At 36.4% G+C, this 129,550-nt stretch overlaps 6 protein-coding genes and 1 non-coding gene across 11 annotated transcripts; 2 read left to right on the top strand and 5 right to left on the bottom strand.

Annotated features, from left to right (window-relative positions):
- Nucleotides 1–54,420: 54,420 nt before the first annotated feature.
- Nucleotides 54,421–71,831, top strand: LOC132306581 (protein FAR1-RELATED SEQUENCE 5-like). Its single transcript, XM_059804021.1, has 3 exons — nucleotides 54,421–54,578; nucleotides 55,303–55,754; nucleotides 71,450–71,831. Coding segments are annotated over exons 1-3 (636 nt in total). The 5' UTR covers nucleotides 54,421–54,577; the 3' UTR covers nucleotides 71,633–71,831.
- A 291-nt stretch (nucleotides 71,832–72,122) lies between these two features.
- LOC132306580 (uncharacterized) lies at nucleotides 72,123–83,340 on the bottom strand. Of its 2 annotated transcripts, none has more exons than XM_059804019.1 (2): nucleotides 82,085–83,339; nucleotides 72,123–72,489 (listed from the first exon to the last, which is right to left on the bottom strand). In XM_059804019.1, the coding sequence occupies exons 1-2, from the start codon at nucleotides 83,267–83,269 to the stop codon at nucleotides 72,331–72,333; spliced, it is 1,344 nt and encodes a 447-aa protein (XP_059660002.1). In that variant the 5' UTR covers nucleotides 83,270–83,339; the 3' UTR covers nucleotides 72,123–72,330. The 2 variants fall into 2 exon arrangements, with proteins under 2 accessions (XP_059660002.1, XP_059660003.1); XM_059804020.1 differs by lacking the exon at nucleotides 72,123–72,489 and adding an exon at nucleotides 80,611–80,700 and having other exon boundaries at nucleotides 82,085–83,340.
- Nucleotides 83,341–90,341: 7,001 nt separating this feature from the next.
- On the bottom strand, nucleotides 90,342–91,442 carry LOC132306582 (uncharacterized). Its single transcript, XM_059804022.1, has 2 exons — nucleotides 91,111–91,442; nucleotides 90,342–91,013 (listed from the first exon to the last, which is right to left on the bottom strand). Exons 1-2 carry the CDS (start codon nucleotides 91,119–91,121, stop codon nucleotides 90,482–90,484), a joined length of 543 nt encoding a protein of 180 aa, XP_059660005.1. The 5' UTR covers nucleotides 91,122–91,442; the 3' UTR covers nucleotides 90,342–90,481.
- A 1,761-nt stretch (nucleotides 91,443–93,203) lies between these two features.
- LOC132306579 (uncharacterized) lies at nucleotides 93,204–103,804 on the bottom strand. 4 transcript variants are annotated; one of them, XM_059804018.1, is made up of 6 exons: nucleotides 103,730–103,804; nucleotides 101,743–101,884; nucleotides 96,536–97,110; nucleotides 94,157–94,362; nucleotides 93,901–93,949; nucleotides 93,204–93,524 (listed from the first exon to the last, which is right to left on the bottom strand). In XM_059804018.1, exons 1-4 carry the CDS (start codon nucleotides 103,742–103,744, stop codon nucleotides 94,168–94,170), a joined length of 927 nt encoding a protein of 308 aa, XP_059660001.1. In that variant the 5' UTR covers nucleotides 103,745–103,804; the 3' UTR covers nucleotides 93,204–93,524; nucleotides 93,901–93,949; nucleotides 94,157–94,167. The 4 variants fall into 4 exon arrangements, with proteins under 4 accessions (XP_059660001.1, XP_059659998.1, XP_059660000.1 ...); XM_059804015.1 differs by having other exon boundaries at nucleotides 93,204–93,521; XM_059804017.1 differs by having other exon boundaries at nucleotides 93,901–94,362.
- Nucleotides 93,407–93,528, bottom strand: LOC132310968 (small nucleolar RNA snoR135). The gene has a single exon (XR_009482795.1). It is a non-coding gene; the product is annotated as a small nucleolar RNA snoR135 (small nucleolar RNA).
- A 3,199-nt stretch (nucleotides 103,805–107,003) lies between the features above and the next one.
- LOC132306578 (putative pentatricopeptide repeat-containing protein At5g59200, chloroplastic) lies at nucleotides 107,004–109,329 on the bottom strand. The gene has a single exon (XM_059804013.1). The coding sequence runs from the start codon at nucleotides 109,254–109,256 to the stop codon at nucleotides 107,355–107,357; it is 1,902 nt and encodes a 633-aa protein (XP_059659996.1). The 5' UTR covers nucleotides 109,257–109,329; the 3' UTR covers nucleotides 107,004–107,354.
- Nucleotides 109,330–114,992: 5,663 nt separating this feature from the next.
- LOC132309330 (uncharacterized) lies at nucleotides 114,993–115,886 on the top strand. Its single transcript, XM_059807647.1, has one exon. The coding sequence runs from the start codon at nucleotides 114,993–114,995 to the stop codon at nucleotides 115,884–115,886; it is 894 nt and encodes a 297-aa protein (XP_059663630.1).
- Nucleotides 115,887–129,550: the final 13,664 nt, after the last annotated feature.

The raw sequence follows: 129,550 nt of genomic DNA, 5'->3' as shown, positions 1-129,550 counted from the left end.
TATATATATAGAGAGAGTGTGTGTGTGAAGGTTAATTTGGTAAATATATTAACATGGTAGGATAAATTAATAATTTAAAATATTAAACGGGACGGTTATGGGGCGGGTATGGGGCAGGGATCTTAGTCCCCCGCCCATGCCCCGCAACCGACCGGTTTTTTTTTTTTAACCCCCATCCCCACCCCATTTAAGTAAACGGTTCTCCAAACCCCCTTTAAATGGGGCGGGGGCAGGGCAGTTCCCCACCGGATTGGGGATTTTTGCCACCCCTAAACGTTCAAATCTCCACACCTAGTTAATTTTTTAAGGGTAAATTATACTCCCTGAAGTTTGGACAAAAGTTCAAATCTTCACATCTAATCAATTTTTTAATGAGTAAATTATACTTACATGTTGGACAAATTACATACCAGTGATAGAGCACTTGACCTTTATTATTTTGACATTTATGATTTTGATCTCTCTTAAAATAAATGAAAATTCAAAAACTGACACAGTTGTCCTTTCCTTGTGCTAAAAAATCTCAATAGCCTTACATTTTCACATCAAATTACAAAAATATTATGAAATGCCATTGAAATGCAAAGTATCAATTTTCATACCAAATTAATTTTATTAAATTTTACAAAAACATTTTTTTTTTTTTTTTTTTTTTTTGTTAATGACATTTGATTAGGTTTCTTTTTAGGGTTTGATTAGGGTTTTTTTCAAAAAAAAAAAATAATAAATAGAGTAATATAGTGTTTACAAGATGGGGGAAAAAATAAAAGGGTAATGGTGTCTTTTGGTTTGACTTTTTTTGTGTTAAACTAATATTAAATTAGATAGGGATATAAAAGACATTTTACACTTTTAAGGAAGGTCAATGTAGTAAAGGTCAAAAGCTATATTAGTGTGTAATTTGTCCAAACCTCGGGGGAGTCAATGTAATTTACCCATTTTTTAAATATATATAATTATATATAATTAAAATAAGTTAATTTAATTTTAAACCATTTAGGGAGACGTAATTACAAAAAATGTAAACACTCGGCCAAAATGTAACGTATACTAACAAAGGTTGTACCCTAATAATATCTCATCTATCTCATAACATGGAAGGTGAGGGTTAGAGTCTATTTAGTGACAAATCAGTGTGTAAGTTTCTTGTCCATGAAAAAAAAAAAAAAACTAATTACATATTTGCCAATTTTTGCATTTCATATAGTTCAAAATATCCCTCTGCACTTTTAAGACTACTACCAAATTCCCCTTAATATATTTTTGGGTTAAATGCAAAAAAACCCCTGAACTATGAAGAAACCTGCAACTAACCCCCTGAACTTCAAAAAATGCAAGAAACCCCTTGAACTATGCAAAAAAATTCCAGATCACCCCATCCGGCCAAGTTCCGATGAAAGTTGACTGTTAAAAATTGTTCAAATATTTTAAAAGACCATATTGCCTTTAGACGCATGAAAAGACTATAATGCCCTTAATTTCCATAGACCCTAATAGTGGCATACCCAAACACGCCCTACATACATACATACATACATACATATCTATATATATATATATATATATATATATATATATATATATATATATTTACAGATCACTGTTCACCATCTTCAACAACCGCATTCGTTGATCAACACCGATTGCCATCACCGCCTCCATAACGTCAACCAATCGAGCCTCAAACTTCTCTTAAACCCAATCGAATCCTGCAAACCCAACGTCACCATCATCATCTCCCTTTCTATGTTTTGAAATTCAAGAAATCAAAGTGTTGCACAAATCACTCGAATCCATGGAGACTTATTTGAGCCGACTTTGTTAACTCATCACCCAGTCGCATAATTGGCCTAGCTGCTCAATCACAGTCTTCCTACCTGTGTGAACAGCGAATTGGCTCGAGTCGCCAAAGTGGAACTCAACACCAATGACCCGAGTCGCCAAACTGGAACTCGCTTACTCGTTCAGAACTAACCAGATCGCCGATGACCGGGCGTACCGTTACACGTTTCAGGAGGACTGTGACAAAGGGCAATACTAGAATTTTACTCACGAAGTACCTGATCAGAGTTGCCGGTGTGAACTTAGAAGAGCACATTACAACTCCGTCGACAACCATATCCTTACCAAGGTTCTCTTTATCGTCGACTGCCGCAGAATTAGGTTTCGCTGCTGCATCGTCGTCGTCTTCCTTCTTCTCTTCTGGCAGCAACTAGATCCTCGCTGGCATCATCATGATAGGTCCTCCACCTTCCTTCATGGGTCAGCAACTTTCAAGTTCGGTGGATCACCTGAGTTCAAATCATTCATGGCGCACTCGTCCGCCGCCGCCGCCGTTTCCACTCTTCCGCGATAAAAGAGATAAGATTGTTGAATTTAAGAAGGTTGGGTTAGGGGTTTGGTTGTTTTATGGGTTAGGGGTTTGGTTGTTGTGTGGGTGATGTAGATAAAAAAGACAAGATTGTTGTGTTGTCACAATCCTATTAGTTGTTGTGTGGGTGATTTATAAGTTTCTGTTTCATATAAGAAACTGCGTCCTTTTATTGAAGGGCAGTTTCGTCCTTTTACTTTTCCGGTGGTCTAAATAAGCAAATTGCAACAAATTAGTAGTTCAGGAATTTTTTGTAGTTTAGGGGTTTAGTTGCAAAACCCCTATTATTCAGGGTTTTTTTTTGCATTTAACCCTATATTTTTTCTCTTTCAATTTCCATCTCTCTCTCACCACCACTTGCGACAACTCCCTCCCCTGGCAAAAACAGCCTCACGGTCCTAATATTTATTTTATTATTATGTGTATGGTTTGTATAGATGCCAATAAATATATATATATATATATGTTTATGAGTTATTGTGTATATTTGTGATTGTATATCTAGGGAAAGAACGTGGAATCTGAATATGCCTAGATGTTCATTTTTATCTGTTTAAATGTCAGAGTATGATGAGAAAAAATTTCGGTTAAAACCAAAATTTACAGTCCAATGAAAAATGTTTATGCCAGTACAGCGATGCTAGTGTTTTTTTGCACTCGTACACGAATATCTTAATATTTTATAATGTAAAACGTTCATTGCCTTAATCTTTTGTTAAGAAATGTAAATTTTTCAAAAAGAATGACCAATATTTAAGAAAAAAACAATCTTTTGAAAGTGGTTATAACAATGGACCTAACCCTTACTTATTTTTTTCTCACTTAAGTGATTTCTTTGCTCTTTTAGCATGAGAGCTCACACCAAAATCATGTAAATAGACTACAAATCTCATTATTAAATTGATTTGTGATTTTTTTTTTTTAATATCATAGAATGTAAACGTTCATTAATCCATTAATGTAAAACATCTAATGCATGATATAAAACATTTGTTGTATTAATGTAAAACATCTAATGTATGAGGTAAAACTTTCATTTCGAAAATATAATGAAGGTTAGGTCCATTGTTAGTTGTCTAGTAGATCATAATGTTTTTTTTTATATACTAATTTACATATACTTAATAGGTGGCCACTTCATCATTACCACCTAGAAAAAAAAATTTATAAAAATTAACAGTCATTCTTTTTGAAAGTTTTATATTTCTTAAGTAAAAAATTTATATCATCTGTTACATTAGCGCAATGGACATTTTATATATATATATATATATAACTCCAACAAACAAAATAGATTAAGAAATGAAAGAAATACAATCAAGAATAAGAGCATCTAACAACCACTGGGGCCAGATGCTCCACTCGACATCACCACATTCGGCTACAAGAACCTTCTTGCTCAACAAATAAGCTAGAATTTCCCTTCCGATGGACCCAAGAAAGGGAAGAACTCACACAGACCTTAAGAAAAGACATAACATTATTAAAGATAACAATTAAACCTTCCACTGACGCCTTCAAGGACATAACAGACTGGCAGTCTCCTTTGACCACCACATCCCTATACCCCCAGACATGAAGAAGATACAGAGATTCCTGAAGATGAGGCCTTCAACAAACGTTGGACAGCTAACATTCTCAAGGAAAACAGAAACAATCTTAAGATGATGACCAAGATGATTACGAAGAATCAAACCACCACCACAAGACTTCTTATCGGAGTTGAACGTCGCGTCAAAATTCAACTTAAGAAACCCAATTGAGGCACCTTCCATTCCTCCGGCAGAGAAAGAGAAGGAGGAAGAGGAGGTCGTTGCAGCCAATGCTGACGTTGAACCTCGATGAACTCTTGAAAATCAGAAAAGGCAGCTTGGGCCGCCTCAAAAGGATCCCAGCGCTTATGTTTAAAAATCAAATCATTACGGCATTTCCAAATTTCCCAACAAAGAAAAACAACCAAACTCAGACTATCCGTTGGATCGTCGGACTTTGAAAGATCATTACATAGATCAAACCACCTCTTTGGCCAGTAGCATGAGGATTGAACATTGAAATCCCTTCTAAGAGGACTGAGTTTCTAAACCAGACAAGCAAAAGGGCAGGAGCAAAGAATATGATCAACAGTCTCAACCGCACCCTCACAGACTGGGCAAGTAGAAAAATAAAAAACTCCACGTAAAAAGAGAAGATAGTTCACAGGAATTCGTTCATGGAGGCTTTGCCACAAGAATAATTGAATTTTTGTATGAGTATGAAGAGTCCACACCTGAGTCCACATATTCCTTTTGACATTATCAAAACTACAGCTAGTATCCGGAGACATACGGGGCGAAGGAGAAAGGATAAATTGAGCCACATGGTAGGTGTTTTTAATAAAAAATCAGCTATCCTCTGAGGCACCCCAAACCTTACAATTAGCTTACCCCATAGAACTTAAGGGGGTTTGAAGAATAATCGACCAATCCCGAAGGTTGAAATGTCGAACAATCAAGGACGAGTTCCACTGGTGTGAAGAATGGATAATAAGATCAGCTACTATAGAAAAATTGGCTCCAACCGATGAAGAGGAAGTTAAGAAATTTGAGATGTTAGGGAGCCAGTTATCTGTCCAGCAGTTAACTGAGGACCCGTTGCTAATACGTCATTTCATGCCCTTTTTAACAACCGGTTTGGCCGCAAGGATACTTTTCTATGCCAATGAAGCACTTGACTTGTATGGCGCATCAATAAAACTATAATTTTTAAAATATTTGGATTTGAAAGATTTAAAAAGCAAGGAATCATCACCAATCTCCATCCGCCAAGCAAGCTTTGCAAGAAGAGCAAGATTAAAAGCCTCCATATTTTTGAACCCAAGACCACCTTCGACTTTAGATTTGCACAACTTTTTCATTTGATTTTGCTAGATTTTCTTTGCCGCTCCACCAAAAGTTAAGAAGGTTGCTAGTCAATCTTTAGCAATTATGTTTGGGAAGCTTGAAACAGTGCATGGGAAAAGTAGGGATAGCGGACAAGACAGCTTTCACCATCACTTCTCTTCCCACTTGGATAACAAAGTGCCTTTAAGAAGTTTAGTTTTTGAAAAGACTCTCTCCGAGATGAAGTTAAGAGCTGTAGTCTTAGATCTTCCCATAAGGGAGGGCAAACCCAGATAATTGTTACACCAATCAACATTGCGAAAACCCAAAACATGTCTGCACCAGTCTTTTAAGCTGAGATGAAGAATTAGGAGAGAAATACAGACAAGATTTATCAAGGTTAACAAACTGACCAGTTAAGGCTTCATAGCGGTCCAAGAGGGATTTAATACACTGCACTTCGGACTCATTTTTGTGACAAAAAAGGAGAGCATCATCAGCGAAGAGTAAGTGAGAGATGGAAGGGTGTGATACCCCCGGATCTCCGGATGCGAGTTGGCCAGGCCTACGCCAGATTACCCGAGGATATCAAATCAATTAGCAACAATTGAACACAGAATATAAATATGATTAACAAGAATAAATAAAAATGCTGAAAAGAACCAAAACAATAAACCAATAGCTTTCATTGATAATCAAAATCTTCTGATACAAATCGTTCTCCATATTATACAACTCAAGAATCCATCTAGTGGACCCCTAAAAATCCCAACTGAAATTAAATAACTAGAAATAAAACTCAAGTCTAAAACATGAAATAAAATCCTACGTCGTCAGTGGAGTGAATGACTGTATTTGCTCAGCATGATCAAGCTCTAAGCCTGGAACTAACGAACACCTGTAAAAATAAGAGTGGGTCAGGCCCACATGCAAATTCTAATTCAACTGCAATCCATACAATGACTCGATATGCAGATACACCCTAGATATCTCAAACGTATCTAAATAGTCCATAATATATATATATATATATATATATATATATCCACACTACAGGACTCTCACTGGATTACAATGGGGGTCTCAACCTGAATAGAAGGCAACATGCAACAACCCACCCGTAGGTGGGCATGAGTACTTAGACCTAACAGGGTATACCTCAACCATCATAACCAGTTACACATCCCCATGCATATACGCTCCCTAACCAACGATCCTAAGACTCAAGCTCATATCGCGGTATCATAAATTATATATTTAAAAATCCTATCATATCCATCCATAAGAAATCCAGTTAGTCGTTCAGCTAATTTAGCCGCACAGACTAACATATAAGGAAGACTCTATTTTTATAATCCGTACCCTTATTCCAAAGTAGGTAGGACTGAGTATTTTGAATCAGTTTGTCCCTAGTATGCCACCGTCCTATACCGGTGCATACAATCCACAAAATCCATATAATTGATAGAATAGGTAAAGCAGTTTACCAATTAAAATCCATAAGGTAGGAATTAGCGTTTTGAGCTAAACCATACCTAGTATGCCACCGTCCCATGCCGGTGCATACAATCCACAACATCCATGATAATTAACAGAATTTAATATCATAATTCAGCAATTATAATCCCACACACAAATCCATGTAATTGACAGAATATAGTTAACAATTCCTCAATTAAATTCCAGATTACTTCCATGTAAATTACCACACATAAATAATAGTTTAGTAATTTATAGTCCAAAACCATTATCCAAATAATTGTAGAAAAGTGTTTAATATTTCAGCAATTGAAATCCAAGCGTTAATCCATGTAATTGCAGAAAACGGTTTAATATTTCAACAATTAGCATCCAGAGTATGCATAGATCAATTCTAGTAAATAAATTACCCTATTATGCATTTAAAATAAATTTTATAATCATACTATAATCCGATAAATTGCTAAAATTAAATTAAGCAATTAAGTTCCTTCCATCCGTTAACAGCATAAAAAGTGCATAAACTTTATACTGTTCGTCCCATTAATCTTAGAGGTAAAGCTTATTCAATTAGAAGTCTTAATAACACCCAAAATTAAACACTTAAACCTTTGTGAAGTCCCAGAAATTAATTAGAACAGTTCCCTTTTCAAACAGTGTCAAATAGTGCGTCAAAATAGTGCCAGAAAGTGTCAAAATTGAGAGAGCCTGCTCCATGACTTTGGGAGCAGGCTCTTTGTGCTTGGGATCAGGCTCCAAGGACCTAAGAGCCTGCTCTATGAGTGTGGGAGCCAGCTCCCACTTCCATGGAGCCTGCTCTCACCTCCTCTGAGAGCTTCCAGTCCCGTTTCGCTCCGTTACAGTCCATCTGCTCCGTCTCCGACCATTCCAACCTTACTGTTCTTCCTCTAAATTGAACTTAAAGGCCTTAAATCTCGTCTAGTATTAATTCAAACCTTGGTTTATAGCAGTAAGACTCAATACAAGATTAACACAGTGGCGATTTTTTATGCTAAAACAGAGACGATGCAAACCATATATGATAGAATTATTCCAGACAAATTTCATAGATAACAGATAATCAAATACATATAACAATCATGCCTTGGTTTATAGCAGTAAGACTCAATACAAGATTAACACAATGGCGACTTTTTATGCTAAAACAGAGACGATGTAAACCATATATGATAGAATTATTTCAGACAAATTTCACAGATAACAGATAATCAAATATAATGTAATACCCCTAATTTTTAAAAGGATAGTCTCGGTAATTTGTTTAATTGACTTTTTAATGATTTTTTAATGATTTGATTTAGTTGACTTATTTGTGTTATTTGAATTAATTAGTTAGTTTATTTGTTTTCTTTGGTTTAATTAATTATTTGAATTATTGTGGTTCTTTAAGTTAATTGTTTTAATTATTTATTTGGCTTTAATTCTCGGTAAATTGTATGTTATTTTCTGTTTTATGGTTAACTTGGAATTTTTTTTATTGGTTCTTTAATTGAATTAGTAACTTGGAATTTTTATTGTTGACTTAGTAATTACATGTTTTAATTTGTGACTAGGTATAAAAGTGTGGTTAGGGTTTTAGTTCTGTTTAGGTTTAGGTTTATTTAAGGAGCCGACAAGGTTTATAACCTAGGTTGAGTTTATGGGCCTCGTTTCAGACGGTAGGTATAATTGGACTTAGGGTTTTGGTTGCCTATAAATACATAAGAAAAGTCTGCTTAGGGAACAAAATAATACAACCAAAACACGTCTGTGGAATTAGAAACGAGGAACGGAGGAAGTTGCAGTAGGAGTCGCCGGAGATTGTAGAAGACAACGTAGAGATTTTAACAAAATCTCAAAAGGCAAGTTCTAACCTTACTCTCTCCCTTATACTCGTGTTCTTTGCATACTCAATGGTTCCAGGATGAATTACAGGTTTAAAAAATAAAAGACGTTGTCTGTGTCATGCTTAGAGTGTAACTGAAACTGAATTTGGTTTAAAACTTGTAAACTGTTTAACTTTGAACTGTCTTATTTAATTCTTGGTTTAATCCATATTAGTAGCATAATAAGGACTGAGTTAAGGACTGGAATCTTCTAGGATTAATTGAAACTCTCTAAAACCTTCTACTGTGAAGTGTCGGAGGCGTAAACGGCGACCGGAGAGGAGAACACGAAGAAGAGGAGGGAGAGAGCCGGCTCCTATTGGATTGGAGCCGGCTCCCCTTGGACTGGAGGCGGCTCCAATGGTCTAGGAGCCGGCTCCAGGGCCATTGGAGGCGGCTCCAATATTCTGGAGCCGGCTCTAGGTTGTTTATGCGCGAGTTTTGATTCTGTGGGTTGTTTTTCCAAATTTTTCCAGTGATTAGGCTTCCTAGTGATTGTTTTAATGTGTTTATTGGTGAATGAATACTGTAATGGGTGATTTAGGAGTGGTCTAGGGTAAACATAAATATGCAAAGACCAGATTAACATAAAATTGGACACAAAGCGTTAATTACGAAGGTCTGGTAGACTGTGTAGATTTGGAGTTTCTAATTTCTTAATTATATTAGAAATTTTCTGTGAGAGCTTGTCCACTCGAATAATATGTTCATGGAAATAGAAACTATGTTAAAAATTTATATTTCACTGAGAATTAGTTGGTGATTAAATTTAACGGTTAGTGCGGCAAGTTGTTGGACAGGAAACTATAAGTATAATAGATTACTTATATTTATTCTGCATGCTATAGATGTGAGTGGAAAAATATCTATTTAGGTTTTGTTAATTCTATGGAAACTGGGAATAGGTCATCATTATAAATAAAGCCCTGTATGATCAAATTATGGATTCTGAATTGGCTTGCTTAAGCATATTTGTTAATCTGTTCTAACATGTTTAGTTTGGAACTGTTGGTATTGACATTTATATGGTCATTATTTTGTCAACTGTGAATGTAAATAAGCAGGTTGGTTATCTATGTCAATATGCATAGTAAGGAGTAGTTGACATTGATATTTATATTTTCAATGTGAATCAATTATTGGTATTTTTAAGAATGGTTGTTAATGCATTCTCTTATGTTTAGTATGGAGTTGTTGATATTGCTATTATAATTATCGATGCTATATCAACTATTGGACGGATTGGATTGTATGTACCGGTATGGGACGGTGACATACTGGGTTTGGATTAGCTCAAATTGCTAAGTTCTACCTATTTTGGAGTAAGGGCACGGGTTATAAACTACAATCCTCCTTATATATATAAGTTGGTACGGTTGACTACGCCGAGTGACTTACTGGATTTCTGGTGGATGGATAGAAACGGAGTTTAGATATATTTTTATGTTACCGTGTCATGAGCTTGAGTCTCAGTGTCGACGGTTAGGGTGCGTATATGCAGTTGGATGTGTAGCTGACTGTGAAGGTTGAGGTATACCCTGTTTAGGTTTAGGTACTCATACCCACTCAGGTGCGTATTGTGTGATGCCTTCTATCCAGGTTGAGACCCCCTTATGGCCTAGCGAGAGTCCAGTAGTGTGGATATATTTATGTACGGATTATTAGTTATTGTTGAACTATTTAGTATGTACATGCGTATCGAGTCTCTGCTTGGATTGTAGTAGGTTAGAACTTGTTCGTGGGCCTGACCCACTCCTATTTTTCAGGTGTACGTCAGTTCCAGGCTTGAGCTTGTTCGTGCAGAGCAGAGACGATCTTCCATTCTACCGAAGATGTAGGGTTTCTTTCCAGATCTTGGATTTGGGTTTTATCTTTTATTTTACTTTCATTTAGTGTGAGACTTTTATTAGGGGTCCACTAGAGATGGATTCCCGAGTTGTTCAAATTATGGATATTTGGTTTATCAAATTTAAGTATTTAATTATTTAAGGATTATCTTTTAGTTTCTTTTCAGCTTTAAACTTTCATTTTTTAATTCATTTTGTATTCTGTGTTCGCTATAACATATTAATTGTTTGATATTCCCTCGGGTTTGGGCCTGGGCCTGATCAACCCGTGTCTCGGATCCGAGGGGTATCACAGTTGGTATCAGAGCACTTCAGGTTCAAGTGTCTCTAGGATGTTTTCGTATTAAGTCTTCCGCGTAGCGTTATCTTGAATAGAGCTTAAGTTAGGATTCATTGTATTCCTTATGGTTCATATAGAAATGGTACTGATGTCTGTCTTGTCGTGTTAACAGATGGTTAACGCTAGAAATGGACAGAACATGCAAGGAACTAGGAAGGAAAGGAGAGCGGCACGTAGGCAACAATATCTCCTACAGCGTCAACAAATAGAAGAAGAGCAGCAAATGTCAGGGTTTCAGGAGGAGCAGGAGGAAGTTCAACAGACTCAGGGTCGGGACAGAGATCCAGAGATTCCTCCTCACCTCAATGACCTCGTTGCTCGGGTTATAGAGGCTGGGGTAACAACTGCACTCCGAAACCAACCCCAGGTTCAGCAGGCACCTGTACCAGCACCAGTGGTTCAGACGGATTCTTGGGGAAAGGCTAGGAGCTCTTTCACAAAGGGGAGTCCACCTGTGTTCTCAGGCTCAACCGATGCGAGAGCAGCTCACCAGTGGAAGCAGGACATTGAGCGTCATCTTCGTTTGGTTCAGTGCACGGAGGTTCAGAAGTAGATGCTTGCTACTTTCAAGTTAGTTGGGGATGCACTACAGTGGTGGGAGTCAGTTACCACCTCAGAGGAGAGGATGACATTGTCTTATGATGAGTTCAGTGCTCGCTTTGATGAGAAATATTTTCCCTATGCCGTCAGGGCAGCTATGAAGACCGAGTTTCTAAGTCTGCAGCAGGGAAACATGACAGTGGCGGAGTATGAGCAGCAGTTCACACGCTTGTCTCTCTTTGCACCGGAGGAGGTGGATACAGAGGAGAAGAAGCGCAACAGTTTTGTCAAGGGACTGATGTGGTCTATCAAGAGAGCTATTACAGGTAGTCCAGCCTATACTACCTATGCTCAGGTGGTAGACGCCGCTCTACAACAGTATCAGTTGACTGTGGACATCAGACAGGCTCGTGGTGAGAAGCGGGGAGATAAAGACTCTACTAATCAGTCAGCTGAAAAGGGGAATGGCAATGGTCACCGGCAAAATGACAAAGGTAAGTTCCAAGGGCAACAGCCTTGGAAGAAGCACAAGGGTGGTTCAGATGCTCATCGGAATGGGGCACCCATTCAGAGGCAACAGAATGGGGGACCACAGGCAGGACAGGGTCAGCCACAGGCTAATCGACAGAGGAGGCCATTTGGTACTTTCCAGGGTAGTTGTTACACTTGTGGAGAGTATGGTCATACCACCCGGCAGTGTCCTAAAGCAGGACAGGGACAGGGACAGGGACAGTATGTGCAGCAGGGATAGAGGGGGCCAGTGCCTCTACCAGCTCCACAGGTTCCACGGATTTAGGGACAGACACATCTGGCTTTACCGGCACCGCCACAAACTCAGGGACAGGCACCACAGCAGTTGCATTATGGCAGGGTGTATAACCCCAAGCCACAAGATGTTCAGGCACCTCAGACTATTGAGGGTAAGTTTCATATTCATAGTTTATATGGACGTGTTTTATTTGATACGGGTGCTACACACTCATTTGTAGCTAGGACTTTTGTTACTTTATCTGGGATGAGGACGAGGGTATGCACTAGACCTCAGGGTATTTCTACACCATTGGGTGATACCACTATTGTACATGAGAGTGATGGGCCTGTGACACTAGATATTGGCAGACTCAGATTTCTAGCCAATCTATTGGTCCTGGACATGCACACCTATGACGTGATACTTGGGATGGATTGGTTGTCTCACTACCATGCCCAAGTTGATTGTTTCGTTAGATCTATTATTTTTACTATACCTGGTCAGGATATGTACGTAGTAGCTATGCCACGTTCTAAAGGAGGCGGTAGCACCTATTTGTTCTATGTGGAGGAGGAAAAGGATGAGGGGATTACTGTGTCCTTGGATAACATACCAATTGTACAGGATTTCCCGGATGTATTTCAGGAGATTCCAGGGTTGCCACCTAGTCGCGAGATCGATTTTGTGATAGACTTAGCTCCAGGCACTGTGCCTATTGCTAGGGCACCCTATAGGATGGCACCGGTAGAGATGAGAGAGCTGAGGGATCAGATTCAGCAGTTACTCAGCCAGGGTTTTATTCGTAGGAGTACATCACCTTGGGGAGCACCGGTTCTATTTGTGAAGAAGAAGGATGGTTCGCTTCGTCTGTGTATCGATTACAGGGAGTTGAACAAGGTTACGATTCGTAACAAGTATCCTTTGCCCAGGATTGATGACTTGTTTGATCAGTTAAGGGGAGCCACATACTTCTCCAAGATTGATCTGCGTTCTGGGTATCATCAGTTGAGGGTTAGGGAGCAGGATGTTCCTAAGACAGCGTTTCTCACGAGATACGGTTCTTATGAGTTTCGTGTTATGCCGTTTGGGACGACTAATGCACCTGCAGTGTTCATGGACTTAATGAATAGAGTCTTCCGGGCTTATTTGGATCAGTTTGTTATTGTCTTTATTGATGACATCTTGATCTATTCTCGGTCGGAGGACGATCATGCTAGACATCTTTGCATAGTCTTGCAGACGCTGCGTGAACACCAGTTATATGCCAAGTTCAAGAAGTGTGAATTTTGGCAGCGGGAGGTGAAATTTCTGGGTCACGTGGTGTCAGAAAAGGGGATCGCAGTGGATCCGGCCAAGGTTTCGGCGGTGGTTTAGTGGGGACAGCCTACATCACCTACAGAGATTCGGAGTTTTCTCGGTCTGGCAGGATATTACAGGAGATTCATCCAGGGGTTCTCCAAGATAGCAGGACCACTCACTCATCTGACCAAGAAGGGTATACAGTTCGTGTGGGATGAACACTGTCAGCGAGCTTTTGATGAGCTGAAAAGGAAGCTGACTTCTGCACCGGTTCTGGCTACTCCGCGGAGCGGGATAGAGTATCTTGTTTACACGGATGCATCGTTGCAGGGTCTTGGATGTGTATTGATGCAGGAGGAGCGACCGATTTCTTATGGATCTCGGAAACTTAAGCCTCATGAGCTTAATTATCCGACACATGATTTGGAATTGGCAGCAGTGGTCTTTGCCTTGCGTATTTGGAGGCATTATCTGTTGGGTGAGTCTTTCAGATTATTCAGTGATCACAAGAGTCTGCAGTACTTGTTCACTCAGCGGGAGCTGAATATGAGACAGCGTAGATGGTTGGAGTTTGTAAAAGACTATCATTTTTCTATACAATACCATCCAGGGAAAGCGAATGTAGTGGCGGATGCACTCAGTCGCCGACCTATTGGTAGTCTTTCTACTCTATTCACTACTGAGTGGAATGCTATGAAGAATGTAGATGAGTTGTCAGATGCTTTTATGGCTTGCATGGTGGTTACACTTTCCATCATTCGCAAGGTTTTACAAGCACAACTCACTGATCAGCAGTGTGTCGACAAGGTCACAGAGATAGCTTCCGGAGAGGTTCCATTCTACTATGTTGGGGCTGATGGAGGTTTAAGGTACAAGGGACGGCTAGTGGTACCTTCTGCTGATAATTTGAGGAAGGATGTGATGACTGAGACTCATCACTCTGAGTTCTCTGTTCATCCGGGAGGCGATAAGATGTATCAAGATATGAAACGACAGTTTTGGTGGGCAGGTATGAAGAGGGACATTGCTCTTTTTGTTTCTCAGTGTAGTACTTGTCAGATGGTTAAGCTTGATCATCAGAGGCCGCCAGGAGCTCTACAGTCACTACCAATTCCAGAGTGGAAATGGGAGAGCATATCTATGGATTTTGTGGAAGGGTTGCCAAATTCTTTCAAGGGGCATAATTCCATATGGGTCATTGTGGATAGGTTGACCAAGTCAGCTCATTTCTTGCCTATTTGCACTGACTACACTTCGGAGCAGTTGGCGAGGCTTTACATTTCAGAGATTGTGAAGCTACATGGCATTCCATTGTCTATTATATCGGATAGGGATTCGAGCTTTGTATCTGGATTTTGGAAGAGTTTTCAGCAGGCTTTAGGTACGGAGTTACACCTTAGTACTGCTTATCATCCTCAGACTGACGGACAGACTGAGAGGGTGAATCAGATTATGGAAGATATGCTTCGGTCGTGTGTTCTGGATTTCAAGGGCCACTGGGAGGAATATTTGCCACTTGTGGAGTTTGCTTATAACAATAGTTTCCAGAAGACTATTGGGATGGCACCTTTTGAGGCGTTATACGGTCGACCGTGTCGATCACCTGTTTGTTGGATGGAGGTTGGAGAGAATCGATTCTTAGGTCCTGAGTTCATCAAGGATACCTCTGAAAAGATTGCTCTTATTCGAGATCGCATGCGTACTGCCCAAAGTAGGCAGAAGAGCTATGCTGATCGTCGCACTCGTGCTTTGGAGTTTCAGGTTGGGGATCAGGTTCGTCTTAAAGTATCTCCTATGAAGGGTGTTATGCGTTTTGGGAAGAAAGGGAAGTTGTCTCCGCGGTTTGTCGGTCCATTCATGATTACGGATCGCGTTGGAGCTGTCGCTTATCGGTTGGCACTTCCGGATATTTTGGATCGCGTTCACAACGTGTTTCATGTTTCCATGTTGCGGAAATTTCTGCGAGATGCGGATCGATATCAGCATATCGATGTTGGGGAAATTGAGTTGCAACCGGATGCAACTTATTTAGAGCCACCGTGTCGTATTGTCAACCGACGAGATCAGATTCTTCGTAATAAGGTTATTCCTTTGGTTCGTGTTCAGTGGAGTCATCACAATGAGGCTGAGCCTACTTGGGAACGGGAAGATGTCATTCGCTCGCAGTTTCCTGAAATTTTGGGAGAAGGTAAGAGCGAATTCCGAGGACGGAATTCCTTTTGTTAGGGGGGAAGAATGTAATACCCCTAATTTTTAAAAGGATAGTCTCGGTAATTTGTTTAATTGACTTTTTAATGATTTTTTAATGATTTGATTTAGTTGACTTATTTGTGTTATTTGAATTAATTAGTTAGTTTATTTGTTTTCTTTGGTTTAATTAATTATTTGAATTATTGTGGTTCTTTAAGTTAATTGTTTTAATTATTTATTTGGCTTTAATTCTCGGTAAATTGTATGTTATTTTCTGTTTTATGGTTAACTTGGAATTTTTTTTATTGGTTCTTTAATTGAATTAGTAACTTGGAATTTTTATTGTTGACTTAGTAATTACATGTTTTAATTTGTGACTAGGTATAAAAGTGTGGTTAGGGTTTTAGTTCTGTTTAGGTTTAGGTTTATTTAAGGAGCCGACAAGGTTTATAACCTAGGTTGAGTTTATGGGCCTCGTTTCAGACGGTAGGTATAATTGGACTTAGGGTTTTGGTTGCCTATAAATACATAAGAAAAGTCTGCTTAGGGAACAAAATAATACAACCAAAACACGTCTGTGGAATTAGAAACGAGGAACGGAGGAAGTTGCAGTAGGAGTCGCCGGAGATTGTAGAAGACAACGTAGAGATTTTAACAAATCTCAAAAGGCAAGTTCTAACCTTACTCTCTCCCTTATACTCGTGTTCTTTGCATACTCAATGGTTCCAGGATGAATTACAGGTTTAAAAAATAAAAGACGTTGTCTGTGTCATGCTTAGAGTGTAACTGAAACTGAATTTGGTTTAAAACTTGTAAACTGTTTAACTTTGAACTGTCTTATTTAATTCTTGGTTTAATCCATATTAGTAGCATAATAAGGACTGAGTTAAGGACTGGAATCTTCTAGGATTAATTGAAACTCTCTAAAACCTTCTACTGTGAAGTGTCGGAGGCGTAAACGGCGACCGGAGAGGAGAACACGAAGAAGAGGAGGGAGAGAGCCGGCTCCTATTGGATTGGAGCCGGCTCCCCTTGGACTGGAGGCGGCTCCAATGGTCTAGGAGCCGGCTCCAGGGCCATTGGAGGCGGCTCCAATATTCTGGAGCCGGCTCTAGGTTGTTTATGCGCGAGTTTTGATTCTGTGGGTTGTTTTTCCAAATTTTTCCAGTGATTAGGCTTCCTAGTGATTGTTTTAATGTGTTTATTGGTGAATGAATACTGTAATGGGTGATTTAGGAGTGGTCTAGGGTAAACATAAATATGCAAAGACCAGATTAACATAAAATTGGACACAAAGCGTTAATTACGAAGGTCTGGTAGACTGTGTAGATTTGGAGTTTCTAATTTCTTAATTATATTAGAAATTTTCTGTGAGAGCTTGTCCACTCGAATAATATGTTCATGGAAATAGAAACTATGTTAAAAATTTATATTTCACTGAGAATTAGTTGGTGATTAAATTTAACGGTTAGTGCGGCAAGTTGTTGGACAGGAAACTATAAGTATAATAGATTACTTATATTTATTCTGCATGCTATAGATGTGAGTGGAAAAATATCTATTTAGGTTTTGTTAATTCTATGGAAACTGGGAATAGGTCATCATTATAAATAAAGCCCTGTATGATCAAATTATGGATTCTGAATTGGCTTGCTTAAGCATATTTGTTAATCTGTTCTAACATGTTTAGTTTGGAACTGTTGGTATTGACATTTATATGGTCATTATTTTGTCAACTGTGAATGTAAATAAGCAGGTTGGTTATCTATGTCAATATGCATAGTAAGGAGTAGTTGACATTGATATTTATATTTTCAATGTGAATCAATTATTGGTATTTTTAAGAATGGTTGTTAATGCATTCTCTTATGTTTAGTATGGAGTTGTTGATATTGCTATTATAATTATCGATGCTATATCAACTATTGGACGGATTGGATTGTATGTACCGGTATGGGACGGTGACATACTGGGTTTGGATTAGCTCAAATTGCTAAGTTCTACCTATTTTGGAGTAAGGGCACGGGTTATAAACTACAATCCTCCTTATATATATAAGTTGGTACGGTTGACTACGCCGAGTGACTTACTGGATTTCTGGTGGATGGATAGAAACGGAGTTTAGATATATTTTTATGTTACCGTGTCATGAGCTTGAGTCTCAGTGTCGACGGTTAGGGTGCGTATATGCAGTTGGATGTGTAGCTGACTGTGAAGGTTGAGGTATACCCTGTTTAGGTTTAGGTACTCATACCCACTCAGGTGCGTATTGTGTGATGCCTTCTATCCAGGTTGAGACCCCCTTATGGCCTAGCGAGAGTCCAGTAGTGTGGATATATTTATGTACGGATTATTAGTTATTGTTGAACTATTTAGTATGTACATGCGTATCGAGTCTCTGCTTGGATTGTAGTAGGTTAGAACTTGTTCGTGGGCCTGACCCACTCCTATTTTTCAGGTGTACGTCAGTTCCAGGCTTGAGCTTGTTCGTGCAGAGCAGAGACGATCTTCCATTCTACCGAAGATGTAGGGTTTCTTTCCAGATCTTGGATTTGGGTTTTATCTTTTATTTTACTTTCATTTAGTGTGAGACTTTTATTAGGGGTCCACTAGAGATGGATTCCCGAGTTGTTCAAATTATGGATATTTGGTTTATCAAATTTAAGTATTTAATTATTTAATGATTATCTTTTAGTTTCTTTTCAGCTTTAAACTTTCATTTTTTAATTCATTTTGTATTCTGTGTTCGCTATAACATATTAATTGTTTGATATTCCCTCGGGTTTGGGCCTGGGCCTAATCAACCCGTGTCTCGGATCCGAGGGGTATCACATATAACATATAATAATCATGTTCGTGTCGTGTCGTGTTATCTCATGTAGTGTTCGTGTCGTGTTAGCGTGTTGTGTCAAATATTGCCACCCTTAGGACCAGCTCCCAAAGCAAAAAATCATCATGGGCTGGGATAGATGAGAAAAGGACTTGGAAATAATCTTCGACCATCTGACGGATATCGTTCTTAGAATCTTGCCATCAACTATGTTGATCTTCGATCCCAATAATCTCATTCTTTCGCCTTCGGATTTTTACTTTCCTATGGAAGAATTTCATATTTTTATCTCCATAATTCAACCATGTTATTCTGGACTTCTGCAACCAAAACAATTCTTCCTCCCTCCACGCATTGCCCAAGTCTTGTTCTAACTTAAAATAAAGAGCCTTGTCAAAATCAAAATCGTGCTCTTTGAGGAATTTTAACTGTTATTCAAGCTCCCTAATCTTGACTTGCTAGTTATTACATTTCCCACGCCTCCAAATTTTGAGGTCCTATTTGCATTGAAATAATTTATTCTGGATACCCTGAAGAGGAGGGCCAGGAAAGGGAGCGACCCACGTCGTTTCAATAACGAGCTTGAAGTCGTCATCTTTGACCCAACGAGCATCAAAATAAAATTTCCTTCTGGAGTAGGAGAGGGAGTCGTTAAGACATAACATTAAGGCATCATGGTCCGATCCCTGGACCGAAATGTGATAAAGCATGCAACGAGGGAACAAATTCAACCAAGAACTAGAACACAAGGCTCTATCGAGACGGGCAAGAATAAGTTTACCTGAATCCCTTTTGTTATGCCAGGTAAATGGAAACCCCTTGAACCGAAGATCCATCAAATTACAGTCATTAAGGAAAAATTTAAACTCCTTTAGCATCCACCCTTGCTTAATGCGGCCACATCTTTTTTCATCCTTATAGAGAACTGCATTAAAATCGCTCATCAAAATCCATTGAGGACCTAATTGATACATAAGACTATAAAGATATCTCCATTGGAAAGTCATTTCCTTTTTGGTACATAAACCATAAACACTTGAAAAAAACCAGGGACGATCACCTTTCCCACCAATCACTTTACAGGTAATATGAAATTCAGAGAAATCGATGATGGAAATCTGCCACTCCTTCGAAAAAAGAAGAGCCAAACCCCCAAACCTGCCCACCGATGGAACCTCAAACACATCTTAAGAACCCAGTAAAACATGGAGATGTTAAACTTGATCTCTGGCATTTTTTGTTTCTAAAAGAAAAATCAAAGGAAGGGAATGAAGGCTAACAAGCCTCCTCAACTGGGAAACTGTCAAAGGGTTCCCCAAACCCAGACAATTCCACACTAGAACCTTCGTTGGGGGGGGGGGGGGGTTGGGCCATGCAAGGCTGGCTACCACCACCGGATTGGATAAATGGGATGAAGAAACATCATCAGAGGTCCTGAAGTAAAGAGGAGAAATAGATGTTTTGGAGCGTTTTGGAGTCGGCAAGGGAGAGGCATCTTGACTTTCAAAACTCCTTTTTCGAGTAGACTGAGGGTTAACTGAGCTGTGTGCCATTTGTTTTCTGGCCTTTCTCTTCCAAGAATGATGGCTAGGTATTTCATCTTTAGGGGAAGACAAGATGGTAGTAAAATTAAGGGAGAATAAAATACCTTAATGATTGGGCTTAGGATCATCTAGGTCGTGTGAAGAGGAAGTAGAAGCCTTCGAGGTGGACTGATGAGATGGGTCAGGGTTAGAGAGTAGTGGACTGTTGGGCTGATCAATCTGGATGCGTTTGTGAATGGGCCTATGCGATACCGGCCCAAACTGTGCATTCACAAGGATTGGATCCGTAGGGACCGGGGCAGGCACAACAACTCGGGTTTGAATCTCTATATTCTCAGATAGGATCGTAGCTGGCAAAGAAACCGTTGGCTGAGATAAAGGAGGATCTACCCCTGCAGTACATATATCTCGTGATGTAACTGGGTAGCAGGGTTGTGGGGCGGAACAGATACCGTGGACTTTGGCGGACAGATCCACGTGGGCTCTGGGATTGAGGGAAAGGATTGGGGCATTGTTGCTACTGCTAGCTTCACCGGGAAAGTTTCTAATGACCGGAAAAGATGGGGAGATCGATGGAGAACTTTGGGACTGTAAGGGACTTTTAGATTCCCATGATTTCTGACTCTTCTTGAGTTTGCCTGCGGTTCCCGTCGCTTTCAACCATAAGCTAAATTGACGTTCATCAACTGGCTCATTAACCTTCCAAGGACAAGATTTGATCGCATGGCCAACACGACCACAATTAAAGCAAAGGGTTGGCAAACGTTCATACCTAAATTTGGTCCACTTTCGCTTATTGTCATGTTAGAGTTTGAGACCCCTTCGGAAGGGCTTAGAAACATTGACTTCTACTCTAATTCAGATATATCGGCCACCGTTGAAACCGAGATCTCTCACCTCAACCTTTTCACAAGACAGGTAAGATGATGCAATATCTCTAGAGGCCTCTTCTGTGGTGAGATCAAGAGGAACATTCGTAACCCTAATCCAGAAAGGAACTTTGTGAAACGATGAATCATTAAATTCGAAATTAGGGACCATTTTTGAACTGAGATTCGGTCGCCATCAAAACTCTATGGTCAATTTCTCATAATTCTCTCGCTATCTTCTTCATTAGGAATAATGAATTGGAAGATGAGATTTTTTATAGGATACATTTGAAGACTTTCACAATCCCATGTTTCACTTAGAGCTTGGGTTTGTTTGTGAAAATCTTCCTTACAAGACTATGGTGACAGAACTTTATACCTTCTGACGCCACCGAGTCTGCAATGACCACTTCTTGCTCTTCTTCTGCTGAGAGTTTGCAGAATTCCAGTTGCTAGGCCAATACATCCTCCATTTAGCACTGGTGCACTGGCAATGGCCCGGACTGTAAATTCCGACAACTTTTTTTGCCGAAAATTTTCATGTTGTATTTGGATATTTAACCACATCAAAAAGAATAACCAGACACATTCACATTCCACATTATTTCCTCAAAAACACAATCACGCGTATACATAATAACTCATTTATATATATATATATATATATATATATGACATATATACAAATCACACATATAAGGAGTAATAAGAAAATAAATATAAGAATAGTAAGCAAAGGCAGAGCTAGGAATTTAAGTTTGGTGGGGACAAATTAAAATATATATAGATATAGTGCTAGCCCGCAAGACTCAAATCATTGAGAAGGGGGCGAACTAGTGCTATGCAATTAAAAATTGAAAATTTTATAAAGTAATAATATTACAAATTTTTATAATATTATATTGAGGAGAAAAATGAACCTAAATAAGTAGTTATGAAAATGGATATGAAAAAAAAAAAAAAAAAAAATAGAGAAGAGAAAACAATAAGTTACAGGTCAAAGAAGACGTTGTACAGAAAAAAATATTGTTCAAAAATTAAAATTAATTCAACAACTGTTTCAATTTTGTAAAAACAAAAAATTGATTACTTTGATTCCCTTTTGAGAAATATATATCATTATTAAGAGAAAATATATAACATTTTAACTAAATAAAATTTAATAAAATAATAATCAGAACAAAATAGAGAAGTGTTTTAATAATTTGTATAAAGTGTAGGTATAGAACTTGTTATCTAACTTTTCAAAAAAAAAAAAAAAAAAAAAAAAACTTGTTATCTAACTCTTAACACCTAAAAATATTAGCTTAATATTATTGTTGTTGACTTTCTTGTCATATTTTAGTTTTTACTATTTCACGTCAAACTGACTAATAAAGAAGGTTACGATATTTTTATTAAATACGAGGAGACGTTAGAATAATTAACTATTCTCTCTTGAATTCATATAATAGATATTATACTTATGTTTATGTATATATAAATAAAATAATGATATATTGCAGTGAAATCTGCCAACAATAAACTTATATTTTATTTTAATATGAATTTTTGGGGTCATAAGTGTGGGTATTTAAAAAAAAAATTCAATTTGTGGCGGGTGTAAGAAGGAAATTGAAAGAGGTGATTTGATTTTCTTCTCAAGATTGAATAAAAGCATTTGTATTAAAACCTCACTAGCTATAAAAGGGCAATTTGGACCCAAAGTGTAAAAATTAGTGAATTGGTAAAGAATAATGATAGGGAGACCAAATAATTAATCCCGAATAAGGACCGAATCTGACGTGTTTGTGTCCACCTTATCTACTTAAATAGTTTTCAAAAAATAATTATTTAACACGCGATAAGAATGACCAATCACGTCAAATTCGATGATAATTCGGTGATTCTTATTCGGTTCCCCTATCATTACTCATTGGTAAATACTTTTATATAAGTTATTTTTTCAACAGATACTATTTAAGTGTTTACATTCTTGTAATTACGCCTTTTTAAGTGGTGTTAAATTAAATTAACCAATAAATTAAATATGTTTAGGAAGTAAAGAAATATAAGGAGCCAGATTGATTCAATTATTTATAGGACAATACTTAGATCCTCACTATTGAGGATCTACAATATTCTCACCTCTTATGTGGTCTAATAAAAATAAAATACTTCATCTTTGGTTAAATAGGTCAAAAAAATAAAGAAAGAGAAAATAAATCAAATCCTACCCGAATGAGATTGGGTAAAAAGGGTTTAGTTTATAATAATAATAATAATTATTATTATAATTATTATTTTTTAGGGTTCAACGTCTGTTTCTCTTTCCGGCACCATAAAGAGCCCTCTCTCTCCGCCATCTTCTTCTTCTCAAATTTCTAGTCCCGGACATTATTATTCAATTGCCAAGAATATTTGAAGGAGGTATGATATATATATTTACAAATTTAGGATTCTTTTTTCTAGAAAGAGAGAGGAAGAAACAGATTAGATTAAAGATTCTTATTATGCTATGTAGACTAGTTTAAGTTCAAAATTTTATATGAAATTTACACATTTGCAAACTATTAGAAGTGGCGACAACTCTTGTTTCAGTCTAGAATCAATGCTACCAACCAAAAAGAATTGAATGTTGTGTTCTCTTTGTAGCTTGATGGGGTTTGTGAAGATATTTCCAGGAGTTTCACATGGGTTATTAGATTTGTAGGAATCAATGTTACCAAACAGAATGTTAATGTGTAGTATCTGTAAATTAAGGGCTCAATTAATCAAGAGTTTGCTCTATTATTCATAAAGGAACATGTTCATTTTCTTTAATTGAATGATAACGACGAGAATTAGAAACTTAAGAGGAAGAAGATAGTGGAGAGAGAGGGCTGAAGCTTGGTGCCGGAAAGAAGCTTGGTGCCGGAAAGAGCTCACACTTTTTCAAACCGAGAAAATTGAGAACCTGAACCCTAGAAATAAAATAAAGAAAAAAAAAATTAAACCCTTTTTACCTGATCTCATTTGGGTAGGATTCGGTTTATTTTCTTTTATTTTTATTTTTTTTTGACTTATTTAACAAAAGATGAGGTATTTTATTTTTATTAGACCACATAAGAGGTAAGGATATTATAAATCTTCACTAGTGAGGATCTAAGTTTCTATCTTATTTATATGTCATAAAAACATTCATTTTGCTTTTAAAATATTTAAGGTAAATATAGTATGGGAAATGACTTGTAATATAAAAAATTGAAGAAACATAATTCATACATTGGACTTATTTCGTATGAAATTAAGACTAAGAATGATGATGATATTACATGTGATTTGAAAAACATCAAAATGAGAGATTTTGACCTTACGATTAACATCGGAACTTAGTTTTTCAAAACTTAAATTTCTAGCTTTTGGTTTTGATTGTGAAATTTCAATAATTTATGTGTTTGTGTTTTTGTTTTTTTGTTTGTTTTTTTTTTTTCCCCAATAATGTCACTCATTTATGTTTTAATATTGTATGAGAGTCTATTTTTTATGCAACTTTAACTAATTTCATCTCTAAACTTGTCTCATCATCTGATAATATTCCCAATTATGGAACTGATATAGTAGTTGGAAGAAAGGGAAAAGAGGGAGAAAGATATAGTGGTTAGAAGAAATGGAAGAGAGGGAGAATGCAAGTGATGAAGTATTTATTTAACATTTTTTCATCCTTTCAAAATTGGGAGAAAGAGATGAAGGAAAGAAAAGAAAAAAATTTCTATAAATACATAATACCATTTTTACCCTATAATTATTTGTATGTAATACCATTTTTACCCTATAATTATTTGCCAAATTACTTTATTAAACCCTACTTTGTACGGAGTATTAGTTTATATAATGAAAGTATACACATAAAAAATATATAAATTTTCTCATTCTCTTCCTTCTAAACGAACAAATAAATGTCTAGCATCATCCATCATTTCTATTATCTATTATATTATAGCACACAAATGCTGCACAAGACATCATCCTTTCCATAAAAATTCCTTATCCATCACTTTTCCGTTGATCAAATAGTCTGTCCGCTTTTCTCTGTTTTGTTACACAACATATTCATTACATGAGATAAAAATTGATTTACTAATACCTTATAAGACCTAGACTTCTAATTTAAAAAATGTAAATTTTATAGCGCAGGAGATGGGAAATTTTGTTTGTTTGTTTGTTTTTTTTTTTTTTTTTTCCTAGTTAGGATTCAATAAAAATGATGCATCCTAAGGCAAGAATCAAGTGACTTAACTACTTGAGCCAACCTTGAGATTCCTGTTTCAAAACGCTTAACAAAGGAACACGGTAAACGATTTATAAAAATAAGTGTGTTTGTTTATGATTTACGCTACCACTTAAACTATTCCGCGAGGCTTAAAAAAAGCCAAAATTGTAAGCGTCGTGGAGGTAGTTAATCGCTTATCACAAAATATGGTAAGTGATTTTAGGTTTTAAATATTTTATTAATGTCAATTTTACCCTCATATTATCTTATTTCATTTTATTGCCAATTTTATCTACAAAATTTTATATTTGTGCTTGATTTACCTCTCAATAGCACAAATTTACATGAAAAGATTTTACATGTACAAGATGGACGAGAACACGTCAGGTTTTGATCATCTATTATACAAACAAACGTAACAATATATCAATTATAGATTAAGCAGCTCGAATTAAAATAATCAAGTGAAAATTGAATTGATACTGGATTCCATGGAGGTAACATAATTATTCCATGAATATAATTATTTTCTACTTACCATATTTACACAAGTTTTATTGATTTTGGTATTTTACGATCTGGCATTAATGTCCATTGTCAAATTGATATACTACTTTTTGGTGAAATACATAATTATATATGTGTTTATATTATATTATATTATATTATATAGTATCTTCTATAACGGTATTCCGTGTATAAGATAATTGTAGGCAAAAATGTAATATATACAAGATTCAGATTTTAACTCTTACATTTAACAAACAATCTTAATGAACTCAGTGCTTAAGAATAAGACAATATCAAACCTGCCTGACCCGTCCTAATATCAAACCCAAATATTTCAGATGAATACATTCAACACTTAATATTTCGGCGCTTAAAATTCCGTACTAACAATGTTCAATTTTATCAAATAGCACCCTCGAGATTAAGCATAAAAGTAACATCTAAAAGAGAAGCCTTGAGGTTGAACCTTACTTTCTTGTGCATCAAAATAATGTACGTGTAACATCCAGGGACGAACCTAATATATTAGGTACTTCCTTATAGCACCTATTATTTTTAAAATACAATACTATTACTTTGAAAAAGTAACACTCGCGATTTCGAGAATGCAACACCATTGCTTTGAAAATTTCGAACTAATAAATGAATATTGCATTCTTAGGATCAATATGTGGTGGTGTGAAAATTTCGAACTAATAAATGAATATTGCATTCTTAGGATCAATATGTGGTGGTGTTTTTTTAAAAAAATTATTTTTTATCAGATAAGTACTTACACACACATTGCCTGAACTTCAATCCCTCGTCATCTAAAAAAGTTAAGCTAATGGTGGACTACAACTTTTGAGAAGTTACCCAAAATGGATGGTAAGAGTTCTGAGTACCCAAAAGCAAAGTGTCTATTTGGGATTGCCTAAAAAGCGCGTTGATTTTATAAAAACTTGCGGTTAGATGTGTTTGGTGACTAAAAAAGTGCGTTTAGATGAAACCAGAAATTGTAACTTTTGGAATTACGTTCCGGGCAGAGTTAGGTAACTACTTTTTTTGATAATTTAATCCCTCACTTTTCTTTATAAATACAATTTTATCTAGGGGTGCAATTTGGGTGGGCCAGCCCAGCCCGAAAATTTTAGAACTTGAACTTTTAAATTCACAAATTAGACTCAAATTGGGTTGGGTTTTATGAAAACCCAAGCTTATTCGGATTGGGCTGAGTTCGGAACCCAAAATCCCAAATTAAATAATCTGAGCCCAAATCAATAGACGCCCACATCCTATTTTGTTTTTTAAAAATTCTTAAAACTTGTTATTACATATTTTATTTTGTAATTCATTTTTATTGCTATTATATATTTTATTGCTTAGACTTAATTAATATTATTTATATTAATATACTAAAAAAGTATCAATTGTAACAAAAACAGAAACCTTAACCAATAAATGCATAGATAATTTATTTTATATATATATATATACACACATATCCATAACTGAGGTGTGAACACTCCATATAGCATGGTTTTGATAAAACATTTGCCAAACTGACATAAATATATATATATATATATATATACACAGTTGGAAAAAAGAAATCCAAGAAAAATATTTTATGTTGAAATAAACCGCACCTTAATGTTATTATTATTATTTTTTCTTAGTTAGTTCTCACACACGCATGCCTCCACTAAATTTTCTTCCAAATATAACGGTAACTTAAATGTTCTAACTGGATATTTATTTATTTAACTTCATGATCAAATGACACATAATTAACAATATGTAATACCCCGTATTTTTTAAAGAGTTTATTTAAATTAATTTTGTATTGGGTTAATTATTTAATGTGTAGATTTATTCACCCATTAATTGTGTATGCTAAATTATTAAATTAATTTTATTTATTTGTGCATGTAAAAATTGATTGTATGTTCTATATATTATAATGTTAGTTTATATATTTTTTGGTAATGTTTTTATTAATTAATATTAGTTAATTAGTGTATTATTACAAATAAAAAAATAATAATAATAAATGTCATGATGAAAATTAGATATTAGGTTAAAGGATAGGATTTCATTTACTATGATATAAATTTATGTTAGGTAGGTTGACTAGAATTCATTGCCTTAAATTAGATTAGGTAGGAATGTTTTGATAGTTAATATAAGGTAGATATTTGTATTATATATATTGTATTAGTTAGTATATATATTATAGCTTACCATTTGAAGGAACGCACGTAAGTAGAAGAGAAAAATAAAATAAAAGTGAGCTATGTTTGAAGAGTGAAAGGAAAAGAGAGAGAAAGAAGCTTGGACCGATGTAGGTGATTTTACCCGACTACGCGCAACCGGCGGATTTGTTTCAAATCCTTAAGGCAAGTTATTATCTACTTTTCCCCTCTGAATCCATAAATTATTTGTTTAATTTATTTCGGCTATTTAGAGGTTAGAAACCATGCTAGGAATTTTAATAAGTTAATTTTTAGTTTATTAAAGTAGTGAAATTTTAATTGATTAGGGTGTTAGATATTTGTTTATTAGCCTATGTAATTAAAATATAACTTAGAAATAATTATTTAAGGCTTTAGGGGCTTTTAAGAATTTTCTGGAATTTTTCGGGAATTTTCTGTAATTTCTGGCGAGTTTTCGGCCACCAGTAGTGAAGAAAATGACCGGAGTAATCTGGTGTGATGCGGCGCACTGTAGTTAGTGTGTGCAAGGATCAGCAGCCGTTAGATGGGTATTTAATCATCAGATCAATCTAGTGTAGCGCGTCCACAGAAGTCTATTACAACAGACTAATTAGACCACGCCGCGTCAGCAGGAATCATCAGCGCATGCTTGGCAGCGCGTGCACGTGCGTGGCTGACTCCAGATGCGCGTGGAGGAGCGTGTAAGCGCGTGCGCGTGTGAGAAGAAGTGGCAGCCCGTGTGGGGACTTTGGGAGGCGCATGAGGGCGCGTGTCGGACCTCTACAGCTGCTAGAAAAGTCCAGAATACCCCTAGGGTCTGTTTTGAAATTTCCAGAACCTTAAACTTTCATTTTTGGGCCTATGGTTTGTATTTATGGGTTTAACGGGACATTAAATTATTATTTTATTAACCGTTAATTATTATTATGTCCGATTAATATTTCTAAATATTAATTGTATCGTTTCCAGTACGGATCGCTATTAAACAGAGGTAATTAATTTAATGACATTGTTAAATATTAATTGTGTTATTATTTTATTGTATTAATCATTAATATTAAATTAAATGATTACATGATTTTATTCATATAAATTGTCCATTATACATTATGGGATTATTTATGTTGTTAATGATATATAAATCATGATTATTATGTTGTGTGCATTTCAAGTAGTAAGTGGATTGTTTAATAAATTAAGTCGCATTTATGTTATATGGATGTGTTGCCATATAGAACCATGTGAGCTGGCTAATAAGTTTAGACTCATTTATACCTTATGCATTCGTTGCCATAGACAGATGTGTGACTATCGGGGTATGTGGTTTAATATTATTGGCATGTGTTGCCTAAGTAATATGCTTAGTATATTCATTAATACCTTGAGATGTGTTACCACTGTGTAGGACTTATAGTATGGGTTGTCAGTACTGTGCACTGTGTACTAATAGCTGATTTCTCAGGTAGGGAGAGGAGACACTTAACCACCTCGTGTGAGTCTAAGTAATCACCGTCTATTCTGGTTAAGGTCTTATTATACATTGTGTAGTTTCATTAGGGTGTACACATATATAGTATACATCTAAATAATAATGATTAATTTATTTGATTATTTGATTTGGGTCATAGTAGAGAAAACTTGCTCGTGAGTTTGACCCACCATTATTGTATTTCAGGACCCTGTCAGTACCTGTTTTAAGGTTGAGGCTTAGCAGTATGGGACCACCATCCGAACTCATCTACTCTTACGGTCTTATTCAGGGTAGAAGTTTTATGTATTATTTTGATTCCAGTTTTATTTATTTCCGACGTTGAACTTTCAAGTTTATATTTAGGGATCCTTGACATAGGATTTCCAAGTTGTATAAAGGAGTATTATATTTAATAAAGGATAAATGGATGTTTTATTATTTAGTTTTCCTTTCCTGTCTAAGTTCTTCTATTATTATCATTTTTTAATATGGTTTTTGATATCTCTCATTTTTCGTGTATAAGCCTGATCAACTTATGCGTGGAAAATGTTGGGGTATTGATGAGTACTGAAAAGTGCATATTTAAACCCCTTAAGCTTAGGCATTCTAGTACCTTTATCTATCTTACTTTACCGTTTTAGATTGATTTCGTATTATTTCATTTTTCAGGCACTTATCCCGAAAATAAGCTAACTTAGCCAAATAAGAGCTTAATTGAAGCAATTCTGGGATTAAACAAAGAAAAGAGCAAAGTGGAGAAAGAGGGAAGCAAATGAAGCCAAAGGTAGCAAGCAGCAAAGTTCGATCGATCCAAGTTCAAGGTTCGATCGATCGAACAATGATCGATCTCAGCACTTCAAGATAGATCCAAGCCTTGACCCAAAAGTATAAAGTTCCAAAAGTTCGATCGATCCAACACCATCCTTCGATCGATCGAACATTTTTGTCCTTATTCAAATTATTGATCATATCTACAGTTGTACCATCCACTAACCACTTTTGTCCTTTTCCCATAAATATCTCCCTTAAATATCTCGGATTTGTCTTTTTCCAAAAAGTTCAGGCAGTTGGATCGATCCAGTCTAAAAGTTAAAATTCCTCCAGTGCGAAAAAGTTAAAATTCCATCTCATTGAAAGTTGTCCTTTATCCAATCATTAGGGAATATTGTGTGCACGACCCCAGCTTATTTTGAGTGCCATTTTGACCTACCTATATAATGATAAGGATTGCTTTTACAAAGAGGAGCCAACATTATTTTCATATCATCTCTTGGAGAGGAAGTTTAAAGGAGGAGGAGGCTAGAGACACCATTGGAGACTCTTCATCAACAAGGAGCAGATTTCAACCATGGAATTAGCCCTTGAGGGTTGGAGCATAATCACTATAAGTGGTTGGACATCCTCTTGGGGCTAGAGTTAGCCCCAAGCATGCTTTTTATATCTTAATCTTGTGTATTATTGAAGGATTAGTGTTGCAATTGATGTTTTGACACTTTGCTATATATAGATCTTGTTTATTCAATGATTTATGTGGTTTAATGCCTCCAATTGGTCATTTCATTTTATCCATATGTCTATGTATGCTAGAATAGATGTTCATGTGTTTGTCTCTAGATTTTGTGTTATTGATGCATGTCTATGTGTATTGATGCTATAGATTTGGAGATTGTCAAAACATTGTGCTTAAAAGAATGTTTTTATGATTCTCTTGATGGTTCATGCTTATCTCTTGATGGATTGTGCCTCTCCCTTAGTTTATTTTCATGCTAGTAATGTAGATATAGTGTAGTTGTAATGTAGTGTTAAATGGGAGGACAATCTATACTTGTTGTTTGATGATCCAAGCTTTTGAATGTAATTAGCATATGTCTCTATCCTTGTGTTGTATTTGGATTGTGAGCTTAATGAAAAGATTAATGACTTATTTTGATTTATTGTACCTTTCACATGTTGTTTAAACAATATATGCTTCATTACTTAGATATATTGTGCCTTTCACATGATGTTTAGACAATACATGCCTAACTAGTCATCCTTACTTGTTGAATCAACCAAATACACACACACTAATATTGCAACACACCATTTACCCTCATTAATCACTTGTCAATGATATAGAAATACATTGCTTGGTGGTGATCTCTAAACCCCAAGATCTCTCTCTCTCTTACTTACTCTTAATTGCACTCTTTTGCTATTACTTAGTTTAATTTAGTTGCTCTTTAATCAACCAACCAACCAATTGTTGATCACTCGACCTACTAGCCCTAATTGTAATTCCACGACATTGCTCGATCCTCATAATCCCTTGGGACAATCCCTACTCACCCTTGCTATGTTAGTAGTAGTGGTGGTAGTGGTTTTTATAAATTTAAACTTGACAAAAAAGGCTTTTCTTGAACCGCACATTCACCACATCAATTTTGGCATGTAGGAACGGCCTCGCTTGAACCGTCAGGTATCACACAATAATACAATCTAAGAAACAATAGTTCATTTCCACTAAACACACAACACAGTGTGCAAATGAGGTCTTATACAAGTGTGGCTAGGGGTGGCAATTCGTGTTTACGGGTCATAATCTATGATACCCCCGGATTTCCGGATGCAGATTGGCCAGGCCCAGGCCCAAATACCCGAGAATATAAAAAACAAATAGGTAATAAACGAACACAGAGTACAAAAGAATAAATAAGAATAGATAAAATGTTGAAATGAAAACTAAAATGATAATCTAATATTTAGAAACCTCATAATAAATTTCTATTAATTAATAAATTATTCTGATACAATTAATCCCCCAATAATACAACTTGGGAATTCATACTATGTGGACTCCTAGAAAAACCCAAACCAATATAATTAATGGCTTACAAATAAATATTGAATCATAAAGGAAACTCCTATGTAGATAATCCGGAATAATGAAGACTGATCCCTACTTAGCACGAATAATCTCTACACTTGACGAACACCTGAAAAATAATGATGGGTCAGGCCCACAAACAAGTTCTACTCTACTACAGTCCAAGTAGAGATCCGATACACGTATACATCTTAGTCAACTCAACAATAACTAGTAGTCCGTATATATACATATAAATACACACTAAGGGTTACCGTTAGAATATAGAGCAGACTCAACCTGAACAGTAGGCAACATGCAAAACGCACATGAAGTGGGCATGAGTACCTAGACTTACCAGGGTTCTCAACAACCCCTATAACCAACGAGACTTCTCAAAGCAATATATGCTCCCTAACCATAGATCCTGAGACTCAAGCTCATATCATGACTCATAACTATATATATAAAATCCATCATATCCAAAATATAAAATAAATATCTGGTATGTCATCCAACTGATTCAGTTGACCTGACAATAAAATATGTAGGATTTAACATTTTAGTTCATTCATTCCGTTATACATAAATAGGTAGGACTTAACGTTTTTAGTTCATCTGTTCCTAATATGCCACCATCCCATACTGGTGCATATAATGCATATGATCCATAAATGATGCAACATCTAAGGTAATACATCAAATAAATCCAGAAATAAGCATAATAGAAATGAGATATATACATGATCATATTATGCAGCCAATATATGACAAAAATTATATAACATCCATATTAATTGCTAAGTTATTTTTAAGCAACTAAATCCTCCATTCCATCCAATAATTGATTAAATAATAAAACAATACATCAATTAATCCAGAGATAAGTATAATCAAAATCAGATAATTAACTGAGAGTATTATACTGTAAATACATGATTTAAAATCATACAATATCCATTTGAATTGCTAAAACAATATTAAGCAACTAAATCATCCATTAACAATGTGCATATTTACTTAAAACGTCATATTGTTTAACTTATAGCATATGTATGTAAATTATGCTTCCTGGGATTTAAATATGTCAAATAATAATATTTTAAACCCTCATCATCATCCAAACCATCTCTGGAATCCTAAAACCTCAAAACAGTAGCCAAATTTCAAATCTCGTTGAAGTCTCAGCCATGGAGCATGCTCTCTTCTGAAAGGTGTAGGCTCTATCCAAAAGGAGCAGGCTCTGCCTATAGTGGAGCCGCCTCCATTCTCAATGGAGCCGCCTCCATTCCCGCTACTCTCCGTCTTCTACTCTCTGTTTTCTTCATGACTGGCCTTCTTTGATTATTCTGACCATCTTCCTTAAGGTTCCTAACCTTCTGTTCTAAGCCCCAGATGATCCCAATAAATTTATAAAGTCCATACACATCTTATACACGAATTAAAACAAGGATTCATACAAGAATTTTCACGATCAAGCAAGAATACCTTAAAAATATAAACTCAGTTTTAATTCTAATTACTCCTGGAATTTACCTAGGCATGCACAGAATACAAATCTAAGGGAGAGAGTAAAAAAAGAATTTGCCTTAAGGGTTTTGAATTAAAACCCATCTCCTTTTTCTTCGGCCAATTCATCAACTCCGGCAGCCTTTGGTTGTCGTCGTTCTCCTTCGCTGAACTGGATAACCGCTATGAACAACCTCCTTCCTTTCCTCCTAAGGTCAAAACCTATTCCTTGGCCGAACTCCCCTATTTCTCTCCTCACATCTTCCTTCTCTAAAGGCTCTCTGTGAAACTTCTCTCTATATGATATAACTCACGTAAAATAATTTATAGCCTCCCATAAACCTATACTATTGTATATATACACAACATAAAACCCTAATCCTAGTTTAACCCTAAGTCTGCTAAGGAAAAATAAGGAGAATGAAAATATATTAAAAAGTTTATAATATATACTAACTATATACGTGATATAGTGATATATATATATATATACACACATATAACTTATAATTATATACATAATACTGATTATATTTATTAATATTAACTATTTATAATACCAGTAAATATAATATCCAAATATGCATATATAGCCATATATATATGTTTCACAATCCATAAGCAAATATTCGTACCCATTAACCTCCTATCCAAGTAGTCCATATGACCTATTGGGTTGGTCCATTACTACTATCTAAATTCATCCTTTAAAATTAAAATAAAATAAAACATTTAATCTAACAAATAATTACACTTAAACAAACACAACATTTAAGTAATCCAACTAATTAAACGAACACATCAAAAATAATTTCATGCAAACAAAACAGTTAAGCGTACGCAATTTAATTTAAACAATTAATTCAATTAACCAAATAACAAATAGTCAAATAAACAAATAATTAATTAAAAATACAATTAAAATAAATAAATAAATACCGAGACTATCCTTTTAAAATTAGGGGTATTACATAATCGTGTCGTGTCGATATAAGGATATTCTACTAAACAGCTCAACCCGAACATGACCCGTTTAATAATCGTATCAGGAACCTCAACACTAACCCGACCTGTTTATTAAATGGGTTACACGTGTAAACTGTTTAAGAAAATCAAATATTTTATTATTTAAATTATTAATAATACTCGATCAAACATTAAATACTAAAAAAATATAAGTTTCAATCCAACCAAAATACTAAATAATCTCTAATCTACAAAAAAATAAATTATAAGATACAAGTTTAGATAGTTATTTTAGAACTTAAATTCTTTATGAGACGTACAGTTAAACAGGTATACACGGGTTACACGGGTTGAACCCCTCAACCTAAACATAACATGCTTAAATAAACGGGTTAATCATGTCGAAACATTTAAAAACCAAATCCATTTAACTTATGTCGTGTTCTAGTCGTGTTGATAGGTCATGTCTAAGTTTGCCACCCCTAAGTGCTGCCCATCACTGGACTAACTAAATTTGCAATCTTGTAAGTGATTATGCCCTACAATATTGTGTCATCATATCATATAGTTGATAAGAATTTGAATATAATAGTGTGAAACGGCATGAGAATAGCTTTTCTATATGGTGTAATCAAATTTTATAATGCAATAACGACAAAAAGTAATACTATATAGTATAGACGACCTAAAAAGAAGAAGAAAAAAATATAAATCGCCTATACTTATGAATTTTTCTTAAAAATTTTGATGTTTACAAATATGAAAAAAAATATATATATATAATTTGCATATTTGTAAAATATATATACAATAAAATAAAATAAAATAAATTCAACCGGTGAAACCCGTCTGACCCGTCTGAATATTTGGGCTTGGTTATGGACATAATCCATTTTGGGTAGAATTCAGGCTGGCCCAACCCAACTCGATTTCAAGTTGAGGTTAGGTTGGGACCGAGCTGGGTTGGGCCTACCTAACTTGCAGCCCTAATTTCATCCCTTATTGATCTGCATAACTGTCATTGTTAGCATTGTATTTAATAAGCCATTCAAACACTATAGCTTACGTGTTTTTAAATTAGTTTTAGGGTTAAGTGTAAAAAACCCCTATAATATAGGTTATGTGCACAATGAGTCCCTCTTTTTAAAAAAAGTGCATTTCAGTCCGTAATATTAAAAAAAGGTACAAATAAGTCCCTCTGGTTGTCAAAATCACCATCACCATCACCATCTTTGTTACTGCTTTTGTAACGTCTTCATTCAATAGTAACTTCATCGTAGCCCCTTGGATGACGCAATCACAGCTCCTCCATCTACGCTTTTCATTCGCAATTGCAACTCTATCCGGTGATTTCATCACCCTTGCATGCCTCAACCACTAGAATCGAGCCTTTCTGGACGTCAATTTTATAATTACAACCATACCCACTTCAATTTCTATTCAATCTTATGACCCCATGTTTCTATGTGCTTTTCCATTAACATCAGGATCGGCTTTAATTTCAATTTCAACTGGCGGGGATATCAAAGGCCACCTCCATTGTTAAAACTTTGTACCCCTTCAACCGTCAATCAGAGCAAAGTAGAGGTGGTGGTAAATGAGATACCCCTCGGATCTAGAACCACGGGTGATCAAGTCCGGGCACAGACCCGAGAGATACCAAACAATCAATATGTAATTGAACACAGAATATACAATAAAAATGAAATAAAATGAAATAGCTGAAAAGAATTCTAATTGTAAAACCTCCAAAAATAAAAGTTTTAATATAAATTAACTTTCCAATCCGTACAACTCGGGAATCCAACTAGTGGACCCCTAATAATCTCAACTGATAAAACTTTACAGAATAAAATCCAAAACTAAAACCAGAAAGAAAAATCCTATTTAGTCGGAAGAGTGAATGACTGTATCCGCATCACCACGAACAAGCTCTAAACCTGTTATAGACGATCACCTGAAAAATAAGGGTGGGTCAGGCCCACATGCAAGTTCCATGCCACTGCAATCCATACATAAACCCGATACACAGATACATCCTAGATAGCTCAACAATAGCTAAGATAGTCCATATAGATATAAGTACACACTATAGGACGTTCACCAGCCCACATAATCCGTCTCAACCCAAGTAGAACAACCAAGGAAACATCATCAGGTCTGGTTATCAATCCTAGGCGATATACGCACCCTAACCATGATCAGGAGACTCAAGCTCGTATCACGGCACTTAAGTATATATTTAAATCTCTTCCTAATATAGAAAAGTAAAGCAACCATCCATTATGTCGTTCAACTGTTTTAGTTGACAGGACATGCATCCATGTAGGAGTTAACTGTTTGAGTTAATCCATTCCATATGTATGAAAGGGGTAGGACTTAGCTTTTTGATCTAATCCATCCCTGATATGTCATCGTCCCATACCGGTACATATAATGCAAATGATTCACAAATGATGCACATCCATTAGAACATCAAGTATATCCAGAAACCAGCATAATAGAAAGCAGATATTGATAAGATCCTATCATGCATCCAGTATATGTTTATAATCATAGATCCTCCTTTTAAATTGTTAAAATAAGAATAAACAATTTAAACCATCCATTTCCATGTAATTGACAGAACCAAAATTAAGACAGTTCAGCAATTATCCTCCATAACATAATATAATGAATATCAGAATTTTAAACTGCACATTATGCTAGAACTCCAAATCAACACATCCATACTAGTTCGTTTTAAATGTTAAAATGATGATTAGCATTTACATCCTTCCAAATTACGGCATGCAAATTTATAATTAAATCTCATGGCATCTATGTAATTCCCCATTATAAATTCTGTGTCGAATATAACGACACTCCAAAGTTTAAGTACATCATATGAAACTTCAAAAGTATTTTATACCAGTTTCATTTAATTTGCTAACACGAAACTAGCAACTAACCTTCCACTACTCCCGACATAGATACGAGTACATGACGTCATAACCAACATTCCTGGAACTGAACTATGCTAAATATATCATTGATATAAATTCTAACAATAATTACAATGTCAATCAAAATTAAGTTGTCAAAACAACTTAGCAAAACAAACATTCCTCCTTCCTTGACAGTAGGCCTATTATAAGCTTATGTTTTATGACATACATTTAGGTTTAACACCTTAGCATAAACCAACTATTTGAAGGTTTTAACAAGTTAATTTTAATCATTTAAAACCCCCCATCACTTTCCAGTAATTACCTTTAAGCCCCTGAACTTCAGAAAAATTGCAGAAAACACCCGTAGGGGTTTTTTTCCATGGGAGCCGGCTCCCCTTTATTGGAGCCGGCTCCTAGGCTTCTAGAGCTGGCTCCGGCTCTCACCCCTGAGAGCCCCTCTCTGCTTCACTGCTTCGTCTTTGCTTCCGGCAGAAGTTCCAACTGTTTGTCCTAAGTTTCTTAAGGATTTTTAAAGGTTCAATTTAAGCACTAATACTCCTGTAAACTCCCTTGATTCTACTGCCAATTGTTCTATAAAAATCTAAACAATTACGGGGCAGTTTATGCAGAAACACCCACCGTTCCAATTTCAAAAACGCAGAACTAATTACAGAAATACTCTAACATGCATACAATCCATTTTAAAAGTTTAATTAACTTCCTAACCATCCTAGAAACTCTTTACATTCCATTCCAAATTAATTTACAGAGGTTTAACTCCAGCTCACAACAGTTTACACATACGAAGCAACTTCAGTTACAGAACGTGAAACAGTTATACACAGATTACAATTTAGTTTGTCATGCATACACATCTGTTTTAAAGTTTACTTAACTTCTTAACCATCCTAGCAACTCCTCACATTCCATTATGAATTAATTTACAAGAGTTTAACACATAATCCTCACCGTTTATGCAAAGAAACAAGCTTCAGTTATTTCAAAGGTTCCTCAATTACAGTCCGGCAAACATGCATCAATTATTAGTTTTAAAACTTTAATTAATCCCCTAGAGACTATTTAGAATGCACAGAACACAAGTTTACAGGAAGGAGATAGAATGAAACTTGCCTATGAGATTTTGAATTAAAACCTCTACGCCGTCTCTACGTTTCAGAATTCCCCAGATTGTTTTCCTCCATTGATAAACCTTCTATTTCTCTGTTGCTTCTTGACTTACCCACGAGCAACTCCTCTACTCATCCTCTATCCTTCCTCCATTAGCCTCACAGAATCTCTCAAGAACCCTCTCTGTTTTCCTCTCAAAATACTATTCCGTGAATAGGGTTTTGTTTTTGTTTCTCCAACCCTAGTAGACCATACAGTTTTATATATATAGGCTATTATTTAACCTATGTTTAATTCAATTAAATTTACAAGTCGGCTACACCATGAATAAATGAAACCCTAACTTAAATTAAAATAACCCTAAAATATAAACCATATAAGCCATAAACAAGACACGTCAGTTAAAACCAATTAAATTAAAATAAATAAATAATTAATTTAAAACACCAATTCAATTAAACAATTAATTTAAAACCAATAAACAATTAAAATAAATCAATTAATCTAAAACAAATAATTCACACCTAATCAATTAAACAAACCAATTCACTATATAACAATTAAGAAAACAAAACACATAAGTCACATAATTAAAATAAATAAAAAAAATGCGATAAAAATTAAAATTAAATCCCCATTTTATCCTTTTGAAAACTAGGGGTATTACGGTAAACCTACCCCAGAGACGTCTCAAAGGTGTAACAAGGGCGTGGGCCGGTGGGTGGTTGAAGGGTGGGTAATGTTCATGAATGGTGTTCATTGTGGTGGTGGAAGTGATGAGGGAGGTGGCCCCAGTACGTGGATAAGAGAGAGAATAGGGATGAAGGTGATATATATATATATATATAGAAAGAGAGAGAGAGAGAGTAAATTGAGGCTTATGAAACCTTTGTGGTTCAGACCAGTGAGGATCAAGTTTTACCAATAACACCAATGTGTTTGGCCGATAATGGCAGTTCGATGCTGAATTCGTGTCGCATAATCATATTGGAGTCAAAGACGCATCGGCGATCAAGAACACTACCAAAGTGCCAAATAAATTTTAGATGAATTTTTTTAGATGAAATTGTATTTGACAATGATTGGGAATATAACTTCAGAGTATGAATTGCCTGATGATGCGAAGTTCGGTTTGTTGTCAGAGACATTTGGGTCATTGGAGATTTAGAAACTGTGATGGGATTGTTGGGGCTGGTGGTGGTGTTAGGGTGTTTGGTGGTGTACAATATTGTAATAACGGTGATGGTGATGGTTTTTAAGGTTCAACTATATATATATATATATATTTATGTGTGTGTGTGTGTATTTAGTACAGGCAAAAAAGCATAAAACCCCCCTCAACTATCAAAAATCACCATTTTACCCTCCTGGACTACAAAATTGAGTAAGTCAGTACCATAATTATCAGAAATGTGCAGTTTGACCCCCTGACAGTCTTTTCCGGCTCATTGCTGATCACCGGCATTGTACATTTACAAAAATGCCTATTATAATTAACATTTTAAAAAACAAATAAAATAAAAATTGTGAAATACCATCAATACCCTCATGCTATATACGGCTTATATTGGTAAAGTTTTTAAGTGTAAAATTGAGATTGTGACTGATTGGTCTTCAGTGCTTAGAGAAGAGAGGATGAAAGGTCACGATGCTAGGGTTTGTGAGTGTGACTGCGATTTAGGGCTTTTGAAATACGATTTCTAGGGTTTTCTTGGGTGAATTTTTGGATACTTTTGAGGAAAAAGAAATTGTGTTTGTGATAATTGATCGTGGAAGAAGCATATTACTAGTACAACCTGTTATATAGAATCGTAAGTATTCTTACTATACTAAAGGTTGATTTTTCTTTAAAAATCGTCACTTTATATATTATTCGATTTTTTTTTTTTTGGTATGGTTATTTAATAGAATGTTCCAATATATTTCTAGGGTTTTTGACTTTTGTGTATAAATAGTTTGTACTGTGTGAGCATTGAGATTTTGTTATGAAAGTACGATTTTTATCTTTTGATTGTTGGTAGGGTTTTTGAATCATTTCAATCTGTTGTGAATAATTTGTTTTTACTTTTTAAAAATCTGCGAGAACAATATTTGAGATACTGGCATGCATGTGCGACGTTTTGTGTATATAAACACTGCCCTTATATCCATTAAACTATGTTAGACCCCACTATCTGTTGTTGTGTTGTGCTTTTGGGGTTTGTTTCTTGCTTTTGGTCAATGTATTGGAGTTGTTGTCACTGTCCTGTGGAATAGATATAAAGACTTCCTTTGCTATTGTTAGGTCATTGTCTTATACTTTTTGTTGTCCCCACTATGTTCCCTTCCAATTATTAATTGCCTTATATTTTGTTAATTTGAATTGTTATGGTTAATTTTTTTATTTTTTTTTTATTATTTTTTTTTTTACAGATAATGCACAAGTTTGTTATTCTAGAAGTTCATTCTGGAAGTTCATTCTGGAAGATCTTTTCGATGTACACCCCTTAAGAGTTATATAGGGGCACTGTGACTTTGATTCATATGTAGATCTTGATTTCTTAAGTGTGTTTGATCTCAACGTGTGGTAAAGAATCTTAGGTATGATAAAAGGAGTGAATTATATTATAGGAATCCAATGGTGGCCAGTGATGAATGGATTAAACAAACACTAAAAGATAAAGATGTATTGGGCTGCATTAATTGTTATCAGATATTTGGTTTGATTAAAATATTTATTATTTCTTATAATACTTCAATGGTTGATGATGTGGAGAATGAAGCAATCAATGAAGAGTAGGAAGATGAAATCCTAGAATGGGATACTAAGGTGGCAAATGGTAATGTTGACCTACTAGTAAACAATGGTGAGGTGGAACAATTGGATGCTAAGGGATTATATGGTGTGACAGACGTGGAAAATGAAATGGGATATCAATATGTTGGCATAGAAAATGGGTATATTGCTAAGATGGAAGATGACATAGGACATCAATTCATTGACATGGAGTATGGGTATGTGGCTGAGATAGAAGACAACATCGGACATGAATATGTTGACATGGAGCATGATAATGCTACTAAGATGGAAGATGACATAGGATATCAATTTGCTAAAGTGGAGCCTAGTTTTACTGATAGTGAACATGCCAATCCTGAAGTGGACCTTGATCTACATGACAGGGAATTCAATTTTTCTGACATTGACTCAACATATGTCCCAAGTGATGAGTTTCAAAGCTTAAAGGGCTCATCTGAAGTTGATGATGAGAATGATGTTGGTAACCTACATAATCCAAAAAGGGTTAATGCTTTTGAAGTGGGAAATAAATATGAATCAGCGGCAAACTTTAGAATAGACTTAAGAACTCATGCTATTAGTGAGAAGTATGACATTAGATTTGTCAAGAATGTGGCAGAAAGAGTTACTGCTAGATGTGCTTCTAACTATTGGTGGAGGATACATGCATCCGTCAACTCTGAATATGGTAGTTTTGAGATAAAGACATTTAGATCAACTCACTATTGCTTTTACATTAAAATAAACAAGCAAGCTTCATCAAGTTTCTTAACAAATAAATACATGGAAACCTTGAGGGATGAACCTAACTGGAAGACTGGTGCAATGAAGAAGGCAGTCTTAAGGGATTTGAATGTCATTGTTACACCATATAAGGTTTATAAGGTAAAGCTGAAGGTAAACTCACATATTCAGGGGGACCATAGGAAACAATTCAGTAAAGCTATAGACTACTATCATTTAGTTCAAGCCATCTCTATGAGCATTGCAGTCACCACTGTTGACAGAGCAACACTTGAAGAGTGTGCAAGATTTGAAGGGTTATTCATTTACTTTGAAACAATGAGAAGAGATTTCTAGAAGGGTGTAGGTCATTTATTGGAGTGGATGGATGTTTTTTAAAGGGTCCTTACAAAGGCCAACTGTTAAGTGCAATTAGGAGGGATGCAGATAATGGGATTTTTCTTATAGCTATTGTTGTTGTTAGATCTGAAACAAAAGAGTCGTGGAAGTGGTCAATGGAACAATTATAGAAGGCTTTGGGTCCATTACATTGATTTACGTTTATGTTTGATAGGCAGAAAGTGTTCATTTAACTTTTAATTTTATTTATGTTATTTTAATAAATGTTTGTTTGCATGTTTATTTAATTAATATTAATTTCTTTATTTTTTAAATAGGGATTAGTTGAGGTATTTGAAAACATGTTGTATGGTTGTGATCATCGATTTTGTGTGAAATGCATGTATGAAAATTTCAAAAAGAAGTTTAAGGGGGTGAAGTTGAGAAATGAGATGTGGGATGCATCACGTGCACTTACTTAGAGTATATTCAAGTATCACATGTAGATTATGAAGGACATTGATAAACAAGCCTATGCGTGGCTTGAAAAGGTACCTCCTAGATTATGGTCAAGATAAAAATTTGATGATAATTCCAAGTGTGATTTAGTTGTCAATAATATTTATGAGACATGGAATGACAACATTGGTGATGCTAGGGATAAACCACTATTTACTATATTGGAGTGGATTCGTGGTTATGTGATGCATCACTTTCAATCCAAAATAGAGTGGATGCAGAAGCAAACTGGCTTGTTATGCCTTAGTATAGTTACTGAATTAAATAAGTTAATTGATGACTCCAGACATTGTACTGCCAAAAAAGCTACTGAAGATATCTTTCAGGTTTATTATAAAGGTGTTAATGAGAGTGTTAACTTGGAAAAGAGAATGTGTAGTTGTCGGGAATAGGATATAAAAGGTATACCATGCATTCATGCCATTGCATGTATACTTTTAGAAAGGGGGGCAACTTGAGCATTATGTGGACAATTGTTATCATAGGGAGACTTATTTGAGGATATAGCCCTAGAATATATCATATGCCCCTTAGGCAATTGTAAATAGAAGTTGACACTGATCTTATACACCCACCCATTGTAAAATATGTAGTTAGAAAGCCTAAAAAAGCAAGAAAAAAAGGCAATTGGTGAGGTCAGCAAACCTGGTGTAGGTAGCAGAAAAAGAAAAGAGCTAAAATGTGGAAAGTGTGGGGAAACAGGTCACAACACTAGAACATGCAAAGCAACTGAGACAATACCTAAGATAAGAGGTCAAGTAAAAGGTAAAAGAGGTAGACCTCGTCTGCCTGTTATTTCTCGTATACTTGATGTACTTCCAGACAATATAGATGTGACTGCAAGAGAAGATGAAGGGCTTGAAATAGGGGTTGGAGATGTTCTAAGAGGAAGAAGGGTTAGAGGTTCTGCAAGAGGAAGATGGGCTAGAGGTGCTACAAGAGGCAAAGTTGTACCTGATAATGAAAGACAACTGCATGAGGTACAATGTTTAAATGACTTTCTATTTTCATAGTTTATAAAATATGTTATACTAAGATAAATTTTTTTCTTGCTTAGGTGATTTCAATACCATCAAGGTATGAAAATATGCTGAATAATTTGTCGCAGTCCTCATCAGTTGATCTGAATGTGTTATGGAGTAGTAAGTATAATGTTGCTAAGTTTGTGCAGTGTTGTGAGCACTATGTGGACTTTGTGTGTTACAATACTATTAGACATATCACAGTCTGTGCAGTGTTGTAAGTAGTATGTGAATTTGAATGTGTTATTAGTTTGTGCACTTTTTTTATATGTGTCTTATGGTACAATGATTTATCAATTATAACTATGGTGCATGTGTAATTGCAGTTGTATGTCTTTTATTATTTTTCTCAAGTTGGTGCATTTATGTTATTGCAGTTGTATGTCTTTTACTATTTTGCTAGGTTGCAGTGAACACTATGCTATGTGGTGGTGTTTTAATAATACCATTTCTTGCAGTTGTGTTACTATGCTATGTGGACTATGTGTTTTAAGAGTTGGTACATGTTTTGCAGTTTGTGTTGCTATGCTATATGTATATCATAGTAGCACATGATAAATAAGAAACAATTGCTTCAATTATATTCATTAAAAAAATATTCGATTACAATTATATTCGATTTACTAACCGTATAATTAATATCATAATACGACATGATATAAATCCTAACATGAAAATTTTGAAATTAGTGATTACATTGTTTCTAGTCATGCTACTTGGTACAGATTGTGCACCCATAAAATTCATATTATCTTTAATAGGTAAATGTTGCACCTTCAAGGTCATATCTAAATTTCGCATCCCAACTTCTGCTCTCAAAGATGATATTCTTCTCATAGTCATCTCTCTTTCCATCTGGTTACAATTAAAATCTCTTTGAACTTCATTGTGTTGGGAATCTATCCATCTTAAGAACCCACAACTCCTCATCGGATAGCTTCCACATCCGTAGAACCTCCGCCCTAAATTCACAGTTGTTGTTGCTCTTCTCAAAGTAGATTTTATTCCATAATAGCAATTCAATTCTTCATGCATTTTACCACAATAAGATACATTATTCGAGCTTCTGGAGGTCATAGATAGCTCCATATACCTACAAATAATTTATACAACTTTATCAATATATGCTCACTATATAACTTTAAGAGAAAACAAAGATCATCATGATTCCGGACCTGGATCCCGTTTAGGCTAGGTGTGCCGCTTTGGGTTGGTCGGACGGACGGTCATTTAGGTAAGGTTCAATAAGTTTTTTCAACCGTAGTATGTTTTCGACATCGTCAGCTCCTCTTGGAGGAAGAGTGATAGTTAACCAAGAAGAACAATATATTGATAGTGGTCAGAATGATCAGTGGGATACTTGGAATATACCTAAGGTTCCCATTAGGGATATTTACAAATCTTCGACTTTCAACCTCAAAATAGGATACTCCATCAAAACTGTTGAATAAACTATTTCTCTCAAAAACCCTTTTGAAGTCATCCAACTTTTGCAAAAAAGAGCCATAGTAGAACACAAAAAGAAGTACAAATTCCTACATATAGGGCTTGTCCAAGTTGCAGTTAAACCTCTTACCTCAAGGGGACTTAACACTGCTATCATGCTTACTCTAAGGGATTGTAAGCATCTCGATTTTGAAACCTCTTTGTTAGGAGTTTGCCAAACTAGTCTTTTTGATGGCCCACAATACTTCAATTGTTTTCCAAATTATTCAGTAGCTCTTGATGATCCAACAATCCTCCATATTTTAACCCTCAATGTTTCAAGTAGTGGTTATAAAATGATGGATGGAGCCATACCCTTCAATGTTGTCTATAGAATCCACTACAAAGTCTATACAACCCAAGTTAGCCCCCATGCTCTTCGTGAGTCTCCCAAAGGAGAAACCCTTCTTCTTCATGCTAGTGACGAAAATTCACAAGCTTATGTTCCGAGGACCATCACTTGGAATGAAGTCACCTTTCCGGGAGAGTAGACTCTCGAGCATGCAGCTCCTCCTTCAAAGATCGAGAATAAAAGGTTGGAACAAATATCTCAATTTTCTGATGGCACGGTAAAGGTTAGATTTAATTCTAACAGGCCCAATAGACTTACTATCCAAGAAATAGAAAGATCTAGACCTTCTGTCCAAGAAATAGATAGACCTAGATCCTCCTTTTCTCATGCTACTTCCTCAAACTATTCAAAAGCCCCTTGCCGAAAATCATTTTCAGGAATGCCTACAAGGTATCCAAACCTCGTTGGTGTCAAAAACAAAGAAGTTGCTAACCCAGTTTACCAGGACAATGTTAGCAGACAGACTGAGGAAGAAGACATCCATCCTCTTCGCAGCACTCCTTTACCTACCCAAATTAGTTCTCAAAACAAAGGTCTGCAAAACCCTCCCCTAAACGAAGATCATCATGATTCCCCTCTATCCCCAAATGATTCTCAATTTGAAGATCCCGATCATCAGGTTCATCAGCTCTACATGATAGAAAAGGTTTATGAGATCGATAAAGACTTCTTACGCAAAGATTTCTACTCTGCAATCAATGATTCCAAAAGACAATGGTATTTCCAAACCTTTTCAGCTCAAAAAACCATCCTTATTAGAGAAGAGTGGTATGTTTTCTGCATACAACACAAGTTCTCAGCCCCTTTCTTCACATAGTTTGAAAAATATTGTCTCGACAACAATATTGATTTTCCTTTCTCCACAATCAAATCCTTAAATGTCACAACCAAATCCACCATTACCTGGCAAACATCACGTGGTGAGGCTCTTGAAGCCATCCATCCCCCAGCCGAGGCAATCGAATTCAAGACAAAGGCGTCAGGAACAGTCACACTTACTGTTTCTCCCTTTAAGACAACGGCAGTCGCCAATGACAATACCACATCCACAACCCGTGATGTCCGAAGTATCATGGAACAAAATAACTACACAAACCAACACCTCCAAACACTTGGCGATCAGCTTTCTCGTGTGGAAACCTTGCTTCAGAAAGAACAAATTATCCCCATTCAATCTGATAATGCTCCCCCTTTCCTACCCCATGAAATCCCCTTACACTTGTCTAAACAACTATCAAAACATAGTGCCATTGAAGAAGCACAGGACAGGATTAAGCGTATCGAATCCCTTATGACCTCCACAACTACGATTCCTGATACGCCTGAAAGACCTCTTAGAGCCATCAATACTCTTGACTAATAAATTGGTACTGATACTGAAATTGATGAAATTATTGAGGTCTTCCAGAACCAACACGTCAATACTTTAGAACCAACTTCTTCTCGAAACTATTATCCCAGGCCAACTTTCCCTGACCTCCAGATCGAAGAACGAGGCCAGTTTTCCCAAACTGCATATCATGGTGGTACCATTTATGAATGGAACATAGATAGCAAAACTGAGTATCACATTCTCAATCCACTTCAAGAAATGACAATGGTCATCACTGCTTACAAAACCAAGAATGACTCTTCTGATCATGCTATAGCACAACTCCTAGTAGGAGGATTCACAGGCCAACTTAAAGGATAGTGGGACAACATCCTCACTCCAGATAAACGACAAGCCATTCTTAACTCTGTCAAAACAACTCCTGAAGGAACAATTATCAAAACTGAAGAAGGTGCAGATATAGAAGATGCAGTTGCTACTCTCATTTTCTCTATCGCCAAACAGTTCCTCGGTGACCTCTCAATTGTTAGAGACAAGACCTCAGAAATTCTAGCCAACCTTCGATGTCGCAAACTTCAGGATTTCAGATGGTACAAGGATGTCTTCCTCTCAAAGGTCCTCACCAGGACTGATTGTAACCAAGCCTTTTGGAAAGAAAAGTTCATTGCTGGACTCCCTAATCTTTTTGCTGAGAGAATTCGCAAGCATTTCAGATCAAAACACAATGGCCATATTCCTTATGACTCCCTCACCTATGGTGACATCATCAGTACCATCACAGCTGAAGGAATTGCTCTCTGCACCGATTTCAAACTCTAACAGCAAATCAAGCATGAGAATGTCACTAGCCGAAAGGAATTAGGAACTTTTTGCCAACAATTCGGCTTCGAAAACCTAACCCCTCATTCCAAACGAAAAAGTCACACCAGCTACCGAAAGCCTTTTCCCAAGAGATACGAAAACAGGTCATGGTATAACAAGAGCAAACCCTCCTTTGCAGATAAATATCTCTCCTCTGAGAAAAATAGACAGAAAAATGCCCCTTCTCCAAAACATTTTCAAAAGAAACCTGCCACCTCAAAAGCAGATATAAAATGCTTCAAGTGTGGCAAGATGGGTCACTACAAATGCGATTGCAGAGCCAAACAGAAGATCAATGAACTCGATCTCCCTGAAACTGTCAGGAGCCAATTGATGCAAATTCTTTTAAACTCTTCAGATGAAGAATCCGAACATGATATCAATGGTATTCAAGAAGATGACTATCATGTTGATACATATTATGATTCTAATTCTTCCAACCCATCTTTGGATGACCAACCTATCAAAACCAAATGCATCTGTATGATTACTAAGGACCAAGAATTCATGTTAGAACTCATTGACAAAATAGAAGATCTTGATCAACGCAAGGAATGCTTGATTAAATTCACCAACAGCATTGGCCAAAGAAATGACAAAGCTCCCGTTGTTAAACCAAATACTTACAACCTTACTGATATCTTCGAAAGATTTGGTACACAACCCCAGATGCCAATTACAATTCAAGATCTCCATAAAGAAATCAAACAAACCAAGTAAGAGATTTCACTCCTAAAGCAAGAGGGCAAGGCTTTGAAAGATTCCACTACTCATGATATTCTTACCCTCAGAAGCCAAATTCTTTTCCAACAATCCCAGATAGACGCCTTACTACCTAAGTCCTCTGCAAAACTTGAACAACAAGTTTTTGAAAATCCCACCAAGGACAATGAGACTTACATCAACCTTTTAACCCAGATAACATTTCAGAAATGGCATGTTAATCTAAAAATTGTCATTAACAAAGACTATACCATTCATACAGTGGCTCTCATTGACTCCGGTGCTAATCTCAATTATATCAATGAAGGACTTGTCCCTACGAAATACTTTGAGAAAACCAAAGAACGGCTTCAAGGTGCTAATGGTTCATGACTCACTGTTCAGTACAAGTTAACCAAAGCCCATGTTTGTAATCAGGGTCTTTATATTAAAACACCTTTCATCCTTGTCAAAGACCTCAATACCCCTGTTATTTTGGGAACTCCATTTATTTCTCTTCTTGTCCTATTCAAAGTTGATAGCCAAAACATTTCAACAAGTCTAGTTGGACAAGAAATTTGCTTTCCTTTTGCTCATCCTATAGACACCAAGGATCTCAATACCATTAAGGATTCTTATGTTACTCAGGTCCCTGCTGTCAACAGGATTGAAAGCAAATCAAAGCATTTAGACTTTCTCAAACAAGAACTAATCTTCAAACAAATTGATGAACGACTCAGTCAAAAAAGTCTCCAAGACTCTATTCAAAAGTTCAGATTAAAACTTGAAAGTCAAGTTTGCTCTGATCTCCCAAACGCTTTTTGGCACAGAAGACAACACATTGTTGGATTACCTTATGAAAAATCTTTCAATGAAAAGGATATCCCTACCAAAGCCCGTCCTAGCCAAATGAGTCAAGAACTTCTTGATTACTGTATGAAGGAAGTACAAGAATTATTGAACAAATCTCTCATCCGAAAAAGCCGTTCCCCATGGAGCTGTGCCGCTTTCTATGTCCAAAAGAATGTTGAATTAAAAAGAGGTGTTCCCAGATTAGTCATCAATTACAAGCCCCTCAATGAAGTTTTTCAATGGATCAGGTATTCCCTGCCCAATAAAAAGGACCTAATCCAACGTCTCGTTCATGCAACCGTTTTTTCAAAGTTTGATCTCAAGTCAGGATTTTGGCAAATCCAAATTGCTAAAAAAGATAGATACAAAACAGCTTTCACGGTTCCTTTTGGCTATTACGAATGGAATGTGATGCCTTTCGGATTAAAAAATGCCCCTTTAGAATTCCAAAAAATTATGAATGATATTTTTATTCATCTTACGAATTTTTCAATTGTTTATATTGATGCTCATTGGAAACATCTCATTGGAAACATCTCAATGTATTTGCTCAAACCATCAAGCATAATGGATTAGTCATTTCTTTATCAAAGTTAACCTTGTTTCAGACCAAGATTAGGTTCTTAGGTTTCCAGATTCACCAAGGAACTGTCATCCCAATCAACAGATCCATCCAATTTGCTGATAAATTCCTTGATGAAATTAAAGACAAAACTAAGCTTCAAAGATTTTTAGGATGCCTAAATTATCTCTCTGAGTTTTTCAAGGATCTTTCTCTTCTTTGTGCTCCACTACGCCAAAGATTAAAAAGGTCCCCTCCCCCATGGTCCGAGGAGCATACAAAAACAGTCAGAATCCTTAAAAGCAAAGCAAAAAACCTTCCTTGCCTATCTATTGCTGATCCAGAAGCCTTCAAAATTGTGGAAACTGATGCCTCTGAATTAGGATATGGAGGTATCCTAAAACAAAAAACAGGTGACAAGGAACAACTAGTTCAGTTCGCCTCTGGCACATGGAACCAAGCACAACAAAATTACTCTACAGTCAAAAAGTAAATTTTATCTATAGTTTTATGCATTTTAAAATTTCAAAGTGACTTACTAAATCAAAAATTTTTAGTTCATGTTGATTGCCAATCTGCAAAAACTGTTTTAAAGAAAGATGTTCATAACATAGCCTCAAAACAAATTTTTGCCAGATGGCAAGCTATTATTTATGTATTTAACTTTGATATTGAATAGATAAAAGGAGAAAACAATTCTCTTCCTGATTTTCTCACCAGGGAATTTTTGCAGGGAAAAGCAGGAGCTTAAGGGCGGTTACCATGCCTCCCAAGACAGGTAGAGGAGCCTCAGTTGCAAGCACAAAACCCCCACAAAACAAAAGATGCATATGCACAATCATCCTCTTCTCAGAACCCTTCCAAAAAAACCTGATATGATAAAGTCGAGGAAGATGAAGAAGTTATATGTGCTAGTCCATCTCCATTAATTACAAACCAGTTTTCAGCCCTAACCATAATTCCCCAACATGTCATAGACATGTCCCCAATCCAGTATGACCCCATCCAAGCATACTTACAATCCCAACAACCAGTTTTTCCTCCCCTTCAAAAAACTTATGCTGCAATTTCTTCAGTATCAGATAAACAAATTTCCTCAAGATCTGTTTCACAGCAAGTGGTGGTCAACAATCCCACTCTCAAAAAATCTCCCTATTTTCAAAAACCAAATTCATCAACCATTTGTGTGGTTGAAAAAGAACTTTTTAACCAAAACCCAATTTTACTTTCTCAAAATCATTTTGTCAAAGGTTTTCATTATCCAACATCAGATTTTCGGAAAACATAAAATTTTTATGAGTTTATTTTAGTGGACACTGATTCCATCAAAATTCGAACTCATTCAAAACCAGGTGATGAGTCCTTCATTTCTCACACCACATGTACCATTCAAAAAGTCCTTACTCCAGCAGCCTGGGGTAAAAACATCAATGCTCCGAGGTAATTTTCTCAGCCTCGCAACCCTCAAACTTTCAATTACTGGGACTATCAGGATACCTGGTACAATACCTTTTATTTCCAAAATCAGGATTATAGCCATTCCTGGCTTATCCTTTTCCAAAAGCATTTCAATCTAAATGTCCCTAGATGGTTCATTGACTGGTGGCATATGTTTGGTCCCTGCCAAAAAATTATCCCTGAAACGGTGTCCAAGGGATTTTCAATTTTCAATGAAAAATTCCAAGCTCCTTCTGAGCTTTCCGAATTTCCCAAATTATTCTTATTTTTTGCAAATTTCGCATTGTCATGGATAGTTCTATGGCAATTCCAAATCCTCAAAACCCCTTGTAATCTTCCTCTTCTAGGAAGGATTTTCAAAGTTAAATGGTGGGACCAATTCTCTATCAAAGATGTTACCCCAGAAGCAATTTCAGAATGGTTCTCAAAGCACCCTGCAATATCATGTTCTGGCTTAGGAGAGTCTTCAGTTTTCCTCCTATCCAAAAGCCAGGCCCAAGCAAATCTTTCTTCAGCAAAATCCCAAGTTGAGTATGAAGCCTTCCTCATGAAGGCTTTAGCCCAAGTTAATCCCATAGCCTTCTCAAAAATGGGCTCCAACAGAAGTGAAGGCTCAGGTTCTTTCCATGGTTCCCAAACAGATCTGGCCCAACCCAATGAAGATGACTGTTTTGGTATTTTTACCCAACAGCTCCAGTAAACAATATTCTCAAAAATCATCATTTCATTTCAATAAAGCTTCTGACCTCGGTCATTCAATGCCGTTGCATAGCGACAAAAAAAAAAAAAAAAAAAAAAAAAAAGGCAAAATCTACAGTTTAAAATTTTATTCAACAGTTCTCCATTTTCAGGCTTTTAGCACCTTTCGATGTTCATGACAGATAAGCATTTCAAAAAAAGGAATCCAAGGCAAGTCAGTGGCCATCACATCAATTCAGCCTTTCAAGCTTTGCACATGGCCTCCAGCATCATTCAGAAGACATCACCTCAAATCAGCCTTTCAGGCTTTGCACATGGCCTCCTATTGCATCCTTATCACCAAGGAATCTAAAGCTCCCCAAGGCTCCTTGGAGGCCCTATAAATAACAGCTCCACAAGACATTAGAGGCAGGCTCATTTTCAAGTTTAGATTTTAGATTCCGTTTCAAAAGTTCTCAGTTCAAATTGTAATTTTTAAGTTTAAGTTTTTAGTTTTACTTCATCCAAGGAGCTCGGCTCAGAACAAAAGTGTTGTATTCAAAGATCAAAGTTGTAAGTTGCAACTAGAGGAGGAAGAAAGGAATTTTGGAGTCAATTTATAGAGACAGGGCTATAACGGTCATATTGCAAGGGCAGTTATGGAATTATATTAGAAAATAAACTCACGCGCTCCATCTGTTGTCGGAAACTATGAAGCATGGACATGAACACGGGACATGGGTACGACACGATACGGATATGGCGACATGGCAAATTTCAAAAAAATAGGACACGGACACGACGGGGATACGCCTATATATATATATATTCAAAATCCACAATACCATAAATCTTACCTCCCTAAAAAAATACTGCAATAAAAGAAATATTTCAATTAATTAAGAACAAAGTAAAGTTATCAACAACTTTACAATTTCCATTTTACATACATCTACAAATATAATTGTTTTGATTTCTCTCTGTTTTTCTTGTTACGGTCTAAAAGTTTATTTAATTCCAGTACTGAGATGAATGAATTAAATAAAAAAATAAACATAATGGAATCATAAAATTTAATAAAAATAGAAATTCAGAATCTCGATCAGACAAAAGAGTTAAACTTTAAAATTATATTAGGTACCCCATATTTCTTTAAAAAATTACAAAATATACCCCGTCGTGTCCGGTACGTGTCCCCGCTGTGTTTGGTATGTGTCCTCTGTGTATTCCCCGCGTGTCCCATCCGTGTCCACCCGTGTCCAATAAAAAATAATTTCTGGACACTTCACAGAAATGTCAGACACGTGTCCAACACTGGTACAGGACCTTTAGGAGGAGTGTCCGTGCTTCATAGGCCGGAAATAAGCCGTAAAGGACTTACGGGGGTCAAACTACACATTTCTAATAGTTGTGGTACCGACTTGCTCCATTTTGTAGTACATGGAGGTAAAATGCTGATTTTTGATAGTTGAGGGGGATTTTATACTTTTTGCCTTTGGTAAATGTTATAGATTATAGTAACTGGACAAAATGGTCATTGTAAACGGCTCTAAAAATTACTTATTAATCTATTCTAGTAAAATGAGGGTATTATCGTCAATTTAAGTCTACAGGGCCTATTTGCACCAAATCAATAACATATGGGTGTTTTACACCACATATGAACTATTTTGCACTATATCGATAGAGGAATTTATTTGCACTTAATCTTTAGTTTTATAACTTGTAATCATGCAATGTTAACTACCAATCATACAAAGTGAATGAATCACTCACATTAATATCATATAATATTGTTATTAGTGTATGTCTAATATAGTAAATTAATAATAAAAAAACTTTAAACAACATTATTACCAAATAAATTTAAATATGTTTTAAATATAAAAATTACTTTATAAAATACATCACCAAACAAATACCATCCTTTTTAATAGCAATAATTTTGTGACAACCCTACCGTTACTGTTAAAAGTTCTTTCATCATTTTAACAACAATCTGTTTACAAAATTACACAGACGCGCAATGAGAGAATGAAAGAAAAATAGAAAATCTGACCTCCTTGAGAACGCAACAAAGAGACACGTGAGTTAACCAAAAAAGACAAAAACAAAGAGACACGTGTTCACCCAAAGTGCCTCTAAAACATCCTTACGTCACAGCCAAAATTACTCCAACCTTAACCTCTATAGACTTCAGACTCTTTCTCTACTCCACAAGTGTCTTCAACCTAAAACCCTCTCTCTCTCTCTCTCTCTCATTCTCTCTCTAAAGAGAAAGCGCAAAGACTGTAGATATTCGTGGAATTCGATCTCTTAATCTAGTAAGTCATACATTTTCCTCAACATTTATCTTCTATATATAGATTCTTACCAGATTGTCTCTAAGTTCTTGATTTAGTGCTCCAATCAAAGAACAAATGCCCAATTTGTTACACTTGAAGCTTTTGCATTCAAGAAATGTAAAATCAGAAAATCAAACAGCTGAGGAAATCAATTTGGGAAAATATAACGTTCCTTTAACTAAATGAAGCAAAGAATGAAAAATTTCAGAACTTTAAGCTTGAAATTCTTGAATCATAAACTCCAATTCTTTTGTGTTACACACACACACACATGTATGAATGTATGTATGCATATTAAACAAATTTTTTTTTTTATTGGATGAAAAGGAAGTAATGTTGTGTTTGGAATGAGGGACTCGATGGGTGTGGATTCAGAGTATATTGTTACGAGGAGTTTATTTGTTTATTTATTGTTTATTCTAAGTTTTAATTTTGTAGAATTTTTTTTTTTTTAATTTGATGAAAGGGCAGTACTCTTGAGTTTGGAATGAGGGACTTGATGGGTGTGGGTTCAGTGTGTATTGATACTAGGGGGAACTTCACAATATAAAAAGACTCAGATTTACAGTCATGAACTGATTTATATATCTCATACAGTTGCAAGATGCATCTCCATTGGAAGGTCAATGAGGTTTTGCCAAAAATTTATCTCACGTTCCTTTGTTTTCATGTGGACTAAAGGGTGCGTCGTGTTATCTTGCAGTGGATGAACAGCCATGTGAAGGAAATGATGGGGAAATGATAGAGAGTTCAAACGGTAAGGAGTTAGTTTCAAGTGAAGGAGATTTGGATATGGAGCCGTATGTTGGTATGGAATTTGAATCTGAAGAGGCCGCCAAGGTCTTCTATGATTCATATGCCACGCGATTGGGCTTCATCATGCGTGTTGATGCGTTTCGTCGGTCGATGCGTGATGGAAAGATTGTTTGGCGTCGACTTGTTTGTAATAAAGAAGGTTTTCGTAAGTGTAGACCTAGGCGGAGTGAAAACAGGAAGCCTAGAGCAATCACAAGGGAAGGGTGTAAGGCCATGATTGTTGTTAAAAAAGAAAAGACAGGAAAATGGGTCGTTACAAGATTTGTTAAGGAGCACAATCATCAACTGGTAGTTACACCTGCCAACAATCGTCGCAGTGTACTCCTGTCTCAAACACCAGTAAGTGCTTTCTAATTGAATGGAAAATCTTAAAGTGCTTACCATCCTAAACTAGTATTGCATACATCTATTATATTATCTAACTTGAATTCATCAGTTATCAGTTGTTTTGTTCATGGTTGTTTACAAACGTATGAATTCGTCACTGTTCAGTTGTTTTGTTTAGGGTTCTTTACAAAAATATGAGTGCATCATGCTGTTTGTTAAAAAATAATTCCATCTTTTATCTCTTTTTTTCTTTCTTGTCACACTGTTTACTAGATTTCAATTCTCTGACCCATAAAGTAGGCACATAAAGGTGTATTTATGATAGTTTATCCAAATTTGAACTTTGCATTGGCTGTTTGAAGTTTGTGTGTTCAGTCAATTCTGCTCAAGGCTGCCAGGGATGCATAGTAAAAAGATCTGGTTAATTTTGATAAAATCCTGTCTCATTCGCTTACAAAGATTGCTGTTGATGTACCTTTTTAAGGTTCACATTTCTCTCCTAATAGCGCACCAAACTGATATGCTGAATGTTAACATATGTTCCTTTCTTCTGTCTAACATAGTTGATATTGATAGTATATTAGTATGACCTACTTGAGTGGATTTTGGTTTAAATAACAAATTCACTGTTGTAGAGGATTTCCATAGAAAATGACTTAGTTCAAAGCCAAAAGATTGACTTACTCTCAAAGTTGATCAGAAAAATAAAAAAGGATAAAAAGGAGAATAAAAAGGATGGGGGAGAGAATGAGAGCCAGAAAATGAGAGATCTGACTGGGGCCTTGATGATCGGTTGCACCAGGATACAGTGCTCTATTTACAGAGGTAGGGCACGTGCTAGTCACGAGAGAGTCATCGCACCTATTAACCAGGTCGCATGTCATACCAATATCCTTTTCTTTGTCCGAGCGTGGATGTCCCGGTTCCGTGGGTTTTTGTGTTGCAGGAATTAGGATTAGATTAACTGTAAGTATAGTTGAACTACCTTAAATATAGTTGCTGTAATTATGGGATTTGATTAGCTAATTACTTTTACATACTTGCTGTAAATATTTTCCTTGATGGTAGCCACGTGTTCGGAAAATCTTGTAATATAAATAGGAATGAGATCCAAAGGGAAGGATAACTTCTTTCGTCAGAAATTCTGCTTTGACTCCTTTTTCTCTGTTTAACAGTTTCCATCTCCATCCCACTCCGATGAGCCTCTCATTCAATCCTTCGATGCCACATTTGACCCCTTTTCCCGTGCCAGACTATGACAAAGTGTACTGATGACACTTACCATAGTTGCTAAGGATGATGTCATTGCGCGCTGTGACACCACCCCTCCTACCCTGTGCTTAAACTTTAGAGTAGTCCCTCATAATGTTTATTCAGGATGTGCCGCGATTCACATCCTTGGATACCATCATTGAGAATTATTCTTAGTCTTTGCATTGGGTTTTGTTGTGATTGCCAATTGCTCGGGTAAAACCGCGGTGTTAGTTTACTCCTTGTGAAAACTTTGGCAAACAAATTATGTATTTGTTTTGCCAAAGTTAAGTACAAGTGTCCCCTACACCATGATCGTCTACCGCAAAAGACCTTGCTTTTACATTCATTGGCGTTTCACAACTCGGGCTATGCCGGAAACATATTGCCCTTTATTACACACCTTTCCATTCCGCCATGGAAGTACTTATTTATGTGATAAGTTGGGACAATATATTTAGACATAGCTGCGAGCAAGTCCCGCGAGAGATGGCCCCATACTCACGTGTACAAGCCCTCATGTTCCGTGTGTGTTGTTGGCGCACACATTGCCATACCCGCGCACCCTGTTGTGGTGCCCATGGAAATACCCGTATGCCCTGCTGTAGTGCTGGGGTGCCAAATTGAGTTGGGTTTGGACTTTCGATATATTATATGACTTATTTGTTCACCAACTATGAATGTTGAAAGGGATGCCCGCACAAAGGCAATTGGAGAGGGACGCCTGCGCTAGAGCATCCACGAAAGGAACACCCACACACATGATGCCCTCGTGATGGATTCCCACGCATTGGACGTCCTTTTCTATATTTCTCCTATTGATTTTCCCCCTGTTACAACTGTCTACCATAGAACTCCTGGTGTGCTTTCCACTTCCACCATGTTCTAATAAGTCCTTTCTCCTTTGTACTGAATTCATTCCTGTCAATCACATTTTCCTTGTTTGGTTGCATTATTCTTCTTCACTCTAAAAAGGAAAAAAGTTGCTTAGTAACCTGAGAAGCTTCCCAGGGAAAAAGAGAAAAAAGGAAGAAAAAAACAAAAACAAAAAACAAATATGGTGGTCTGTCGAATTAGTGAATTTATGTTATTAACTTCTATGGTAATCTTGCTCGCTTTAGAGCAATTGAGTTATCACTTTCTTATTTAAGCTCAAGTAAGGATGCTCTTCATGAGCTCGAGTCCTAGAAAAAGACTTGATCGGAGGTCAAACCAACCTGTCAAGAATAATCTGACTTAGCACATCACATTTAGAGACTGACTTCCCCTCTTCCACAGGATACATTTATTCAATATAATGACGAGGATATTCACCTATGTATGCCAAAGCTTAATTAGAGGCCAAGAAAGGAAAGTGAACTTCCGATACAACTAAAACCACTAGAGGTGCCACTTAACTATATAAAGAAATACTAGTTTGAGGTCTAGTAGGTTGGTTAGCTTATGCTATCATTTCTTCCATTTGGATTTTTTATGCTCCTAATGTTTTGGGGCATCCTGAGGGGAGGGGGGTTTTCTTCAGGGCTCGAGAGATGGAATAGATAGGGCTTGACAAATTTTTAATTTGCCACTGGGAAGCAGTATTGATGAATAGGGCGGGAATAATCGAATTTTGGTATCTGTCGTGCTTGAGGTGAAGGTACCTTTTTCGGAAGAGCCACGCCGAGAAACGAAACATTTCCGAACGACTGGTTATTGGTATAGTGTTGTTGTGTTTCCGATGTTGCTCTATCTTATTAAAAAAGCAAGGAGCGAAGCCGCTTTACCGAGTTCAATGCCTTTGATTCCCGAGAACTTCTACTCAATCCAATGGGAAAAAAGAAAAGAAAAATCCAAACACTTCTGGTCAACGCCTATCTCGGTCTTTACCACGAGTCATTTTCCTTGGCTAACAAGAATTTCAGTTTTGCACATATCTGTGGGTTCTTCAATTCCCGCAACAGGATTAGAAAGAAATCGTGCAAAGGGGCGAGCCAGATGCGGTGTGGACGTTAATGTAAATGAACCGTTGGGTAACCTTGTTCTTTTTTCAGAATAGAATCCAAACTGACTTTCAGCAGGAAAGGAGGCGACCTCTTCGTCTTTCTTTTCTTGCTCGTTTGTTATAAAGTGGTTTATTGTTCGATTCTCAAACTCACAGTAGTGCTACATAGTGTTGGTTAATTTACATTAACGTCCACACCGCATCTGGCTCGCCACTTTGCACGATTTCTTTCTAATCCTGTTACGGGAATTAAAGAACCCGCGGATATGTGCGAAACTGAAATTTTTGTTAGCCAAGGAAAATGACAAGATAGAAGTTCTTGCGAGTTAAGGGCATTGAACTGGTAAAGTGGCTTCCCATGCGTTTTTTTTTTTCAGTACGATAAAGTGATATTCGAAGCACAATGATACTAGACCAATAACCTTCTGTTCGGAAATGTTCTGTCTCTCAGTGTGGCTCTCCCTGAAAAGGTACCTTCACCCCAAGCACGACAGATACCAAAATTGATTATTCCCCCCTGTTCATCAATATTGCTTCCCAGCGGCGAAATAAAAACTTGTGCCCTATCTATTCCATCTCTCAAGCCCCGAAGAAAACCTCCCTTCCCCTTCAAACTCCTCAAGACTTTTTCCTGTGTCAGGGTTCTTGACTGAGGGTATCGGCAATAATGAAGATGAAAACAGTTGAGGACACCACGAGCAGTAAGGAAAGGGAGAAATTGCCTTTCTCACTGCAGAGAATGATTTGGGAATTCAGCATCTCGACCTCAAGAAAGCCTTCCTATGGCATGAAGAAAAGATATCAATCTCGGATAAAGCAGTCTTGGATGACTAGAGTGAGGAAGCACTCTAGTGAAAGTTGGGAGTTTATCATCTTGACTGCATATAATGACTTGTAATATATATATATTGACTGCATATGATGAGTCAGACTACCCAAAGGTTCCGAATGCCCATTCACGAAGTAATATATATTGAATATGGCAGGTTGCATAAAGTATAATTTTGTTCTTCTGGTTTCAAGATCAAGTTACTGGGAATTTATTGGCAACGGAACACTAACAAGGAGGCTTTTACCCTTTAGATCAAAGGGAATCAGTTGCAGCTTTATCAGCGACTTAGGTGGGAAAAGCACCAGTTGATATTTGGCATCAACGGCTTGGACATCCCAACTGTTTTAAATTCAAAAAAAGTTATTGATGTTTCTAGTTGGTTAAAGCCTACCTAGTTAAACTTATAATAAATCACCATTAAATCATGTTAAATGTAATTCGAATCAAAGTAAGCATAGATGGAACTTAACCTCTTCACAGGGGAACAAGACTGAAAGTCGGGGATGAGCTGATATGGCTCGGTTTCTGCTATGAAAGGTACTCGCGAACGATCAGCAAGTGAAGGACCGATCCTTTTGCGCCAATACTGTTGCGAGACTGGTACTTGGCGGCTCACAAGCATTTCATCATTCCCTCGCTCTTTCTTGAAGGCCCTTTCTACCTATTATTCCTAAGATTTTGAAGCCAAGAGTCACACTATATGGGAAGAGGTTACTAACAAGAAAGGGAAGAAGGTGACCCAGGGTCCCCCAATCACTGTCATCCAAGGTGAACCTTCTCAAGTGCATGAAACTGAACATGCTAAAGAAAGGAATGCTATTTCTAATGTAGCTATGTTAACTGATGCCCTTCCTCCTATAGTCTCAATAGTCAGACAAGTCCTATAAGGTGTCTGGAATTAAAGGGATAGTTTAGATAACCTAAGCTACCTACCTATTATGGCTTCCTTTTAAGAGCCCCTTCGGAGCTGATCATTTACTTCCATTCTCTTACTTACTCTATCATAGCAGGCAACATCATATTTAACACACCGAGCTTTGAGAAGAGTAATCAGCTGCTGCGAAGGCCAATGTTGCTACCTCATCTACTCTTGCCCTATTGATATTCACTTGGTGACATCTATTGCAGTTAATCATGCTGTCATCAGATGATTCATTCCCTAAAGATCATAGCACACAGAAGACTCCTTAACTTAGGCGCTGGATGAGTGATACATCCAGCGAGCGCCGGTAGTTTAGTTCCCTCATCATGTTTTTTCCGACGCCATTTCTTACTAGGCCATGAAAGTGGTGATCAGTATTTTACTGGATTGAGTGTTATAGGACAGATTTGCCGAGTTTTTTTGGAATTCAATAAATCAATTATGTAATAAAAAAGAAAAAAGATGAAATAGGGGCAAGGGTAGCGTGATTGTTGGACTAGCTTGCGGGGTACATTAGCATTACAATTATGTTATTCACTAAAATTCCTGGTGAATTATGTGCAGTTCTAGAATCTAGATCCAGAATACACACACGAAAAAGAAAATAATAATAATAATAAAAAATAAATCGATAGAGACAAAATTTGAATTGTATATACTCTTTAACTACCTTTTTTTTTGATAAGTAAGAAATAACATAAATAAAGGCGTTCAAAAGGGAAACGCATTCCAATTACAAAAGTGGAGTCGGGACTAAGGTCCCAAAGAATCCAAGAAAGTAATTAACTCATCAGAAGAAGAACAAAAGCTCCTCTTCACATAATTGAAGAGAAAACGAAGAATGTAAAGTTTGATCATTGCCGTGGACGACTCTTTCCCTTCGAACATTCTACTATTTCTCTCCTTCCAGATGCACCACCATACACAATGTGGTGCAATTCTCCAGAAATTGCGAATATCTCTTCTCACTCGACAATCTCTCCAGACATGAATTAACTCCTTAGTAGATCGTGGCATAACCCAACACATAGTTGTTAAAGGCTCAAGGCGCACAAAAGCGCAAAGGCCTCCTGCGCAAGGCGAGGCGCGCGCCCGACTAAAGCAAGGTGCACAATGAAAAAAAAAAAAAAAAAAACCACCCAATAAAGATGCAATAGTATATATAAAGATGCAAAAGTCAACTAAATCAATTACTTATGTTCAATATTTAACATAAAGGTGTTGTAACAAAATAAAACAGATTTCAATTAGCAAAACTAGATTTCATGTCAATTAGCAAAACCAGATTTCAATTTCAAAGCAATATTAACATTTCAAATTAAAAAAAAAAAAAAAAAATACAGAGCTGTGCAGTGACTGCAGTCCAGTTCCAAACTTCCAGTTCAGTTCATAAAAAAAAGAAAAGACGACACATATTTCATAAAAAAAATAAAATAAAACAGATTTCATAAAAAAAAAAAAAAACTTTGTAATTTTCCTTATTGTTCATCCGTACTGTTTTTATGATTTTATAGTACTATATATAATATCTATATACTTGGAACACAACCATTTACTTTGGACATATAATTATATAAATAGCAATCCTAGCAAGGCTGAGATCTTCATAAGCAGAAAAAAGACCAATGAAATTAGATTCAAATTGATCACAAAGGAGATAAAGGATTAAATGAAAATTGAAACCAAAACACTACTTGGATTAACAAATCTGTAAGTTGGAAAATTAAATTTTAAATGTCAAACTCAAATAGAAGAAGAAGGAGAGAGAAAAGAAGAGAGAATAATTCTGCCGAAGAAGAGAGAAGAAGAGGAAGAGAGAAAAGAACAGAGAAAAGAAGAGAGAGAAAAGAAGAAGAAGAAGAAGAAGAAGAAGAGAAAAAAAGAAGAGAAAAGAAGAAGAAGAAGAAGAAGAAGAGAGAAAAGAGGAGAGAAAAAAAGAGAGAGAAAAGAAGAAGAAGAAGAAGAAGAAAGAAAAGAAGAGAGAGAAAAGAAGGAGATCTGCCGAAGAAGAGAGAAGGAGAGAAGAAGAAGAGCCGAAGAAGAGAGAAGGAGAGAAGGAGAGAAGAACTTACCTGGATTCGTGAGAGAGCAGTCAGCACTCAGAAGTCGACAGATTCTCTTTGATCACAAGCCCTAGCCCTCTGTCTTTCTCTTTGCTTCAAATCACTTTCCTTTTGCTTTTCCTTTTATTTTATTGTTTTTCATTTTGTAAAGTTGTCTAAAACAGTAATAATAAACACATAACAAATAATAAACAAATAACAAATAATAAAAAAATAACAAATAACAAATAAAAATAGAAGGTTAAAAGAAGGCGCGCCTTTGGTACGCTTGGCGCCTTGCGCCTTTGCTGTAAAAGCGCGCGCTTGTGCAAATAGCCGCGCCTTTAGTCCCTTTCAGGCGCATGACTTGCGCCTCGGGCGCGCGCCTTCGGCGCTTTTAACAACCATGACCCAACACATACCAAACAACCCAACAATTAGATTCCAACAGTCATTCGCCACAGGGCAATGCAAAAGGAGGTGATCAACGGACTCCTCATCATCCTTACATAGACAACAACGATTAACGATACAATTGCCCATTTTTCTCAAATTATCAATTGTCAGAATCTTTCCCCACACAGTAGTCCAAACAAAGAAAGCCAACCTAGTTGGAGCCATAGACCGCCAAATAGTTTTCCACGGGAAATCTCGATTAACAAAATTTGACAAACATAAGAACAAGGATCTAACTTCGAAGCAACCGTGGGAAGTAGGGATGGCAAAAATCCCCAACCCGGTGGGGAACCGCCCCACCCCCGCCCAATTTAAAGCGGGTTTGGAGAACCGTTTACTTAAATGGGGTGGGGATGGGGGTTAAAAAAAAAAACCGGTCGGTTGCGGGGCGGGGGACTAAGATACCCACCCCAAACCCGTCCCCGCAACCGCCCCATTTAATATGTTAAATTACTAATTTACCCACCCATGTTAATATATTTACCAAATTAACCTTTACATATATATATATATATATATATATATATATATATATATAATGGAAACCCTAGACTTCACTTCCATTTTGCTATTGAGGCGGCCGTGTAACTCTAAGCTCTCTCTCAAACCTATCATTGAATATATGGGTTTTGACCTTCTGATTCTTGTAGATTTTGTAGTTTGCAGTTGCACAGAGAGAGAGAGAGAGAGAGAGAGGGCAAGTTCAAAGTTGAGAACAAGAATAGAGATGGAGGCGATTGGGGAGGCTGAAATATATGGGTTTTGACCTTCTGATTCTTGTAGATTTTATAGTTTGCAGTTAGAGAGAGGGAGGGGTGGGGGGGGGGGGGGGGGGGGGGGGGGGGGTCAGAGTTGAGAACGAGAATAGAGATGGAGGCGATTGGGGAGGCTGAATAATATGGGTTTTGACCTGATTCTTGTAGATTTTGTAGTTGCAGAGACAGAGGCAGAGCGAGAGAGGGGGCAAGTTCAGATTTGAATGTATTGCCCTAATCGGGTTATGAGGCGGGGGCGGGGCAAGTGAGGATGGGGCGGGGGCGGTTATGGGGATTAGAGGGAAAAAAATGAACCGGTTATGGGGCGGTTTTGGGGGTATCAAAATTAAATGGGGGCGGGGATGGGGAATGGAAAACCTGCCCCAAACCGCCCCATTGCCATCCCTAGTGGGAAGGAGCCCAAATTAAAACATCGTTACCTCTACCAACGCCTTACTGCCGATACAGAAGATCCAGAAAAACACATACCTCGTCCATCTCCCAATCCTGAAAAGAGCGCTGAAAATGCACATCCCATATAATCCCACTGCTATCAAGCCGATAACAATCAACTACGTAGGTGTGTTTATCAACAGCAATACTAAATAACCTAGGAAATGTACGAGAAAGAGGCTGATCCCCACACTAGAGATCTTCCCAAAACCGAATGCAACGACTATCACGGAGTTTGAATCTGATATGAGCCGAAAAAACATCCCATCCCTTCCGAATAGCCTTCCACATCCCTACTCCTCCCACCAGGGTAACCGGACGTGTAGACCAACCTCCAGCCTCTTCCCTATACCGACAAGAGACTAACCTGCGCCAGGGACGAAGTCTTTCCCTCCCATATCTCCATAACCATTTACCTAGGAGAGCTTGATTGAAAGGAACTAAATGTCTTATACCAAGTCCACCCAATTTCACGGGCTTACAAACATCCTCTCATCTGACCAGGTGGTACTTGAACTCATCGCCCTTTCCTCCCCATAGGAAATCCCTTTGAATTTTTTCAATCCTATTTGCAACGGAACAAGGGATTTGGAACAAGGGATTTAGGTACTCTTTAACTACCTAAATGTAAGGCTGCAAATGAACCGAGCCGAGCCGAGCTTGAGTTGCTCGGGCTCAGTTCGCCAGACTAAGGCTTGCTCGGGCTCAGCTCGGGCTTAGCCGAGCTTGGCTAGCCTGTGTTCGGGCTCGAGCTTGTAATACTTCACTCAGGCTCGGGCTCGGCTCGTTATTCATATAAAACCAAAATCACACACATATACTGTATGTATATACACACAAAATCGCAGGCAGGGAAAAAAAAGGTTGAGATAATATATATATTTATGTAAAATCAAATATATACACACTAATAAAAACGTTTTTTATACGAATATACATACAAATTCAAATATAAATATGTATACATATATGTAGAAGTAATTTTTATCATTAGTTTGCTGCACTCGTGAGTTTCTTCATAAGTGCAGAAAAAAATAAAAGAGGAGTGAGAAAGAGAGAAGCTCCACACGCAGATGGCCAGAGGTTGATGGATCTAAAAGTGGGAGAGATGTATAGATCTGAGATCACTATTTGCCGCTTGGGTTGTGACGAACTGACGACGATAGAGATCCGTTGGAGTTGATCCGATTAAGTGCGAGAGAGAGTTGTGTTGAGAAGCTTCCTGCAAGCCTTTGCGTTGGAGATGTGGAGATGAATATAGAGCAGATGGATATGTGTCATGTGTGGCTGTAGTCTTCTAATTTTAGGGTGCAAACTTATCTCTTAACATACCAAAATCAACGGCTGAGATGGAATCAAAATTTATGATGGGCTAATGAATATAACTCCTCGGGCCTGATTAATGAAAGGAGGTGAATTTTGGTTGAACATATATTGTATGGGCTAAACTATGAAATAAAAATATATATAAGCCTTTGTTCACGATCCTTAACGAGGCTTATGTTCACGAGCCTATACGAGCCAAGCTCGGGCTCGGCTCGTTTGCTTAACGAACGAGCCTGAGCCGAGCCCGAGCTATTCATGGACAGCTTGATTCATTTGCAGCCCTACCTGAATGTGAAGGATAAATATTTACATTAAGGATATTAATTCTTATAGAAACTAAGTGTGAGATGAATATCATTATAATGCTTTTGTGATTAAAACCTGTTAAGAGAATTGTCTAAGTGAATTTCTCGAATCAGAAAGGAATACACAATGAGTCATTCTAAGACCACATGCAGCACCTAAAGAAATGATGACAAAAATGTAGAAGATTAGGAAGCATTTTGTGTGAAGGTATAGTCTCTCTCATGAAATCACAATGAAGAAGGGATGAGTGGGATTTGTTAACCGCTTTGTTCTCTCTCCTTTTCGTTTTCGTGGTCCATTTTCCACCTAATGTTAAGTTAATATACTATTTGTGTGTTCGTGCATATGATTAGGAGAGAACGTATTATAAAGATCCTAGGTGAACTAGACTAGAGAGAATTCGAGGTTGACTTGTAAGAGATAGAGATTAGCAGTGCAAGGCCATCATACACTTTGTAGGGTGAAGGGCTTACATGAGGTCGGACTAGTTTTAAGCATTTGATAAATAAGTATAAAGGTCAAATCGGGCCTAATTGGGTCCTGGAGTCGAGTGTTGATGGAATATCAAAGTGAAATGAAAATTTAGTGGTTTTCAGAGGTCAGGTCAAGCTTTGATGGGTATTAGGGGTGTTGGGGTTCTAGCTTCTTAAATCTAGATGTTGAACTCTAAAGTTCCAATTTTAGATGTCGACATCTATAACTCTCTTTCTCGGCCATTTGAAAGTAGGATGGAGGATTAGTTATAGTATGAAGGTGAGTATAAAGCAGTGCTCATGCCAACATGAGGTTCAAGTGGGGTTATGCCATCATCTAAGAAGCATGGACATGGACACGATACGACATAGATACGCTAACATGTCAAATTCTAAGAAAGTTGGACACAGGGACGGCGTGGACACGACTAATATAAATATATATATATTTTTATCTATAAGTACTCACTAAGACAATAATAGAACATTAATTTATTTATAATTTCTATATTTAAGTTACATAAGTTAGAAATTGAAGCTCTTCGAATATAAAAAAAAAAGAAGAATATATTATATTATATTATATATGATATTTCTATCTTATCTTGTCATTATAATTATGTTTTTTTAATTACATTGACATGTGTTTAATGTCAAATGTTTAAGGAAAAGGAGGTTTGACATGTATGTGTATAATGTTGTTCCTAAGACTGTCATGTGTCCAGAATGTGTCGACCAAGTGTCCGAGATGTGTTGGCCAAGTGTTTGAACAATAAAAAATTAATTTTAAATTATAGACATGGCCATGAATTGTCGGAGACGTGTCCAGGAGTGTCCATGAAGTGTCAATGTTCGACACGGTGTCGAACACGGACACAACACCTCATAAAAGTGTTTGTGCTTCTTAGATGCAATGTATCTTTATGGTGGTCCAATGATGATCATCGACATATGGTTTGCCTTTGAATAGGTCAGACATCAATTCTCTTTTGCGAAAAATATAGAAGAAGGGGGTATGTGCCCCTATATCAGCCATAAAAGGGCCAAGCCATAACAAATAGGGCTGCAAATGAATCGAGCATTTCATGAACAACTTGGGCTCGGCTCGGGCTCGGGCTCGTTCGCTAAGCAAACGAGCCGAGCTCGAGCTCGAACCCAATTTCTAGGCTCGTTTAGTAAATGAGCCGAGTCCGAACAACGTTGGACTCGGCTCGTATAGGCTTGTGAACATAGGCTCGTTAAGGCTCATGAACAAAGCTCGTTAAGGCTCATGAACAAAGCCTCGTATATATTTTTATTTCATAGTTTAGCCCATACAATATATGTTCAGCCCAATTCACCTCCTTTCATTAATCAGGGCCCAAGGAGTTATATTCATTAGCCTATCATAAATTTTGATTCCATCTCAGCCGTTGATTTTGGTATGTTAAGAAATAAGCTTACACCCTAAAATTAGAAGACTATAGCCACACATATGACACATATCCATTTGCTCTGTATTCATCTCCACATCTCCAACGCAAAGGCTTGCAGGAAGCTTCGCAACACAACTCTCTCTATCACTTAATCGGATCAATTCCAGTGGATCTCCATCATCGTCAGTTTGTCACAACCCAAGCGGCAAATAGTGATCTCATATCTGTATATCTCTCCCACTTTTAGATCCATCAGCCTCTGGCCATATGCGTGTGGAGCTTCTCTCTTTCTCACTCCTCTTTTATTTTTTTCTGGAACTATGAAGAAACCCACGAGTGCAGCAAACTGTTGATAAAAATTACTTCTACATGTATGTATATATATATATTCGTATAAAAAACATTTTTGTTAGTGTGTATATTTCTTATTTGACGTAAATATATATATCATCTCAACTTTTTTTTTCCGTCTCTGCGATTTTGTGTGTATATATATATACAGTATATGTTTGTGATTGTGGTTTTATATGAATAACGAGCCGAGCCCGAGCCCGAACGCATGTTAGCCAAGCTCGGTCGAGCCCGAGCAAGCCTTTGAGTTTGGCGAGCTGAGCAGCCCCAAGCTTGGCTCGGTTCATTTGCAGCCCTAATGACAAATGAGAAGCTATATGACACAACTCCAACATAATTACTCTGAGATAGCTGGCCCGTTTAGAAACTTGAATATTTCCCAACCGCTTTGGTGCATTTACGGTTGTTGCTTCTGTGGACATAGTTGCTAAATAGTTCCAACGTGTTACATAAGGCAAATATTGCATCGTCATTCGGTTCCCCGCAATATTTTTTCATCTCTCTGTGTAGATAACCCAATATTGGTTCAGTCAATAACATCTTCACCATCTGGAGTAACGATGAGTAGAAGAACACCATGCATTGATGGGTAGTGAGGACCATATTGACTATAGTGAGGTCTTTTCTTGTAGCTGGTGCACAAGGTGTACTAGACCTTGAAACGAGATCACCTTAACAACTCCTACTCTAGCCAACAAGCCACATACCCCTCAGATCTCACTGGGCTGGGTCCCTTATTTTTTATTTATTTTTTCTCAGTAAACTAAAAAAATATTCATAAATATCAGTGTCATGTTTGTGTTAGTTGAAGTGAGCTATGACGAATCGGCCATGCAATGCTCTTGGTCTGTGCTTTATCTGTGTACCTTGAGGTGGAACAATGATCAGTCATGAGCCTGCTTCCAACTTGGGCTACGCCAGGGTACCTTTTCAATGTTGGAATATCAGAGACAAATTCACTAGAGTTGAGGTAAGATGTCTATCAGAGACATATTCACTAGAGTTGAGGTAAGATGTCCTCTCAATTAATGTTGGCAATTAGGTTTATCGGCGGGAGAGGGGACCCCACAATAAATATATAACCAGGAGGCACCATAGGAGATAATGTGCAGATGGAAAAGATCGCGAGGTCTGTCTATTATCAGACCCATATGAAGAATATCAGGAGCTGTTTGTTGAATGAGACAGATTGCAGAGTCAGACCCATAGACCTGCTTTAAGATAAGTCTGTATAAGAGATCACCATAGTCATCATCATTGCCTTGTCTGTATAAATAGATATCATGAAAAAAAACATTGCAGTCTGATAAAGAGGTCTGAGCTGGAACTAGAGGTTTGGAGGTTTGCTTCTTAGATGTGAAGGTTGAGAGGTCTTTCTTATAGAGGTTTAAGGTTTTGAGGTCTATCTCGTAGAGGTATAGGTTTTGAGGTCTATCTCCTAGAGGTGGTAAAGGTCTATACTTTAGAGGTCTGTCTTCTAGAGGTAGAGATTTAGAGGTCTTCCTCCTAGAGGCAAAGATTAGTGGTTGCCTTTATTTATTTATTTTGCCAGTTAAGTTATTCATGCACCCAACTCATAATTGTCTCAAAGGGGAGTTGAACCCTACACCTTCTTCATTTGGAAGGAGGGAATACCACTTGAGCTAGATGATTTGTAGTGGTTTGACCTTAAGGTAAAAGGCTTAGAGGTAATTCTGTGGTTAGCGTTTCCAGATTTGGGAGTGTTAACGTCGTGTGTTGCACGGGCCTTCATTTTTGATAGGGCTAAGTAGTGCCTTCGCTTTGTTTGTACAAAAAGAATCCCCACACCCTGAAAGTCTCAGATTTTTCCAAGTTAACTTCTTTCCGCTGCCAAATTGGCATCTACTACACTTCTATGCAGCAAAAGGGAATTTCACACATGCGCCCACATAAAAGCCTGTTTATATTTTTAAAACGGGTTGGGTCATACTAAATGGATCGGGTTTTGCTAAACAGGTCTCCCATGCCAACTTGGAATTATAGTTTCAAAATTCATAAAATAATATAGATTTAAAGTTTTTTGACTATCCTAGTCACCTAGCAAACATTATATGCTGCTACACAGACTAGTTGCTTCGGGATATTCTCATAAGTCATAATATTGATGGAGAATCTAAATTATGTAACATTGGCACTCAACCACACATCAGTACCCATGCTCTTCTGGCTCCATCTAAATTATGTAACATTGGCACTCAACCACACATCAGTACGCATGCTCTTCTGACGACATTGGTAGTGAAAAAGATTTGACTACTAATTTCTACTAGTTGACCCTTTTGACGTTGTGGCATGGTTGAATTAATTAGGAGTACAGCCACCAAAAAATAGTGAATTAGATCGAACAATCTGTGATGTGCATTTCTCCATTCCAGAATGTTCAATTTGGTGCCTTGAATGCTCAGAAGTGTACGTCATTTTTCAAAAGTTTGAGTTCAAGAAAAAGGCCTTTATATTGTATACAGTAAAAAATTAGCAATGGTGGTTAAGATCCTTTTATTTGTCTTCAGATCTCAGTTTTTGCTTGTCTTCCTGATAAGATATTTGTAGATGCCCATTTCTTGTTGGAAATTGTTAGATCGGCTTGTTTAACTTATTCCTTTCAGGGTATCGTTTGTCTTACTCCATCTTGTAGCTGTTCTTACATTTGTTTGTTTTACTATTTTTTTGGAATTAGTCACTTGTTTATACAACTTTGCTGTTGGTTAAATAATTAAATTAGTTGATTGATTTTATTTATACTTTTTAGTCATAGTGATTCGAACTTCTAATGATGTGACTGAATGGAGAAAAGTCATGCCTCATGCCATTTGAAGTTAGGCGTGTTTGCTTATTTGGTCTCATCTTAGGTTTTATTTGCTCTCGTATGCCTTTAATATACATAGATTCTGCTCCTTTTGGCGCCGTCTCTGGGGAACTCTAATTTTTTACCAAAGAACTTAAGTGTCTGCACAATTTCTCACATGCCTTCTGTCCTCTTTCATTTTATAACCGAAGAAGAATTCGGGGTCGGCACAATTGGTCACATGCTGTCCTACCTATTACCTGAATAAAAACTTCATTGCATTCTTCATCTTTTCACCCCCAACAATATTTAGCATCTTTCTTGTAACTTTTCAGGATGAGAAAGATGTAAAGATTCGGGAACTGATGGCCGAGTTACAGCGGGAAAAAAAGCGATCTGCAGCCATCCAAGAACAGCTTGATATGGTTTTGAAAGATATGGAGGAGCACTCTAATCACTTGACAAGAAACATTGATGACATAGTTCGAAGTGTGAGAGATATTGAATCAAAGAGATAGCCTTTTCACAGAGCTGATAGCTTCATTTAGTCGTTGACCAAATTTGTACAATTTGTTTGGCACATCTGTTGTATGTTTTCTAGAATGTAATATTTACTTGTAGGTTGAGTTCCCTATTATAAACAAATAATAGACGAACTTCGTTGAGGCATTTTGAAACTTCTCCATATTGAAAAAGTTGATTAGATTGGAATTTGAATTTGATTGAGTTCTCTCACCATAAATGAAAACCGAAAAGAACACACCACTTTTTCTGAATGATTGGTATAACCATATAACTCGAGTTCAGTTGTCATGAGTCTCAGATAGGTGACTATCTGAGATGACCACCATGCTTTTTCTTGCTGCAGGCCGCTTCAGGCTTCCATTGCAATGCATGGAAAATGGCATCATTAACCACACAATCTGGGTGGCTTCACGCATTCGCTTGATTTAAAAGTGTAATAGGTCCTAAACTTTCAACTTAGGAACAACAAATAGTTCCCCATCATTTAAAAGTATAATCCATTAGCTTATGATAAGGAAATTCAAAAACAGCACATGATAAGAGAGTAGGGCTAATCCTGGTTTGAAAAAAATTGATCAACTTGAAAACAATACAAGATAATTTACATTCAGGAGACCACTTTTTACTGGTCCTTTCTCGTTTCTTAACCGGCAGTCACACAAAGTACAACCACAATATATGTATCTCAAAGTCACCATCCATACTTGGCTTGTGTTTCAGCTTTGGTAAGGAATCCTTTGGAGCGTCGTTCAGCAAGTTCCATCTCCTTCTGCTTCATATCAAAGAATAGTGAACCAATCTGATGTTTCCTCTTCTGCAGCTTTGAAGGCTTACCCTTTGTTGAGACAGGCTGTGAATGACATGCAAATATTGTAAATGCATCCATCATAAATATAAATAAATGAAAAAATAGAACAATGTCAACACATACATTAATCAAAGTAAATATAGGGTCTACCCTCAAGTTAAAACATCAATCAAATAATAATATCTAGATTGGATATATATTGAGGAACTGAGTTCCATTGTTTTTTAGGATAAAAAATTCATGAATTTCTATATAAATTATTTCTCTCATTTTCATTATTGCTGATAAACATTAGAAACTAATCTTGTATTAGGATGCATGGTTACATATATTGATGCTTTCAACTCCAATGGACGGACACAACGAGAAATGGCCCAATGCACAATCTTACAGGACTGATATGAATAGATCTTTCCTGAGCTCTCCTCAGAATGGTTACGCTGAGAGGGCTGAGAGTGAAGTGTTAAAGTCAATTCCCTCATTCCCACTACAAAATTCAATTATGCAATGCTAGTACCCCAAAATGAACATAGCTATGGCAAGTAGACTAGTAGTTAGCTTTAGGAGCCATTTTCAAGTTGTGGTTCTACACCAAACTAAAGCAAATCAGATCAAGAATATGTTTTTTGACGGTCCCATTCTCGGGGGCGTTACATTACTGGTAATTAACTCCCTAAACGTCCCTTGAAGATATCACATAGAGATGGGGATGCAACTGATTTAGAGGAGCCTAGCAACACAACTCTACTGAAAGGAATAGTAGCTTTCTTACTAGAGACGCAACACAATGATTTCTTTCTGATGGGTCAAGAATAAATAGCATGGCAATTCACCCTTGGAGACATATTCTATTGCAGTCTCCTCGCCATGTCCTTGCCCTACCTTTTTAAGATTTGGCATGCCAACGTGTAATGTTGTGTTTTGTTTATGTCCCATGTTTGTATCATGCATCTTAGGACAATAATACTCCTTTTGTAGCTTTTGTAGATAGATGGTGAGACAATGTTATGCAGGCTATCTCATTGCAGTACCACGAGACTTCTCGTGGATGCTAAGCGATATGGTGTCATCTCGGGTAAGATGCGCAAGACATAAGTTAATGTGTGTATATCATCATCTTAACTAATGTGTATGGCATTGCATTTTGTTTGGCAACTAGTTAAAAAAGACAACTCAGCCAAGTCGTCGCTGTCTTAGGCACGACTTCAAGCCTTTACAGGCAATTTTGGTTCAAGCAATTTGAAGAAAATATCAGCAAATTGGTTCTAAAACAAAAATAAATAAAATAATAAATAAAACTAAAGGAACTCTTCTATTTCCCTGTTATGAACTTACATTAAGCATATAAATCATGTCCTCGAGTGCTACAACTCTTCTACAAAATGAAACATGATGAACTTTGTGTAAATCGTCATGCAGAACGATTTATAAGATTACAGAAAGACTTACCAGAGGTCCTATCTGTCATTACCAAGAAGCATGAGGAGACATGACTTTCTTTGCTTCTATAGTATCAAATAAATTAACCTAATTATACTCGGTATACAAACAGTCTGCATACTGTAGCTGACAAAAGCATGCTCAAACGTATCTTCCATTCTTGAAAGAATCAAACGGAGCTAAAGAGAATTCACTCATAGTTCAGACCAAGGGAAATAATCGAAAACAACTAAATCATGATTCCCACAAGAAGCATATAAATTTACTGAACTTAAAAAATCCATCTGTTTCTTCTCTCCAAATAGCTGCAATAGAACATATTTTGCAGGTTACCATGACCTTTCTCCTCAGAGATCCGATGTATCACCATTCTAATGAAACCAGTGAACTATACACCATTCAAACGTTGAAACTCTTCTGAGAAAATTTCTTGTCAATATGAGTGGAAAGACATCAGTCAATAGTTTGCAAGATTTTTCTATTAAGTTCACATTAGTAGATCAATCACGGGAACCCCTTTCTGAGGACAGTCATTAGAACCCCATTCTGAGGAGAATCTTGTGTAACATGAAGTAAGATATTAGTCAAACTATTTGCAAGGCTCTTTCATTTGTTTACTCCATATGTTCACAAATCCTACATCAATAACTAGATGCACTTTTGGCTCCTCCACCATCAAGTGAGAAGAGTGAAGATTGGTTGTGGCCCAGTCGCCCAGTGATTATGATTCATTTAGTTCCCTTTTTTTTTTTTTTTTTCCCCCTTTCTATTTTATCTTACTTGTAAAATATTCTAATTATCTTTAATTACTTTATGTTGGTTTATTTATACCCTAGTGTGGGGGTGTCGATGGAGATCAATGTCAGAAATCTTTAAAGGTGTATAAAAGGTGCCAAAAGGAGGATTCTAAGATTCGAGCTGGCATAGGCTATAATATGGGTCCACATGGAGTTTGAATAATTGGGAGATTTGGTCAACTTTTTGTTACTTTAATTATACTATTTGGTAAGTATTGATTACCTTAATTATGGGGTAATCCAACGGTCAATTGATTGCCTCAATTATGAGGTAATCCTAGAGTCAAATATTGATTACCTCAATTACGGGGTGATTACTTTTATTATGTTAGAGTCAAGTATTGATTGCCTCAATTAGGGGTAATTGAAGGCTCATAAGATGCTATAAAAGGGGTAGAATGTAATCTTGGTGAATCAGTCAATGAATGAATCAAAATATCTTTTAAGATTTCTTTGTGAGTGATTAAAAAATTTTGACGATGTGAGGCCTTCTCTAGGTGTGATACCTAGGCCCTGTTGGAGTGATTCCAATAAGTTTTTGTTTTCTATTGGTGTGATGCCAATAGGCTTTTTCTTATTTTCAAATCCTTTCTCTCTCTTGAACAATAATCTGTTTCTCTGGCCCTGTTGGTGTGATGCCAGCTCTTATTATATTCTCCTTGATTTCCTACATTTCTACTATCAAACCTCCAAATTTCAACCCTAGTAGTTAGAACTTTCCGACCCTGAATTCTTTGAGTTCTTAGCTATTTAAGGCTGCTTTCTTGTCCTATATCAGGTGTCCACATCCCTACCAAAATGTAAGCACACATAGATATGCATGAATGCATAAATGTGCATGTTGATTATTTTTTTGGAATGCACTTTGAAAATAAAAAGTAGACAGATATTTATGAGAGTGTTTCTTGTTTTCAATTCCATGTGTAATAGACTCAGAGAAGATATTTCTACAATTACTAAATCAGGAACTTGTAATTCCAAAATATTATATAATAATTATATCAATGATCTTCAAATCCTTTGTTTAACTTGAGACTTTTAACAGTAATGACTAATTTAACTGCAAAATTTGAGAATTCTTAAGACAAACAAATTGGTGTGCCTCCCGAACACGTAACAATAAAATATAATGAATTGCTGCATCAATATCTCTCACAAATATATGATCGTCAAGGTTTTCCTTTTGCATGCTAGCACCTTTTTGATTCCCCACTGTTGTTATCACCATGTAAGCGTTTGCAGCATTGCACTACATTGAATATAATTTATTTACTAACTTTTGGTTTTATCATTGTAGCTAATGGGTCTCATTTTATGTTTTTAAATGTAACCACAGTTCTATAAACTTCTAATGCTATTCCCATTGTGCAACGGTAAGGTTGCTCCATTGTATTTGGAGGTCACAAGTTCGAAATAAGGAAACAGCCTCTCCGCATGTGGAGGTAAGGCTGCGTAAATCTAAAGTCATCACTCAAGAAACCAACATAAAAACCACCCCCACCAACAAAGAAAAAAAAAAACTGCCTCCCATCATCTTCCACCCCACAAGAAAAAAGACAAAAAGAAAAAGAGAAGCAAAGAACTTAGCATCATCTAGTTTAACTAGTAACCTGATGCCTCCTCCCCTCAAATAACCTCTTATTTCTCTCTCTTTCACATAAACTAAAAGAGCCAAAGTGTAGCCAGCATTCAACACAAATTTCAATCCTTGTTACTTAGCCCACTTATAGAGTCACAGACACCAATGTGTCCCCTCATAGAGCTCGATATCATCTTGTGGATTCCAAATAAGCCATTAAATGATTCAAATCCAATTGTTAAGAGATAGTTCTAATTCTAATTGTACCCTATCTAGTAATGTGCGGATGCACAAATTCGGTTTGATTCGAATTAAAAGGTAAATCAAAACCAAAATCAATCCAAGGATTCCTCCCAAAAGAAAACCAACCCGAATTGATAGACTTACCTAAACCAAATCAATTCAAACCAAATAAAAATGGTTTAGACCGGTTCAATTTTACAGATTGGACTTGCCTAAAAAGACAACCTAAGAGTAACTAGGCCTAACCAAAGATCAAGCCTTATATGGACCCTAACATGTATAAAACCTTGATTTGATATGTGCAAAAGCCTATGGTGATAAACATTACCAACCAGTTTGAATTGGTTCGGTTTTTAGGCCCCTCAACTGGGAATCAAATCAATCCTGGCAGTTCAATTATTTTGGAACTGATTTCAAAATTTTGGAATCAATATTCAACTATTGATCCCTACAATCAGACCAAACAGTATAGCTAGTTTGATTCGATTCAGACAGTTTGAACAGGACCACCATGGACCCTAACTTAATCTAAATGATCAGCAGAAGGTCAATGCAAACTTGTTTCCATTAATTATTGAATCACCAATCCAATAATATGAGCCAATTTGATAATTTTTTTTTTTTTTTTTTTGATTAGTAAAAATAATATTAAAAAAGGCGTTCAAAAGGAGAACGCGTCCCAATTACAAAAGTGGAACAGGGGCTAAGGCCCAAAAGAAGTAATTAAATCATCAGAAGAAGAACAAAAGCTCCCCTTCACATAATTGAAAAGAGAACGAAGAATGTAAAGTTTGACCATTGCCGTGGGCGACTCTTTCCCTTCGAACATTCTGCAATTTCTCTCCTTCCAAATGCACCACCATACACAATGTGATACAATTCTCCAAAACAACCCAACAATAAGATTCCAACAGTCGTTCGACACAGAGCAATGCAAAAGGAGGTGATCAACGGACTCCTCATCATCCTTGCATAGACAACATGGATTAACGATGCAATTACCCCTTTTCCTCAAGTTATCAATTGTCAGAATCTTTCCCCACATAGCGGTCCAAACAAAGAAAGCCACCCTAGTTGGAGCCAAAGACCGCCAAATAATTTTCCATGGGAAGTCTCGATTAACAAAATTTGACAAACATAAGAATAAGGATCTAACTTCGAAGCGACCGTGGGAGGAAGGAGCCCAAATTAAAACATCATTACCTCTACCAACGCCCTCCTGCTGATACAGAAGATCCAGAAAAACACATACCTCGTCCATCTCCCAATCCTGAAAAAAGCACCGAAAATGCACATCCCACGTAATCCCGCTGCTATCAAGCCGATAACTGTCAACTACGTAGGCGTGTTTATCAATAGCAATACTGAATAATCTAGGAAATGTACGAGAAAGTGGCTGATCCCCACACCAGAGATCTTCCCAAAACCGAATGCAACGACCATCACGGAGTTTGAATCTAATATGAGCCGAAAAAACATCACATCCCTTCCGAATAGCCTTCCACATCCCTACTCCTCCCACCAGGGTAACCGGACGTGTAGACCAATCTCCAGCCTCTTCCCCAAACCGATAAGAGACTAACCTGCGCCATGGATGATGTCTTTCCCACCCATATCTCCATAGCCATTTACCCAGGAGAGCTTGATTGAAAGGAAGTAAACGTCTTATTCCAAGTCCACCCAATTTCACAGGCTTACAAACTTTCTCCCATCTGACAAGGTGGTACTTGAACTCATCGCCCTTTCCTCCCCAGAGGAAATCCCTTTGAATTTTTTCAATCCTATCTGCAACGGAACAAGGGATTTGGAACATAGAAAGAAAATAAGTGGGCAGGCTCGATAATGTACTCTTGATAAGAGTAACTTTACCCCCTTTTGACAAGTATTTGCATCTTTAATCCTGCCAATCTCTTCGCATACCTGTCAATCACGGAATCCCAACTCCCCACTAACCTTGAAGAGACCCCTAGGGGCAAACCCAAATAAGGAATAGGGAATGAGCTCACCCTGCATCCAAGTACTGCAACTAAAGAGGTAATATCCTGAACATTCCCTACTGGGACAAGCACACTTTTAGCCACATTGACCTTTAGCCCGGAGACTGCCTGAAAACAAGTCAATACACACCTTAAGTATCGAAGTTGAGACACATCAGCATCATAGAAAACCAGAGTATCATCTGCAAAGAGTAAATAAGAAATCTCCATCTGATGGACTAAATCTCTGCCCACCCTGAATCCCTTTATAAAACCAAGGTCCTCTGCCCTGCGCATAAGTCTACTTAACCCCTCCATAACAACAAGAAAAAGGAAAGATGACAAAGGATCTACTTGTCTTATACCCCGAGAACAACCGAAGAAACCAGCAGGAGAACCATTCACAAGAATTGAAAACTTGACAGATGAAACATAGGTCTCAATCCACTTCCTCCATTTACTTACAAACCCCATTCTTTGTAACAAATAGAGTAGGAAATTCCAATTCACATGATCATATGCTTTCTCAATATCAAGTTTGCATAAAACTCCAGGAATACCACTCTGCAATCTGGAGTCTACACATTCACCAGCAATAAAAACTGAATCAAGAATTTGTTGTCCGCCAACAAAAGCATTCTGGGAATCCGAAAAAATCCCATCCATTACTTCCCTCATCCTTAAAGCAAGCAACTTAGCAATAAGTTTGTAAATATAGCCCACCAAACTGATAGGACGAAAATCCTTTATATCTGAAGCGCCTCCCTTTTTTGGGATAAGGGCAATGAATGAAGCATTAAGCGACTTCTCAAAGACGCCAAAAGAATGAAACTCTTGAAAAGTACCCATTACCTCATTTCTTACAACCGCTCAACTTTCCATCAAAAATTGCATGGTAAAGCCATCAGGTCCCGGAGCTTTGTCCCCATTACAACTTGATAAAGCTTTGAGGACTTCTTCGTCAATGAAAGGATTCTCAATCCTATCTCTATCAAACTCAGAAATAGCTTCAAAATGGAGACCATCAAGTCTAGGCCTCCAAACTAAAGGCTCGGTATAAAGCTTCTGATAAAAGGAAACAATACCGTTACGCACCTCTTCCTCTCTCCACAACTCCTCACCATCCACCCAAATTCTTCCTATATGATTACTCCTCCTATGAGTGTTAGCTAACCAGTGGAAGAATTTTGAAAAGCAAAATCCTCTTAAAATTGAACAAGATTTACAACCAAATATAATAGAGTTAAAAATTAATGCTATTAAAAAAAATCAAGAAAAGAGATGGAGATAGAGTTTAAAATTAATGCTATTGACCTTAATTTAACAATTGTTAGTCATTCAAAGAGAGAGAGAGAGAGAGAGAGGAAAAATAGTGATACAAATGAAAATGAAAACCCAAATTTCATCTATTGATTTAGAATCTCTAATATCCTAACCTGAATTTCATCTATTACAATTGCATCTTTGATCTCATGCTTCTTTTGAACCACGTCAACCACCGCTTTCATGCGACATTACAGGAGACAAGAAGCATTGACATTACTACAACAAAAGAAATAGGAGGTGGCCGTGAAGCAATGGAGTGAAAGTTTTAGATCAGTAGAGAAGCCACTAGAAGTGGTTTAGTAAACACCAAACCTCAAGACATATTCACATCTATTGGTTTAACAACTAGTTATGTGATGTTCTGCTGACTGAGATTAATCATATTAACAATTATATAAATGTATTGATTTCCTAGCTAGATTGGATTACTAACCGATCAAATCACTCTTTGTTTTAGATTTGGTCGATTTAGTAGTTAAATTAGTTAGATTAGACCTTTAATGTGTCAACGGATTAGAAACCCACACAAACTTGATTGATCAGATTTGTTCACATTTAATCCAACAATAGGCCTAATCCCAAGCACAGAAACCTACTCCAAATATATCTGGCCATTAGGAAATACAGAAGGAGATTATTTACAAATTCTATGTTCTACGCAAGCAACTCCAATTTAGTAGATACCATCCGACTAAATTATCAATTTCTCCCAAGAGTATATCCATCAAAGGAAGGCAACCTTAGATAGTACTGTAAAATATCCTAATACAGATCACATAGCTTTTTATAATTGAACCTCACCTAGAAATTGCCACTCATGGAAGCCATCCACCTCCATCTATCTTCACTACCATTCAAAAGAGAAGCCATATAAGATATATCAAAGAGAGATCTGAAAAAGGAGTATCCTCCATTCCAACTTTCAATTGTGCACCATCCTTGAGAAGGAGGGATCTTAAACCTGTTCACATTATCTAATACATAACCATCTTTATCAACATATAAGGAATAGATCTGATGAGAAAAATTAAGTAGAACACTCCCAAACCAAGCATTATATTAACTTACACCTTCAGACCACTCCCTGCTAAGAAGCCAACATTCTTCATGGTCCTGTCCTTCTCTAATCATTTTCCATAACCCTACTCCAAAAGATTTTCTAACCTTGTCAGACATCCACTCTCCTCCAACACTCTCATAACTTCCTTGAGAGCTATTCAAGGAAGGAAAACTTTTTCATCTAACCCATCCCAGAAAAACTTATAATGATCTACTTTGGCAGTATAATTCTAGAGAACTCCTAACACCAAGCATACTTGCCTTTGCCATCAGTAAAAAACTTTTTTGCTACCTGGCCACTTTATTGCATTTTCACCTTAATTTGGATACTTGAACTCTGGTCAGGCATCCCAGAGCTGACTTGCTTATTGACAACGCAGATCTGCATAATTTAATTCAACTAAACATCTAATCTTGTCATGACTAGAAAATTGGACCATCCGAAGTTGGTCAATGTGTGGCAAAATTAACATTCTCAGTTCTTGTTCGTTTATATCATAAATCCAATCATTACCATCATCATCCTTGCCTTATGTGATATTGGTTTATATCATAAAACCAATACCACAGAAAAATCATAGTATTGGTTTAGGACTCTAAAAATATGAACTTGATTCAGCAAATGTTGCCCCTCCCAACTATAACTACACATGGAATAGCTACAACTTTTTCCCTTATCCCAATTCAATGAGCTCAAATATCAGAAGTGCTTGCAATCTCTCAACGATAGCATTTTTTGCCTTTCTATTCTGTCAAGTGCCATTTCCTCAAATTTGAAAGATCAAAAAGAAAAATAAATAAATAAACAAATCACAGATTTATAATGTTCACAACATTTAGTTCTTCCTTGAATAACTTAGCAACAGACTAATTGCATCTTATCATCTAGACAACTATGTGTGTGTGTATATAATATACTGACAAGATAAACAAGCCTATACTGTGGTAATTAGTTCAGATCTTATCGAATAATCAAATATCATATCCATTATCATCCAACAAGAAACCCAAAAATTGTATCATATGTTATATCTATTATCATCCAAAAAGAAACCGGAAAATTGTAGCTGTACAAAAATATTAACGTTGCCAAATACCAAATAGAATTTAAGAGCATGCTTATGCCTAAGAATGTCATAATACCATGAATGATGAATCCCAGAAAAATTAAGTTCAGCAGACAAAATCAAAGAACCGAATGATGTTTCTTTAGGTACCTGGTAAGAGGGCCCAAAAGCGATTCCAGTTAACTTGACCTGATCCTCCCGAGGTCGATTTTTAATCAACTCATCCTGCTTCACCTCAACTATTTCTTGAGGAACCTCCATCCTCCCTCTCTTCCCTGGCACTTTCATTGCATATTCAGGTATTCCTGACACATCTGAAGCAGCAGTTGTCGCTGACCCATCAACCCAATTACTCTCATAATGCCCATAGTTACCAGAATTTCCATAGCCACCATATGTGTCATAGTTTACATAGTTTTCACTGGCTGAAACCAAATTTGAAGGATCACCACCACCAGCTGCAACTGTATATTCTGACTGATCACCCGCAGTTCCTAACGAATTTGAGGATGACTTATCAACCCATTGGCTCGCATAGTTTTCAACGTTCGAATCAACCCTCATTTCCTTTTCAGTTGCAACAGCTTTATAATTCGATGCCGGTACATCTGCTTCCAGAATTGATCTTCTCCCCGAACCCAATGCGGAGGGAAGGGCGCCCAGTGTCACCGAATTCTTGGGCACCGGTATACTCGACAGAAAAGATTTCACAGTGGGTGTCTGAATAAATTCCTTAGACCTTTTCCTTTCTTTTTCCTCCTCCTCATCGTCGTCTTCGTCATCACTTTTGCTGGACTTCCTCAAAAATGGGTTTATTGGAAGCTTGAATTGAACGATCCTTTTGGTATTGCTGACTGAAGAAGAAGAAGAGTGATCTAAGGGTGCTCGTGAATCCGAGTTGTGCAACTTCGGCGGTGGAAGGGAAGAGAAAAAAGGGGAAGACTGAGGTGGCTCTGAATCTAACTGTTGAGTTTTCGGAGGTGGAAGGGAAGAGAACAAAGAGGAGTGTTTAGAGGTTTTTTTACCAAATTGAGAGGCAGATTCCGAATTCACGTTTTGTCGATGCTGTTGTTGTCCGATGTCTTCTTCTTCATCACGTTCTTGGTGGTCGAGATTGGTTAGGGTTTGTGCTGGTTTAAGGAGGTTGGATTTTGGGGGCGGAAGAGAATTGAAGAGAGAAGATTTGGGAGGTGGGAGAGAAGAGAAGATGGAGGTCTTGGAGATACCTTGGCTAAAGTTGGGAGTGGTTAATGATGGAAAAACTGTTGGTTTTGGTTGCGTTTGTTCTTTCTCTTCGTCGTCGGAAGAGCCATAATTTGCAAGCAAATTGTCCATTCTAGAGAGAGAAAGAACTGAACCCTAGAATTTTACACAGGAGAGAGAGACTGAACCCTGTGGACTATGGATATGGAAATTATCTTTATACATATTACTCCGCATACTGTTGGAAAATCTATGTATATATTTCTTATAATATTTTCTTTCACTTAATATTTCTTATAATATTTTCTTAATATATAAATTTATCAATATTATGATATTTCATTGTATATATTTCTTATAATATTTTCTTTCACTGAAATGGGGAGGTGGGTGCAGGATATGGAAATTATCTTTGTATATACATTTTATGTGAAAGAAAATATTATAAGAAAATTTTACGCGAAAAGTAAATAATAAATGGATAAATCAATAACACTACGGATTAACTTCTTCATTTTTTTTTTTTTTTTTTCTCTTCTCTACTTTAGACTAAAATTTTGGATAAAGTTGTTGTGCGGAAACCCATTACAATAACACAAAACAATTTTTGGAAAGGAGAAATACTTCCATGCTCATGATATATTGATGAGATAATATCAAACTAATTTTTTATTTATTTATTTATTTTTAATTTAATATCAAACTAATTCGATGCGAACAAGTAATGATACTTTTTAAAATAAATATACTTCTACTTATTCAATGATGGGACCGTAGTACAAGAGAAGAGAAGAGAAGCCTTCGTCCTCGAAAATTTTCAATGATTCGTTTCCAAAATAATTTCAATATGTATTACTGTAATACCACCTGGGTATCAATATCACATGTTGCACCATAACTAATGGATCATGAGTCCTGTAGCCCTGTGAATTCCATTTACATCTAAAGAAAATTTTCACTGACAAAAGAAAGAGGAACAGAAAACAAATTGAAGAGCCATTGAGGCCAAACATTACTCTTAAATCCCCATCTCCCTATAAAGTGAGCCACTGTGTTTGCTGAACAGCAAACAAGTAACCCATTGAAGCTTGAAGCCTTCATGATTAGCAAGAAGGAATCGAACATCTTCCATAACAGTTGCCAACAGATCATCTTGGGGCATCAAGTTCATAACATTTTTACAATCACCTTCCATGATAGTATTCTCATAGCCCCATCGACAGACACTTTCTCGCAGATAAAGCCTCCTCGGCAATGAGAGGATCACGAGCCAGAGGGAAGAAAATTAAGGTAAAACCAAACCACCACTACCTTCCTCTCTTATGTCTAGAAAGACTGCTTCAAACAGACCAGAAGATCTTTCTAAATAAGATTTAACATATTGAAACTAGCCATACCTTTGTCAAAAAATTGACGAGCCCCCCACTTTTTGCCTCGAAACACAAAATTGTTGTCATTTTTCCCCAAGTGTAACAGATAAAAAGCAGAGAGACTGAAATATTCTTCGGTATTGTCTGCAGACTCGCATTAGTTTGAGAAAAAAAGCCACCTTTGCTTCCATGACAAAGGCTAAGAGGCTCTGAGAGAGAGACACATGGGACAACCTCCAAACTTACCTGACATGCATCCACAATCTCTTTGATCAGATACACATTCTATATAGAGCAGTAATGGGTAATAAGGGCTTAGAGAATACACAAAATTGGTAATTTCGCCAACTCCTTGAAGAATCCCTGCCAATTGTTTATATAATATTGCCACAATTTATTGCTCTACATCTGTTTATATCATCCCATCTGGAATGTATTCTATGCCCACCTGTGATCGCTGTAACGAGCATGCACAAACACAATTTCCAGTATGCACAAATATAATCGGACTCAGATAAGATCAAAGTCCACTGTATAAAAAAGGAAAACAAACAAATAAATATGATCAATAAAACAGAAAGAAAAGCTCCCGAAAATGCCTCCTAAAAGCATACATTTCAATATCTACAAGGTACAACACATCTCTTATCATAGCTGGTGAGGCTTAGAGTAGAAACATCGGGAATCTTGAATCTGAAAGCCCTTAAAGGCAAAATCATCGACCCAAGATCAGCATGATGATAGACAATGGAGGGTTTTTAACAGCAAAGAGAGAGGTCAACCAGATGGCCTTGTCAAAAGTGGCATCCTTTCTCCCATACAAGACATCTATGATTTGACACCTGTTCTCTGGCAGCCCTATCCTAGCAGCCTGGGGATGGCATTAAAATCCCCATAGGCAGAAAACATCGGCAGCCCTCTTAAGATGGACAGCAGGACCGCAGTGCCATTCCAATGTTGCCAGCCACATCTTTTGGGCGTGCATCATTTGGTACAGGATAGTTTTCCATTCCCCAGAAAATAGCTACAGGAGTATGTGAGGTATTTCCACACTGCTGCAAAAGAGGTTGAGGTGAGTTTGTTTCTGAATTTACCATACATGTCCTACATGTTCTGTGGATTCATCAGTCTCTAGGGATGGATAAGGGATGAAACTATAAGCAGGTAACACAGAAAAAGACACACTCATAATATTTGCAAACTATAGACCCACCAATCAATAAGGTAGGCAGGAACAAAACTCTAAGGGCAACATCTGACAAAAAGATGATTGTGTTGATGTTTTAGCAAAAAAAAGATGGTTAAGACTACCGAAGCAGTGTTTAGTGAATTAGACACATAACTTAGGAATCATGGCTAATCGCAAACTAACATGAGCATAATCTTCTTGTTCCCTACATCCACCCAATTACCCCAATCGTCCAAGCATACAAATAACTTGACTATGGAAAAAAGGGTATTTACTTAACCTTGCCTAAAAAGACCAGACTCAACAAAAGTACCCAAACAATATCTAGATGTTAACAACACATATTCAAAACAAATCTGGTGCAAGTGTGGGGGGATTTGGGAAAAATCTTCCCACAAAAACCATCACATAAGCAAAAAAAAAAAAAAAAACAAAGACCTCTATTGTTTAAGAAAGAAAATTTGAATTTCATCAGCAGCAACACAACGAGAAAGTAATTGGCCATAATTCCTTGTACTAGTAGCTTAGTGTATACTCACAATTATGGGTGAACCAGAAAGGCTCTTACCCAGACCAGTGTCTCCCATTAAATTAACAAACTCTTCACCCACTTATATCCTGTCACATTAAGAAGCATAGACACGCATACGACAAGACACAGACACGGTGACATGGCATCCTAAAAATATAGGATATGGACACGGCGAATAATAAATTTATATTTTTATATATATGATGTTGTACTTTAAGAAATTAAGAGCAATATTATTTTTTATCAACCTAATAATGAAATATATATATACATATATATATATTGTGCTTTGCAAGCAAGAGAGAATGATAGAAATAAAGTTAAGAAAGAAGAGAAAACAAAGAAACAAAGAGGATAGGGTTTTGTTAGAAAAAGAATTTAGGCTTAGTTAGTAAGAATCCATAGAAGAGAAAATTTTCATGGAAACAAGAGGGAAAAGTAAAAAGAGACAAAATGAACATATAAAGTTATTTTGTAAAACAACTTTTAAGAAGTTATGTAATGACCATCATATTATTGATAGCTATTAAACAACTCCTCATTGTTACACTTCAACCTAGCTTTCTTTCTAAAACTTTCTTAAAATCCCTATCTAAGTGCCTTACTAATCACAAAAAAAAAAAAAAAATGGGACTCGCGTGTCAGACACATATCCACGGCGTGTCCACACTGTGTCCAAATATTGAAAAATAAAATAAAATAAAAAAAATAAAAAAATCAGACAGTTTTTTGGCGTGTCCGACACGTGCCAGGGCATGTCCGGCGCGTGTCCGTGCCCGACACGGATTCTTTGCCCTTTTAGGCGTGTCTGTGCTTCCTAGCTGTCACATAATGATACACCTCCAAAGAGTCACAATTCCAGACCAACATCTCCAAAAAAAAAAAAAATTTGCACCTGCCAGCCACAGCTTTAACTCACACAGGATGATAGACTGATGAGGAAAATAAAGACACAGATTGGTTAAAATCTACGTCCAAACCTATAGCGCAAAAAGTATTTGGAACCTTACAAGTCCTAAGATTGCCCACTCTGACATTGCGAAATGGTCCCAACATATCTTACCTGTCTACTTAAACAACAAAGACAACCAACTGGAAAATCTGCTTACAAGAAAAGGAAAGGAAATTCCTAATCCTACTATTCCAACATAAAGACAATACTAATTGCAAAAACCATTAAAAGGAAAATAAAAATAATATTTTCCTATTCCAACATATACTATTTCTTATTTAACCAAGTCATACACAAATAATTAAATACTCAATGAACAAGTAATGTTTCAATCAGACCAAAGAAAATTCTTGATCTTCTTCCACCATTACTCATGTTATCATCTACCAAAGCAAATATCAACACCTATGAAGTGCGGATATTTATATTGGGGGAAACACATCTATATCATACCTGAATCAGATATTGATACTATTTGATACTTGTGGACTTCCTAATGTATCCATAATATTTGTTTTTTTGTTTTTAACTTTGAGCACCCATATGATACTTCTAAGGTCACAAAGTTAATAGTCTTTGACTCTTCGAATACTTTATGACATGTCTAAGCCTTGAACCTAAAAATATAACTTTTGTATAGAATTCTAAATACTCAGATTTTTCAACGAAAAAAAAATTGAGAAATAATGAGAAGATATTATATCTAGTTTAGTCCAAAGTTAATATTAGTAGCAACATTTATAACATGTGATTTTAATTTAAAAATGGATGCAGCTATTTTAATTGTTATACATACTTCATACGATATACATATAATATATAACTATAAATTTGTATCCATATCCTATTCTTTTAGGAATTTGTCCTATCCCCATCTTTATATATCTTTTGGTTTCCTTTATCCTATATCCATGTTCATGCTTCATAGAGTAACACAAACCATTGCCAATTTAACAAATAAATGTCATGTCTATTAAAATAAGAGAGACAAAGTAAAACGAAAAGAAACAATCATTGCTAATGGCAGAAGAAAACAATTGGAGCACAATAACTCTCAATAAAACAGTCCGTTGAAAATTCCTTCGCCTGGGGTTTGATGATCAACATAGTGCAATCCCTGAAATGGGTATATCACAGGGTAGGGTACAATGTAGACTAGCAAGGGTTTCTTTTTTTTCACTTAAATGAGGTAGAAGATGTAAAAGGGTGTATAATATTGCCAAATATCAAGATTTACCCAGTATTTTTATCCATAAAGACTAGAACATAAACATGACCCAACTACTTTACATTAATTCTGCTTATATAATCCATCATGTCTAAACTAAATGTTATCAGGAGCAAAGATTTTGATAAAAAAGCTCACAGCTAAACATCATTTGAAGACAAGGTTTTATCTAACAGACAATCAGAGACAGATATTCCATAAGGAACAACATCCAACCAGCACATTTCCTGCAAATAGTTTAACAGTAAAAGTACATTTACCATTTTTAACCCTAAATAAGATACATATAAGCAAAACAAGTACTCACAAGTTTCATTTAGAGGAGAATAGAATAGATAGCTGTAGATATATACACCAAAAGTGCATATGTAACTAAGCTTCTCCAGTAGGGCAGCAAATAATTGAATTCTCAGTGAACAAGTAATGTTTCACTCAGACTAAAGAAAATTGTAGACCTTCTTCCACTATTACTCATGTTATCATCTACCAAAGCAAATATCAACACCTTTGAAATGTGGATATTTATGTTGGAGTATTGGGGGAAACACATCTATATCATATATGTATCAGATACTGATACTAGCCGATACTCGTGAACTTTCTAAACGTATCCATAATTTTTTTTAACTTTGAGCACCCATATGATACATTTTTAGATATTTAGGTCACACAGTCATTACTCTTTGAATACTTCGGGACACGTCCAGGTCTTGAACATTAATTTAGCGCAATATAACCCTCAGCTTCTTTGTAATTTCTTGGTAAAGGAATATTAGTAGTAACATATATAACATGACATTTTACTTTATAAATGGATGCAGTGATGCACATTATTTTAATTGTTATACATACTTCATACAATATGCATATATATATAAAGTAAATTGTCATTTTTTTGGTATCCATATCCTAGTCTTTTAGGAATTTGTCCTATCCCCATCTTTACATCTTGCGGTTTCCTTAATCTTATATCCATGATCATGCTTCATAGAAAATCACAAACCATTGTCAATTTAACAAATAAATGTCATGTCTATTAAAATAAGAGAGACGAAGTAAAAGGAAAAGAAACGATCATTGCTAATGGCAGAATAAAACAATTGGAGTGCAATACCTCTCAATAAAACAGTCTTTTGAAATTACTTCCCCTGGGGTTTGATGATCAGCATGGTGCAATCCTTGACATGGGTATAGCACAGACTAGCTCAAGGGTTTTTGTTTTCACTTAAATGATGAAGAAGATATACAATAATATTGCCAAATATCAAGATTTTATCCATAAAGACTAGAATATAACCAATGACCCAGCCACTTTACAGTAATCTGCTTATATTAATCCATCATGTTAATCTGCTTATATTAATCCATCATGTCTCAACTAAATGTTGCAACGAGCAAAGATTTTGACAAATGCACATAGCTAAACATCAATTGAAGTCAAAAGGTTTTGTCTAACAGACAATCAAAGACAAATCTTCCATAAGGAACATCATCCAAACAGCACATTTCCTGCAAATAATACCACAATAAAAGTACATTTTACGTTTTTAGCACTAAATAAGATACATATGAGCAAAACATGTATTCACAAGTTTTGCTTAGCGCAGAAAAGAATACACACACACACACACCAAAAGTGCAGATGTAACTGACCTTCTCCAGTTGTGCAGCAATATTCAACCAAATTGGTTCAATTAGCTACATATAACAAATAATCTAAAATACATCCCCAACATATGGCTATATCCCAACAGTAGCTACTTGAGTATTTAATAAGCTGAATTTCAACCTAAAATTGCCAAATATCAAGATTTACCCAGTATTTTTATTCATGTAGACTAGAATACTCCGAATAACCATGACCCAGCTACTTTATAGTAATCTGCTTATAATTAATCCATCATGTATCAACTAAATGTTATCAGGAGCAAAATTTTTGACAATCAATGACCAAATCTTCCATAAGTAACATCATCCAAGCACCACAATTCCTACACATAATTTCACACTCAAAAGTATATTTTACATATTGAGCATTCAATAAGATACAAAACACGTACTCAGAAGTTTCACTTAGTGCAGAAAAGCATATATAGCTGTGGATATATACACCAAAAGTGCAGATGTAACCAGTATAACCAGCGCGGCGACGGCATGAATCGTTGATTTGCTCCCACAAGACAACATCCCCAACCGAATCTCGATCACATTGACCATCGAAAGCATCAAGAAGACGCAACCCATGACCGATCCAAAGGCCGAAGCCAGCATCCCAAATCTGAGGGCCTTGAGGTTAATGTGTGCCCTAAAGGCCTCATCCACGTCCTTGCTGTTCAACAGATTGATGGCCAGCTTGAGACCCTGCGCGACAAGGGAGGAGAAGAGGAAGAAGCTGAACGAAACAACCTCGAACACGAGGAGCTTCCTGGCGACGGTAACGTCTGCGTCGCAGTCCACTCGGTCCTCGAGGCTCCGTTGGCCCGGCGTGGTGAGAGAGAGACCGACGAAGACGGCGATGGTGAAGAGAGAGTTGACATTGACGAGGCCGTCTAGCGCTGTTACATGGACGCTGGTTGTCGAGGAGGATGAAGACGAAGATTCGGATCTAAAAGAGGAGAGAGAGAAATTGAATTAGAGAACACATAATGATATGTGTGTGTGTGTGTGTGTGTGAATATGTAGAGAGAGAAAAGAGAGATTACTGTTTCATCATCGACACTTGTCCCTATTTAGGGTTTTATGTTTTTCCTGAAATTTGAGAGCGAGAGAGAGGAGAGAGTTTAATTTATGAGGATTGTTGGGCTGTTGATTTTTAGGGTTTGATTGTTTGTGAGTGGAAAGGGAAGATATTTGAGAGAGAGATTGACTTTAATTTGTGATAATGATTGTTGGGTTGTTGATTGTTGGGTTGTTGATTTTTAGGGTTTGCTTGTTTCTCTGTAAGTGGAAAGGGAAGTGTGTGTGTGGAAGATTGAGATGCTTTGCTTTTTAAAAATGAGTTGCTTTTGCTTTGCTTTATGAATATGAATTTTTGAATAGTAGTTTTGAGAATGGAAAAAAAATGGGAGAATTATTGAATGCCACGAAAATCAGGTGAGGTTTGTTGAAAAAGGATCATTCAAATAACTTACAAGCTTGACAAAGACACTCAACAATCATTCCTATGTTATGTGATGGTGTTTAGGTTACAACTAATCTTCTTTTTTATTTGATATATATGACTACAAAATCTTAAAATTGTTGATCAAGCATAAAAATTTGAGAATAAATTCAAAATCGCAACTGAATTTGTGAAGATCACTTAATCAGCAATTTTAGATTTATTATAGAGTGCGATTTAAATAGTTAAAGATCGTATCATCAAGTGATAAAAGTTAATTATTATAGATGGTCATATCTTAAAATAACGAAGAAGTCATGTACTCCATTAAAAGTGGAGATTGAATTATCATATAAAACTCACCCATTAATCATTTGATTATTTTATTAGAGAAAAAAGATGAAATTTCAAATAATGAGAAATTTTAATAACATAATTGGCAATTATATTAAGGTATTTTGTAAAATGTCATGATGAGCATTAATTCAACTATGTAATAAAATGTGTTGTGCCACTCAAAAAAAGTGATATAATTCATATTGAGGGTAATTTTAGAGGAAGAGATTAGGGTAAAAAATGTGATCGGATGTGGATTGATGGATGGCCTTACCTAGAAAATGAGATTGAAGTAGTCAACTGCAAATTATTGAGAACTTGTAATCATATGCAAGATGCTTAATAAACAATCAATATTATTTTTTCAGCAAAGTGATGTTATAATTTAAGAAAATTTAGATTTTCTGATTTTCATTTTTGGTTTTATTTTCCTTTTAAATAAAAATTTAAGAAAATTGTTTCAATGTATTATTATTTTATTTCAAAATTAATTTTTTAACAATACTATGCCGAATGAGTTAACTGTATCAATTTAAATCTTATATGAAGTGGCACCATTTTCTTAAATTTGTTTATCAAGGGGCTTTTTTAATCTTTATAACATCACATTGCAACATGGTTCTTGAGAGCTTTAGGTCAACTTTTTTTAGGGAGGTTTTACTCAGTTTCCTTGATGGTTTACAACCATGAATTATGATTCAAAGTATAATAACAAAATAATACAAAAATAGTAATATTATATTATATTCAATTTTTTATTGACTTTTGTTTTAGCATGTGTATTATACTTGTATCAGTTATATGCGTACTTTCATAATTTACATTTTTTTTTTAATGCCAAATTCTTAATCATTTTTTAAGAAAAGAAATACATTTTTTTTTTTTTTTAAATACATCCCTTTTCTTTACAACTATGGTGCAAAAAATAGTACTCCCTCCATCTCGCCTTTACGAATTGTGACTCATAGTACTTTTAATTTGATATAGAGGGAGTCGGTCATATTAGCATGTTAAGACATACAAGTAATTAATAGGTCTTTCCACACCCCCACACCAAATGGAACATTCTTTTAAGACAAACGTTTAAAATTGTCCGGCCAAAATCTTGATGTGGTTCCTCAAAAGGAATTAGATCTAAAGTTTAAATTCTCTTGGTGCAAATAATTCCTCAAAAAGCATTAGGCCTAAAGTACGAATTCTCTTGATGCAAATAATTCCTTGAGGGAGTGGTGTGCGAGTATAACTAGAAAAACCAAAAAAAAAAGAAATGAAACTTTAGGTCCAAGTTTTTTAAAATACAAATAGAACCTTGTATACTATATTGCACAAGAGTATAAAAAGACATGGCAATTGGTTAGGTACAAATACAATCAATATGAATCTTCAGCATTTCTGTTATTGATAGTGAAACACAATGTCAATGTGTTTGCTATGAACTGTCTTAATACAAATGAAAATAGTTTGAACTAGGTATTAACAAGATGGTCAGAATCTAACATAATCATTATTACAATCAATTTTTTATTTTATTTTTCATTAAATACATAAAAAATAAGAGAGAGAAATGTGGAGAAGATGATTGTTAAAAGTTTCAATAGAACTAACGAACTGCCCACCTTCCCCAGATCCATGTTGCAGGGAACTCTTTCGGACACAATGCACCGATACACACAATCCCTGCTTTGTTCAACCATATAAATTAAACACATTAGACACACACACACACACACACACACACACACACACACTCACACTCACACTCACACTCACACTCACACTCACTCAACAGAGAAATTTACTTCATTCACATTTCCAAATTCATTTTGGCTGCATATAGTCAAAGTAAGATTGACTTGATTTCTAATTAAGAAAAATAACACCATTCCTTTTTCTTTACAATGATTATTGCTGTATCATATCTCATATATTATTTCTTACTAGAGGCAAACATTACTCTCCTCATGTATTCTCCATAAATCATATTTTTTCAAAAATTTACTTTCAATCTTATGTTGTTAGAGAAAAGAGTGGTGTCAGTTCTCAGTTCAACACCTACCCGAATTGCAGCACCATGCCAAACTCTTCTCTGATGTTTGGAAAGTCACCTGTGCAACAATGAACGCGGCTCTTTCAGTAAGTTGAAAGGTCTGAAGTTCATGAAGGCACTTCCCCATTACAAATCCTCCAAATATCTATATACACTCGTACTCGATAAATAGCAGTAGACAGAAAAAAAGGGGCAAAAAAAAATACAACTAAATAATGCAGTAATGGATGAATTGTAAGTTGGAAAAAGAAAGGTAGAAATGCACCAAAAGCCCTGTTATAATTGCTCTTCATCCTCAGCTTCGATTTCTTTTACATTCTCGATTATGTCATGAAGACTTCTTGTTAGGTGGTTTGTATGCTGTTCTATATCTTTCAAAACCATGTTTAGTTGCTCTTCACACTCTGCCAACTGTTGATTTGCACGATGAAGCTCAGCAGATAACTCTCGGATTTTCTTATCCTTCTCATCCTATGCATAGAAAAGAATATATAATAATATTTATATGTTTCAAAGGGAAAATAGAAAACGGAAATCAATGGCAGCTGGAGTTAAGTGATATAATTGGCAATCCAGGACAAAGGTCCCAGACAACTCCCATAACTCAATGTGTCAATAAACTATTGAAGCAATGCATAAATGGGAGGAATATGTGCACATACTCAAACTGACTTTTCTTCATTCTCATTTTTTCCACATGAAAAAAAAAAGTTGCTTCTTAAAGAAAACTAGAAAAAAACACATGAAACTCAGCATGGATATTGATGACTCTGCTGATGCCTTTATGCTAAATGCACCAGACAACAAACAATAGAATTGCTTCTTAGAGAAAACTAGAAAAACACATGAAACTCAGCATAAACATTGATGACTCTGCTGATGCCTTTATGCTAAATGCACCAGACAACAAACAATAGAAATGGCTTCTCCCCAACTATTTAAGAATGTTTGCTTGAAATGTGTCATCAAAGATGACCTATTGTGCTTCTTGAACATTATAACACAGTTTTTTCTGCCAAGAAAAATATTAAGGTTTACAGACAGCAACAAAGAATCCGCCGAAGTATGATTCATCCATAAAACTCAAAGTTTGGGGAGAGTTTAGAATATATTTCCTGAATCTGGGCTCTTTCATTCAAACAAAGCAACTTACTTTAATTGTTTTGCCTTTACAGACGTGTGTGTATATCTTAAGAAAATAGAAAATAACGCAACAGAAGTAAGAAAAAAAAAAATAATGTATGAATAAATTTTTTGATCAATCATTTATATAAGAATGCATTATTGCTATAATCGACAAAGCCATAAATCAACTCTAGTCTCTAGGTTTATGAGGTTTAAGTACATTTAGATAAATGAAGGGATTTGAGTGTAAATAAAAGATTGACTATTGAAGTTTGATTTGGAAGCCCAAGGAGATGTTAGATAACTTAGATTAACAGATTGGGAAACATTTTATTAAAATCCTTGAGAACTAGAAACCTAACCTGAAACCCTGTAAGTTGTTATTTGAAATTGATGCATATAAGGCTCTCAAATCAATTTATGCATTATGTTCAAACTGAAGTTTGAAATCTAAATTTCGGTTATACTACTTAAATAATTGAACTTAAATCCTTCCGATTCATACTTTTCAATCCAAATGGAGATTAACACTGTTGAATATATAGAGAGAGTAACCAATGCATGCAACATGAAATACAACCACCAGATCCATCATATTTCATTACTTCCTAAACCATACTTCAAAAACCAAGACATACACAATGACCTCATCCAGGCACTGTTGTGATCCTACTGAATGTACAAGCATTTAAAACACACATTTTAGAGAAGATTTATTTTACAAATTCCTATTGTACCACCAGTATGATTAGGTAATGATCCAAGTCCTCCATAATTTATTAGGCTTCACTGATAAGGTGATGGAACACAATATACTTGTTAATCACAATAGAAATTGTTCCACAAGTTGTTTAATATTTTGATACATGTGGAACCGGAAGCCAGTGTTATTGATAAACCCATCTTAAATCTGTGCGGTAGTTCTGAAGTTTACCTTGACCAGCATTGCCCTTCATTGTTCTTTTGAATCCACTTCCTTGGGCAAATTAAACTTCTCTCATAAGAATTATCCAACAGTGAGTGCAAACATGTAGCAACCAGATATATTTAGTTAATTTGTTACCATCTTAGTCTTTCTGTCTCTCCCTCTACATAGCCCAATTGGGCATTTTTTCAGCTGTTCTCTTCCAGAATAAGGCATAAAAGCCCATCTACTGTGAGAGTCGAGCCAACATGGGTCAAACTGTTTGGTAGAACTTATACTGTAGTTCATTCAGGTATAGTGACTGTCTCAAAAACAATGTTCATTACTGTTTAGCATATCAGCCTTACGCTATACTCTACAATAAACATACAACTAGGAAGATGAGAATGGGGAAAGGGGTAAGGAGAAAATGGTGGAATCATGTGCCATTTTGAGGGTTGAAAAGTGAAAAGGATGTCATATCCTCGTTGGGTGGAATATAAGTAAAAGCTACTATGAACAAGTAGAACACACGCACACACACAAAAAAAAAAAGAAAAAAAGGTGTGTGAATGATTGGAAAAGAAACAGAAGCTAATACTGATCTAAACTGACCTGTGGCCGTGCCTGAATTGCACCCCGACGGCCCTTCCCAGCAGGTATTCCTAGTGGATGACTATGCTCTGTTTCAAGCTTTGTAACAACCCATTTCCCTGACTTCTCTTTCCTCACCATTATCATTGCCTTGCAACCTTCCCTAGTTATTTCCCTTGGCTTTCTCACTTCAAGCCGTTTTGCCTTCTTATTGTTTACACGAAAACCTTCCTTATTGCAAAGAAATCTACGACTAATGACTGACCCATCACGACTTGAACGGTGGCAATTGCCAACACGGATGATAAAGCCAACGCGCTTAGCATATGCATCATAGTAAACCATGGCTGTCTCTTCAGACTCAAACTCCATTCCAATATATGGTTCCATATTATCATCTATCCCATGTCCAATTAAATCCCTTTCACCATAGAAATCAAGCATTTCTCCACCCTCAGGCACACAAATCTGCATTCCAACTGAACTTTCTATCATCTTATTGTCCATATCTGAGATGTCCATATCTGCATCAAAATCGATTCCAGCAGGCTCCACAATCGTTTTGTAATGCTCATTCACATATGTTATGAAATTTACTGTCAAAAAATGAAACTGAAGTCAATTTCCAAATCTTAATAAAAGAAAAAAGAAAAAAAAAGAAAAAGAAATCCAGTAAGCAGAATCACATGCATTCACAAAGAAAAATCTTCTCAAAGTGTAAACCATTATAGCAATCTATTAAGGAATAAAAAGCACAAGCATTTTTACCTTTTTATTCTTCCTCAAAGTAAATCATAAGTTACACACAATGAAAATTCCATGGGGTTTGCATATGTTGCAATTGGTTCTTAACCTTATAAAAGAATTTTTTTTTTTTTTTTTTTTTTCCAAAAAAAATATATATAAATAAATAAATAAAAGATTCGAGGAACCCTAGATGCTGTCGGAGTAAAGGATTGTCAACAAGGGCATTTTAGTGAAAAGAATGATTCTTATCCAAGATATTAAATTGAGAAATAGGTTTTGATTGTTTGCTTGTCAATCTCTTTGTTGCAAGCCACCAAGCCTTTGGAAGCTGAAGGCCTTCTGTGAAAAGGATGATCTTGTGTGCGAGTGTTGTAGCTTAAACCATAGAACATCAGTGTCATTGGTGTAAGTCAAGTTTCATAGCAATCACTTTGTAAATTCTAATGCTCTGTTTAGTAGGAGGGATGTTAAAATGGATGGAAGGATGTTAAAATGAATGGAAGGGAGAGAATGACTCATGGATGAGGCATCCCTAGGGAAGAAGAGGTGTCTCCCTCACTTTTTGTTTGGTTGAATGGACGGGATAGTAAAAAGGATGAATGGGGTGATAGTGACAACTTTCTTTGTTTCGTTGGAAAGAAGGGAAGGAGATATTTTATATTTTTTCTACCAATATACGCTCAGATTATAAACTAATTAAAAGTAAATATTCATTCCAAATTAGTAGGGTGTAACAAAGTAATTTTGTAAATAATTGAGAGGTAATAATGGTTTATGGAGCAGTTTTTCTTTCTTTCCCTCCTCTCTTCCGTCCAATTTTGGAGGGATGAAAAAGCATGGGGCAGGAGGGATGAAGTGCTTCCTCCCTCTCTTCCTTCCAACCAAACGATGAAAGCATCTTCCATCCTTCCCCTCTTTCCATCATTCCTCCTTCCTTCCAACCAGACAAAGCATAAAGGTTAGATCTATCTCGAGTCTTTTCTTTCCAAGACCATGTTGAAGTAAGGCCAAAACTAGGTAAAGTCCCTTTTTCTTTCTTTTTCTTCTTTTTTGTGTATATGTGCATTTGCATATTAAACCTACAATTGCAACTAAAACTAAAATAATCCAAAATTCACTAAGATCTTTTCAGTAGTAGAGTCACTAACTATTCTGATTGAACATAAAAAATACACAACAATTCATATAAACTCTTTAAAAAATATTTCAATAACCTCCCCGGCAACAAGGACTATGATTATAGTAGTGATGATAATATACAGTTAAAAGAAAAGTGCATTTTTTTCATTTTTATCCAACACCTTCCTTTAAATAATAGTATTGTTCCAAACTTAAGGACAACCACCTTGAAATCATGTAGCACAAAGGAGAATTTACAAAAGTTTTAGTGTTATTAATACAAGTTTCTATAATTTGAAAATAGCTCAGAAAATTGATACTACCTCAGTCCCAAAAAGAATGTCTCTTTACAAAAGTTTTAGTGTTATTAATACAAGTTTCTATAATTTGAAAATAGCTCAGAAAATTGATACTACCTCAGTCCCAAAAAGAATGTCAGAGGGAGTATAACAAAAAGAAGATACAATTTCAATGTACATGGCACTTATAATGGTAAGGTGGTCCATGCAACATAACCAAACCAAGTAGATCTAAGGTTTTCCACAAATGTATTTTGAATTATTGAAATAAAAGATCGATCCAATTGATAACCATACAAGTCTATGTGTGCATTAGGCATGAACCACCATTCAATAACATTACCTGAATTATTCCAGTCAATTTAGTTAACTAACTTTTAGGATCCAATTTTAATGGCTACACTCACCCAGTTGACACTTGATAGCCAGTCTTTAATATGAAAGGAGAGGTACACCTTTTCTTACAAGGCAGTATGGCATGCTAAAGTGCCATCCTATGGGACTTTTTTTTGGACGGATGACAGCCCTTGAGAAGATTCTAACTATAACCAACTTGGTGCAAAGAGGGAAAATTCTCCCAAAGGTGTTGTACGTGTAAAGAAGTAGAGGAGATAATGAATCAATTGCTTCGGTTGTCCAAAGGTGAGGGACATGGGCTCTTCTCTTCTTCATAATTCAGTGGGTTATCGCATGGCAGTGTACTTGAAAGGATCGTAACAGATTATTGTTTGTGGGGATGGAGATGTCAATTTTTGAAGCTCAAACAAACATTACTGCACTCTTGCATATATATAGATTTTATTTTAGGGAGATTTTACTTCTTTTAATGATTTTTTGTTTTTTTTGTTTTGTTTTTTATTTTTTATAAGTAAGATTGTATTAAGAAGCTTTCAAAAGGGAACACGTCCCTCAGAAGCTACACAAGGCCAAATAGGGCCTCTAAACTCTCAGAGAGTCAAAAAAATCAACTATCTCCTCCATGGATTTACAATTTCTCCCTAGACCCAACAGAAAGAGTGCGAATAATGGAGAACTTCAACACACCAATAGGAGTCTCCTTTCCTTCAAAGGATCTCCTATTTCTTTCAAGTCATAAACACCATCAGATGCACAAAGGTGTGACCCTCTAGAAATCACGAGCTTGGGCCCCCACTATACAACCTCTAAGCCTCAACCGAACCTTTGGAAGACCTGGGCATAACCCATTGAACCCCAAACAAACCCAACATAAAAACCTAGCAAGCATAAGCCATTGGGCAATGCAAAAGAAGGTGGTCAATCGTTTCCTCATCTCTCTTGCACATGCTGCAACAATTGATCACAACTTGTCTCCTCCTCTTTAGATTATCTTGGGTCAAGATCTTTCCCAACACAGATGTCCATGCCAAAAAAGCCACCACGGGAACGAAACCCCTAGAGCATCCGTAAGACACCTATAGAGTGACCAAACCTTAAAGCGACCTTGGGAGGAGAGAACCCACACCACAGAGTTAGGAACTCCACCCACAATCTGCTAGCGATACAACAACTCCAAAAAACCAATGACGTTCTCAATCTCCCAATCTTGAAAATGCCTCGAAAAACGCACAACCCTGGACGTTCTCCCACTATCGAGCTGATAGCAATTAACCACCAAGACATGTCTATCCGTAGCAATGGATGGAGTTGGCCACATGAATTCCCATTTGCTTTAATTTTAAGGAAAAAAATAAAATAAAATAAAATAAAATAAAAAATTGGAAGAAGCAATAGATTAACAAAGTATAAACACTAGTTTTTAAACGTGGGAGATTAAAGATGCCTATCTAGAAAAGTTATAACATTATGTTTACATATTAAGCAATCTAAATTAAGGAAAGCAATAACAAATATAAAAAATGATAAGAAGCTTACTTTGGTTTACATAATGATTGTAATGAGCCTTTTTCAGTGTCACATTTTATATCTGTTAGTATTCATCCCCACCACTCCACGTATTATGGAGATGGCAATCTGTATATGACATCTCCACAGAACTCTAAATATTTTAGTGGCACCAAGACTTCTGCAATCAGGTACAAAAGTAAGGGTCATTTCCCTCATTGTGTACTTCACAACCGAGCCAACCAGCCAGGGAACTCTCCTAAAAATTGCGCCGCACGCTATATGGCTGAGCCGACAACTATTCAGTTGTGTGGTGACCGGATCTCCACAAGTTTATACTGCACAGTTTTCTGGCTGTCTAATCTGTTTCTCCTCCAAAATAATATCTACCTTGTTGTACTTGTGCCAAATCTAACAAAGTCAGCATAACACTGCACCCTGATATACCTGGTACATTGCCAGAGTCAAGAGCAGGAGCAGGACTAAAGGAGCTCCTTGGCTAAGTGTGACCATTAAGTGATCCCCCTTGCAGTCCTTGGGCCACTTGGTATCTTAGGAGTAATTAGTGACTGAAGGCAGCTTTGTCAAGGTGCAGTCTGCTTGGCCTGCCTTAAAGAGAGAGACAATGTGACTTGACAAAGAATATCCCTCAACAATGTGGAAGCTTCCTGTAGGTCGCACTTATCAACCACGTGGCAGCATTTTCTTGTGATCATTCCATTGCATCCTATGGTACAGTGCCTCATGTCCCATCAAACCACCAGATGGACCACCTCACTTACACATGGTTGCATTCAGCTGGCCTGAGCCATAGAGAATGTCTGGTCATGTTATTGCTGTCCTAACAAGAACCATTATGACTGCTCCACTACACGTGGCAACCTCTCATTGAGTCACATGACAAAGACATATGGCCCAACAAATTAGGACCTTCTATTGGCAAGCCATCACCCAGCAAACTATAAATAAGACTTCACCCACCAAATTTATATAGAGATCTTTGACACACTTAATAAGATTCTAACCCTTTTCCAAATGGAACAAAAGACAAGACTACGAGTAAGGGTGCTCTAGAGGTTCCTCTCTCTCTCTCTCTCTCTCTCTCTCTCTCTCACACACACACACACACACACACATACACAAGCATGGAGGCACAAATATATGCTCACACGTAAAAAGATAGTCTTAGCTTCTACTTACCCAATATATCTGATACCTCCATCATTTGACGTGTAATACCCCCAACATCCACTTTATCCACAAGAACCTTAACTATCCCACATATATGAAGACATGTTGTCTTCTTTGAAATTGCACTCAAATTGAATCTATTCAGTAATACCTACAAGATAGGATATGTGAACTATTATGCATTTTATTAAAAAATTTGTTCATTCATTCTCTTTCTTATAATCTAATTCTTAAATCGTAATAATACATCATTACCCCATAACATGGTAAAAAAAAGGTCTTGCAGAACTTGATACAAACAGGTTACTAACTCCATTTTAAGGGATAAATAAGTGCGATCTAATGCAAGAAGAAACAATTCTAAATGGAGTCAAGGGATCACCAGGCTATGGCATGAATGAATTGCTTTTATAGTAAGTGTAAATACTTAAAATTTGCAAAAGAGTAACTCTGTAACTGCTTTGTTTTAGAGCAACCCTGCTCCACATTTTGGAAGGAAAAAAAGGCTAGTATGACTACACAATGAGAAGAGTGGGAGCCTTAGACAACGGAGCAGCAAAATAAGGATACTTCTCATAGTCAGTGGTAGAGCAACGACATGTTAAGGTGTAAGTTGTCGGTTCAAATCCGATAAGGGGCTTTGACTTTTTTCATAGGGGACAACGATGGTAATGGTTCTAAAACAAGAAACACAATATAAAAGGATAAAACATGTTAAAAAATATATAGGAAACAAGTGCAGTAATGACAGATAAATGCCTGTGTAAATTAATCTCATTGCAGAATATTTCTTATTTTCCACATGCATTGCATACACCACAAATTCCTGTCAATTTTCCTCACATTTTTATGTGCATTTACAATCACACAGAGAAACCGCCTTGCTTACATTTGCCAAGGAAGCTTCACATGAAATTGCAATTTCCACCTGATTGTGCAAAACAAGTTTTCATTACATAAGGTTTCAGTCTCTCAGTTGTCCCCTTGAATGGATGACCCATCAACTTTTTACATAACATTATAGCGTTAATTTTATCATTCTGAATGATCTATTCAGACAAATAGCAGTCATACTAAAATTTAATGTTAAAGATCATAACATTTTCAGTTGAACAAAATCTATAAACATTTTCAGTTGAACAAAATCTATAAACGACCATGTTGTAAGAAATATGGTTCTAAGGAGTTCCATTTTGGATGACGATATCGTACATCAAAATGATATGGCAATTCAGATTCAAGAGACATCCAAAAAGGACCCACATGATAGTTCACTTAATTGAACATCCAGCACAAATTAAATGAATAACTATTTCTCTTATCAGTAATTTCTGCAACTTTTTCTATTTTTAATCAGATCACACATAATTGAGCATCCAACAATGTCAAATAAACCAAACCCAGACAAAATAAATCAATAAATAAATAAAAACCTACTTATAATTTCAGTAACTTCTTTCATCTATGTATTATTCAATAATATCCTGACAATGACCAAACCTAATTAAATCCATAATAATTATTTAAATAGCATATTTTATTTGAAAAATCAGCTCAAACTTTCAAGCATGTGAACAGAACAGAACATCACTGCAAGGTCAAATAAATGGTCTTTGTATGCATGTCGGTTTGTATACACACACACACACACAAATACGTTCTTATTGTATTCAATCCAATCAATAACATAGAATTAGTAAACAATATCACCATATTCAGCAATCCAAGGTCTCTGACAGTGATGAAAACAAAAAGAATCTACAATATTTTGACAATTCCCTTTGAATAGCTTTCTTTTTTCATGAACCATGAAAGGTAAAATATACAACTATACACTGAATATACAAATATAAAAGCTGCAAATTGTATAATTCTAGGGTTTTCACTTTATTTATTATCTATATATATATATACATATGTATATTGTGTATAATTTAATTTCATTAGAGACGATAGTGTGGTATCGACCTAGCTTAATAGAGTGAGGGAGACTTACTTGGGTGCTCAGCATCTCCGCCTCTGATACTGCTACTACTACACTTTATTGTTAGAATTAAAATCTCACATTTCATTATGTGGATACTAAAAAGATCGATAATCCCGATGGGGCAATTTATTTTATTATTATTTTTTTAACGGTCCTGATTTTGTGGGAAAGTGCGACCCTTTCATCAACGATTGTCATAATTTGAAAGTTTGCATCCAAAATTCCAAATGGTTATTCTAGGTTTTCCTAAGTTCAATAAAAAAATATAAAGAATGAAAAATGTTATTCTTAAATTAAGTTAGGGTTGTCCATGAGTATAGCAGCATTGACAAGAATTTGAAAGGCAAGCCCTTGAAATCTCACTTTTGTATCACACTTTTAACTTGAATGGTACGTAGATTGTCTTTGAGTATAGCGGTGTTGGCAAGGATTTGGGAGTTAAATCCTTGAAGTTTCGCTTTCGAATAACACTTCTGACTTGAATAGTACGTTTGTTGTGGGGTCGATACACGTGCTCTAATAAAAAAATAAAAAAACTAAACTAAGATAGGGTTAGGTTTGTTCCTAAGGGCATAGTGGCGTTGATAGAGATTCGGGAGGTAAGTCTTTGAGGTCTCGTTTTCAAACCGTACTCATACTTGAATAATGTGTGTGTTGTAGGGCCGATACATGTCTTCTAAGGAAAAAATAGAAAATTAAGTTAGGTTTGGCTTGATGGGATGGAAAGTGGTGAAAAGTGAAGGTAAATGGTTTTTTAAATTTTTTTTTTTTAGGTTTGTACGGCTGGAAAAATAAATATTTGGAGACAATTATTTTTTCAAAACCCAAACTTTTCTTTATATATATATATTGCAAAATAACTCAATAAATTTTGAGTTTTTTAAGAAGACCCTTTACAACTTTGAATGCATTTATGTAAGTAAGAAATGACGTTTAATTTTAACTCATAGTGCAACCAATGTTCTTTGACGACAAGATTTTTACTTGTACAATGATAAATGTTTGATATCATTTAAATAGTTAACCAAAATTATTCTTTTCTTTATTTCAATCTTCTCCCTGTTATAGTCACCGGCAAACCACCATCCAACTTTTTCCAATTACAGTCATCCGCAAACTGCATCCAACTATTTCAACATCCTCTTTGGAAAGGGAATTACATCTTTCTAAGGGGAATTAAATGGTGAAAATAGGACAATATATATGCAAAAAAAATTTAATAAACAAAACAAATCTCCCCAATTTTTTTCTTCCATAAATTAAATTACGATAATAGGTGAACTTGTATATAAAAGCAGTTGTTATTTAATTTACTCCAACATCTTAATTTATCAAAGCACTATAGAATCCTTTTAATGGAATTCAGTTTGTTATTTAGCTCATTTTATACGCCTAACAATGTAAAAAAAAAAAAAAATTATTTGTTTATCATTAATGTTATTACAAATGATGTGTTTATCTTTAATGCATGAGATTCAGAATAAATATGTGACAGATTTTGTTTCATCACAAATTTCATTCAAGAGCTATTGTGACTTGGAATTTTAAGCAAAACAATTTATTTGACTCACTGAGATAGAATGGCTGCGGAGTTGATGTTTTGATAAACATCTTATTTTGTATTAATGATGAAATGAAATTGGTGAGTTTTTTTTAAGCATAATGTACTGTTTTATATATCACATATTGAATGCTTATTTGGATGTGCTTAAAAAAAGAGATATAAACGAAAAAAAAATACAAGGATAAAATTGTTATTTGAGTAGTATAAGAGCTTTCACCAAAAGTTTCGCTAAAGAGATAGAAAAAACTCTTCTGACATTAAAAGCTTCCCAAACACTAATACAAAAGCCAAATGAAAGTGATAACTTCTGCTTCTCTTTTCCTTCTATGTATAAGCAGAAGTAAAAACTATGCTAAACGTGATTTTTCTTCTTTAAAAAATAGTGACATAACTTTTTTTCCGGACAACTGAAAAATATCAGAATATTAGTCAGATTGTTTTCATGGCCTTATGTTCTCTCTCTCTCTCTCTCTGAAATAAAAATGAGTTTATCATCATTTTCAGAAAATAGTATGTGTTTCTCTTTCTAAATGTCCTATGAAGTTATTTATTTAGATTTTGTATCACTTTAATTCTTCATAAAGACCAAAATATCAATTTAAAAGAAGTCCATCTAGACTTATATTTAGTTTAATATATATATAAAAAAAAACAATTTAGGTAAATAACAATATTTGTTTATGACTTTTTTACTATTCAAACTATTAAACAAAATCCTTCTATATCTTTCTTTTTTAAAAAATTAATCTAATTCTTTATTTATTATTATCTTTTACTTTCCTATATTTTGTTCCTTCTAACCAAACGAAGCATTAAAGAATAAAGTATATATTTCTATTTTAATAAAAAAATTGAATAAGAAAAGCATGAAAATAATGTTGTTACAACTTCTCTTTAACATTTTCATGTTAAAACTACAAAATTGACATAAATATAATTCAATTTTTTCCAAATTATAAAACGAAAATTTAACCCACAGTTGGTTCAATTGAAACTAGGAACCAAATTTATTTTGTATGTAAATCAATCGATTTACTTCATATCACAATACTAACTTTGTATATTGACACGAACTCTTGAAAACCACCACAAGTGAATCAGGCTACAAAAAGTAAATTGTAGAAAAGAGTGACAAAGTTAATTGAATTTGGTAGGGTCCACCAACTCCACTCTAAAATTTTGAAAGTCTAGTATTTTCTGTAAATAGTTATACGTAAAATATACAATTAAAACTTAAGACACTGAAGTTCTCTACACCAATTAATTTCATGTGTTGTTGTTGTTGTACTCACCTAAAATTAATTAAAAAGTATAATCAAATTGTTTTATTTATTTATTGAATTATTTGCAGAGGCTGTTGTGTTCTCAAGCACCTCTGTAATGACCTTCATATTTTAAAAGGGGTGCAAATTTTCTAAACTGCCCTTTTAGTCTTTCCAAAATGCCCTTATACCATTTTACATATAACCACACAATGCCGTTTTTGGTTAGGGTACATTGTTCATTTTATATATATATATTTTTTTCCAAATACATAAGGGCACTTTAGTCTTTTTATCACTCCACCTACCACAGGCCCTTGTTTGAACCAAAAATAAATATTAGGGACTTTTACGAACCTACCCTATTTGCATACCACATGGGTGTTTATCACTCTCCAGTCTCCACCCTTTTAAAAACACTACTAACATAGATAGATTAGAGTGATGGAAATGCCAACAAAATTATAGGATTTACATTATCAATTCATCTAGTTGTTACAGTCTCCCTCACTCCATCTGCGGTGAAAAGCTAGACAATCAAAATCACACTACAAAATCAACTGATGGAGAAGTTGGCAAAATTCTTGAATGATATATCTTCCTGCACTTCGGATGGTACATGTCATCCATCTTCCATCTTTTGCTTGCACTTCCAGAAGCTAAACATGATATATACTGACGCGAGGAACAAATGCGATGGAAGGAGACAGTGCTACCTTCTTCGCGCTTTGCTATGGCTACTGTATGGGAAGTTGCAACAATATATTTGAGTAAAACTTTGATATCCAAGAAATTAAATTCTCTTGTTTTACCAATAGTCCCCACAGGAACAAACACCATTTTCAAAATGGTGAAACCTTTTCCGATCTCTCACCACAATTTTTCTTCCAGTAACCTTAGTAATGAGCTTGATCACCGAATAACAATCATTGCATACTCTTAGATTTTTTACGACCCTTATTGTGGTATATGGTTTAGTTGAGATTAGCCCATAGCATATTGCAAGCCTCTCACTATGGATAGCTAAGGCCCCTTCTTTCTCCTGATCCTCGATATCCTGTAAAACCACACCTGTTTCTGGAGAGTAACCCTCAGATCTCAGTATCTGATTCAACTCCTTTAGTTTTCTGTAGATTGCTTCCTTTTCCGGATGTCTAAGGTCCCCCAAAAGGAACTCATGAATCTCATTCTTCACCTCAATCGAACTACAACCCGGTTCCTTCTTAATACCACATTCCTTCATCTTTGCTCTCACTTTTGCAGCATCCTCCCATTTACTCATTGAAGCATAGACATTAGACAGAAGAACATAAGTTCCCGAATCAGCATCCCCACTTTTTAGCAATTTTTTTGCAATAACCTCTCCTAATTTGATGTTTCCATGGATTTTACAGGCACTTGACAGAGCTCCCCACATGATATGATCCGGTGCTATTTTCATTCTCAGAATAAAATTATAAGCCTCTTCAACACGACCCACACGGCCAAGAAGGTCTACCATGCATCCATAATGCTCAATCCGTGGTTCAATCCCATAATATTTAGCCATTGCGTCAAATATCTCATACCCCAAATCCACCAAACCCCCGTGACTACATGCATTCAACACGCCAACAAAGGTAATGTTGGTTGGCATTAACCCTTGCTTCATCATTCGTTTAAACATCTCAATAGCCTCAATGCTCTTCCCATTCGATGCAAGCCCCACAATCATGGAATTGTAAGTGCTGACACCTCTCTCTTTCATCCCATTAAACACTCGTTCCGCCTCATCAATACTACCACATCTTGAGTACATGTCAATCAAAGCCGAACCCACAAAGTGATTCATCTTGATATCAGACTTCCCCACATAAGAATGCACCCACCTTCCTAGCTCCAAAGCCCCCAACTGTGAACAAGCAGATAAAACACAAACAATAGTAACTTCATTCGGTCTCACACCATCCCTTTGCATATCCCTAAACAAGTCCAAAGCCTTACTCATTTCCCCATTCCTGACAAACCCATCAATCATTGCCATCCAACAAACCGTGTCCTTACTTTGAACTTGATTAAAAACACTTATCGCCTCCTTGACTAACCCGTAATCAAAGTAAGACGAAATCATGACCGTTAATGCAACACCATCTCTTTCAGGCATTTCGTCGAAAACCCTCCATGCATCATCAAATTTCCTGCATTTTCCATAGAGTTGCATAAGTTTCATCCTTACAGATCGATTTGAATTCAACCCGAGCTTCAAAGCCCGTCTGTGTACTTCTTTACCATCTTTCAATGCCAATTCAAACCCACAAGCATTTAGAACTGAAGTAATCGCGTAACTGTCGGGTACAACTGATTCGTGGACCAATTGAGAATATACCCGAATCCCATCAAGACATGACCCATACAATACCAATCCATCAATGAGAGCAGTGTAGAGATAGACATTAGGGTTTCGAGTTTGTTGGAAAACCTTGTAGGCGTAATCAATGGCCTTACAGTTGGAGCAAGTGCGAAGGAGCTCGAACAAAATAAAGGGGTCTTGTTCGTGGCCGTTTCGGATGATTTTGGCGTGTATTGGAGTGATTTGTTTGATTTGTTTGCATTTCTGCAACAGAGTGATGATTTGCTTACGATGTGGGGAGTGATTGGGTTTTGAATCTGAATTTGAATTTGGCGGGAAAGGAGACAGTCCCACAACGGCTCTTGTGGAGTGACTCATCATCAGTCATTATCTCCCAAATGGACCTATTGATTTTTTCATTTTAGTCGTGCGTGTTTATGAGTACGAGAAGAAAGTGAAAAAGAGTAGCATTTTACGCATATGCGATCTAAGGCTTCGTTTGGATACACGGGAGAGAAAAGACAAGAAAAGAAAAGAAAGGATTAGGAGAGAAAAGAAAAGAAAAGAAAAGAAAGAAAGGATAGGCATAATTTCCATTCATATTTGGATAAATAAGAGAGAAAAGAAAGGAATTGATAATATTGTTGTTTTGATAACGTAAAGGAGAGAAAGGAAAGGTAAGAATAATGATGAATTTACCATATTACCCTTCTTGATGAGGTTAGTAGCTAGGGTAAATCTTTCAGCCTCCACAATCGCCTCTCTCCTAAAATTATCTTTCTCACAGATCTGAACTTGCCTTTTTTCTCTCTCACTCTTTCACCGTCATTCATTATACCCCCACACGACGCGGTCTATTTTGCTCATCTTTTGCCCCCTCCCTCTCCCTCTAAAAAAATTCTCTCTCTAAAAACTATTTTTGGTTTTGTATTTTCCTTCAACGCAATCTACCCTTCAGAATTGTTCCAAATTGTTGCTAGATTTTCGTGTCTCATACAAATTCATATATGTTTAGGTTTCGTGTCTCATACACATATATATGTTTGGATTTCGTGTCTCATACACATACATATATATGTATATATATTTCTGACTTATTAATTTTTTTCTTCCTTGATTCTGTAATCAAGGTCTCTCTTTGCAACTACAACTTTCGGCAATAAGGTTTTTCTGCAACTTCCGGCAATAAGGTTTTTCTGCAACTTCCGGCAATAAAGTTTTTCTGCAACTTTCAGCGACTTTTCCCCTCTCTCTGCAACTGATCAAAACCCATATCCGGCTGTCTCTCTCTCTTGCCCCTTGGTGTAATTTGCTCCCTTTCTCTCCAAATCCCTCCAAATCTTGTCAATTTTGGAGGGATTGGGTTTTACTGTATTGGAGGGATTTGGAGGGATAGCCTATCCCTCCAAATCCTTCCCAATCATTTCTTTTCTTCTCAATTCCCTCCACCCAAACACACTAAACTCTATCATTCCCTTTCTTTCTCTCCAAATCTCTCCAATTCCCTCAATCCAAACGAGGCCTAAGGCCTTTTTAGTATCTCCTTGTACATCGGTCTATCTATTTTAATGAATTTTGTGTGCGCTAAAAAGAATGTTTTTTTTTTTGGAGAGTTAGAACAAATGAAATATTAATTTTTAATATTTAATTATAAAAAAACTACCTCTTTGACTAAGATCTTTTATCATTTTAATAAATTGGTACATTATGTATCTTTGCATATCTCATAGTATATTGTTATTCTTTAGTAGAAAAAACTATCTTATATACCTTTAAAAAAAAAAAAAAATACTATCTTTTATTTGATGGACAAAATTGACCTCACCGAAACCTGTTCCCATAACATTAAAGTAATTTAAAAATAAAAAAGTCTACCTCCCTACGCCATGGGTCATATATGCCACTGTCCTTTTTCTTGAGAAACACATCTCTGCATCTTTAGTACTTCATTATCTGTTAACCAATTGTATTATGTGATATATATATAAAAGTACTCTATTTTAGTAGGTCATATCATTATATGTCAGTATCTAATGTAATCTGCGCAATTAAGTTTTCGTTCTCCGTTTTATTCATGGTCTCCAACATCACCTTATTGGTGAGCCTTTTGGTATTGACTCCAACTGGCAAGGACCATGTCACTGACATCATCCACCTCGTCATCTTTCTCCTTGGCCGCATCAATGGCCATTGTCTTCCTCATTGACTACATAAACGGCTAGTACAACATTGAATAAGAGTGGCCAACTTATATTGGCGTGTCGTGTCAGGACATAAGTATCCCATTGGTGTGTTAGGACACGAGTATCTTATCATACGAATTAACTTGACTACGACACAATTATTATTCATGTCAATAAATCTTAACACAAACACAACACAATTATTAATTGAGTAAATACAATACGACACATGTAACCAATAGTTAGCACAATTCGTTTTAATTAAAATTTCATACTATTAAGGTCATTTTTAGATGAATACAACAAGTTTATCTAACACATTTGCAGATGTTTCGATAACTCAATGAGTTGGTGTTTTCGGTGGACTTTGGAGTGTCAGGTTTCGACTATTTCCATCTACTAATCTAACTTCTAACACTTCTTGCCTTGAAAAAAAAAAAATCTAACACATTAGTTAAATGAATCTAATCGGGTTATAAAATATTTAGGGATATCGATTATGTTTTTGCCAATCAAGTTACAATCGTGTTCTTTTATAACGTGGATAGTCAAGAATTGAGCACATTCTGCTTGTAAATGAGGAGGGAAACACAGTTGCTGCTATGGGTTCATTAGAGACGATAGTGTGGTATCGACATAGCTTAATAGAGTGAGAGAGACTTACTTGGGTCCTCAACATCTCCGTTTCTGATACTGCTACTACTACACTTGTTTAAAATCTCACATTTCTTCATATGGATACTAAAAAGATCGATAATCCGGATAGGGCAGTATTTTTATTTTTTATTTTTATTTTTAAATTATTATTATTTTTTAACGGTCCTAATTTTATAGGAAAGTGAGGCCCATTCATCAACGGTTGTCATAATTTGAGAGTTTGCATCCAAATGGTTATTCTAGGTTTTCATAACTTCAATAAAAAGATATAAAGAATGAAAAATGTTATTCTTAAATTAAGTTAGGTTTGGTTTAATTGATGGAAAGTGGTGAAAAGTGAAGGTAAATGGATTTATAAAAATATTTTAGGGTTTTTAGGGTTGGAAAAATAAATATTTGGAGAAAATTATTTTTTCAAAACCAAACTTTTCTTATATATATATATATATATATATATATATATATATATATATTGTTTACTCCATTATTTTTGGCCCAATGGAAAGGCGACATGTGGCGAGTTCCAATGGAATTTACCACGCTGGATCGCAACTCTTATGAATTATTATTGGAAATTATGCAATATTACGTAGTGATTAAACAAGTGGGCTAGTATAGTCCTATTATATGGGGTTTTCTATTTTTGTTTAAAGGAAAAGGGGTGCATCCTATTAGGACTTGCCATCTTTAAAAACAAGGGCCGCATCTTCCTACATGGAATGAGTTTTGCCAAACACGGCAAATTCTATGGGACTTATCACGTCTTATCAATTCCTTTAGGAATTGTTACTATAGAAGGTTTTGTTTTTAAAAAAGGATCCCAAGTACATGGAGATTCACCAAAAATGGTAACACTAGAGTTGACCAAGTCAGAAGAAGGAGAATGTGGGGCTGAATTCTCTGCTTATTTTTAGGAGGCTTCAACGTTTATTTCATTAAGTTAATTTTATTTGCTGAAGAAGAGGGAAGTGGGTAACGGTTTAGAAAGGCATGTATATTTCTGGATATATATATATATATATATATATATATATATACTGAAATACAACCTATGTTGAAGAAATCCTAAAATCTTAGGGCCATGACGCCATAGAAGCCAAGACCAAAAAGGAAAGTTTGAAAGAAATGAAGTTACCTAAAATGCAAGGAGATGTGGTCTGCAGAAGAAAAGGAGGTGGGTTGGATAACTATATATATATGTGTACAAATATATATATATTCTATAAAATTACCCATGAGGAAGTTGCTAAAATCCAGGATTTCATGGCGCCATGAATTCTAAAGCTCATAAGGAAAATCTCAAAATGGGAAGTTACCAAAGTTCAAGGGATGTGGGTAGTTATATATCTCTGGTGTGTGTGTGTGTGTGTATATATATATATATATATATGAAATATTACCCATGATAAGAAAGTCACTGAAAATCAGAGACCACGATGCCATAAAAGGAAGGTTCTACAGAAGGGGAAGACTACTAGAAATTGTGGGACACTTGGCCAAACAAGAATACGTCAGTTGAAAGTGGTGGAGCTTCATAGGGGAACTACCACTAACTGAGGGAAGTTATCAAGGATCATTAATGACAAGGCTAAAACTGATAAAATCATGTCTGAAATTAAGGAAAGAAGTCGATAACATGAGGAAGAAGAACAGGGACGTGGGACACCTGTCAATTGATAAAGAGGATAAGTAGGAATTCACTTTAAAACTACCCACGACACAAGTTCATTGAAGACTAAAGAGAGCATGGCTGAAGTCTGCAACAGAGGAGGGAGAAGATGGAAGGAAGAAGTTACAACTGCCAAGAGATCATAGGGCACTTGGCAACCCAAAATCTGGTCACGTGGAAATCACTGGAGTTGCCACATCAAGCTGCTGCATGCATATAAAACTCTATAAATAGAGCACTTAGAGTTAGTTTACAAATCTTGTTCAAATCACATAGCAATACAGTACTTCAATTACTTTACATTCATGCAATGCACCTTCAATATGTTTAATTCAAGCCCCGCACTTATTTTTCTTACTTTCCAGCACCTTACTTTCAAGTCTTGTACTTTCAATACCGCTTTCCTTTCCACTAGCCATAGATTAATCCAAAAGTCCTTTTTCAAGGCAAAAAAAACCCTTGAAGGTGGTAATTCTAGTCCTTAATACAATCACCTGATTCCTACAATTTCCTACTGGATAATTGTTCAGATATCCACTTTGGAACGACAACAGTTCCTGGCACGCTCGACATTCACCCTCTTTTCTGCACTTGGAAAGGACCACGGTTTTTAGGAGCCGAACATTTTAGCACACCTGGTGGGACATCTTAACAGATTGTTCAATGGCCGGTGGAAGAAGGCAAGGCAAATCTGTCCAAGACCCTGCCGAGCTAGAAGACATACAAGCTAGTGAACTTCTAGTGGAAAGTTTACGATTTGCACCTGATGAAAATGATATGGTGGAAAAATTTGCTCAAACAATGGCAAATGGATCCATTATGGACAACATTCGCATAATGGCAATGTAGTAAGATAGGTTTGCACAAGACCAAGCAAGAGTCGCCCAAGACTTAGCCAGAGTTGTGCAAGATCAATCTAAGGCTAGTCAAGATCATGCAAAAACCGTTCTTGCTAACGAGTGGAACCTAGCAGAAATGGTGGACCAAATCTCTCGTAGGTTTAAGTCCATGTTGGAACGGTCCCTTGGAGGTTTGACTCAAGGTTTGGCCCCTCGGCCAAACAACTCTGAAGGGTCTCAACAGTCGGCCTTCCAAGCTAGCAGGCCGACCACATTTGTTGAAGGTAGTTCCTCTCAACAACATGCAGGCTCATTCCCTCCAACTCAACAGCAGATGCAGTCCCTTTTAATTGCACAGACTTACATTCCAGCTGCACCTGTGACCATTCCAGTGGTACAAATGACTGTTCCACAATCAGTGCCCATGCCAGTCATTCAGCAAGTTCAGAATCCTCCATCTGTGGCGTTTCCACAACAGACTTGGCATGATCAGCCTGGCCAACCATGGCCATACCACATTCCTTAAACACAATAGAACGTTCTACTTGTGAACATTCAGCTAGCCGCACCTGTTCTTCCAAGGCCACCAATAGTCATTCTAATGGTAGTTGGGTGGCAACCTTTTCTAAGTGAGCCACTTCCTGACCAAGGAGAAATGAATCGTGGCAGGAACAACTATGCAGATGCCAACCTATTGCTAATGGCAGGTGGAGGGCATCAAGTGGCCAATCAACCTTAAGGTTGTCTAGACAACAACCCTCCACAGCCTATGACATTTGATAGAGGCCAATTTACAGAGTTTCTCCAACAAGAATTTGGCCTAACTCGAAGAAGTGGAAGGCCAACTTATAGAAAACCCTATCTAGAGTTTATTGATGAAGTTGAGTTCCCAAAAAATTTCAAAATTCGAGAGTTTACAACGTTCAATGGAGAGGGCGAACAATCCACATTGGAACATATCAGCCATTTCACTGTCCAATGTGGAGAAGCAGTAGCCAATCTATGGCTGAAGGTGTGCTTGTTTCCAAACACACTGACTGGCTATGCTTTCAGGTGGTATTCCAACTTGCCATCCAACTCTATTCAAAGTTGGCAGCATTTTAAGGATTCATTCCATACTCAGTTATATAGAGCTGAGCCTGAAGTGTCCATAGTAGACCTTTCTAGACTTCATGAACTACCTGGAGAGTCGATGATGAGCTTCCTTTCCAGATTTAGGAGGGTCAAGTACAAATGTAATTTGTCTTTGCTACCAGAAGAATATGTGAAGATAGTTGTGAACGGCCTAAAATTTGAACTTCGTAAGAAGTTTGAAGGGGTACAATTCCATGACTTGTTCGACTTGGCCAGTAGAGTGGCTAAGTATGAAGAGCTCCTTCATGAGGAACAAGACCAGAAGAGTTCTTCTAAGGGCACCTACTATCGTGATCCCAACTATGAGGTGTATACCACTGAAGTAGATGGAGAGTTTGAGGTGAATGTGGCTGAGCTCAACATAAAAAAGGCTTATACTTGTGTGGCTTTGGCGAAACCAAAATCAGCCACAGCCAACTTACAGACCACCTCTAGTTCTAAGAGGAAGGGGGCAGACCCTTCCAGAAGTTACTTTTTTGACATCTCTAAAGCCGACCAAATTTTTGATTTGCTCATGACTGACAAGTAACTGATCTTCACAGTAGGCCACAAGATGCCAACGGCCTCTGAAATGGTTGAGAAAGAATATTACAAATTTCACAATTCGTGGAGGCATTCCATTAACAATTGTGTTATTTTTCGTAACATTGTGCAGAAGGCAATTGAAGATGGCTGGTTGAACTTTCCAGAAAAAACAGAAGTCATGGGTGCTGATGGAAATCCCTTTCCCAAGGTCGTTGCCATAAATGTTACTTCTCTTGCCTCGGAACACCCTAGAAAAAAGGTGGACCTGACAGATCCAAGGACCAGTGGAAAGCTGGAAATTTCTGCAGTTGTAGCATCCATGGAGAAAACAGTAATCGAGTTAGAAAGGCAACTTAGAGAAGCTCAGATAGCCTTAATCCAGCAAGGTTGCTGTCCTAAGTGTAAAATTCAGAATGAAAGATGCTATCGGGACTTTCCAAAGGAGGAGTAGAAGGAAAGGTTGTCCAACAGTGATAGAGGATATAAACGGAAGGTCCATGATTGGCTAACCTTCTAAAAAGTGGAAAACACAGTTACTGTGAGCATTCCAGAGAAGGAAAGCCGAGTCCTTACAGAAAGAAGATCAGTAGCAAGGAAAACATAATTTCTTCCAAGGAGCCTGGAAAGGAGTAGGGTTCCTTATGAGGCAAAGTCTCGTCCTAGCAGAAAGTATAAAAGTAGTAGTAGGCATGACAAAACCTCTGAAGGTGACAGATATTCCAAGCCAAAAATGGCCTTGGAAGTATAGGTTAGAAAGGGGAATGAACATCTCCGTCCAAGAATGATTAAGCCTCCCACTTTGCAAAATGACAGGTGGAAGAGGCTTGATCATCCCAAGTTTTCATTTTATGATAATTCCTATTTGACCCGTACACAAAAGCGAAGGCAGCAAAGAAAGAGGGCTGACAGAAGAAAATTATGGGAGAAAGACCACGGTTGGTCTAACTGGCCAAAAATGATAACTAAGCCATCGGATTTATCGGAACTTCCACTTAAAGGAGGAGTTAGAGATCCTCACGACTTGTTGGACCTAGTTTCCGAGGTTGGAAATTCCTTGATAGTAGATGACCCTCTTATAAAAGATGGAACAGACTTGAAAATCTCCAACAGTTCCAGTAGCAGCAAGAAGATCTGTTTTAGGAGCCTTCCAAGTGAATTTACTTGCAATATGGTAGTGGTTCTCCCTTTGTTTTTTGAGCCACAGCCAAATTAGCCAACTTCAATGGAAGGAAATGTGGTAGATACAAGTCCTCCATTGGAAAGTCCTGGACAGTCTAGTTCCGGGCCATTTATAATGGAACCTGATAATGACATCCAAATAGAAGAAATTTTTAGGAAGAAGTTGAGCATCTCCAGAAATTAAAAGGGGTAGTAATTGAAGAAAATAGCTCCACAAAACCAAAGAAAATTGTGTTAGAAAAGCCACCATATGACATGACTCAACAGCTTAAACCTTTATATATTAAGGTACTAATGGAAAAGAAACCCTTGGTAAGAGTTTTGGTAGATAACGGTTCAGTATTGAACGTTGTTCCAGTCAATGTCATACGTATGCCTGGAAAGTCGCCTGAAGACATCATTCCAACTGATGTATCCATTAGTGGATTCACAGGAGAAATAATGAAGACACAAGGCATTTTACCGTTGGAATTAATGGTGGGAGATAGAACTTCAATCACAGCCTTTTTCGTTATTGAATCCACAACGGCCTATAACTTGCTTTTAGGCCGTGAATGGATTCACCCAAACTTTTGCATTCCATCTTCACTCCATCAAATGTTGATATTTTGGGATGGAGATGAGGAAAAAGTTGTGGAAGTTGATAATCAGCCTTTTGTGGCAAGGGTCTACCATGCAGATGCCGAGCTATATAGTGAAGAATTCGTTCCAATCAGATTTATTGGAAATGATAGCAAGGGCCGTCCAAGGAAGGCCACCATGAGGAGAACTCTTACAGAAGATGACGTATGGGAGCTTTTCTAAGGAATACCAAGGCCAACAATTCTACCCAAGGTCGGTGTTCAGCACTATATTTCAAACAAAAGTTTTTATGGAAGAGAAACCTAAAGAAGAAAGAATACTTGGCCAGGCGGTTAATTGCTGCCTTGTGAGGTTGAAAGCATATCTAGCCGAACTACGGCTGGAAAGGGTTACAGCTACTGGTACTTCATTTTCAACCAATGTTTTGGAAATTATGGAAGATACCGAAGACAAGTTAGATGCTATCCAACTGACAGACTTGAAGGTAGCGCCAATGAAGCTCAATGATCTTAAGGCTGAAGTGCAAGATCCACTTTGGAAGTTAATCTTGGAATGAAACAAGACCCACGACCTACCTACATCAGTAAGCCTTTTGAACCAACGTTTAGAGAAGAATTGATTTCTTTGCTTGAAGAATATAAAGATTGCTTTGCATGGACATATGAGGAAATGCCAGGACTTTCTAGAGAGTTGGTGGAACATAAACTACTAATTAAGGAAGGTTTCAAGCCTTTCAAGCAGGCTCCAAGAAGAATGTCCCAGGAAGTCGTTCTAAAGGTCAATGAAGAAATTGAAAGGCTACACAAGCTGGTTTTATAAGAACCGTTAGGTATATTGACTGGATTTCCAACATTATTCCAGTTATTAAGAAGAATGGTAAGCTAAGGGTGTGTGTGTGGATTTCCGAAATATCAATCTTGCAACTCCAAAAGATGAATACCCTATGCTTGTTGCTGACCAGTTGATAGATTCTGTCACTATGAATGAAATTCTTTCGTTTATGGATGGACATTCTGGGTACAACTAGATTTACATTGCGGAGGAAGATATTGCCAAGACAGCTTTCAGATGTCCAGGATCCATTGGAACCTTTGAATGGGTTGTCATGCCATTTGGGTTGAAGAATGCCGGAGCAACATATCAAAGGGCCATGAATGCTATTTTCCATGACATGATTGGCCATTTTTTGGAAGTATACATTGATGATGTAGTTATCGAATTCTCGGCCAAGGTTCAACATCTCTAGAATTTGAAGATGGCTTTTGAAAGAATGAGGTAGCATAAGTTGAAGATGAATCCCCTAAAGTGCGCATTTAGGGTTTCAGCTGGAAACTTCTTGGGTTTCCTGGTTCACCAAAGAGGCATTGAGATAGACCAAAATAAAGCTAAGGCAATTATTGAAGCGAAGCCACCAACCATTAAGAAAGAACTACAAAGATTTCTTGGCCAGGTTGGATATTTAAGGAGGTTCATTGCCAATCATGCTGGAAAGACTCATGCTTTCTCCCCATTGCTAAAATTGAAAGGTGTTGAAGAATTCAAGTGGACAGAACAACACCAGCAAGCCTTTGGTTTGAAAAGCTATCTGGCCAACCCTCTAGTGATGATGCCTTTAATTAAGAAGCGGCCTTTAAGATTATACTTATCAGCCGTTGAAGAATTAATTGGAACCCTTCTAGCCCAGAACAATGAATGCGGAAATGAGCAAGCCATCTATTATCTAAGTAGGGTGCTTACCCCAGTGGAATGTAGGTATACTTCCATTGAAAAGTTGTGTCTTTCCATATATTATGCGGTTATGAAGTTAAGAACCTACATGTTGCCAGTAGCTGTGTATATCACATCTCAAACAGATTTGATTAAGTACATGCTTTCGAAGCCTTTGATCACTGGACGTATTAAAAAGTGGTCATTGGCCTTAATGGAGTTCTCTTTCAAGTATATTCCACAAAAGACAGTCAAAGGAAGGGCGGTGGCAGAATTTCTGGCAGATCATCCTTTTACCAAGATAGATTCAGAAGTATGTGATGAGGTGGATAATCTCTACCTTGACTATACATATTGGACTTTCATGTTTGATGGATCAAGCACTCATGATGGAGGAGGAGCTGGAATAGTCATCATTTCACCAAAGAGAAGAAAAACCACATTTTTTTTTTTTCTTGAATTTCAAGTGTATAAACAACCAAGCTGAGTATGAGGCACTAATTATTCGGTTAGAAATCCTGCTAGAGCTAAAGGTAGATAAGGTCCAGATTATTGGAGATTCCAACTTGATACTTAGCCAACTTTTTGAAGAATATAGCATTTGAGGCCTTTCCACTCTGTGGCCTTGGAATTATTATGCCAGTTTGATGATTTCTAACTCAAATATTGGCCAAGGCATTTAAACATGGAGGCTGATGATCTAGCATAATTAGCTTCTCGAGTAAAAGTCCCACTAGGTGTAGAAGAGAACTTGATTACAATAAAAAAGAAGACTCTCCCTTCTGTAGAATCACGGCATGAGATGACAGACCATTTTCAAGTTGACGGGCTATAAAGAATCAAACCTGCCAAGAAGACATGGGTAGATTTTTAATGTTGATATAGATGGATTAGACTTGGAAGATTGGAGAACACCAATTATCCATTTCTTACAAGAGCCTAGTGCCAATGTGGACAAGAGAGTTTAGCTTTTGGCACCTCATTATATTTTGATTGATGGAGATTTCTACAAAAAGAATAAAGAAGATGGACTTTTGTTAAGGTGCCTTGGCAGGGACGAGTCCATGAGAGTGATGACAGAATCACACATTGGAATATGCGGAACGCATCAAGCTGGAATCAAGATGAGGTGGCTTCTTAGAAGGTACAGTTATTACTGGAAAGGCATATTAAAAGACTGCATAGAGTTTGCAAAGACTTGTACTGCATGTCAAGAACATGCCCCGGTCTAAAGAGTTCCAGTTATCAACATGTAGCCGGTAGTGAAAATATGGCCATTCAGAAGGTGGGCTTTGGACTTTATTGGAAAGTTGAGGCCACCATCTTTAGATGGCCATACTCATATTGTGGTGGCAACAGATTATTTCACGAAGTTGGTTGAGGCTATTCCATTAAAGACCTGTGAACAGTTAACAGTGATTGATGTTATCAAAAAGCACATTATACATATGTTTGGAATTCCAGAGATTATCACCACTGATAGAGGCCTTTCCTTTATTGGGAACAAAGTTTTGGATTATTGTGCTGAGTGCGGTGTCCAAGTGATTAGTTCTACTCCATATTTTGCCTAATCAAATGGACAGACAGAAGCTTCCAACAAAGTAATTCTCAATATCCTTGAAAAGATGATTGAGAATAATCCAAAGGAGTGGCATCACCTACTTTCTGAGGCTCTTTGGGCTTACAAAAACTCAAAAAAATCAAGTACGGGCGTCACTCCATATATGCTTACATATGGATATGATGCCATTCTTCTAATAGAGATGACTATATGGTCTGCAAGAGTGGCTTTCCAAAATAATTTGACTCCAGCAGATTACAACCATGCCATGTTGGTGGAATTGGAAGACCTAGATGAGGTCCGTTTCAATGCCTTAGACCATATTATTGCTCAAAAGAAGAAAATCATGCAGGCATACAACAAGAAGGTTAAGGCGAAAACATTTGTGGAAGGAGACTTGGTATGGCAGGTCAAATTTCCACCTGGGGTTAAAAGTTTGGAATATGGAAAATGGACACCTAATAAGGAGGGTCCTTATTTGATGGAACGAGTCCTTGGAAAATGGGCTTATAGATTGATGGATATAGATGGAGGATCCCATAAGCATTCTGTGAATGGTGTATACTTGAAAACTGGAAGTCCACAATCATTCAACCGGCTACATAAAATGGCTGGTATCTTTCTTTCCAAGTATATCGGAAAGTTGGGAAGGAAACGTAATGGCCATACTTTGGCCATTCCAAGAAGGAAAAACTAAGTACTTGGAAAAGTACATTGGCTAAAGTTATGAAGCAGACTTAGCAGAATTTCTAAGATCAACTGATTTCCTAAGTATGGAGCATTTCATTGAGAAGAGGCTACATTACATGGTCCAGGTTCTATTCATACTGGAAATTACTCATGCTACTTGTATATACATGCATTTCCATGTTAGTAATTCCAATACTTCTAGTTATTCTTCTTCAATTTCTTTTTCTTCTTCTTCATGATAGCGGAATTCAAATCCCATGCCTTATTATCAAGTTGTTCCACAAGGTATGGAATTTGGGGGGCATATGTTTACTCCATTATTTTTGGCCCAATGGAAAGGCGACATGTGGCGAGTTCCAATGGAACTTACCACGCTGGATCACAACTCTTATGAATTATTATTGGAAATTATGCAATATTACATAGTGATTAAACAAGTGGGCTAGAATAGTCCTATTATATGGGGTTTTCTATTTTTGTTTAAAGGAAAGGGGTGAGTCCTATTAGGACTTGCTATCTTTAAAAATAAGGGCCCGTATCTTCCTATATAGAATGAGTTTTGCCATACATGACGAGTTCTGTGGGACTTACGACGTCTTATCAATTCCTTTAGGAATTGTTACTATAAGGATTTTGTATTTCCAAAAGGATCCCAAGTACATGGAGATTCACCAAAATTGGTAACACTGAAGTTGACCATGTCAGAAGAAGGAGAACGTGGGGCTGGATTTTCTCCTTATTTTTAGGAGGCTTCAACGTTTATTTCATTAAGTTAATTTTGTTTGCTGAAGAAGAGGGAAGTGGGTAACGGTTTAGAAAGGCATGTATATTTCTAGATATATATCTATATATACTGAAATACTACCCACGTTGAAAAAATCCTAAAATCTTGGGGCTATGACGCCACAGAAGCCAAGACCAAACAGGAAAGTCTGAAGGAAAAGAAGTTACCTAAAATTCAAGGAGACGTGGTCTACAGAAAAAAAGGAGGTGGGTTGGATAAATATATATATATATATGTGTGCAAATATATGTATATATATATTCTGTAAAATAACCCACGAGGAAGCTGCTAAAATCCAGGAGTTCATGGCGCCATGAATTCCAAAGCTCAGAAGGAAAGTCTCAATATGGGAAGTTACCAAAGTTCAAGGAACGTGGGCAGTTATATATATTTGGTGTGTGTGTGTGTGTGTCTATATATATATATATATATATATATATATATATATATATGAAATATTACCCACAATAAGGAAGTCACTAAAAATCAGAGACCACGATGCCATGAAAGGAAGGTTCTACAGAAGGGGAAGACAATTAGAAATCGTGAGACACTTGGCCAAACAAGAATACGTCGGTTGAAAGTGGTGGAGCTTCATAGGGGAATTACCACTAATTGAGGGAAGTTATCAAGGATCATGGATGACAAGGCTAAAACTGATAAAATCATGTCTGAAATTAAGGAAAGAAGTCGACAACATGAGGAAGAAGAACAGGGACGTGGGACATTTATCAATTGATAAAGAGGATAAGTGGGAATTCACTTTAAAACTACCTACGACACAAGTTCATTGAAGACTAAAGAGAACATGGCTGAAGTTTGTAACAGAGGAGGAAGAAGATGGAAGGAAGAAGTTACAACTGCCAAGAGATCATGGGTACTTGGCAGTCTAAAATCTGGCCACATGGAAATCGTTGGAGTTGCCACATTAAGTTGCTGCATGCATGGAAAGCTCTATAAATAGAGTATTTAAAGCTAGTTTGCAAATTCTGTTCAAATCACACAGCAATATAGCACTTCAATTACTTTACATTCATGTAATGCACCTTCAATATGTTTAATTCAAGTCCTGCACTTATTTTTCTTACTTTCCAGCACATTACTTTGAAGTCCTGCATTTTCAATATCGTTTTTCTTTCCATTAGCCATAGATTAATCCAGAAGTCCTTTTTCAAGGCAAAAAGAACCGTTGAAGGTGGTAATTCCAGTCCTTCATACAATCGCCTGATCCCTGCAATCTCCTACTGATTAATTGTTCGGATATCCACTTTGGAACGACAATAGTTCCTGGCACGCTCGACATTCACCATCTTTTCCGCGCTTGGAAATATATATATATATATATATATATATATATATATATATATGTTCGGCTCCTAAAAACTGTGGTCCTTTCCAAGCGCGGAAAAGATGGTGAATGTCGAGCGTGCCAGGAACTATTGTCGTTCCAAAGTAGATATATATTGCAAAGTAACACAATAAATTTTGAGTTTTTGAAGAGGCCCTTTACAACTTTGAATGCATTCGACTGCCAACTCTATATCATATTTCTTTCTTTCAAGAATAGTAACATAACTTTTTTTTTTTTTTCCAGACAATTGAAAAATATCATGAAAATTAGTCCAATTGTTTTCATGGCCTTAATTATTATGTAACATGTTTGAACATATGGTTATCTCATTTCCTTTTCTCTCTCGGAAATAAAAATGAGTTTATCATCATTTTAAAAAAAATGTTTCTCTTTCTAAATGTCCTAAGAAGTTATTTATTTAGATTTTCGTATCAATTTAATTCTGTAAAAAGACCAAAATATCAATTTAAAAGAAGTCAATATGGACTTGCTTGCACTTCCAGAAACATAAATATATGATTGTTTAATATAAAGTTATATTTAAAATAACTTTTAAAAAGTTATATAATGACCATCATATTATTGATAGCTATTAAACAATTCCTCACTGTTACACTCAACCTAGCTTTCTTTCTAAAACTTTCTTAAAATTCCTACCTAAGTGCCTCACTTATCAAAAAAAAAAAAAAAATTGGGACACTCGTGTCGGACACATATTCATGGCGTGTCCAACATGTGTCTTTACCGTGTCTGCGCTGTGTTCAAATATTGGGAAAAAAAAAAAAAAATTCAAACAGTTTTTTAACATGTCCGACACGTGTTAGGGCATGTCCGGGACATGTCTGTGCCTGAACATGGATTCTAATTGCACCTGCCAGCCAGAGCTCAATTCACACGGGATGTAATAGATTGATGAGAAAAATAAAGACTAGATTGGTTAAAATCTACGTCCAACCCTACAGTGCAAAAAGTATTTGGAACCTTACAAGTCCTAAGATTGCGCACTCTGATATTTCTATCTAGAAAAATAATAGATCTTCCGACGTTAATTATCGACTTATCCTACGAATATAACGTGGTTGGATCCCATTGGAACTCTTAAAAAAATTCCCGTAAACATCTTTTTCTCTTCGACTTATTCCCAACCACGTTATATTCGGAGGAGTAATCAGCAATTGAAGTCGGAAGATCTATCACTTCTCATATATCTAACACCTATGAAGTACGGATATTTATGTTGGGGTAAACACATCTATATCATATCGGTATCGGATATGGATACTATTTGATACTTGTGGGCTTTATAAATGTATCCATAATATTTTATTTTATTTTATTTTATTTTTTATTTATTTATTTTCCTTAACTTTGAGCATCCATATGATAGCTCTTAGGTCACAAAGTTAATAGTGTTTGACTCTTAAAAAATTTTATGACACATGTCCAAGCATTGAAAAATATAGCTTTTATATAGAATTCTAAATACTTGAAGATTTTGCAACGAAAAAAAATTTGAGATATAATGAGAATATATTATATCTAGTTTAGTCCAAAGTTAAACTAAGATATAACTCTCAATTACTTTGTAATTTCTTGATAAGGGAATATTAGTAGCAACATTTATAACATGTGATTTTAATTTAAAAATGGATGCACGCTATTTTAATTGTTATACTTCATACGATATACATATAATATATAAATATAAATTTGTATCCATATCCTGTTCTTTTAGGAATTTGTCCTATCCCCATCTTTATATCTTGTGGTTTCCTTTATTCTATATCCATGTACTCACAAGTCATTTAGAGCATAATATAATATATTATATATAGCTGTAGATATATACACCAAAAGTGCAAATGCAACTAAGCTTCTCCAGTAGTGCAGCAAACAATTGAATTCTCAGTGAACAAGTAATGTTTCACTCAGACTAAAGAAAATTATAGATCTTCTTCCACTATTACTCATGTTATTATCTACCAAAGCAAATATCAACATCAATGAAGTGTGAATATTTATATTGGGGTATTGGGGGAATTACATCTATATCATATATGTATACTAGCCGATACTCGTGGACTTCCAAACGTATTCATAATTTTTGTTTTTTGTTTTTAACTTTGAACACCCATATGATACATTTAGATATTTTTAGGTCACACAGTCATTACTCTTCGAATACTTCATGACACCTTCAGGTCTTGAACATTAATTTAGCGCAATATAGCCTTCAGCTTCTTTGTAATTTCTTGATAAGGGAATATTAGTAGTAACATATATAGCATGACATTACAATTTATAAAATGGATGTGGTGATGCACATTATTTTAATTGATATACATACTTCATATAATATGCATATAATATATAAATTAAATTGTCATTTTTTTTTTTTGTATCCATATCCTAGTCTTTTAGGAATTTGTCCAATCCCCATCTTTACATCTTGCGGTTTCCTTGATCTTATATCCATGATCATGCTTCATAGAAAATCACAAACCATTGTCAATTTCACAAATAAATGTCATGTCTATTAAAATTAGAGAGACGAAGTAAAAGGAGAAGAAACGATCATTGTTAATTAGGGATGCAATTTGGGCGCATTAACCCAGCTCAATCCAAATTCAGTCCAAAAATTTTAAAATTTGGACTTTTAAATTCACAAATCTGGCTCAAATTGGGTTGAGTTTTCTCAAAACCTAGGCATGTTTGGGTTGGGCTCTGGCTCACCCCGAAACCAATCCAACCCAAAACCCAAAATAATAAAAAAAACTTAAGAAAAAAAAATTATTTTTTTTAAAATTTTTTTCAATTCTTTGCTAAAATATTCAGGCTGGGTTATGGACATAACCCATTTTGGGTAGAATTCAGGCTGACCCAACCCAACCCAATTTCAGGTTGAGCTTGGGTTAGGCCAGCCCAACTTGCAGCCCTGTGCTATTAGCCGAATAAAACAATTGGAGTGCAATACCTCTCAATAAAGGGGTAAGTGCAGAAAACAGCCTTGAAGTTTACCTTTCGTAACATTTTTATCCCTATTTGAAAAAATATGCAATAAATACCCCTAATCTTTTGCTATTGTGCAAAATTACCCCTCTATCATAAATCTAACATAAATTAGGGATGTAATACCCATTTTACCCTTTTATTTTTCTTAAAATGCCGATGTAACCATCCTTTTCATTGTAATCTCCTTTGCCGTCCATGCTTGCTGTCTCCACCGTTGATCCATCCGCTTCACGCCGAAAATTTCAGTGTTCATCGTTAATCCGTCCTCCTCAAACCTAACCATAAGAACTACAGACCAATGAAAGGCGAAAGCCCAAAGCAACAGTGTTACTCTCTCTACCATCAAGTCTCAACTCACGCCATCACCACTCTCTTCTCACTCGTCCAACCCTGCTCCCTCTCTATAAAATCCATTGGATTTAAGTTTAATCAAAGCACTCACCCCTGCCCTCTCTCTCTTCGAAATTACATGTTCATTGGTTTAAGGTTAATCAGACTACACATATAGGAAGAACAGAATCACAATTAGTGGGTGGTTAAGGGTACTCATGGCATTCACCTTTTCCCTTCCTTCGAGGATTGCCGAGATGCCGCCACACCACACACTCACTGCAATTTCTTAGTCTCAGAAACCAGAGCGGTCCTTGGCCGAAATTTGATTACGGATCCGATGTCATCATCAGTGTTTTCAAGACCGGAGTTTGGCCGGAGCGAAGAAGCTTCTCCGATCTGAATCTCGGCCGGAGCAATGGTGTGTATGATAGCGACGTCTCTAAAATCCCCAAGGAATATGTTGCCGCCACCAATCGCCACCATTAGTGCCTCCAGTACCTTCGCTGGTTGGTCTTCGCTGCTGCCAGTACCTTCGGCGGCGCCAAAACTCACTGCTATCGTTCTGTCATCATGCTTGCAATCGTCGATCTTTTCCCCGCCCTCTGCACCTTCGATTAAGGCTCTGCCCTCTGCAACCGTCGATCTCTTGCAACCATTTCTGTATTGGGGTTATAAATTATTTTGCAGAATAATGTTTAATGTCCTTTTTTGGTTTTTTTACAAAAAAATTATTTTTATATATTTTATAAAATTATTTAATAAGGGTAATTTGGTTAATTTAAATTTTAAATGTGTCAGGGGGACCTAATTGCACCAAATTGAAACTTGATGGGGTGTTTTTTGCACGTGAGGGGGTGTGATATGCACTATAAACATACTTGAGAAGTGTTTTTTTGCACTTAACCCTCTCAATAAAATAGTCCTTTGAAATTCCTTCCCCTAGGGATTGATGATCAACATGGTGCAATCCTTGAAATAGGTATAGCACAGGGTAAGGTACAATGCAGACTAACTTAAGGGTTTTTTTTTTTTTTTCACTTAAATGATGAAGAAGATGTACAATAATATTGCCGAATATTAAGATTTTATCCACAAAGACTAGAATATAACCATGACCCACCCAAGTATCTCATTATATCAACACTATTGGCATCTGGTTAAACATGAGGTCATTGTTGCAGTAAGAAGTTTTATGCATTTTGGTTATTTTCTTAAGAGTATGAATCATACTAATACTGTGCTCATTCCTAAAATTGATGCCCCTACCCAAGTATCTCATTATAGACCTATTTCTTTATGTAATGTTTCTTACCGAATTGTCGCTAAGGTGCTTACCAACCGTTTAAAAAAGGTTATTCCCTCTATTGTTATCGAATCCTAGAGTGCTTTTATTACTGGGCGACATATTACTGATAATATTTTAACTGCGCATGAAGTTTTGCATTATCTTAAAAATAAGCGTAAAGGTAAATATACTTTTCTTACTTTGAAGCTTGATATGAGTAAGGCTTATGATCGAATTGAATGGACTTTTTTGTTAGCCATGCCTGCTAAATTGGGTTTTCATCCTCATTGGATTAAGCTCATTCATGCTTATATTTCTACGGTGTTCTTTTCTATGGTTATTAATGGGACTTCTGTGGGGATGTTTCAACCCACTCGTGGCTTATGCCAAAGAGACCCTTTATCTCCATATTTATTTATTTTGTGTGCAGAAGCCCTTTCTCTATCTTTGCAGCGGGCAATTCAACATAAAGTCTTATCAGGTATTCACATATGTCCGCAGGCTTCAGTTATCTCCCACTTATTTTTTGCGGATGACTCAATTCTGTTTTGTCAGGCTTCTACAGCAGAAATTCTTTTTCTTAAGAAGCTTTTTCAGCGGTATGAAAAGGCGTCTGGGCAGCAGATTAATTTTTCTAAATCATCTATCATATTCTCCAAAAATACTTCTGTGGACATCAAATCTTGCTTATGTCATATCTTGGGGATTCGAGAGGAAGGACTATGTGCTAAGTATTTGGGTATGCTGGCGCTTATTAGTCGTTTTAAATGGGATGTGTTTCATTATATTGTTCAGCGAGTGTCTGATCAATTAGCCTCCTGGAAATCTCTATTACTGTTTCCCGCTGGAAAGGAAGTGTTAATCAAAGCGGTTTTGGGTGCTTTACCAACTTATGTGATGTCGTGCTTCAAGTTGACTCGTAAAATTTGTGTATCTCTTTTGGGGTATGCTTGCCGATTCTGGTGGGCTAAATCGGGAGCTTTTTCGAGTCTTAATTGGGTAGCCTGAGAGTCTTTATGTGAGCCTAAAGAGGATAGGGGTTTAGGTTTTTATTGTTTTGAAACTTTCAATACAGCTTTGTTGGCTAAGCATGGTTGGAACTTTCAGGTTCTTCATTAAGGGATGGCGTTTAATCTATTTAAAGCTAAATATTTTCCTCATTGTTCGTTTTTGGAAGCTTCTAT

The sequence above is a fragment of the Cornus florida genome, unplaced genomic scaffold (assembly GCF_030987335.1).
Source record: "Cornus florida cultivar Cherokee Brave unplaced genomic scaffold, ASM3098733v1 CherokeeBrave_3.0.0_Hap2_Chr05, whole genome shotgun sequence".
Classification (NCBI taxonomy): domain Eukaryota; kingdom Viridiplantae; phylum Streptophyta; class Magnoliopsida; order Cornales; family Cornaceae; genus Cornus; species Cornus florida.
The sequence above is the reverse complement of the archived record's forward strand: the minus strand, read 5'-3'. Positions and strand labels throughout refer to the sequence as shown.

Excerpts from the sequence above, each read along its gene's own strand:
- LOC132306581 (XM_059804021.1), top strand. Across the intron at positions 55,755-71,449 it reads TACTCCTGTCTCAAACACCA|GATGAGAAAGATGTAAAGAT; the intron begins GTAAGTGCTTTC and ends GTAACTTTTCAG.
- LOC132306580 (XM_059804019.1), bottom strand. The coding sequence starts at position 83,269 with ATGGACAATTTGCTTGCAAATTATGGCTCTTCCGACGACGAAGAGAAA. Across the intron at positions 72,490-82,084 it reads CTTTTGGGCCCTCTTACCAG|CCTGTCTCAACAAAGGGTAA; the intron begins GTACCTAAAGAA and ends TGTCATTCACAG.
- LOC132306579 (XM_059804017.1), bottom strand. Across the intron at positions 97,111-101,742 it reads GGAGGTATCAGATATATTGG|TAAATTTCATAACATATGTG; the intron begins GTAAGTAGAAGC and ends ATTTTTTGACAG. Across the intron at positions 94,363-96,535 it reads CAATTCAGGCACGGCCACAG|GATGAGAAGGATAAGAAAAT; the intron begins GTCAGTTTAGAT and ends TTCTATGCATAG.
- LOC132306578 (XM_059804013.1), bottom strand. The coding sequence starts at position 109,256 with ATGATGAGTCACTCCACAAGAGCCGTTGTGGGACTGTCTCCTTTCCCG.
- LOC132309330 (XM_059807647.1), top strand. The coding sequence starts at position 114,993 with ATGACATTTGATAGAGGCCAATTTACAGAGTTTCTCCAACAAGAATTT.